General features: G+C 52.9%; 22 non-coding genes and 1 pseudogene across 22 annotated transcripts; 9 read left to right on the top strand and 14 right to left on the bottom strand.

The window, feature by feature from the left end:
• Positions 1-2,404: 2,404 nt before the first annotated feature.
• Positions 2,405-2,477, top strand: TRNAR-UCG. Its single transcript has one exon. It is a non-coding gene; the product is annotated as a tRNA-Arg (tRNA).
• A 982-nt stretch (positions 2,478-3,459) lies between these two features.
• TRNAQ-CUG lies at positions 3,460-3,531 on the bottom strand. The gene has a single exon. It is a non-coding gene; the product is annotated as a tRNA-Gln (tRNA).
• An 18,699-nt stretch (positions 3,532-22,230) lies between these two features.
• Positions 22,231-22,394, top strand: LOC123358906. The gene has a single exon (XR_006575805.1). It is a non-coding gene; the product is annotated as a U1 spliceosomal RNA (small nuclear RNA).
• Positions 22,395-24,328: 1,934 nt separating this feature from the next.
• On the bottom strand, positions 24,329-24,444 carry LOC123358900. The gene has a single exon (XR_006575800.1). It is a non-coding gene; the product is annotated as a U5 spliceosomal RNA (small nuclear RNA).
• A 3,729-nt stretch (positions 24,445-28,173) lies between these two features.
• On the top strand, positions 28,174-28,337 carry LOC123358880. The gene has a single exon (XR_006575785.1). It is a non-coding gene; the product is annotated as a U1 spliceosomal RNA (small nuclear RNA).
• A 4,959-nt stretch (positions 28,338-33,296) lies between these two features.
• On the bottom strand, positions 33,297-33,369 carry TRNAR-UCG. Its single transcript has one exon. It is a non-coding gene; the product is annotated as a tRNA-Arg (tRNA).
• Positions 33,370-37,943: 4,574 nt separating this feature from the next.
• TRNAD-GUC lies at positions 37,944-38,015 on the bottom strand. Its single transcript has one exon. It is a non-coding gene; the product is annotated as a tRNA-Asp (tRNA).
• A 7,623-nt stretch (positions 38,016-45,638) lies between these two features.
• LOC123358907 lies at positions 45,639-45,802 on the bottom strand. The gene has a single exon (XR_006575806.1). It is a non-coding gene; the product is annotated as a U1 spliceosomal RNA (small nuclear RNA).
• Positions 45,803-49,492: 3,690 nt separating this feature from the next.
• Positions 49,493-49,608, top strand: LOC123358902. Its single transcript, XR_006575801.1, has one exon. It is a non-coding gene; the product is annotated as a U5 spliceosomal RNA (small nuclear RNA).
• A 998-nt stretch (positions 49,609-50,606) lies between these two features.
• On the bottom strand, positions 50,607-50,770 carry LOC123358882. Its single transcript, XR_006575787.1, has one exon. It is a non-coding gene; the product is annotated as a U1 spliceosomal RNA (small nuclear RNA).
• A 14,009-nt stretch (positions 50,771-64,779) lies between these two features.
• TRNAC-GCA lies at positions 64,780-64,851 on the bottom strand. The gene has a single exon. It is a non-coding gene; the product is annotated as a tRNA-Cys (tRNA).
• A 1,999-nt stretch (positions 64,852-66,850) lies between these two features.
• On the top strand, positions 66,851-66,932 carry TRNAS-AGA. Its single transcript has one exon. It is a non-coding gene; the product is annotated as a tRNA-Ser (tRNA).
• Positions 66,933-68,754: 1,822 nt separating this feature from the next.
• Positions 68,755-68,848, bottom strand: TRNAI-UAU. Its single transcript has 2 exons — positions 68,811-68,848; positions 68,755-68,790 (listed from the first exon to the last, which is right to left on the bottom strand). It is a non-coding gene; the product is annotated as a tRNA-Ile (tRNA).
• Positions 68,849-69,648: 800 nt separating this feature from the next.
• Positions 69,649-69,720, bottom strand: TRNAQ-UUG. Its single transcript has one exon. It is a non-coding gene; the product is annotated as a tRNA-Gln (tRNA).
• Positions 69,721-71,354: 1,634 nt separating this feature from the next.
• On the bottom strand, positions 71,355-71,427 carry TRNAF-GAA. The gene has a single exon. It is a non-coding gene; the product is annotated as a tRNA-Phe (tRNA).
• Positions 71,428-72,572: 1,145 nt separating this feature from the next.
• TRNAR-CCU lies at positions 72,573-72,645 on the top strand. The gene has a single exon. It is a non-coding gene; the product is annotated as a tRNA-Arg (tRNA).
• An 11,176-nt stretch (positions 72,646-83,821) lies between these two features.
• On the top strand, positions 83,822-83,895 carry TRNAT-UGU. Its single transcript has one exon. It is a non-coding gene; the product is annotated as a tRNA-Thr (tRNA).
• A 4,254-nt stretch (positions 83,896-88,149) lies between these two features.
• Positions 88,150-88,366, bottom strand: LOC123358889. The gene has a single exon (XR_006575793.1). It is a non-coding gene; the product is annotated as a small nucleolar RNA U3 (small nucleolar RNA).
• A 3,645-nt stretch (positions 88,367-92,011) lies between these two features.
• LOC123358891 lies at positions 92,012-92,224 on the bottom strand. The gene has a single exon (XR_006575794.1). It is a non-coding gene; the product is annotated as a small nucleolar RNA U3 (small nucleolar RNA).
• Positions 92,225-94,923: 2,699 nt separating this feature from the next.
• Positions 94,924-95,055, bottom strand: LOC123358890 (annotated as a pseudogene).
• Positions 95,056-100,003: 4,948 nt separating this feature from the next.
• TRNAK-UUU lies at positions 100,004-100,076 on the bottom strand. The gene has a single exon. It is a non-coding gene; the product is annotated as a tRNA-Lys (tRNA).
• Positions 100,077-105,933: 5,857 nt separating this feature from the next.
• On the top strand, positions 105,934-106,015 carry TRNAW-CCA. The gene has a single exon. It is a non-coding gene; the product is annotated as a tRNA-Trp (tRNA).
• A 1,712-nt stretch (positions 106,016-107,727) lies between these two features.
• TRNAQ-CUG lies at positions 107,728-107,799 on the top strand. The gene has a single exon. It is a non-coding gene; the product is annotated as a tRNA-Gln (tRNA).
• The last annotated feature ends 32,797 nt before the right edge of the window (positions 107,800-140,596 follow it).

A 140,596-nucleotide genomic window follows, 5' to 3' on the forward strand; every position in this document is an offset into this window, starting at 1 on the left:
CCCCGGCACAAAGCGGCTGGTCGGGGCGGGGGCGGGTCTGGCTCTGCCCGGGGGCTGGATCCACGTGTTCCCGGCGCCCCTACGTGTCACCCCCCGACTCCCGCTGCCCCCAGCCCCCTCCCCCTCCCCGCGTGAGCCCGGCTCCAAACACCCGCAGACAGACCCGCCCCGGCCTTCCCCGAGCCCCCTGCTGTGCCCGCCCCCAAAGCCCTGCCCTGCCCCGCCCCTTCCCCCAAAGCCCCGCCCCCTGCTGTGCCCGCCCCCAGAGCCCCGCCCTGTGCGGGGGCACCAGCACTGTGCTGGGTCGTGATGGGAAATTGTCCAAGCTGGCCCAGGAGAGACGTGTGTGTCCCTGCTGCCCCCTGCTGGTGGGGCTGAGCCCCGCTCTGGGGAGGGGGGGTGTGAGAGAGAGAGAGAGAGACTGTGACACTGTTTGTATCAGTGTGTTGCTGGGCTAACCAGTAGGAAATGGCTTTGCAGGATTTTGTATCCTGCAGCAAGTGAGTGACTGACTGACACACACACACACACACACACGCACACTGACGCAAAAGGGGGCTCACACAATCCCAAGAACACTCACACACAACACACCCAGAGGGACATGCTAGCCCAACCCCAAAGAGAGCAACAATCACATCCCCAGCCGCACTCACAATCACCCCCTCACACCATAATATTTGCAATCGTGCTCAGAGACACAACTGCACACAGTTCACTCCCACTGCTCCCAACACAAGGACCTCCTGCCCCACACAGCATGTGCCAAGACCTGTGGAACTCACTGCCACTGGACAGCTACCAATGAGAATGATCCCCTCATGCTGGATCATCTTCTTGGCCCTCTGCCCCATCTCGGGGCGCGCTGTGCGGCGTGGCTGGGGATTGTGCAATGGCTCAGCACCAGACAATGCAGAACGGACACCACACACCCTGCCCGCCTCACCTGAGCTGCTCTCCAGGTGCATTGGAGCCCAGCACCCCGCACTCTGGCACTCCTGCCCCACAGCGGGTGAGCTGCAGCCCCTGCCACACTCCGCAGAGGGGAGACGTGTTAGGCCAGCCAGCCATTGTAAGATGGGGAAATCACCATCGAGGTCGACGGTATGGGGGCTGTGACATACAGAGAAACAGTTGTCATGCCGGCAGAAGGCAGCAGAGCATTCGCACACACGTACACACACACACACAATTGCAAACATACACAAACACATGCATGAATCCAGCCACACACACACAATTGCTAATATACACAAACACCCGCACAAATCCAGCCAACACCAACACAAGCCTGGGAGCCAGAGGAGCAGAGCAGGCTGGGGCCAGGTCACTCCACTTCCTGCAGGAAGTAGCCAGCCCCCCCGTCCCCCACAGAGGCCTGTGACCAGCCCCCCTCTGCTTCCCCCCATGGAGGCCTGGGGCCCCAGCCTGCTCTGCTCCCCTGGCTCCCAAGCTTGGGGGGGGGGGAACCGCCCCACAGCACTCGCCGGCAGCGTGGCTGGGAGCCAGGGGAGTGGACCAGGCTGGGGCTGTGTCACTCCACTTACCAGGCAGTGAGTGCAGGGGCGGAGGGGGGGGCGGGGCGGGGCTGGGGCAGAGGAGGGGCGGGGGCCATGGGGAAGAGCCGGGCTGCCCCCCCTGCAGCAGCTCCCCACCCCAGCTCACCTCCGCTCCGCCTTCTCCCCTGAGCACACCGGCGCCGCTCCACTTCTCCCGCCTCCCAGGCTTGCGGTGCCAATCAGCTGTTTAGTGCAGCAAGCCTGGGAGGGGAGGAGAATTAGAGCGGGGGCGGCGTGCTCAGGGGAGAAGACGGAGCAGAGGTGAGCTGGGACAGGGAGTGGTTCCCCTGCACACACACTCCCGCCCCCCATTGCTTGCTGCGGGCAGCCCTCCCCCCGCACCTCCCCCAGCCCCTGCCCCAGCTCACCTCCACTCCCCCGCCTCCCCTGAGTGCGCTTTATGGTGCCCCAACCACTTGGCACCCTGGGCGGCTGACTAGTTCGCCTAGTGGTTGCACCGGCCCTGGCCACTACCTGTCAGCAGGATTCCTCCTCCTCCTCCTCCTCCTCAGTGCGACTAAATCTCTGCACCTAGACAGCCGGTCCGTCCGCTGCACCCCAGTCCCCCATGCCTGAGCCTCCCTGCCAAAGCCCTGCACCTGGCTCCAGATAATTAAGTCTCACATCTCACTGGGAACTCGACTTCTTGTGCCCAGAGAGTCTTGGCCCCCCTCAGTAGCTGACCTGAGAAACACAGTGTCTGCAAAAGCAGCAAAGAGTCGTGTGGCACCTTATAGACTAACAGACGTATTGGAGCATGAGCTTTCGTGGGTGAATCCCCACTTCGTCGGATGCGTCAGTGTCTGCCTTTTCCAAAGAAGTGCCTGGAGGGCCTTTTTCTGTGTGACCACGTGGCCTAATGGATAAGGCGCCTGACTTCGGATCAGGCGATTGAGGGTTCGAGTCCCTTCGTGGTTGTACTTGTGCAGTTTTACCTTTGGGCTGAAAGTCCTGCTCCCTTCACAGCTGGAACCTCTTCTTGGCCGCTCAGGTCAATGCTCCGGCTTCAGCTAGAGCCCCGGGAAGGAGTTGGGGGGTGGGTGTCACAAAGGCTGGTGCATGAGCCCCAGGTGCTTCCAGTCTCGCCTTTCCCCTTCCTGACTTGCCAAAGAAAATGGGCGGCTGCCCAGGCTAGAGTGTGGAGCAGTTTCCCTCTGTCCCTGTGCGTGAGGGGGTTGCTACATGGAGCCTGGGTGTTTCTCTTCTTCTCGCCAGCTGGGGAAAAGCCTCTTGGGGTAAAATCTCCTGCCCCATTGCCAAAGTGAGCACCTGGAGTACGAATGGTCAGAGACCCCACTATGGGGGCTGGCCCTGCTTTCCTACCATCTTGTGATGTTGGCCACAGAGCATCAGCAGCCGCCCTGCATGCTGGTGACCTTCAGTGGGGGTTTGGCCTGGCAGGGAGCAGCCTGGCTGGGTGTTTTTGTGCCTGTCTGCTGGCCACACATAGGCATGGTCCTGCCCTCCTCTAGCCCTGCCCTTGGTTGCTCTGTGGCTTTTAAGCCTTCCCTTGGAGCCGTCAGCACCAGCCGCCTCTGCTCCAGGTGCCCAGAGGAGGAGAGGGGCTGGGCTCCAGCCTGGGAAGCCTGGCCCTGGCCCTGCTTCCTTTAAATGCCATGTGGGCAAGAGGAAGAGCTGCAGCTACAGGGACCAAAGTTGTGGACATCAGGTGAAGCAGCAAGAAACCCAACCATCAGGTCAACCCGCAGGAATCTCTAGCCAGACGGTTAAGTTCTAGGACCCCACCCTCTAGCAGCCCAGCTGGACCAGAGACCTATCTCCAATGGGCACCAGTGACCCAGGAGGAGGAGGAAAAAGCATCCACTCTAGTTCAGCCAGGGAGAGAGTAACAAAGCACATGGCACTCCAAAGCTTTGCAGCAAACCACTGTACCTGTCAGAGGTCCCACTGAGATTTGAACTCAGATTCCAGGATTCAGAGTCCTGAGTGCTGCCCATTACACCATAGGACCTGCTGTTGTTTTGCTTTCTAGACCAGTGTGACTCTCAGCTGGCTGGTTTGCACTCTGCACTTATTGCTTCCCACCAGCGGCTTCCTCTCACAGGACTCTCTCTCCTCCTCCAGCGACTGTGGTCCTGCACTACCGGATCCGTGGGTCCTGCCCTGAGTCCCTGCATCCCCCTGCTTTGTCTCCATTCCCTGCAGGCTGCAAAAATGTCAGGGGAGGCTGCTCCTCCCTTCACTCGGTGCTCCCGCTCATATCAGCCAGCTGCAGCCTCATCTCCTGGAACTCGGGCAGCTGTCGCTTGATCCGGTCGTACAGTCACACACTGACTGGCTCCCCAGCCTGGATGCTCTTGTGGAAAGCCCACAGGTGACACTGCAGGACTTGGCACTGTTGGTTTCTTTAATGTTGTGGTGTTTGCACGACTGCCAGAACAAAACCGCCAACTCCTCCCTCACCGACTCCCACCAATCCCCCTGGTTGCCACAGAACCCTCTGATGCTTTCCCGTTCTGCCAACACCACCAGGCCTCGCCCCCCTGCTCCTTTATCTTGCAAGCTCTGGATGTTCAGCTTCACTATCCTCTGCCCTGGGCCAGGGACGGGGCGGCTCCAGGCACCAGTGCAGCAAGCTGCGGGGGGTGGCCTGCCGATCGCTGTGAGGGTGGCAGGAGGTCCCCTGGTGATGCGGATTAGGCGGCATGCCTGCGGGAGCTCTGCCAGTGCCCCAGCTGCAGCAGCAATTCGGTGGTGGTACGCTGAAGGCACAGGACCGGCGGACCTGCCACAGGCATGCCGCCGAATCCGCCTTACCAGAGGACCTCCGGCAGGTGTTGGGATAGATCTGTATTACATTATACACTAATGTTAGATGTGTAGAAAGTGTGACTAGAAAGGAGCAGTATGACAGTGCTGCCCGTGGGAGCCAGCTGAGGTCACTCAATCAGGGTGAACTGCAAACAGAACGGGGCAGACAAACCCCAAGCGCTGGTGGTTATTCTAATACTTAGATTTACCAACCAGCACAAAACAGCTTCTGTAGCACCTCACTGGTTACTCAGAAGTCCAAACCACGCAGCTCCCTTAAAGTGCCCAGCCTCAGGCCTCCGTCCAGACACACACGTCAGATATGATGATGATTCCTGAAAATCTGATCTCATCACATCAAAGAAAAGGTTCTTCCAATCCCAAAGGATCAGCCACATACCCAGGTTCAATTATAACTTAGATCTTACCCAAAATACACGCTATAGCCAATTGTTATTAACTAAGCTAAAATTTATTAAATAAGAAAAGAGAGAGGGAGAGTGTTGGTTAAAAGATCAATATACAGACAGACTTGAATTCAATTCTTGAGGTTCAGATGCATAGCAGAGATGAGCTTGTAGTTGCCAAAAGTCCTTTTAGAAATAGTCCAGAGGTTACAGTCCAATGTCCATATTCAGGGTGACTCCAGTCAGTGACTCGGGATCTCAATCCTTATGGCTTAAGAGTTCCCTCTCTTGAAACTGAACGCAGATCTGAGATGAAGCAGGATCATGTCCCAGGGTTCTTATATATTTCCAGCAGCCTTTCAGCCTGAGAAAACAATAGGCTTAACTCTTTACCCCAAACATCTTGGCAATTAGCAGAGGGTAATTTACCCATTAAACACTTCAGATACAGGTTAGCACGACCTTCAAAGAGACACAGAGACAATAATACTATTTCACTCAAGTATCATCATAAATGTTAATATTCCTTTTTTGATCTTTGAATGAAAACTACAGCAATAGACAAGCCTTGTTTGCTTACATCACAAGACCTGAGCAAACATCTCCCCTTCTACCTCTAACAATGCAGACTTGCATTTCAAAGCTCTGTTCATTTACAGATCTTCCTAACCAGCCCTCAAGGTTCACCCATGGGTCAGGTCAGTGGGTGAGGTGAGTTAATTAACTCTTTCTGGCCCTGTCACCTTTCAATGAAATATATTACACTCATAACGTCACAGGAGGTCAGGAATGGGATAGCAAGGGCTGCGGGTCGGGAGTGAGGGGCACTGGTAGAGCTGGGGGAAGCCCAGAGGGCTGTGGGTCGGGAGTGAGGGGCACCAGCAGAACTGTGAGTCTGGAGGTCAGGGCTGGGATGGCAGGGGCTGCGGGTCAGGAGTGAGGGGCACCAGCAGAACTGTGAGTCTGGAGGTCAGGACTGGGATAGCAAGGGCTGCGGGTCGGGAGTGAGGGGCACCACTAGAGCTGGGGGGAACCCAGGGGGCTACAGGTTGGGAGTGAGGGGCACCAGCAGAGCTGTGAGTCTGGAGGTCAGGACTGGGATGGCAGGGGCTGCGGGTCGGGAGTGAGGGACACCGTTAGAACTGGAGGGAGCGCAGGGGGCTGCGGGTCGGGAGTGAGGGGCACCAGCAGAGCTGTGAGTCTGGAGGTCAGGACTGGGATGGCAGGGGCTGCAGGTCAGGAGTGAGGGGCACCAGCAGAGCTGTGAGTCTGGAGGTCAGGACTGGGATAGCAGGGGCTGCAGGTCGGGAGTGAGAGGCACCTGCAGAGCTGGAGGGAGCGCAGGGGGCTGCGGGTTGGGAGTGAGGGGCACCACTAGAGCTGGGGGGAACCCAGGGGGCTGCGGGTCAGGAGTGAGGGGCACCAGCAGAGCTGTGAGTCTGGAGATCAGGACTGGGATGGCAGGGGCTGCGGGTCGGGAGTGAGGGGCACCGTCAGAGCTGGAGGGAGTGCAGGGGGCTGTGGGTCGGGAGTGAGGGGCACCAGCAGAACTGTGAGTATGGAGGTCAGGACTGGGATGGCAGGGGCTGCGGGTCGGGAGTGAGGGGCACCGTTAGAACTGGAGGGAGCGCAGGGGCTGCGGGTCGGCAGTGAGGGGCACCAGCAGCACAGTGACTGAGGAACTCAGCAGGGAGTCCAGGGGGCTGTGGGTCGGGAGTGAGGGGCACCAGCAGAGCTGTGAGTCTGGAGGTCAGGACTGGGATGGCAGGGGCTGCGGGTTGGGAGTGAGGAGCACCGTCAGAGCTGGAGGGAGCGCAGGGGGCTGCGGGTCGTGAGTGAGCAGCACCAGCAGAGCTGTGAGTCTGGAGGTCACATCTGCAGGGAACAGTTCTGAACTTGGAGCACTTACAACTTGGAGAGTCTTTGTAGGGCATCCCAAAGGTTTCCTGTATTCACAGACAGTTGTTGAGATGGTTCACCCAATTCCTCACCTGTGCAGACAGCTCTCGGGAGCACTTTTTTCTAGAGCCATAGAGGTCTGAGACCCATGGCTGTTCCCCTCATTCCAGCTGCGAGATCACATCAGGTTTGGAAACTGGAAACCCTGGGAAGGGAAAGAAAACAAGGAAGGTCCATGGAATTTTTGGGATACTTGTCACAAGGAATATTCCATGGTTTTAACCCCAGCTCGTTTTTAAGACATAACACCCCAAGGCCGGCTTCCTTGGCTCAAAGTGGCAGAAGAGTTATTATTATAACTCATATTCATGACCTTAGTGACTAAGAGCCAATGAACCGTGGGCCCGTTGTGCTAGGCACAGCACAAACCCAGAATAGAAGATGTGTAGTGAAACATGCTGTGCTGGCAAACCACACATGTGTTTATTACATTTACTCCTGGCTTAAGGTAAAGCAATGCTCAGGTTATTGATTAAGCACAGACTAGGCAATAGCGCACGTAGCCCCTCCAATAGCTCACGTAGTCCCTTCACCAATTATGATATATTGCACAAGGGGAGATGGCTATGGGTGAACCAATCAATATGTTACAAGTAACTATGATCTCATGCTCTTTGTTCTAATTACTAATAAAAACCCAGCTCAAGAGAGCTCGGGACGCCTGCTTAACAAACCTCTTGACTCCGCGTCTCCTTGATCCCAACATCTGGTGACCCCGACGTGATACACCGGATCCCGAGGACCCCTGCTCATCCGACTGGAATAGTCTAGGTGCACCCGCTGGAAACAGCCACTCGTGAGTATGGGGAGCGATTTATCAGTGCCACAAAAGGCTCATGCTAAGGAATTATTTAAGCTCATTGAGGGGAGCGGTTGCCCAGCGGTTACGCTGCGGCATGTAGAGGATTTTGTTAAGGAAATAGAATGTCAATGCCCCTGGTATCCCGAAGAGGGGTCCCTGCAGCAAGCAGATTGGCAAAAGATAGGAACACAGCTCTTTGAGAAACCGAGAGCAGCAGTACAGCACCTGCTCATGTGGCAGCGCTGTACTGAGGCAGTGGGAAAACTGGGGCCACAGGCGTCTCTCACTGCCGCCCCGCTTCTCGCGCTGCCGACACCGCCTCCGTACCCGCGGGTGCTACCACCAGCGCCTGCGGTGTCGGATACGGGGCAGCGGCCCTCGGATCCCTCCGTTAATAAAGGAACTGATCAGCCTTGTTTCCGGGGGAATCGTGGGGGCTGCGTCCGGGCGGCGGTTGCGTTGGCGCGTGAGACGGGGGAATTGAGTTTGGAGGAAGAACATCAGTGGGAGGGGGAGTTGCCCATGCTAATGCCTATAGCGGCAGGAGTCGATGCACAGGGCAATGCCGCCAGAGAGTGGGCGGCGCTACCGTATACAGTACTGAGGGAGGTGAGAAAAGCTATCACGGAGACAGGCATCAGGTCTAATTTCGTGGCAGGCATCTTAGAAAGGATTGGTAATGGCTACACGATGGCTCCACAAGATTGGAAAGACTTATTTCGTATGGTGCTGACCCCCGCCCAGTATATGGTGTGGGACAGTGAGTTCAGGTTAGCTGCTGTAGGATACTCAACCCCAGCTGCCACGCCTGACCAGATTTATGGAGCAGGCCAATTTAGCACTATAGAGGGACAGTTGGAGTTAGACCCAGACACATATATTCGTACTAAACTTAGTGTTATGAGAGCTTTCAGAAGGGTTCCCGTAAGTGGGAAACCGACTAGGTCTTTCACAGCCACCCGGCAGCAGCCTACAGAGCCGTATCCGCAGTTCATAGATAGGCTCAAGGAAGCAGTACAGCGGCAGGTTGATAACGAGGAGGCACAGACAGAGCTTTTACGGCGACTGGCCTATGAACAAGCTAATGCTGACTGCAAGAAGGTACTGCAATCTATAATACATCGCCCCTCGTACACTTTAGTGGACATGATTCAGGCTTGCGCGGATGTCGGTAGTCAAACCCATGCTATGGCTCTTTTGGCGGGGGCTATAAGACAAGGTAATAAACCCACAGGAAATTGTTTTAATTGCAAAAAAACGGGTCACTTTAAAAGCCAGTGTAGGGCACCTGGAGGGGGAGCACATAAAGGAAGACCCCAGGAAGGGGGTAGGCCCTCCAAAAAATGTCCTAAATGCAACAAGGGGTATCATTGGGCAAATCAATGTCGATCAGGACTGGGGCAGGGAAACCAGTGATCGGGCCCTCCACGGGCCCCGGAAAAACAAGGGGGGCGGAAGAATTGACTAGAGCACAACCGGCAACGACCGGCAGTGCTGGAATAGACGTGTATAATCAAGAAGAAAAATCCTCATTCTTACCGGGGGAAGTTCTTTTAATGCCTACTCAATTAAAAGGGCCCCTTCCTGAAGGGACGGTGGGCATTATACTCCCTCGGTCATCAGCAAGTAAACAAGGAATTATGGTAGTTCCAGGAGTGATTGATGCTGATTATCAGGGAAAAATATATGTTCAGTATTGGAGTCACCTGCCTTTTACTTTAAGACGAGGGGACTCCTGGGCACAAATGATACTGTTGCCATATGAGCTCCCTGGAGAAAAATCACAGGTAACACGTACAGGAGGCTTTGGATCAACCCGTACTGAAGGCGACAGCGACTCTTCCTTTCACCCACAGGTGGCAGCGTTGGTACATCGAATATCCCTGCACAAACCTCAACGTAAGTATAACCTCCAAGGTAAGTGGCTGACCGGTTTGTTGGACACAGGGGCGGATGTTTCTGTCATAGCTGAAAAGGATTGGGAACCTAAATGGCCCTCTGAGATAGCCCCTGCGGTATTCGGGGTAGGAGGAAGCCAAGCATCTAAAAAGAGCTCTCAATGGTTACCAGTAAAATCCCAGGAACAAGGTCCCATAATAGCATATATTCAACCCTGCATATTGCCTTTACAGTTTAACATTTGGGGAAGAGATTTGTTAGAACAGATAGGGGCAAAACTGGTTTTGGAAGATGAGTAAGCCTCAGGCTCTTCCGTTACAGTGGAAAACTGATAAACCAGTCTGGGTAGAACAATGGCCATTACCTAAAGAAAAATTAGAAGCTTTGCAGCAATTAGTTGAGCAACAATTGAAAGATGAACACATTGAGCATACTACAAGCCCGTACAATACTCCTGTTTTTGTAATTAAAAAGAAATCAGGAAAATGGAGGCTCCTTCACGATTTGCGGGAAATTAATAAAATATTAGAACCAATGGGCCCCCTGCAGTGTGGCCTCCCCAATCCAAATTTAATCCCTTATGACTACCAGGTGGCAATAATTGATTTAAAGGATTGTTTCTTTACAATACCGTTACAGGAAAAGGATAGAAAGTATTTTGCATTCACAGTGCCAGTCCTGAACAACGCCCAACCCACAACACGTTATCATTGGAAAGTGTTACCCCAGGGCATGTTAAATAGCCCTACCATGTGTCAGTATTTTGTAAACACTGCTCTTCAACCTTTCAGGAATAAGTTCAAAACGCTACTTGTATACCATTATATGGATGATATCTTAATAGCCGGTAGGCCCCTACCCACCACATGGAAATGTGAGTTAACTGATATCTTAAGTCAATCGGGTCTGGTAGTAGCCCCAGAAAAAATACAGGAAGCCGAACCTTTTCAATATTTAGGTCATAAAATGCTTGCAGCATACTCCATGCCCATACTTCCAAAACTTACCTTGCCAAAAAAATTAACATATGTAGTACTACAGCAAATTCTAGGATCCATAAATTGGATAAGACCGTATTACAAGATTCCCACATCTATGCTAACTCCACTGTTTAATGCCCTAAAATTAGGAAAGCAACCGGGAGACATAATATCACTAACAAACGAACAACGGGAGGTAGTGCATAAGGTCAACGAAGCCATGGCAGAAAGGTGGGTAGATAGAGCAGTACCTGACGTGCCCCCATCCTTAATCATTCTTGGGGACACTAAGCAATTCATGGGGGCATTACTTCAACATACAAGTGAGAGAGAATTTATCCTCGAGTGGATGTATTTACCACACACACACAAAAACACACTCGTCCCATTGTCTGGAATGTTTGCTCAATTAATCACTAAAGGACGCAATCGAGCACTAAACTTGTTTGCCATGGATTTAGTAAACATTATTATCCCCATCCCCATCGCCACCTGGGAAGTTGCATGTATGCACTCGGAGGAGGTGCAAATAGCCCTAGCCAATTATGTTGGGTCCGTAACTTACCATACTCCCAAGGATCCTCGTCTCCAAGTTGCTCAGCATATTCCGCTGAAAGTATTTTACTTGGTATCTCCCGTTCCCATAACAGAAGCTCTTACCATTTTCACCGATGGTGGCCCCTCCAGAGGGGTGGTCGCTTGGAAGAAAAATGACCAGTGGAAATCCCAGTTTACCTTACCGCAACGCTCTCCTCAGCGTGCGGAGCTGGCTGCGTTAATTCTTGCCTTTAACACATTTTCTGATCAACCAGTTAACCTCATAACAGACAGTTTGTATGCTGCCAATGTTGTTAGTAATATTGCTTCTAGTTGTGTTACTGCATCTTTGGATAATAGTTTGCTTGGTTTATTTCTTTCCCTACAACTGATATTACGTCACCGACGACATCTATTTTTTATCGCACATGTTAGAAGTCATCAGCCTTTCCCCGGAGAAATCTCGCAAGGCAATGCCTATGCTGATAACGCCTTAAAGGCTTTCCCCTGCTCTCCTATGGAAAGTCACTCCTTACATCACCAAAATGCTAGGGCATTGGCCAAGCAATTTTCCATACCACTATCTGATGCACAAGCGATTATTCAGCAGTGCCCTGAGTGTACTGGAAACCTCGCAGGACCCGCTATCGGGGTAAATCCTCGGGGGCTAGGTGCAAACCAATTGTGGCAAATGGACGTCACTCGGTTCCCACCATTAGCTCCCTGGTCCTATTTGCATGTAGTCATAGACACTTATTCTGGCTATATATGGGCAACGCCACAAAAAGGGGAAAAAGCCAAACACGTCTGTAATCACCTCATTCGTTCCTTTGCAGTGATGGGAAAGCCATCAGCTTTAAAAACTGACAACGGCCCAGCCTATTGCTCTTCCGCGATGGCAGCGTTCTGCACGCGATGGGGAATCACGCATACCTTTGGCATCCCATACAATTCCCAAGGACAAGCCATTGTAGAACAAGCTAATCGCACATTAAAAACTGCCCTCCTGCGGCAAAAACAAAAAGGGGGGATTGTCCCCGGCAGCCTGACAGAAAAGGAAGAATGGCTGGCTCAAGTACTGTTTACACTCAATCATTTAAATCTATTACCTTTCAATTCTCAATTTTTCACCAGGGCACAACGGCATTATCAGACGACCGAAGTTCTTCCTGCTCCAAAGGTAACCTATCGTCAGCTACCTGGCCCGGAGTGGAGCGGACCTGTGCCACTAATCACCTGGGGGCGCGGTTACGCAGCTGTATCAACACCAAGCGGCCCGCTCTGGGTACCTGCACGATACGTTCGACCATACAAGGATGGCTGCCAGACCTATCCTGGCTAAAGCAAATGTTTGCATATGTTATTATTATAGTTGCAGGATTAATACTTTGTTGCTGCATATTACAGTGTATTCCTTCACTTATTAGCCTATTTGTCCACGGCTGCCCTTGGCAACGACTTAATACAAAACAGAGCATTCATTATGCCTGCAAATTGCTTAAAAACAAAAAGGGGGAGATGTAGTGAAACATGCTGTGCTGGCAAACCACACACGTGTTTATTACATTTACTCCTGGCTTAAGGTAAAGCAATGCTCAGGTTATTGATTAAGCACAGACTAGGCAATAGCGCACGTAGCCCCTCCAATAGCTCACGTAGTCCCTTCACCAATTATGATATATTGCACAAGGGGAGATGGCTATGGGTGAACCAATCAATATGTTACAAGTAACTATGATCTCATGCTCTTTGTTCTAATTACTAATAAAAACCCAGCTCAAGAGAGCTCGGGACGCCTGCTTAACAAACCTCTTGACTCCGCGTCTCCTTGATCCCAACAAAGATGGCCCATGCCCTGAAGAATTTACAGTCTAAATAGACAAGACAGACACAGATGAGGGAAGAGGTGGAACCCACCAGCAGAGTGAACTATGTGAAGGCAGAGGGACAGATCTGATGAACACAGGTATAGAACTTGAGACTATTGTATTTAATGTTATGACTAGGGCCAGTGTTTTCCGGAAATTGCTGCTATTACTGCATTTCCCCCTGAAATTACTCTTCATTTCTGGAATCACCCTTCGTATCCAGAATAGCTGAACAGAAGGTGGTTGGGGATGCAGGGTCACAAACCCCACATTTCTGCCTGGAGACCCCTGACTCCTCCCCAGGGCACGGGGCAGAGGCTGGGGGCTGGCTGCTTTTGAGACTTGCTGCCAATTTCTTCCCTCCTCATACAAGTCTGGGCTCAGAAAAAACACTGGAGCTTCCCCTTGGGAGATGGGGCACTTGGCAGTGGGACGTCGGGCTCCCTCATCAGGCTGCAGAGCGGATGGCCCTCGCACCTGCTCTCGGCTGCGTCCACAGCAGCTCTCCCCTGCTCATCTCCCCTGCACACAGCTGGTTCATGCCCTGTCTCCCCAGCACACAGCCGGCTCCAGGCTCTCAATGCCCAGTGTCTGGGCCCCACCTTCCCTACACAGCTGGCTCCTGTCCCCTCCCCCCAATGCACTTTCCGGCTGTAAAGGATTATATATTGCTCATGCTTGTCAATTACTCTGTTTTCGCTGCCAACAAACACTGGCCCTACTTATGACTGTTATCTGTATCTTTGAGCCAGCCCTTGAAAGCACGAATACTTCACAGACTGTGGTGCTGAGATGGGCCAGATGATACCGGGGAGGCTGAGGGATGGGGGGATGGGTTTCCTGTGCAATCTGGTGTCACTAAGGCTGGATCTCAAGGCTGGTTATGCAGAACTCCATCTTCTGAAGCTTTGCCCCGCACAGAAAGGGGCAGTGACTGATTTTACTTCTTTCGGGAGACTGAATATGACAGACTTTTTGGAGAGAAACAGTTGAGTTTGAGCTGACTGAGAAGGGCCTTTTTGGGCTACAAACTGACATGACCTGATAACCCAGACGTAAGCTTTTAAAGAAGGTTTTTAATACACTTTGGAATGATCGGGGATTCCCAAGAGGACTGATGGTAAATATACATTTTGATGCTTTTATTGCTTTATATCTTTTCCCCATAAGGCACAATGCCACTGTCATGGATGCACAGGATCTGTGCAATGCCCTGGCTTTTAAACTGTCCTTGGGAGGTGTCCCTTGAGTGCACTACACCCCCAAGGACTCCCACTCTTCCACAAGGACAAGCCATGTAGCTTCAGCACCTGAGACTGAGCCTCTGGCTTCAACACTCCTATTTCAACCTGTGAGCTCTGCCAGCAGATCCAGCCGAACTACACTCCTGTTCAGTGACTGTTCCTCATTCAATGCACAGAGCAAGTTTGTGCTGTGACACTGGGCAGACTTTTAAAACATAGCAGGGTTCATTAGTCAACTGAAATACAGCACTGAACATCTTTAGATTAGCACAGAGAAGCAAAAACGACGATATAGTCCATACTGGCCAATGCCCTTGAGCCAGGCTGCTGTAAAGAACAGTTTGGTTTCCTTTCACTGAGCGTGTCCATTTGTCTTTGCTCCAGTAGAGCTCCCTGCATCTGCAAACCCAGTTCTTCCTGCTCCCAAGCACATCATGAGTCCATGTATGCTTCACTCAGCCAAGGGGAGATCCTCCATGGACAGGTGACAATTATTCCCTTGTCTCTGTCGGGTATTCCACTGATGTAGGTTGGTCCCAGCCTGTCCTTAATGACCCATTCATATCACCCCATGACAGCTCCGTGACAAAACACCTCATGTCTCCTCCTCTTTATAATCATGGCAATACCAACCACAGAGGGAAACTGAGGTGTGTATTGGCATCACCAAAATTCCCGCCTCTATCACACACACACTGCTCACAGCCCTTGGAGAGAAAGCAAAGCACGGGAACTGGATGTTAGTCCAGTGAACACAGTGGAGGACAAGCTGCAATCCTCACACCCTGGTCAAACAGGAGAGGCATGTGGGTCCCCACCCATACAGAGGGGCTGGCTAGAGGCCTGATACCCGAGAGGCCATTGCTTGAGCAGACCATGGAGGCAGGTCAAAGGCTTCGCTACCCCAGAACTGTGGCATCGCAAAAGCACATTTTGGGGAATTAGGAAATCTAGTGACTCAGGTGTAATGGGAGGGAGAATTAAACTCCCCAGTGTGTGGAGAAGGCTGGGGAATTAAACACTAAAATTCAGGAGCAACAGCCCCTAATTCTTCTGAAAAGAAGGAAGTTTGGGGTGGGCTTTAGCAATTAGGTTGCACCACATTCATAGATTGGAATTATTAATTAATAAGTGATGTAAATCATGAGTATTAATGCTTGATGCTTATGGACTTCCCAAAGGCCACGTATGGGTTGGGGCAGCTATTGACATTCTTGTAATCAGAGAAAAGGAGCAGATATGGTATATAGCCATCCTATTACCATAAGGAAGTGGATAAAATAACCTCCTAGTTACCAGGTTTTCATTTTGTCAGGTCCCTGAGACAGTGTAAACTGAAGCAGGGCTCCCTTCTGATGGTCTCCTTTGCCCGTCGATCTTTCTTTCCAATGGTGTCGGTATCTTGTAAGTATGCACAGTGCAAAACCCTCTTTACTGTACTTATCTTAGTTTAATCGTTACGTGTATTGATCCTTGCCTATGATTTCAGTTATAACTGTCTGGATTAAATCATGTTTCTGCGTTTCACCAAATTCCATCTTCTCAATTAACTCTGAGTAGCCCTGTACAAGGGCAAGTCGTACCCCAACCTGTAATCTTATAAGTGTAGAAACTGTACAGGCTACACCACCACCCTGTGACATCATCAGCCAAGCGCCCATTGGTGCCAGGGAAGTGGCCCTGGTGTGGGAGGGAGGATGCAGCAAGGACTCAGGGTCGGAGGCCGGGGTCACTGTGCATTGAGATGGGGAGGTCATATGGGGAGGGGGGTAATGAGTGGGAGAGGGAGGTCAAGAGTTATAATAATAATAATATTGGGGGGGTGTATAATGAAGTGAAACTGAACAGAAAGAAAACTGGAGTGGAGGCTCTAAAGCAACAAGGTTTGGGTAGGGATTTGGGGTAAAAGGTCTGGGATCCCCCAGAGCTCTGGATCCCCAAACCTCTCCTCCCTCCCACTGACCCACCCAGCCCACTTCCCGGGTGCCCTTCCTCCACACTCCCCTCCCCTTCTTTCCATTACTCTCAGCAGGCACCACCTCCGGCCACCTTGGGAACTTCCTGTGTTCCCTCCTCGTCTCTCACAACCTCCTCCCTCCCTGCTGCTTCTTAGCTCTAACCCTGCACACGCCCTCCCCATGTCCTGGCACCCCAGAATTATCTACTCCTCTCCTTCTCCTCCTCTCCCATAGCTCTGTTCTCCCTTCACCCGTGGGCTCCAGAATGGCAACTTTATACACTCTCGTATCAAAAGAGGAGCTCACCTGACTGTCACACAAGCCATGCATGAGTCATACACCTATTAACTCAATTTAGAATTCTACAGGAGGCATATTTTCCTCCTAAAATGAGGAAACGGCATGAAAGCTACAGTTATTAATGTAAAAGCAACAAAGAATCCTGTGGCACCTTATAGACTAACAGACGTTTTGCAGCATGAGCTTTCGTGGGTGAATACCCACTTCTTCGGATATTCACCCACGAAAGCTCATGCTGCAAAACGTCTGTTAGTCTATAAGGTGCCACAGGATTCTTTGTTGCTTTTGCAGATCCAGACTAACACGGCTACCCCTCTGATACTTGAGTTATTAATGTAGTTATTAAGGTATCCTATAAGGATACATTAAATGCAATTTTAAAATGACTGACAGCACCAAAAAGGCAAATGTCCAAAAAATTATTCTAGTGGGTGGGAGATAAGGCAAAAAAAGTGGGGCAAGGGAACTTGTCAAAACTTGTATGACAAATAAAGGTATAAAGTTATTACTACTCGGGTTTTTTAGAGCCCCCACAGCTTCTAATAACCAAGGGGACAGGACTCCTCACCCAGCGAGGTCACCGTCTCATAGTTCTCCTGCATGACATCCCTGTACAGGGCTCTCTGAGTGGGGTCCAGCAGAACCCATTCCTCTCTGGTGAAATACACAGCCACCTCCTCGAAGGTCACCGGCCCCTGAAAGAGTGAGAGTCCAACACTCAGTACCTGCTGCACCACTCACAACCCCACCACTCACGGGGGAGAGGAGCCAATCAAAGGGAAACTCTGGGTGGCTCACGGTCAGGAGTCCCACCTCCACCCTGCTCAGAGCAGCCAGGAAACACCAGGGTGAGGGGACGAAGCGAGAGCCCCTTGTCTCTCCCAGCAGATCCATCCCCCCCCTACTAGCCACAGATGGACACAGGGGATGGAGCCCCTAGCAGGGCGCAGGGAGAGCTCGCTGGCAGAGAGCCCAACACTGTTCTCATTGTGAAGAGCAGGACAGGACCAGACTTAGTGGGGGGCAGACGACATGACGGTCCAGGGGGGCCTTGCTGAGGGGTGTCCTGTCTCTCCTCTCCTCACTTCTCTTCAGCTGTCTGCCCCTGCAACTGTTCCTGCAGCCCTGCCCCCTCCCCCACTGGGAGCTGCCCCCAGCCAAGCTGCTCCCAGGAGCCTCCTGTGCCGTGCGGCGGGGGGGGGGAGGGGGTTGCTGATGTCAGGGTGGCCCCACCCTCCTGCCTCTGCCCAGTCTCTGCTGAGCTGAGGTGGGGGGACAAGAGTCTGTGCTGCTGCCTCTGGGTCAGGAGTGGGAGCTGCTGGCCCCTGCTGCTGTGTGCACGACCCTTCAGACTAGTGAGTGCCGCTGGGCTGGGAGTGACAGCGGGTGTGTCTCACCCCTGCCGCCCCCCACACACTCACCCCACCACAGACACGTCAGTTACTGTTATTACTTCTTTTTACTTCCTGTCAAAATGCGCAAAGTGCACATAGTCTCTGTAATTTTATTCTTTCACATTTGGTCAGGATGACAGTGCTGGTATTTTAGCTTTCTAACTGGTCTGTGCATTTCAAAATTTTATTTCCGTCTTATGCTTAAATTCAATTCTTTGAGTAATGAGTTCTAAAATGCCTCACCTGTCCTGGCTGGAGTAATTATCATTATTACTGTTATTACCGTATTGTGCTTTGTCATTCATTATTTAAAATGGTACAGTCAAATAACAGACTCTACATTTTGCATGTACTTACCTTAGCAGGGCTCATTTAAAAAAAAATTAGCTAAACTCAAAACTTTAGACACTGTGCAGATGAAGATCACTTATCTTCAGATTGTATTTTTAAATCTGTCTGTAAAGTAACTTTCAATGTCTATGAAAATAAATACAGTTCCAAGTATGATACTAATAGCAATGATGGAGTGAAATGTTAGTGAGTCACCTACATGATAGTGACCAGTTAACACAAATGCCGAAATAACTAGAGAAATAAATTCCCATTCGTAAAACAGAGAAAAAAAACTTTAATCCCCTATGTAAACTAAGTAAATATGTTTTCAGTGGAATGAAAAACAATTGACTAAAATAGAGGAGATAATGGCAGTAACATGGAGCGTGTCTCTTAGAGAACGTAAGCAGATTTTATTTATTTTTATTTATCTCTACTAAAGATGGGGTAAAAAGTATCAACCTTGTGTTTCTGATACCTGCATTAAAGCTCCAGAACTGATACCTCAAGGCTTGGGATAGGGAATATCTTGCTGTATTGTCTCCTGATTGTTCTAAATTTACTTTTAAATTTAATATGTGGCTGTATTAAGATTATGGGAAAAGAGGTACCAAGTGGTAACAGGGTGAACAATTAGCAGGAAGATTAATTTTAAATAATTTTTTTTTGTAAAGGCACCTCTGTTTCCAAATGTGCCTTAACCACAGGATACAGGTTGTGTGTCAATGCTAATGAGGTATAATCAGAATCACATTATAAAAAGGGGGTGCCCAGAGCAGGAAAATTGAGCTCCCTATGGGAAATTCCAGCAGGAACCATCCCTCTACTGATGATCAATCCATGAGAGACACCTCAGACCCTAATACTATTGAACAGGATGTGAGTAGAACTAGAGTTGTAACTTTTGCACAGGTCTTCATATAATGTCTATATGTTTGGGTCGTCATAACCTTAACTGTAACTTCAATAAAACTTGTAAAACCGACTAGACCTTGTACCTGTGAATGTCTGTGTGGTCACTACCCTTGGTCTGTGTGTGTTCCTAGAGACTGTACATTTGAAGCAAGTAGCAGAGGCGACTTTCACTCTGTTAAGCTTGAAACTGTCGCCACCAGAGCCGACACCGCGGCGGTGTAATACCACATTACAAACTGCACTTTAAATAAAAGGCTGCACAATACACCACACACCAGGCCACCCTCACTTCTGCGCTGCTGCTGCTGCTGGCGGTGGCATGGCCTTCAGAGCTGGGCGCTTGGCCAGCACCCGCCGCTATCAGGCTGCCCTGCCAGTGCTTAATTTGTGCCATGGCTGAGCTCTGGCACCTCTTTCAATACAAATTAAGCAATAGAGGGAGGCACCGGGGCCTGGACGTGATGGTGGGGAGCCCGTGAGGGCCAGGGGTGATGGGGGGCACCAAAATACAAGTTCACCCAGGGTGCCATTTTCTCTAAGGCCAGCCCTGGAGCTGGGTATGGGGGAGGGGCATATCCCCTAAGGCCGTGGTTCTCAAGCAGGGGTCCCTGGACCTCTGGGGGGCTGCGAGCTGGTTTCAGGGGCTCCTCCAAGCAGGGCCAGTGTTAGACTCGCTTGGGCCCAGGGCAGAAAGCCCAAACCTCACTGCCTGGGGCCATGAGCCCTGCCACCAGGGGCTGAAGCCAAAGCTGGAGCAATTAGCTCTGTGGGGGGCCCTGTCACATGGAGCCCCAGGCAATACCCCTGTTTGCTACCCCCTAACACCAGCCCTGGCTTTTCTGTGCAGAAAACCAGGCATATGCAGGGCAGTGGGGGTTTTATAACATGTTGAGGGGCCTCAGAAAGAAAACAGTTGAGAACCCCTGACTAAGCCTCATTGGTGGGTGCCCCCTCTACATCTCACAGCCGCCGCTGGTTAGTCGGTGAGGCTCCAGCCCTGGGATTCTGCTCCCTTTACCTAGCCCCACCTAGGTGTGTTCTTTGCTCTTCCACAAATCAGAGCATTTCCACCTCATGAGTCTGTTCCTAGAATGGAAGCCACATATTAAACAAGTCCCAACAGGTTTGCTACACCCTGGCTTCCTCCCATTCTCCACCCTGTGAATTTCCTGCCCCACTCCAACCTCTAAACCAGACTGCCCAAGCCTCCCACCCCCTGTGTATCTGCTGTCACTCTCCCTCCAGCAGGAACCCACCAATAACCCCCAATAATCCCTACCTGAACAGGATCCTCTGCAGCCATTTCCCTTCCCTGTCCCATGGGAGGATGGGATGAACCGGCGCGAGACATGAGCGTCATTCTGCAGCCTGGCAGGATGAGAAGGGCAGTTGTGGATGTTTCAGAACTGGCTTTAGTTCATTTCACATCACAATTCCCCCAGGCCCTTTCCCTGCAGACAGACATCCTAGACTCTGCCATGCTGGAAAATGCTTGATCTCTTTATTACAGTGTAGACCTGACCCCTCCTGCCAGGGGTAAATCCACAGACGTTTTTCAGCCTCTGCAGTAATAAAGTCTCTGAACAAAATGCTAGAAAGGAGCAGAACCAAAGGGGCTGGGCAGGCTCCATAGGGGACACTGGTTCCTCCTTCCCCACCGGTGCCCCAGCCATGCCCTGTGGCTGGCAGAGAACGGCCACCCCATCTCCACCCCAGAGGGAACTGTGTCTCAGGGCTCCCCCAAACAGCACCCAGGAACCCCCATCCCTTTTGGGGAATGACTCAGGGCAACAATTTCCCACCCAAACAAAGACGAATTGCTGCTGATGAAATGGGGGGTGGGGCGAAGCCCCCCAAATATGAGGAGAATTTAAATTGACATTTGAAAATTATAGAAAAAAAATCAGGAAAAATAAGAGACTAGAGAGTCAACAATTTTAGGAAAAACGAGGGAATCTCCTTGGGTTTGATAGTCCTGTGTGGTGAGGAGAGAGAAAAGGGGGAGAACCAGAGAGACTTGTTACCAGTACTGGGGAGGGAAGTGGCACAGACAGGAGAAGGAGGCAGGTATCTCCCCGCCCCCCCGACTCACACACACTCTCCCCCTGGACTTTCCCGGCTGCACAGAGACCGTTCAACCCCCACCTGCCCCACTGCCCTTCCCCCGCCTGCAGCTCCGGCTTCTCCCTCCGCCCCCGCCAGCCACACAACGGGGAACCCCCGGGCCCCAGGCTCTGTCCCCACCTGGATCCCCGCGGGGCCGGGGGCAGATCCCGGCTGCAGCTGAGAACAGCGGCTCCGCTCCGGCCCGGGCGGCTCCAGCGCTGCTGGCAGCACGTGGCCACCAGAGACCAGCTGCTGAGCCCGGGTTCCCGCATCACAATGTGCCAGAGCCCCGCCCCCAGGAGCTGCCCCGCCCCCGGGCTGTGCCAGAGCCCCGCCCCCATGAGCTGCCCCGCCCCCGGGCTGTGTCAGAGCCCCGCCCCCAGGAGCTGCCCCGCCCCCGGGCTGCGCCAGAGCCCCGCCCCCAGGAGCTGCCCCGCCCCCGTCTGTGCCAGAGCCCCGCCCCCAGGAGCTGCCCAATGTCCCGTCTCTGGGCTTTGTTCTCCTGCCTCCTTGTTCCCAGCACCCACCGCTCCCAGCTGCTCCCTTCCTGTGTCTGCAAACACCCCCCCGCACCCGGGCTGGCTGCAGCGCTCGCTGGGGCTGTCTCCAGTGGCTGAAGTTGCCTCCATCTCTGCTTCACCTGGGGGCGGGGGGAGGGACAAAGAGAGGAGATGGTCCCAGGGTGTGAAAGCAGAATTAGGGGGCTGGGAAAGAAGGACTGTTTGGAAAGGAGGGTTTTTTGCGAGGGGAGGGGAGGTCATTCCTGTATTGGACCAACTGCCGGTGGGGGGAGAGCGAGAGAGAGAAGCGACACGCAAGCTGCGCTCTTTCCCCAGCAGCAGGTGCGCCACGTCCTCTCTCTGCTGGCCTGGCTGCCCGGGACGGGACCCGGCTACCCCTACAGGGCAGGCAAGAGCGGCGGGCAGGGGGAGGGGCCCGAGCGGAGGGGCGGAGCCGCGGGAGCGGGTATGCAGATCTGTTTGCGAGCAGAGCATTGTGGGAGCGGACGCAGGCTGCCAGGCAGGGCCCGACTTTGGCACCGGGAGCTCGGCGTGGAGAAGAGAGGGGCTCCGGGGGACGTGTCGGGGCGGCTGTCAGCAGTGGGGGCCGGTGTGGGCGAGGCCGGCGGTCGGTCCGCCCCGTGTGTTATAAGTTCGGGGCAAGCGAGGGCGGGCGGCGGCCGGGCAGCAGGAACTCATACTTACTTGGCAGGGGAGATACCATGATCACGAAGGTGGTTTTCCCAGGGTAAGGCTCATCCATTGCACTGCGGGTGTGCTGACCCCTGCAATTTCCCCAAATGCGGGAAACTCAACTGCATAATTTGTGGTAGTGGGGGACTGCGTTTGCGCTCTCCCCTGGTGATTGGTTTGAACAACAGACAACTGACAGTGGGCTCTTTAGGCTTAGTGTACTGCAAAGCAGATTCTCAGGAAAACAGCTGTTATTCTGGGTCTTTGGGAGTGCTCTTTTCCACAGGCCCTGTACTTCTAGGTATCTTTGTCACACGTTTCTCCTTGTAAGCAAAGCTCAGCTCTGAAACTTTACTTGGGTCTCTCTGTGTTCTTGGCTTTCCCTAGTCTTTTGCAGCTGATCTGCTCTCTAGTCTGCTTTTGGGGGGCTTGGACTGGTGCCTTCCTTGGCTCTAAGGGGAGCTGCCTGCCTGCCTGCTCTGCTTCTTTCCCTGCTTGTAGCTTCTTGCCTGGCCCTTCTTCTCGGGCTCTTCCTCTTTTGACGGGAGGACGGCCTGTCCAAAACGCCTGTCCCACCCGGTCTCCTCGTCCAACAGGCAGCCTCCCCCCCTGCCCTGGGGCCGCTTTGGCTTTCGCTGTCTGTTCCTGTCTCTTGGTGGCCACCCTGTCTGTGCTACGGAGACTAGGCTGTCACAACCCCATGCTGGAGGAGGGCTTTCCGTCGCTTGAGGCCCACCCACCGCCTGCCCGAATGCCCTTTAGCTACGCTGCGGGTTAGGGCGGCGTGGCCGTGTCGCCCAGGAGCGGGTTTTCCCTTTTGCACACCTCTGACGGACGGAGCTGTTTTGACTTAACTGTTCAGCACGCACCGACCCTCGGGCCTGGGCTGCACGGGGAACGTAAATCGGCGCGGCTACATCAGTCCGCGCCTTGGTCGGAAGAATTCTTCCGTCGACCTAGCTCCCGCCTTTCGGGGAGGTGGATGGCCGGCACCAACGAGGAAAACCCTCTCCAGGACCCTTCTCCGGGAACAGTGCCCTTCCGTTTGGGGAGATTATGCTGCTTTAAAAAAGAGAAATTGTTTAACTGCCTTTCTCTGAGGCAAGGTTGACTTTGTATTGCTTCCCTCGTGGCTCCTTATAGCAGTTGTGTTCTGAAATCTTTAGGGTTTGACTTCATTTATGATGAAATCTTGCTGTAACTTTATTCTAATTTTCAATGAGTAACTAGACCTGAGCTGTTTGGTGTGTTAGTGGAGGATTGTTTAAAAACCTGGGATTCCACTTTCGGCTGCCTTTCCATTACATTTCCTCTGAAAGCCCACCGAAAGCCTCCACTTCCCACATAACTCTCTCAAACCTGCAGTCATCAGGCATACAGAAGATGCTTACAGTTTCACTCCATACGAGTCCAGTTCCTTGCTGTTTCCTGTCTAACCACTGCACACATATGGTATCCCCTCCCTACCCGGAGCTGCTTCCTGGCTTTTGCGCTCAGGACAGGAAAACGAGAATGGAGAGGTAAGCTGTGCAGGGAACTCTTCCTCAGCTCGCACTCCACCCCCAAGGGCCTTTCGAGGTCTTCTACGGACTTCAGGTTTCATTTGATTTCCAAGGTTTATGGGCTCATTAATTAGCCATCTCTCCTAATGCAGGGATCCTACGGGTCAGACCAAAGATGGATGGCCCAAAAGAGCTAAGAAACAGAAATAAAGGTGAGAGCTAGGCGTTACATTCAGATGAGCATCCAGAAGCTGACTGTGCCCTGGCATGTTCAACGCTGCCCAAAAGAAGGAGCTCGTCAGGTCCCTCTGCTAGCACCCAAATCTGGTGGCTAGTCGGTCTGCTGGGAAATAAGGAAAAGGAAAAGAATTAAAGGAGTCAGGCAATAACAAGGAAATGAAAAGGTTTGTTGAACGGGTTCTGTCTGATTGACCGTCTTCCCAGCTACCCGTCCAAGTTAAAGACCTAGCCCAGTATCCTGTCTGCTGACAGCAGCCAATGCCAGGTGCCCCCTACTATACTTTTTTCATACTATAGAAAAGCTTCAGCCAGTGACACCAGCTCAGGGAGCACTCTTCTGTTTTTCTCACAGCAGGCAACAGCCTTGCCAAAGCAAAGCCTTAAAAAATTGGGTACAAACTCATCAACATTCCTCTCCACGGAAATCTTTAGTAAAAGGCGAAAGATTTATACGAACTGAAGAGAAAGCAGAGTATGTAGAACACGTGGCAGAGGCGCTGCCGGGGCAACCGCCTACGCTCCCAAAAGTCAGGGTGACTACTCTCCCAGCCCGCTACACCGCTAGCTTTCAGAGGAAATGGAATTGAACCGATTGGCAGCCCGAGTTGGATCATCGAAACCGGGGACACAGGGAGCAAAACCAGCCCCTCGACCAGGGACTCGCTTCGCTGCACGCAATGCACTGTGGCTATGCAAATAAGATGCTCCGGCCGTCTCCGGCGCTCAAAGGAGTCTTTTCTCCGGGCTGCCTCTGCTCCTTCCCCGGCTGGGCGGAGATTGGGATGGGGCAGCTGCTCTCCTGAGACAGTCCCGCTGATGCCCAGGCGCATGGAGGACGGAGCCCGGACGAGAAGCCAGAGGGCACTTGGCCCACAGCTAAAACCCGGAGCAAACGCACACACTTTGCAAAGTAACAGGAGCCGGGATCTCGCACATGAGATTCTATCTGCCGGCCGGGGTGCGACCCCGCGTTGTACCTGCCGCTTGGTCTGCCTCTGCTGCAAAGTAGCTCGCCTCGCTCAGATCCTTGGGGTTCGCTGAGCTGCAGCTCACCTTGATACACGGGAACAGCTTCAAATCATGGAATATCAGGGTTGGAAGGGACCTCAGGAGGTCATCTAGTCCAACCCAATCCCCAACTAAATCATCCCAGCCAGGGCTTTGTCAAGGCTGACCTTAAAAACCTCTCAGGAAGGAGATTCCACCACCTCCCTAGGGAACCCATTCCAGTGCTTCACCACCCTCCTAGTGAAAAAGGGTTTTCCTAAGATCCAACCTAAACCTTCCCCACCGCAACTTGGGACCATTGCTCCTCGTTCTGTCATCTGGTGCCCCTGAGAACAGTCTAGATCCATCCTCTTTGGAACCCCCTTTCAGGTAGTTGAAAGCAGCGATCAACTCCCCCCTCATTCTTCTCTTCTGCAGACTAAACAATCCCAGTTCCCTCAGCCTCTCCTCATAAATCATGTCTTCCAGCCCCCTAATCACTTTTGTTGCCCTATGCTGGACTCTTTTCAGTTTTTCCACATCCTTCTTGCAGTGTGGGGCCCAAAACCGGACAGGGTACTCCAGATGAGGCCTCATCAACATCGAAGAGAAGGGAACGACCACATCCCTCGATCTGCTGGCAATGCCCCTATGTATACAGTCCAAAATGCCGTTAGCCTTCTTGGCAACAAGGGCACGCTGTCGACTCATATCCAGCTTCTCGTCCACTGTAACCCCTAGGTCCTTTTCTGCAGAACTGCTGCCTAGCCATTCGGTCCCTAGTCTGGAGCAGTGCACGGGATTCTTCCGTCCTAAGTGCAGGACTGGGCACTTGTCCTTGTTGAACCTCATCAGGTTTCTTTCGGCCCAATCCTCCAATTTGTCTAGGTCCCTCTGTAGCCTATCCGTACCCTCCAGCGTATCGACCGCTCCTCCCAGTTTAGCGTCATCTGCAAACTTGCTGAGAGTGCAGTCCACGCCATCCTCCAGATCCTTAACGAAGATATTGTACACAACCGGCCCCAGGACCGAGCCTTGGGGCACGCCGCTTGAGACCGGCTGCCAATTAGACGTGGAGCCATTGATCACTACCCGTTGAGCCCGAGGACCTAGCCAGCTTATAGTCCACCTTATAGTCCATTCATCCAGCCCAAACTTCTTGAACTTGCCGACAAGAATACTGTGGGAGACCGTATCAAAAACTTTGCTAAAGTCAAGGAAGAACACATCCATTGCTTTTCCCTCATCCACAGACCCAGTTCTCTCCTCACAGAAGGCAATTAGGTTAGTCAGGCGTGACTTGCCCTTGCTGAATCCATGCTGACCGCTCCTGATCACTTGCCTCTCCTCTAAGTGCTTCAGAATTGATTCCTTGAGGACCTGCTCCATGATTTTTCCAGGGACTGAGGTGAGGCTGACTGGCCTGTAGTTCCCCGGATCCTCCTTCTTTCTTCCCTCTTTTAAAGATGGGCACTACATTAGCCTTTTCCCAGTCATTTGGGACCTCCCCCAATGGCCATGAATTTTCAAAGATAATGACCAGTGGCTCTGCAATCACACCCGCCAACTCCTTTAGCACCCTCGGATGCAGCGCATCCGGCCCCATGGATTTGTGCTCATCCAGCTTTTCTAAATAGTCCCGAAGCACTTCTTTCTCCACAGAGGGCTGGTCACCTCCTCTCCATGCTGTGCTGCCCAGAGCAGCAGTCTGGGAGCTGATTTTGTTCGTGAAGACAAAATCACGAAGGGGGAGGGTGGGGAAGCATTGAGTACATTAGCTTTTTCCACATCCTCTGTCACTAGGTCGCCTCCCTCATTCTGTAAGGGGCCCACACTTTCCTTGACTTTCTTCTTGTTGCTAACCTCCCTGAAGAAACCCTTCTTGTTGTTACTCTTAACATCTCTTGCTAGCTGCAACTCCAAGCGTGAGTTGCCCTTCCTGATTTCACTCCTGCGTGCCTGAGCAATATTTTTATACTCCTCCCTGGTCATTTGTCCAATCTTCCACTTCTTCAAACGGCGCTGCCTGCCAGTGCACTCAGCCTCACTTGGCAGGTAACAAAAGGGATCGAGTGGCCGTCCAGTTTCTGGAGAGTGGCTGACAACACCCGACCTTCTGCCCTGAGGAGAAACTGACGTGAGACAAGGCAGGGGAGGTCATTCTTGTATTGGACCAACTTCCGGTGGGGAGAGAGCGAGAGAGAAGCGAAATGCAAGCTGCACTCTTTCCCCAGCAGCAGGTGGGCCACGTCGTCTCTCTGATGGCCTGGCTTCCCGGGACGGGACCCGCTACAACTTAGATAATTTTTTACCTCAAGGTTCCCAAGACACAGACAAGGTTTTCATCTCGAGGCCAAAAGACCAAAAACATCAAGACACTTGATCACGGCCAAGCACTTGGATAGGCCAAGATTTAAAAGTTTATTAGAAAATATTTGAAAATGAACGATACAGAGAGTTGAAATGTCAGATATTGGTCATCGGGGGTGACATACAGAGTATAGGGCAATTTTAGTTTTAAATGTTTATTAGAAAATGTTTAAGAATAGATACAATTTAGATAATGCTTTCCCAGCGAGAAGGCCGAGAAATAATACAGAGAGTTTGTAACATCAGTTACTGGTCATCAGGGGTGACATACAGAGTATAGGGGGATGCTAGTACTTTGGTATTGGACAGCACATAACTTATACAGTGTGCAATGTCCCCAATGTGGGGTATACTGTGGGTGAGTTCAAGATACAGTCAGCAAGCAGTGAGGGTACATCACACATACAACAGTTAAAGACAGTCATAGGTATAAATAAGCAAGCCAGGTAATGGGGCTAGAATGACCCTCACATGGCAAAGTTAAGGTCTGTCGCACTCGATCTGAGCACTACACCCCATCTGAGCTCAAAGAGCTGAGCACGCAAGAGCGGCGGCCCGGGCGGGCAGGGGGAGGGGCCCGAGCGGAGGGGCGGAGCCGCGTGAGCAGGTATGCAGATCTGTGTGCGAGCAGAGCATCGTGGGAGCGGACGCAGGCTGCCAGGCAGGGCCCGACTTTGGCACCGGGAGCTCGGCGTGGGGAAGGGACGGTCTCCGGGGGCCACGTCGGGGCAGCTGTCGGCAGTGGGGGCCGGTGTGGGCGAGGCCGGCGGTGGGGGCGCGGCGGTCCGCCCCGTGTGTTATAAGTGCGGGGCGAGCGAGGGCGGGCGGCGGCCGGGCAGCAGGAACTCATACTTACCTGGCAGGGGAGATACCATGATCACGAAGGTGGTTTTCCCAGGGTGAGGCTCATCCATTGCACTGCGGGTGTGCTGACCCCTGCGATTTCCCCAAATGCGGGAAACTCGACTGCATAATTTGTGGTAGTGGGGGACTGCGTTCGCGCTCTCCCCTGGTGATTGGTTTGAAGAACAGACAACTGACAGTGGGCTGTTTAGGCTTAGTGTAGTGCAAAGCAGATTCTCAGGAAAACAGCTGTTATTCTGGGTCTTTGGGAGTGCTCTTTTCCACAGGCCCTGTACTTCTAGGTATCTTTGTCACACGTTTCTCCTTGTAAGCAAAGCTCAGCTCTAAAACTTTACTTGGGTCTCTCTGTGTTCTTGGCTTTCCCTAGTCTTTTGCAGCTGATCTGCTCTCTAGTCTGCTTTTGGGGGGCTTGGACTGGTGCCTTCCTTGGCTCTAAGAGGAGCTGCCTGCCTGCTCTGCTTCTTTCCCTGCTTGTAGCTTCTTGCCTGGCCCTTCTTCTCGGGCTCTTCCTCTTTTGACGGGAGGACGGCCTGTCCAAAACACCTGTCCCACCCGGTCTCCTCGTCCAACAGGCAGCCTCGCCCCCTGCCCTGAGGCCGCTTTGGCTTTCGCTGTCTGTTCCTGTCTCTTGGTGGCCACCCTGTCTGTGCTACGGAGACTAGGCTGTCACAACCCCATGCTGGAGGAGGGCTTTCCGTCGCTTGAGGCCCACCCACCGCCTCCCCGAATGCCCTTTAGCTACGCTGCGGGTTAGGGCGGCGTGGCCGTGTCGCCCAGGAGCGGGTTTTCCCTTTTGCACACCTCTGACGGACGGAGCTGTTTTGACTTAACTGTTCAGCACGCACCGACCCTCGGGCCTGGGCTGCACGGGGAACGTAAATCGGCGCGGCTACATCAGTCCGCGCCTTGGTCGGAAGAATTCTTCCGTCGACCTAGCTCCCGCCTTTCGGGGAGGTGGATGGCCGGCACCAACGAGGAAAACCCTCTCCAGGACCCTTCTCCGGGAACAGTGCCCTTCCGTTTGGGGAGATTATGCTGCTTTAAAAAAGAGAAATTGTTTAACTGCCTTTCTCTGAGGCAAGGTTGACTTTGTATTGCTTCCCTCGTGGCTCCTTGTAGCAGTTGTGTTCTGAAATCTTTAGGGTTTGACTTCATTTATGCTGAAATCTTGCTGTAACTTTATTCTAATTTTGAATCCTTGCAGCCAATGAGACGCTTCGGGGGCAGTGTCTGGGTGCAGCAGTACACGGAGGCCCCCCAGCCCGCCCTGCCTTGGAGGCTCCGGTAAGTGCTGCATCCCTGACCCCCTCCCAGAGCCTGCACTGCCAGCCCCTCCCCACATACCTCTTCCCACCCTCCACACACCCCTGCCCCCAACTCTCTCCCACAGGCTGCACTCTCTCCCTCCATACCCCCAGCCCCCAAACTCCCTCCCAGAGCCTGCACCCCCTCCCCCTTCCCACACACCCCCTCCCACCTGCCTCCAATCTTCTGCCCAGAGCCTGCAACCCCACCCCTCCTCCTGTTCCCGCTACCCCCTGCCCCAGCCCAGAGCCTGCACCCTGCACCCAAACTCCATCCCAGAGCCTGCACCCCTCCTGCACCCCAATCCCCAGCCCCAACCCAGGGCCTGCACCCTAGACCTCCTCCCCCCTCCCAAACTTCCTCCCAGAGCCTTAGGCAGGTGGAGGGTGGAGTTTTGGGGGATGGGGTCTGGGCGGTATGAGTGACATTATTGGCCCACTGGGAGGACTGGAGGACTGTCACTGGCCCTAAGGTAAATTGTGGTTGAGACCCTGCTTTAAGGGATTGGAGCAATGCTGGAGAGACTGACGGGCAGGGAGCTGGGGAGCTGTGTGTGCCCCAAGGAGGGTTGTTGTTGTGCTCTGGTGACACAGAGCGGGGGTGGGGAGTTTGTAAGCTGTGGTGTTTGTATAGAGAGAAAGTTTACTAACCCCCAGGTTAAAAACTGTTCCTGCTCTGGGCTATACATGACACCCTTTGTTGAGAGTGTAGATCAGTGGTTGAATGTTTCTCTGCAGGATAATAAGTTTGTTGTTCCAATCCAAGTGATTCCTTTTAAAATCTTTTTCGAATGAAAATTAATTTCCAGACCCATCTCCAGTATTTTCAGGAGTTCGCTGAATGGGGGCAGGGTGTTTGAAATGAATTTAAACACTCAGCATTTTCCTATGCAAATGAATAAAGACCTAGCAGAGCTGACCAGCAGCTGAAATCAGTTCCAGTCCTCGGCGTCTCTAAGAGGGACACTCGGTAGCTGAGGCAGGTGGGACACCTCTGTGGTGATGACAGGTGAAAAAATGCTGGATTCAATGAAAGCTGAGACCATAGGAGGGGAAGGTGAACGGCAGCACCACACAGGGTCATAACACTCAGACACGGGGCTTCACTGTCACTGCCCCTGCGTTTTCCATCATTTCTATCCTAAGGAACACACCCTCCCCCTCCCCCACACACTGTCACACACAACCTTCTCCCCTTGAGCCCCATCCCACCCCTACCCCTCTCCCCCACACACGCCATGGGACACAGCCTCTCGGTGACTCACCCAGATGGGGGCTTGTCTCTGCATCTCCCCAACAGGGGAGCAGAGCTGAAAGGGCCACAGGAGACCAATGGAGCTAGGCAGGGATAGAAAATACTTCCCCTCCCTTCCCAAGAGTCCCGTTAATCTCACCCATGGGATGTTCCAGCACCGGGTGGGCTCAAAGCACCAACCTTCCCCTCAGCAACAGAAGGGGGAACCAGCTCTATCACATGGAAGGAGGCTCCCCACCTCTGCTGCTGCCATCCTGCAGCCTTTAATGTGGATTTGTTTTAGCTAATGCAACCCCCACTCCGCTAATCCATCCGTGAAACATGGAGACAAACTCCTGAAAACAGGGTTCAGTGGTGCAATGGGTTAGTGCCCAGTACTTACAGAGCAGTGCTGAGTGGAGTCATGCTGAGCTTGTGAGTTCAAACCTCCCCTGGAGCACTAGTTTCCTTTAAGCAAATGGCTTCTGCCAATCATTTTGCCCTGCAGAAAATACAGTTGCAGCTCAGAAGACATCGAGGTCCCCTTGCTTTACAGAGAGCAGGGCAGATTCCACAGATCTACCAGGCTCTGCTCTCCACCAGCCGCCTGTGTCAGGAGGGGTCGAGCAGAGCTCAGAGCACTGCCCCCGACTCCCCCTCAGTCTTTGCTCCCCAAACCACCTGTGTGCTCACCCTCTTCGCTGTGAGACTCAAACCCTGCCTGGCTTTCGGTATGTTGGGGTTTTGTTGTCTCTCGTGTTGATGTGCATGTGGGTCCTGTGTGATTTTTGTGGATGCCATGCATAGTTTTGTGTGCGTGGGTGTGTGTGTGTGTATGACTTTTGCATGCAGATTGTTTTTTTGCTAAGTATTCTTTTGGTATGTTTTTTTTTTGCTTTCCTGTTGTGGGCTTTTGCTGTATTTTTTGGTGTGGATTTGTTCTATGTTTTGTGTGGCTTTCCCTTATGTGTCTATGGCTCTGTGTGCTGGGTGGGTTTGTGTGGGTTTGGTTTTTGTTTATGTCTGTGTGGGCCTGTGCAGTCTGTGATGTTCTCATTCTCTCTGTTTGTCTCTCTGTTTATATCTTCATGTGTACATTCACTGGAACTTTTCAAACTCTCCACAGCTTTGCCAATTTTCACCAGGAATTTTACTCATTAACAAATTCTCACTTGTTCCTTACCAGTTGGTGACCATTGCCCCAGAGGCCTGTCAGTCCCAGGGGCCTGATTTCCCATTGACCCTTCCCCCTTCTATTGGGACTGGGAACTAGCCAACCAAAAAAAACCCACTCAGTTTTAGTAAAGGGCCAACAGTCCCTTACACAAGCTGGGCCTGTGAGGGAGGGAGAGCTCAGTGGTTTGAGTATTGGCCTGCTAAACCCAGGTTTGTGAGCTCAGTCCTTGAGAGGGCCATTTAGGGATCTGGGATAAAAATCTGTCTGCGGATTGGCCCTCCTTTGAGCAGGGGGTTAGACTAGATACCTCCTGAGGTCCCTTCTAACCCTGGTATTCTATGATAGGGTCACCAATGTTCAGAGAAACTAGCACAAGCTGGTCCCATGGTGTAATGGTTGGCATGCTGAAATCTGAGTTCAAATCTCAGTGGGACCTTGTGGTAAATCCCTGGAGATCCAAGTGCTTTCCTGTCTCCAGCTGTCTAAGAATGAGTTGTTTACCTTGTGCTGAGTGACTCATACCCACTGGAACCAGGTCTTTGGTTGGAATGGGGTCTAGAAGTGGCTATGGTTTGACTGGGTGTTTGGGATTTCTGATGCCCACAAGTTTGGCCCTTGTGTTTTCTACCACACTTTTCCTCTTGCCCACATGGAGCTTGAAGAAAGGAGTGTCAGGGCCAGGTTTCATAGTCAGGGAAAGGCAGGAGGGAGGAAGAGTCCCAGGCTGGAGCCCAGCACACCTCTCCTCCTCTGGGCACCTAGGACAGAGGTGGCTGGTGCTGACAGCTCCAAGGGAAGGCTTAAAAGCCACAGAGCAACCAAGGGTAGGGCAAGAGGAGGGTAGAACCATGCCTATGCGTGGCCAGCAGACAGCCACAGAGACACCCAGCCAGGCTGCTCCCTGCCATGCCAAACACCCACTGAAAACCACCTGCAGCCAGCTGCTGATGCTTTGTGGCCAACATCACAAGACGGTAGGAAAGCAGAGCCAGCCCCCCTGGTGGGGCCTCTTACTGTTCCCACTCCAGGTGCTCACTTTGGCAGTGGGGCAGGAGATTTTACCCCAAGAGGCTTTTCCCCAGCTGGCGAGAAGCAGAGAAACACCCAGGCTCCCAAGGTGCTATGTAGCAACCCACCTCCAGCACAGGGACAGGCGCACAATTGGAAAAGAGAAACTGCTCCTCACTCTAGCCCGGGCATCCGCCCATTTTCTTTGGCAAGTCAGGAATGGCAAAGGCGAGACTGGAAGCACCTGGGGCTCATGCCCCAGCCTTTGTGACACCCAACCCCCAACTCCTTCCTGGGGCTCTAGCTGAAGCCAGAGCAGCCAAGAAGAGGTTTCAGCCCTGAAGTGAGCAGGTCTTTCAGCACAAAGTTGAAATCACACAAGCACAACCACGAAGGGACTTGAACCCTTAATCGCCTGATCCGAAGTCAGATGCCTTATCCATTAGGCCACGTAGTCACAGGAACAAAACCTTTCCAAGCACTGATTTGGAAAAGGCAGACACTGTGTTTCTCAGGTTCTCTACTGAGTGGGGCCGAGACTCTCTGGGCACAAGAAGTCGAGTCCCCAGCGAGATGTGAGACAATTCTCTGGAGCCAGGTACAGGACTTTGGCAGGGAGGCTCAGGCATGAGGGATTGGGGTGCAGCGGACAGACCAGCTTTCTAGGTGCTTAGATTTGGTCTCACTGAGGAGAAGGAGGAATCCTGCTGACAGGCAGTGGCTGTGGAGAAAAAGTGGGATGTCCAGGCTGCTCAGGTTTCCTTCTTCCAGCTCCTCATCTGGCTGAGCTGCTCCACCGGCCTGGACAAGTCCTCTGCATGCACAGCAAATAGCCCAAGAGCCATTGCTGCCCAAACCTGTGCTGGGGGGTGAGCTTCTGTCTTCCCTGTCCCATCCGCGCTAGAGCAGACCACTAGATTGAGAGAGACAGTCAACAACTATTAAGGCTAAGATTATATAAAGGGGGTCACAGAATCTGTGACTTTCAGAGATCTCAGTGACATTTTCCACCTCAGCCCTGGGGCAGCAAGACTGGAGCTGTCGGCCGGTGGGGGCCCCACAGCTATCAGCCACCAGTGTTGGAAGGGGCTCCCACAGGCCCATGCCACCACGGATGGACCCCACAGCTCCCAGCTACTGTGAGCAGCAGGATGCCCCCAGAGCTCCCAGCTGTTGTGGGTGGATCCCAGAGCTCCCAGCCACCACATGTGACAGGGGGACCCTGGAGCTCCCAGTGGGGTAACCAGGTTATAAAGTCCGATCAGTGGTGCTAAGGCAGGCTGGTCCCTACGTGTCCTAGGGCACCGCACTGTGCCCTGGAAGTGGCCAGTAGGTCCCCCCTGCTGCGCCACTGACCAGGAGCCGCCCGAGGTAAGTCTGCACCCCAACCCCCTGCCCCAGCCCTGAACCCCCCCAAACCCAGAGCCCCTTCTTGCACCCCAGAGCCCTCACCCCTCTGCACTTCAACCTCCTGCCCCAACCCAGAGCCCCCTCTTGCACCCCAGAGTCCTCACTCCCTCTGCACTTCAACCTCCTGCCCCAGCCCAGAGCTTCCTCCCACACCTGGAACCCATCATCCCTGCCCCCACCCCAGAGCTGGTCCTGGACCCCAACCCCCTGCCTCAACCCACAGCCCCCTCCTGCACTCTGAATCCCTTGGCCCCACCCTGCAGCCTGGAGCCCCCTCCTCCACCCCAAACCCCTCATCTTCCCACAGCTCCCACACGCAGACCCTGGAGCTCCCAGCAGCCATGGGTGGCGGGGGAGCCCCCACAGCCCCACACCACTGCGTATGGACCCTGCAGCTCCTACGAGTGGACCCCAGAGCTCCCAGCTGCTGTGGATGGACCCAAGATTTCCCAACAGGCATTGATGGCATGAGGACACTGCAGCCCCATGTCATTGCTAACAGACCCCACAGCGCCGAAGACCCTGGAGCTCCCAGCCGCCACAGGCAGGAGAGGGAGCCCCCAGCGCTCAGACACCGCAGGCAGAGCCCAGCGTTCCCAGTCCCCAAGGGGGGTGAGGAGAAGCATAGAATGGAACATATAGTGAGGATATATGTATATGCACACACACATACACACAGAGAACATGAAAAGGTGGGAGTTGCCCAACCAACTCTAAGAGGCTAATTAATTAAGATGAGCTATTCTCAGCAGGAGAAAAAAAACTTTTGTAATGATAATCAAGATGACCCATTTAAGATAGTTTGACAAGAAGGTGTGAGGATACTTAACATGGGGAAATAGATTCAATGTGTGTAATGGCTCAGCCATTTCCAGTCTCTATTTAAGCCTAAATTGATTGTATCTAGTTTGCATATTAATTCAAGTTCAGCAGTTTCTCGTTGGAGTCTGTTTTTGAAGCATTCTGTTGCAAAATTGCCACCTTTAAATCTGTTACTGAACGGCCAGAGGTTGAAGTGTTCTCCTACTGGTGTTTGAATGTTATAATTCTTGACGTCTGATTTGCATCCCATTTATTCTTTTGCACAGAGACTGTCTGGTTTGGCCAACGTACATGGCAGAGGGGCATTGCTGGCACATAATGGCATATATCACATTGGTAGATGTGGAGGTGAACAAGCCCCTGATGGCATGGCTGATGTGATTATGTCGTATTATGGTGTCACTTGAATAGATATGTGGACAGAGTTGGCATCAGGCTTTGTTGCAAGGATAGATTCCTGGGTTAGTGTTGTTGTTCTGTGGTTGCTGGTGAGGATTTGCTTCAGATTTGGGGGTCGTCTGTAAGCAAGGACTGGCCTGTCTCCCAAGATCTGGGAGAGTGAGGGATCATCTTTCAGGATAGGTTGTAGATCTTTGATGATTTGCTAGAGAGGTTTTAATTAGCCAGTGGTGTTCTGATATTTTCTATGTTGGGCCTGTCTTGTAGTAGGTGACTTCTGGGTACTCTTCTGGCTCTGTCAACCTGTATTTTCACTTCAGCAGGTGGGTATTGTAGTTTTAAGAATGCTTGATAGAGATCTTGTAGGTGTTTATCTCTGTCTGAGGGATTGGAGCAAATACGGTTGTATCTTAGAGCTTGGCTATAGACAATGGATCGTGTGGTGTGTCCTGGATGGAAGCTGGAGGCATGTAGGTAAGTCTAGCGGTCAGTGGGTTACCGGTATAGGGTTGTGCTTATGTGACCATCGCTTATCAGCACAGTACTGTCAAGGAAATGGACCACTTGAGTGAATTGATCTAGGCTGAGGTTGATGGTGGGATGGAAATTGTTAAAATCATGGTGGAATTCCTCAAGGGCTTCTTTTCCATGACTCCAGATGATGAAGATGTCTTCAGAGTAGTGCAAGTACAGTAGGGGCATTAGGAGATGAGAGCTAAGGAAGCGTTATTTTAAGTCAGCCATAAAAATGTTGGCATACTGTGGGGCCATGTGGGTACCCATAGCAGTGCCGCTGACTTGAAGATATATATTGTCCTCAAATGTGAAATAGTTGTGGGTGAGGACAAAGTCGCGAAGTTCAGCCACCAGGTTTGGCATGTAATTAGTTCACAAAACAAGGGGGGGGGAGGGTTTGAGAAATCACTGCTCATGCCCCTGGCCAGCCTATTTCCCTTTGCTGCTCTGAAACGTGCCCCCACGTGCAGGCCCCGGGGGAGGCTTTGGCTAGGGCAAGCGTGTCCTTGCAAGGTAATTGTCTCTCTGGAGGTGAAAGTCATCAGTGCGGGGTGCGAAGGGAAGTGGCCGTCGAAGGAGAATGCAAGACATGTGGCAGGCAGGCCAGGGATTTCTTTGTCCCCCCTTCAAAAGGGGTCACCTTCCCCGTCGGGGAATTGAACCCCGGTCTCCCGTGTGACAGGCAGGGATACTCACCACTATACTAACGAGGAAAGGGGCACGGTGAGTGGCCCCAGCTCCCACAGACCAGCTATGGTCAGCGTACACCTACACCGTCGCATGGGCCCCAGCAGGCAACAGCACCCCTGGCCCTCTTCTGCTTCCCAAAGGCTTTGGCCGCAGCAACAGCCCTGGCCCTCCTCACCTGCCCTTGCCCAGCAGGACGCCTTTCCGGGCCTACACAGCTCCTCACACAACACCCGCCTGGGACCTTGCGCTCCCCTACCAGCTCAGCAGCACCTTTTTTCCTCTCAAAACCTCCTCTTGACACCCTCCCCCTTCCACACTTCACACTCACCTCATCACAAACTCACCCACGGCCCCTTTGGCTTCTCAAGCGCCTCTGGAGGGACGCAGCTTCCCTGGCACGCAGATCCTTCCCTTCAACGCGCACTGGACGGACATTCGAAACACAGCCCTTTCCAGGAGGGAATGCGCTGCTTTTGGACCCTGGCGCCCAGCAAGAAGTCCTGGTACTCTTTTTCTGACCGATGGACCCCACTGACTTGCCTTTACCAAGCAGAAACTGAGGACCGGCTGATGGCTCTCTTTGCAAACGGACGCCATCAGACTGAGCCACGAGGCGTGCTGCAGGATAGCCCCTCCCCACCAAAAAGCAATGCCGTGACCCGGATTTGAACCGAGGTTGCTGCGGCCACGGCGCAGAGTACTAACCACTATACGATCGCGGCCAGGCGCTGGGGGCGCAGGCCGCAACCCAGCGGAAAATGCTCAGCTCTGCGCTCTTGGGGCGGCCACCTACCTCGCCGGCGGCCACAGGTCTTTCTCAAGTCTCCCCATTACAGTCAGGTAAAATGCTGAGCAAAGGAAAAAAGAGAGGAAGCCAATCCCATGCCTGTCCCTTTTTCTGTCTTCCTCCATCCCTGGACCAAGTCCCTCCCCGTTTGTCTGGGCCATTGTCCTCATGGCCCTTGCCAGCCTATTTCCCTTTGCCGCTCTGAAACGTGCCCCCACGTGCAGGCTCCGAAGCTGGGCCCGGGGGAGGCTTTGGCTAGGGCGAGCGTGTGCTTGCGAGGTAATTGTCTCTCTGGAGGTGAAAGTCATCAGTTCGGGGTGCGAAGGGAAGTGGCCGTCGAAGGAGAATGCAAGGCATGTGGTGGGCAGGCCAGGGATTTCTTTGTCCCCCCTTCAAAAGGGGTCACCCTCCCCGTCAGGGAATCGAACCCCGGTCTCCCACGTGACAGGCGGGGATACTCACCACTATACTAACGAGGAAAGGGGCACGGTGAGTGGCTCCAGCTCCCACAGACCAGCTATGGTCAGCGTCCACCTACACCTTCGCATGGGCCCCAGCAGGCAAGAACACCTTCTGCTTCCCAAAGGCTTTGGTCGCAGCAACAGCCCTGGCCCTCCTCACCTGCCCTTGCCCAGCAGGACGCCTTTCCGGGCCTACACAGCTCCTCACACAACACCCGCCTGGGAACTTGCCCTCACCTACCAGCTCAACAGCACCTGTTTTCCTCTCATCACAAACTCACCCACGGCCCCTTTGGCTTCTCAAGCGCCTCTGGAGGGATGCAGCTTCCCAGGTACGCAGATCCGGCTGATGGCTCCCAAGTGTGCAAGTCTGTCCCCGCAGAGCTGCCCAATAGGGTGACATTGAAGAAACTGTGGAAAACGGGATGGGGGTGGGGAGGTAATAGGCTCCTATATAAGAAAAAGTCCAGCCAAACCGGCCTGTCCCTTTAAACAAGTTTTGGGGTTGGGCCCCACATGTTTAGGGATTCAGAGTGCAGGAGGGGGCTGTGGGTTGAGGCAGGGGGTCGGGGTCCAGGAAGGGGTGATGGCTCTGGGGTGAGGACAGGGATGATGGGTTCCAGGTGTGGAAGGAAGCTCTGGGCTGGGGCACGGGGGTGAGGGCTCTGGGGTGCAAGAGGGGGCTCTGGGTTTCGGAGGGTTCAGGGCTGGGGCAAGGGGTTGGGGTGCAGACTTACCTCAGGCAGCTCCTGGTCAGCGGTGCAGCAGGGGAGACCTACTGGCCACTTCCAGGGCACAGTGCGGTGACCTAGGACACGTAGGGACCAGCCTGCCTGAGCCCCACAGCACCGCTGACCGGACTTATAACCCAGTTATCCCACTGGGAGCTCCAGGGTCCCCCTGTCACATGTGGTGGCTGGGAGCTCTGGGATCCACCCACAGCAGCTGAGAGCTGTGGGGTCCATCCGTGGTGGCATGGGCCTATGGGAGCCCCTTCCGACACTGGTGGCTGATGGCTGTGAGGCCCCCACCGGCCGACAGCTCCAGTCTTGCTGCCCCAGGGCTGAGGTGGAAAATGTCACTGAGATCTCTGAAAGTCACAAATTCTGTGACCCCCCTTTATATAACCTTAGCCTTAATAGTTGTTGACTGTCTCTCTCAATCTAGTGGTCTGCTCTAGCGCAGATGGGACAGGGAAGAAAGAAACTCACCCCCCAGCACAGGTTTGGGCAAAAATGGCTCTTGGGCTATTTGCTGAGCATGCAGAGGACTTGTCCAGGCCGGTGGAGCAGCTCAGCCAGATGAGGAGCTGGAAGAAGGAGACCGGAGCAGCCTGGACATCCCACTTTTTCTCCACAGCCACTGCCTGTCAGCAGGATTCCTCCTTCTCCTCCTCAGTGAGACCAAATCTAAGCACCTAGACAGCCGGTCCGTCCGCTGCACCCCAATCCCTCATGCCAGAGCCTCCCTGCCAAAGTCCTGTACCTGGCTCCAGAGAATTGTCTCACATCTCGCTGAGAACTCGACTTCTTGTGCCCAGAGAGTCTCGGCCCCACTCAGTAGAGGACCTGAGAAACACAGTGTCTGCCTTTGCCAAATAAGTGCTTGGAAAAGTTTTGTTCATGTGGCCTAATGGATAAAGCGTCTAACTTCAGATGAGGCGATTGAAGGTTTGAGTCCCTTTGTGGTTGTGCTTGTGCAATTTTACCTTTGTGCTGAAAGTCCTGCTCCCGTTAGGGCTGGAACCTTTTCTTGGCCGCTCAGGCCAATGCTCTGGCTTCAGCTAGAGCCCCAGGAAGGAGTTGGGGGTTGGGTGTCACAAAGGCTGGGGCATGAGCCCCAGGTGCTTCCAGTCTCACCTTTGCCATTCCTGAGTTGCCAAAGAAAACGGGCGGCTGCCCGGGCTAGCGTGTGGAGCAGTTTCCTTCTTCCAAGTTTGCGCCTGTCCCTGTGCTTGAGGAGGTTGCTACATAGCACCTTTGGAGCCTGGGTGTTTCTCTGCTTCTCACCAGCTGGGGAAAAGCCTCTTGGGGTAAAATCTCCTGCCCCACTGCCAAAGAGAGCACCTGGCGTGGGATGGTAAGAGGCCCCACCAGGGGGACTGGCCCTGCTTTCCTACCATCTTCTGATGTTGGCCACAGAGCATCAGCAGCTGGCTGTGGGTGGTTTTCAGTGGGTGTTCGGCATGCCAGGGAGCAGGGAGCAGCCTGGCTGGGTGTCTCTGTGGCTGTCTGCTGGCCACGCATAGGCATGGTTCTCCCCTCCTCTTGCCCTGCCCTCGGTTGCTCTGTGGCTTTTAAGCCTTCCCTTGGAGCTGTCAGCACCAGCCACCTCTGTCCTAGGTGCCCAGAGGAGGAGAGGTGCTGGGCTCCAGCCTGGGACTCTTCCTCCCTCCTGGCGGTCCCTGACTATGAAACCTGGCCCTGACACTCCTTTCTTCAAGCGCCATGTGGGCAAGAGGAAAAGTGTGGTAGAAAGCACAAGGGCCAAACTTGTGGGCATCAGAAATCCCAAACCACAGCCACTTCTAGACCCCATTCCAACCAAAGACCTGGCTCCAGTGGGGATGAGTCACTCAGCACAAGGTAAACAACTCATTCTTAGACAGCTGGAGATAGGAAAGCACTTGGATCTCCAGGGATTTACCACAAGGTCCCACTGAGATTTGAACTCAGATTTCAGCATGCCAACCCTTACACCATGGGACCAGCTTGTGCTAGTTTCTCTGAACATTGTTGACCCTATCATAGAATACCAGGGTTGGAAGGTACCTCAGGAAATCATCTAGTCCAACCCCCTGCTCAAAGCAGGGCCAAACCACAGCCAAATTTTTATTCCAGATCCCTAAGTGATCTTCTCAAGGACTGAGCTAACATACCTGGGTTTAGCAGACCAATACTCAAACCACTGAGCTCTCCCGCCCTCGCAGGGCCAGCTTGTGTAAGGAGACTGTTGGCCCTTTACTAAAACCGAGTGGGGTTTTTTTGTGGTTGGCTAGTTCCCAGTCCCCAATAGTTCCCCCAATAGAAGGGGGAAGGGTCAATGGGAAATCAGGCCCCTGAGACTGACAGGCCCCTGGGACAATGGTCACCAATTGGTAGGGAACAAGTGAGAATTTGTTAATGAGTAAAATTCCTGGTGAAAATTGGCAAAGCTGTGGAGATTTTGAAAAGTTCCAGTGAATTTACACATGAAGATACAAACAGAGAGACAACTAGAGAGAAAGAGAACATCACAGACTGCACAGGCCCACACAGACATAAACAAAAAACAAACTCACACAGCGCCATATACACATAAGGGAAAGCCACACAAAACACAGAAAGAACAAATCCACACCAAAAAATACAGCAAAAGCCCACAACAGGAAAGCACAAAAACCACATACCAAAAGAATACGTAGCAAAAAACAATCTGCATGCAAAAGTCATACACACACCCACGCACACAAAACTATGCATGGCATCCACAAAAATTACACAGGACTGTCATAGGTTTATTCCCCACTTTGAACTTTAGCTTTCACAAGATGGGGACCTGCATGGACTCCTCTAACATAAAATCCTAGTTTAGATCTGGTAAAGCTGCCACCAACCAAAAATATAGTGTTTTGGTACACTTTCCATTCCTTCCAAACCTTCCCTGGGAACACAGATCCAAGCTCCTTGAATCTTAACACAAAGGGAAATAATCCATTCCCCCCTCCCCTCTCCAAGTCCTTAGGAGAGATACCTGGATTCAAACTCCGTGAATCAAACAAAGAGAGATTCCCTATCCCCCTTCCTTTCCCCTAATCCTTGGGGAAAATACCTTGATTCGAATTCCTTGAATCAAACAAAGAGGGATTCACTTTTCCCCCCTCCCCTTCCCCTGAAAATCCAAACAAGGGAAGAAATTAATCAAGTTCTAAAAAGAAAAGATTTTATTAAAGAAAGAAAAAAAAGTACACTATCTCTGTATTACCAGGATGCAAAAATACAGGGTCTAACTTATAAACCTGGAGAGGCTTCCCCCCACCTCCTTTCTCAGAATAATCAAAGTAACAGCAAACAGAAATAAGGATATTTCTTCAGCAAACACACAATTGCAAATGCAGAAATTAATTTATAAGACTAATTCGCCTTTCTAATACTCATTATACTGAATAGAAGAAAACACTTCAGGAAACTTTGGAGAACTTGAAGAATATGTCTGGCCTCCCTTAAATCCAAGAGAGAACGACAATCCAAACAAAGGACACAAACAAAGCCTTCCCTCCACAGAAATTTGAAATTATCTTGTCCCTTGATTGGTCCTCTGGTCAGGTGTTCATCAGGTTATTGAGCTTGTTAACCCTTTACAGGTAAAAGAGACCTTAACCCTTAACTATCTGTTTATGACAAGGACCCACATGCACATCAACATGACAGACAACAAAAAACCCCAACATACAGAAAGTCAGGTAGGGTTTGAGTCTCACAGCGAAGAGGGTGAGCACACAGGTGGTTTGGGGAGCAAAGACTGAGGGGGAGTCGGGGGCAGTGCTCTGGGCTCTGCCTGACCCCTCCTGACACAGGCGGCTGGTGGAGAGCAGAGCCTGGTAGATCTGTGGAATCTGCCCTGCTCTCTGTAAAGCAAGGGGACCTCGGTGTCTTCTGAGCTGCAATTGTATTTTCTGCAGGGCAAAATGATTGGCAGAAGCCATTTGCTTAAAGGAAACTAGTGCTGTAGGTGAGGTTTGAACTCACAACCTCAGCATGACTCCACTCAACACTGCTCTATAACTACTAGGCACTAACTCATTGCACCACTGGAGCCTGCTTTCAGTAGTTTGTCTCCATGTTCCATGGATGGATTAGCGGAGTGGGGGGGTTGCATTAGCTAAAACAAATCCATATTAAAGGCTGCAGGATGGCAGCAGCAGAGGTGGGGAGCCTCCTTCCATGTGATAGAGCTGGTTCCCCCTTCCATTGCTGAGGGGAAAGTTGGTGCTTTGAGCCCACCCGGTGCTGGAATGTCCCATGGTTGAGATTAACAGGACTCTTGAGAAGGGAAGAAAAGGGAAAGGAAGTATTTTCTATCCCTGCCTAGCTCCATTGGTCTCCTGTGGCCCTTTTGGCTCTCTGCTCCCCTGTTGGGGAGATGCAGAGACAAGCCCCCATCTGGGTGAGTCACCGAGAGGCTGTGTCCCATGGCGTGTGGGGGGGAGGGGTGGGATGGGGCTCAAGGGGAGAAGGTTGTGTGTCACAGTGTGGGGGGGAGGGGGAGGGTGTGTTCCTTAGGATAGAAATAATGGAAAACACAGGGGCAGTGACAGCGAAGCCCCGTGTCTGAGTGTTATGACCCTGTGTGGTGCCGCCGTTCACCTTCCCCTCCTATGGGCTCATCTTTCATTGAATCCAGCATTTTTTCACCTGTCCTCACCACAGAGGTGTCCCACATGCCTCAGCTACCGAGTGTCCCTCTTAGAGACGCCGAGGACTGGAACTGATTTCAGCTGCTGGACAGCTCTGCTAGGTCTTTATTCATTTGCACAGGAAAATGCTGAGTGTTTAAATTCATTTCAAACACCCTGCCCCCATTCAGCGAACTCCTGAAAATACTGGAGATGGGTCTGGAAATTGATTTTCATTGAAAAAGATTTTAAACGGAATCACTTGGATTGGAACTACAAACTTATTATCCTGCAGGGAAACATTCAACCACTAACCTACACTCACAACAGAGAGTGTCATGTATAGCCCAGAGCAGGACCAGTTTTTAACCTGGGGGTTAGTAAACTTTCTCTCTATACAAACACCACAGCTTACAAACTCCCCACCCCCGCTCTGTGTCACCAGAGCACAACAACAGCTCTCCTTGGGGCACACACAGCTCCCCAGCTCCCTGCCCGTCAGTCTCTCCAGCGTTGCTCCAATCCCTTAAAGCAGGGTCTCAACTGCAATTTACCTTTGGGCCAGTGCCAGTCCTCCAGTCCTCCCAGTGGGCCAATAATGTCACTCATACCGCCCAGAACCCGCCCCCCAAAACTCTGCCCCTCACCTGCCTAAGGCTCTGGGAGGGAGTTTGGGTGAGGGGAGGAGGTCTAGGGTGCAGGCCCTGGGCTGGGGATTGGGGTGCAGGATGGGTGCAGGCTCTGGGGGGAGTTTGGGTGCAGAAGGGGTGAGAGGCTGGTCTCTGGGAGGGATTTTGGGTGGGGTAGGGGTTCTGGGGTGCAGGCTCTGGGATGGAGTTTGGGTGCAGGGTGCAGGCTCTGGGCTGGGGCAGGGGGTAGCGGGAACAGGAGGAGGGGTGGGGTTGCAGGCTCTGGGCGGGAGCTTGGGGGCAGGCGGGACGGGGGGTGTGGGAATGAGGAGGGGGTGCAGGCTGTGGGAGGGAGTTTGGGGGCTGGGGGTATGGAGGGAGAGAGTGCAGGCTGTGGGAGAGAATTGGGGGCAGGGGTGTGTGAAGAGGGGGGAGCAGGCTCTGGGAGGGAGTTTGGGAGAGGGAAGAGGTATGTGGGGAGGGGCTGGCAGTGCAGGCTCTGGAAGGGGGTCAGGGATGCAGCACTTACCAGAGGCTCCAAGGCAGGGTGGGCTGGGAGGCCTCCGTGTACTGCTGCCCCCAGACACCGCCCCCGAAGCGTCTCATTGGCTGCAAGGATTCAAAATTAGAATAAAGTTACAGCAAGTTTTCAGCATAAATGAAGTCAAACCCTAAAGATTTCAGAACACAACTGCTACAAGGAGCCACGAGGGAAGCAATACAAAGTCAACCTTGTCTCAGAGAAAGGCAGTTAAACAATTTCTCTTTTTTAAAGCAGCATAATCTCCCCAAACGGAAGGGCACTGTTCCCGGAGAAGGGTCCTGGAGAGGGTTTTCCTCGTTGGTGCCGGCCATCCACCTCCCCGAAAGGCGGGAGCTAGGTCGACGGAAGAATTCTTCCGACCAAGGCGCAGACTGACGTAGCCACGCCGATTTACGTTCCCTGCGCAGACCAGGCCCGAGGGTCGGTGCGTGCTGAACAGTTACGTCAAAACAGCTCCGTCCGTCAGAGGTGTGCAAAAGGGAAAACCCGCTCCTGGGCAACGCAGCCACGCCACCCTAACCCCCAGCGTAGCTAAGGGCATTCGGGGAGGCGGTGGGTGGGCCTAAAGCGACGGAAAGCCCTCCTCCAGCATGGGGTTGTGACAGCCTAGTCTCCGTAGCACAGACAGGGTGGCCACCAAGAGACAGGAACAGACAGCGAAAGCCAAAGCGGCCCCAGGGCAGGGGGCGAGGCTGCCTGTTGGACGAGGAGACCAGATGGGACAGGCATTTTGGACAGACCATCCTCCCGTCAAAGGAGGAAGAGCCCGAGAAGAAGGGCCGGGCAAGAATCTACAAGCAGGGAAAGAAGCAGAGCAGGCAGGCAGGCAAGCAGCTCCCCTTAGAGCCAAGGAAGGCACTGGTCCAAGCCCCCCAAAAGCAGACTAGAGAGCAGATCAGCTGCAAAAGACCAGGGAAAGCCAAGAACACAGAGAAACCCAAGTAAAGTTTCAGAGCTGAGCTTTGCTTATAAGGAGGAACGTGTGACAAAGATACCTAGAAGAAAAGGGCCAGAATAACAACTGCTTTCCTGAGAATCTGCTTTGCAGCACACTAAGCCTAAACAGCCCACTGTCAGTTGTTCAAACCAATCACCAGGGGAGAGCGCGAACGCAGTCCCCCACTACCATAAATTATGCAGTTAAGTTTCCTGCATTTGGGGAAATCGCAGGAGACAGCACACCCGCAGTGCAATGGATGAGCCTCACCCTGGGAAAACCACCTTTGTGATCATGGTATCTCCCCTGCCAGGTAAGTATGAGCTTCTGCTGCCCGGCCGCCGCCCGCCCTCGCTCGCCCTGTACTTATAACACACGGGGCGGACCGCAGCGCCCCCCCCCCCCCACCGCCGGCCTCGCCCACACCGGCCCCCACTGCCGACAGCTGCCCCGACGTGGCCCCCGGAGACCGTCCCTTCCCCACGCCGAGCTCCCGGTGCCAAAGTCGGGCCCTGCCTGGCAGCCTGCGTCCGCTCCCACGATGCTCTGCTCGCACACAGATCTGCATACCTGCTCACGCGGCTCCGCCCCTCCGCTCGGGCCCCTCCCCCTGCCCGCCCGGGCCGCCGCTCTTGCGTGCTCAGCTCTTTGAGCTCAGATGGGGTGTAGTGCTCAGATCGAGTGCGACAGACCTTAACTTTGCCATGTGAGGGTCATTCTATCCCCATTACCTGGCTTGCTTATTTATACCTATGACTGTCTTTAACTGTTGTATGTGTGATGTACCCTCACTGCTTGCTGACTGTATCTTGAACTCACCCACAGTATACCCCACATTGGGGACATTGCACACTGTATAAGTTATGTGCTGTCCAATACCAAAGTACTAGCATCCCCCTACACTCTGTATGTTACCCCTGATGACCAGTAACTGATGTTACAAACTCTCTGTATTATCTATTCTTAAACGTTTTCTAATAAACATTTAAAACTAAAATTGCCCTATACTCTGTATGTCACCCCCGATGACCAATATCTGACGTTTCAACTCTCTGTATCGTTCATTTTCAAATATTTTCTAATAAACTTTTAAATCTTGACCTATCCAAGGCCGTGATCAAGTGTCTTGATGTTTTTGGTCTTTTGGCCTCGAGATGAAAACCTTGTCTGTGTCTTGGGAACCTTGAGGTAAAAAATTATCTAAGTTGTAGCGGGTCCCGTCCCGGGAAGCCAGGCCATCGGAGAGACGACATGGCCCACCTGCTGCTAGGGAAAGAGTGCAGCTTGCATTTCGCTTCTCTCTCGCTCTCTCCCCACCGGAAGTTGGTCCAATACAAGAATGACCTCCCCTGCCTTGTCTCACGTCAGTTTCTCCTCAGGGCAGAAGGTCGGGTGTTGTCAGCCACTCTCCAGAAACTGGACGGCCACTCGATCCCTTTTGTTACCTGCCAAGTGAGGCTGAGTGCACTGGCAGGCAGCGCCGTTTGAAGAAGTGGAAGATTGGACAAATGACCAGGGAGGAGTATAAAAATATTGCTCAGGCACGCAGGAGTGAAATCAGGAAGGGCAACTCACGCTTGGAGTTGCAGCTAGCAAGAGATGTTAAGAGTAACAACAAGAAGGGTTTCTTCAGGGATGTTAGCAACAAGAAGAAAGTCAAGGAAAGTGTGGGCCCCTTACAGAATGAGGGAGGCGACCTTGTGACAGAGGATGTGGAAAAAGCTAATGTACTCAATGCTTCCCCACCCTCCCCCTTCGTGATTTTGTCTTCATGAACAAAATCAGCTCCCAGACTGCTGCTCTGGGCAGCACAGCATGGAGAGGAGGTGACCAGCCCTCTGTGGAGAAAGAAGTGCTTCGGGACTATTTAGAAAAGCTGGATGAGCACAAATCCATGGGGCCGGATGCGCTGCATCCGAGGGTGCTAAAGGAGTTGGCGGGTGTGATTGCAGAGCCACTGGTCATTATCTTTGAAAATTCATGGCCATTGGGGGAGGTCCCAAATGACTGGGAAAAGGCTAATGTAGTGCCCATCTTTAAAAGAGGGAAGAAAGAAGGAGGATCCGGGGAACTACAGGCCAGTCAGCCTCACCTCAGTCCCTGGAAAAATCATGGAGCAGGTCCTCAAGGAATCAATTCTGAAGCACTTAGAGGAGAGGCAAGTGATCAGGAGCGGTCAGCATGGATTCAGCAAGGGCAAGTCACGCCTGACTAACCTAATTGCCTTCTGTGAGGAGAGAACTGGGTCTGTGGATGAGGGAAAAGCAATGGATGTGTTCTTCCTTGACTTTAGCAAAGTTTTTGATACGGTCTCCCACAGTATTCTTGTCGGCAAGTTCAAGAAGTTTGGGCTGGATGAATGGACTATAAGGTGGACTATAAGCTGGCTAGGTCCTCGGGCTCAACGGGTAGTGATCAATGGCTCCACGTCTAATTGGCAGCCGGTCTCAAGCGGCGTGCCCCAAGGCTCGGTCCTGGGGCCGGTTGTGTACAATATCTTCGTTAAGGATCTGGAGGATGGTGTGGACTGCACTCTCAGCAAGTTTGCAGATGACGCTAAACTGGGAGGAGCGGTCGATACGCTGGAGGGTACGGATAGGCTACAGAGGGACCTAGACAAATTGGAGGATTGGGCTGAAAGAAACCTGATGAGGTTCAACAAGGACAAGTGCCCGGTCCTGCACTTAGGACGGAAGAATCCCGTGCACTGCTCCAGAATAGGGACCGAATGGCTAGGCAGCAGTTCTGCAGAAAAGGACCTAGGGGTTACAGTGGACGAGAAGCTGGATATGAGTCGACAGCGTGCCCTTGTTGCCAAGAAGGCTAACGGCATTTTGGACTGTATACGTAGGGGCATTGCCAGCAGATCGAGGGATGTGGTCGTTCCCTTCTCTTCGACGTTGGTGAGGCCTCATCTGGAGTACCGTGTCCGGTTTTGGGCCCCACACTGCAAGAAGGATGTGGAAAAACTGAAAAGAGTCCAGCATAGGGCAACAAAAGTGATTAGGGGGCTGGAAGACATGATTTATGGGAAGAGGCTGAGGGAACTGGGATTGTTTAGTCTGCAGAAGAGAAGAATGAGGGGGGAGTTGATGGCTGCTTTCAACTACCTGAAAGGGGGTTCCAAAGAGGATGCATCTAGACTGTTCTCAGGGGCACCAGATGACAGAACGAGGAGCAATGGTCCCAAGTTGCGGTGGGGAAGGTTTAGGTTGGATCTTAGGAAAACCCTTTTTCACTAGGAGGGTGGTGAAGCACTGGAATGGGTTCCCTAGGGAGGTGGTGGAATCTCCTTCCTGAGAGGTTTTTAAGGTCAGCCCTGACAAAGCCCTGGCTGGGATGATTTAGTTGGGGATTGGGTTGGACTAGATGACCTCCTGAGGTCCCTTCCAACCCTGATATTCCATGATTTGAAGCTGCTCCCGTGTATCAAGGTGAGCTGCAGCTCAGCGAACCCCAAGGATCTGAGCGAGGCGAGCTACTTTGCAGCAGAGGCAGACCAAGCAGCAGGTACAACGCGGGGTTGCACCCCGGCCGGCAGATAGAATCTCATGTGCGAGATCCCGGCTCCTGTTCCTTTGCAAAGTGTGTGCGTTTGCTCCGGGTTTTAGCTGTGGGCCAAGTGCCCTCTGGCTTCTCGTCCGGGCTCCGTCCTCCATGCGCCTGGGCATCAGCGGGACTGTCTCAGGAGAGCAGCTGCCCCATCCCAATCTCCGCCCAGCCGGGGAAGGAGCAGAGGCAGCCCGGAGAAAAGACTCCTTTGAGCACTGGAGACGGCCGGAGCATCTTATTTGCATAGCCACAGTGCATTGCGTGCAGCGAAGCGAGTCCCTGGTCGAGGGGCTGGTTTTGCTCCCTGTGTCCCCGGTTTCGATGATCCAACTCGGGCTGCCAATTGGTTCAATTCCATTTCCTCTGAAAGCTAGCGGTGTAGCGGGCTGGGAGAGTAGTCACCCTGACTTTTGGGAGCGTAGGCGGTTGCCCCGGCAGCGCCTCTGCCACGAGTTCTACATACTCTGCTTTCTCTTCAGTTCGTATAAATCTTTCGCCTTTTACTAAAGATTTCCGTGGAGAGGAATGTTGATGAGTTTGTAGCCAATTTTTTAAGGCTTTGCTTTGGCAAGGCTGTTGCCTGCTGTGAGAAAAACAGAAGAGTGCTCCCTGAGCTGGTGTCACTGGCTGAAGCTTTTCTATAGTATGAAAAAAGTATAGTAGAGGGTACCTGGCATTGGCTGCTGTCAGCAGACAGGATACTGGGCTAGGTCTTTAACTTGGACGCGTAGCTGGGAAGACGGTCAATCAGACAGAACCCGTTTGACAAGCCTTTTCATTTCCTTGTTATTGCCTGACTCCTTTAATTCTTTTCCTTTTCCTTATTTCCCAGCAGACCGACTAGCCACCAGATTTGGGTGCTAGCAGAGGGACCTGACGAGCTCCTTCTTTTCGGCAGCGTTGAACATGCCAGGGCACAGTCAGATTCTGGATGCTCATCTGAATGTAACGCCTAGCTCTCACCTTTATTTCTGTTTCTTAGCTCTTTTGGGCCATCGATCTTTGGTCTGACCCGTAGGATCCCTGCATTAGGAGAGATGGCTAATTAATGAGCCCATAAACCTTGGAAAACAGACGGGGTGGCCATCAAGAGACAGGAACAGACAGCGAAAGCCAAAGCAGCCCCAGGGCAGGGGGCGAGGCTGCCTGTTGGACGAGGAGACCAGGTGGGACAGGCGTTTTGGACAGGCCGTCCTCCCGACAAAGGCGGAAGAGCCTGAGAAGGAGGGCCAGGCAAGAAGCTACAAGCAGGGAAAGAAGCAGAGCAGGCGGGCAGCTCCCCTTAGAGCCAAAGAAGGCACCGGTCCAAGCCCCCTCCAAAAGCAAACTAGAGAGCAGACTAGCTACAAAAGACCAGGGAAAACCAAGAACACACAGAGCCTTATAAGACCTGCGTAAAGTTTCAGAGCTGAGCTTTACTTACGAGGAAGAACAACAAAGGTGCCCAAAAGTACAGGGCCTGTGGAAAAGAGCACTCCCAAAGGTACAGAGAAAAAAACCTGCTTTCTTTAGAGTCTGCTTTGCAGTGCACTAAGCAGCCCACTTTTGGTTTTTTGTTGTTCCAACCAATCACCACGGGAGAGCACGAACGCAGTCCCCTATTACCACAAACTATACAGTCAAGTTTTCTGCATTTGGAGAAATTGCAGGGGTCAGCACACCCGCAGTGCAATGGAGAAGCCTCACCCTGGGAAAACCACCTTCATGATCATGGTATCTCCCCTGCCAGGTAAGTATGAGTTCCTGCTGCCCGGCCGCCGCCCGCCCTCGCTCGCCCCGCACTTATATCACACGGGGCGGACCGACCGCCAGCCTCGCCCACACCGGCCCCCACTGCCGACAGCTGCCCCGACGCGTCCCCCGGAGCCCCTCCCTTCCCCACGCCGAGCTCCCGGTGCCAAAGTCGGGCCCTGCCTGGCAGCCTGCGTCCGCTCCCACAATGCTCTGCTCGCACACAGATCTGCATACCCGCTCCCGCGGCTCCGCCCCTCCGCTCGGGCCCCTCCCCCTGCCCGCCCGGGCCGCCGCTCTTGCCTGCCCTGTAGCGGTAGCCGGGTCCCGTCCCGGGCAGCCAGGCCAGCAGAGAGACCACGTGGCCCACCTGCTGCTGGGGAAAGAGCGCAGCTTGCGTGTCGCTTCTCTCTCTCTCGCTCTCTGCCTCTCTCTCCCCCCACCGGAAGTTGGTCCCATACAAGAATGACCTCCCCTGCCTTGTCTCAGGTCAGTTTCTCCTCGGGGCAGAAGGTCGGGTGTTGTCAGCCACTCTCCAGAAACTGGACGGCCACTCGATCCCTTTTGTTATCTGCCAAGTGAGGCTGAGTGCACTGGCAGGCAGCGCCGCCCAGAGGGGGGGAAAGAGGGGCAATTTGCCCCAGGCCCCGAGCCCCACAGAGTTTTTCAGGGCCCCTGGAGCAGGGTCCTTCACTCGCTCTGGGGGGCCTGGAAAACTCTTGCGGGGCCGGGTGCTGGAGCTTCTTCCGCTCCCGGTCTTCGCCGGCGGCTGCGGTCCTTCCACCCCAGAGCGGAAGGACCCCCCGCTGGCAAATTACTGCCGAAGACGGAGCGGGACCTGCCACTGAAGTGCAGCCCGGTCTTCGGCGGTAATTCGGAGGCGGGGGGCCCTTCCGTTCCAGGACCCGCCGCCGAAGTGCCCCGCAGAATTACCGCCGAAGACCGGGCTGCACTTCGGCAGCGGGTCCCACTTCGGGGGAAATTCGGCAGCGGGGGGGCCCCCGCTGCGGGTCTTTGGGGCACTTCGGCGGCGGGTCCCGGAACAGAAGGGCCCCCCGCTGCCGAAGACCCCGGACCCCTGGAATCCTCTGGGCGGCCCTGCTGGCAGGCAGCTCCACATGGAGCTTCCCACCTAGACATCCCTGGACAAGGTGAGGTGGTGCATTGGCAAAGGGGGCAGTTTGAGCAGCGGTGTGTGTGTGTGTGTGTGTGTGTGTGTGTGTGTGTGTGTGTGTGTGTGTAATTTTGGGAAGTGAAGTCACAAACTGCTGGGGCTGGTTTCCTATTGGTGTGACCGATGTTTGCAAAGCTTCCCCCCCCCATCTTCTTTTGGCACTAGGGCTTTCTGCGCTGCCGTTGACAAGGGCAGTGGCACAAGGGGCTCAGGGTGGAGAATCAGGGAGCCGGCGGGGTGGGGGAGAAAGGGTGCACGGGGGTGTGTGTCACAAGGATAAGAATCACATTTAGCCCTTGCACGGCAATGGTGGTGCACTCACGCACTGCCACAGCTTCTAGTACCATGATTATTTATCTGTACAACAGCAGCACCTACAGAGACCGGGGCAGAATCAAGGCCCCCGTTGGGCCAGGCGCTGCCCAGACACAGTGAGAGACATGCCATGTCCCAGAGAGTTTACAGGCTCCATACCCAAAAAGTGGGAGGAGAAACAGACCCAGTGTCACACAGCAGCACTGAGAGTAAAACCCAGGAGTCCTGGCTCCTCCTGCTCTAACCACTAGACCCCACTCTGCTCCCAGAGTTGGGGACAGAACCCAGGAGCCCTGGCTCCCCAAAAGGGTGGGAGTGGGGTCTAGTGGTTAGAGGAAAGGAAGATGGGTGTCAGGACTCCTAGGTTCCAGTCCCAGTACTGGGGTTAGAGTGGAGTCTCGTACGTTAGCACAGGTGGGGCTGGGAGCCAGGACTCCTGGGTTCTTCCCATCCCCCCCGAACCACCTTGCACAGCAGGAGGGGGCTGGGCAGGAAGCGGTGATGGGGTTAAAAACTACCAAGAAATGCAAATCCTGGAAGGAGCCTGTGCCAGGAACCGGGTGGTACAGAAACCACGGCCCCCATCCACACCTCTAACCTCCCCCTTGGCTGGCACTGGATCATGCCCCCTGTTACCCCCCCAATCCACCCCCTGTGAGCCCTGGGGGACAGGGAATAGCCATGGTGCTAGGCCCCCCATCCAATTGAAGTATTCATTGTTGCAGTGACCCAAGGTGTGTGCACAGAATGGGGATGGAGTGTGTGTGTGTGGGTGGATGGATTGATTTCTGCATGTGTTTGTGTGGTTTTCTGTGGGGGGGGTGTTAATACAGCTGTGGGGGTTCGGTTTGTGGCTGTGCAAGTGTGTGTGTTCATGTGGCTGGATTTGTGCATGTGTTTACATCTGTTAGCAGTTGTGTTGATGTTGGCTGGATTTGTGTGGGTGTTTGTGTATATTAGCAAGTGTGTGTGTGTGTGGCTGGATTCATGCATGTGTTTGTGCATGTTTGCAAGTGTGTGTGTTTGTGTGTGCATGCTCTGCTGCCCTCTTTCGGCACCACAACTGTTTCTCTGTATGTCACAGCCCCCATACCGTTGACCCTGGTGGTGATTTCCACATGTTACAAGGGCTGGCTGGCCTGACCCTTCTCCCCTCTGCGGAGTGTGGTGGGGGCTGCAGCTCACCCCCTGTGGTGCAGGAGTGCCAAGGTGCGGGGCACTGGACTGCGATGCACCTGGAGAGCAGCTCAGATGAGGTGGGGCAGATTTACATTTACCTTCCACTTCCTGGTAGGAGAGTGCTCCCAGAACCTCCAAACTGGCATCAGCATGCAGGATAAATGGTTTGTTTGGGTCAGCAAGTACTAGGACTGGCACATGAATCAGGCAAATAATGATTTCCCGTAAAGCCCTGTCACATCTCTCTTCCCGCCATGTCCCAAATGGAGAGGAGAGGAGCCCCGCCCCTGTCCCAGGCCAGGCACATTAGTTTGGGGGGTGGGGGAGAGGAGGATGACATCATGATGATGATGATGATGATGATGATTGTGGATTAGCCCAACCTAGTCTTTTTGGAGCTGCTGGGAAGACAAGTTTTTTCCTCAGCCCAAGCTCACCAGAGTTGATGTTGTAGTGGGGGAGAGGTATTTCTCATCTGGTTCTTAGATACTCTGTTGACAGCGAGCAGAAGGAAGATTTTTCTTCTTCTTGTAGCTCAAATTCTTCACACACCCCCAATCACTTTCTGCTCTAGCCTGATCTTTTTCTTATGCCTTAATTCTCTTGTTTCAGAGCCCTCACAGCCCAATTCTCTGCCCTAACGTTGAGCTCTCTACTGCACCCTAAACTTCTCATTCCAACCCTACCCCAGAGCCTGCACTCCCTAGCCAGTGCTCTCATCTCCTAGCACTCCAACTCTCTGTCCCATGTAGCCTGATTTAGGATGTACTAATAATATTAATTTGGAAAATATGATGAAAATTTAATTTATTAGCTTACATTTTATTTAATTTAATTGAGTTATGAAGTTACAGTTGCATTACTGCTATTCAAAAGATACATATGGCATTATATGCAACAAAGTTTTGGTTAATATACTCACACCCTTCCTTGATAACCTGGTGGTAAGAGACACAGGACCAGCCTTGCAGTTCAGGTGTCTCAATTCTTGAGTGAAAGATGCAGTGTTTAGAATAAGCTAATGTTACTTTGGGTTTACTTGAATAAGTTAAAATCAAAACCTAATAAACAAAGAATAAAAACGTAGGGAAACCGAGCTTTGCCTAGTTCCTTTGAAACTTAAAGTTTAAGAACAAGTACAGCCTACTGATAGTAGATAGAGAGAGAGTGGAGGAAGTAAGTCAGAATGATAGAGCGATGTGCTCTAGCGAGGTGAGTTACCTCTTTTATAGGGCATAAGTGCCAGAAATCCTTCCTCCTATGCCCAAATTTCCTTCTTTACCCACAAAACGTTAGGGTACGCTTACTTTATAGGCTAGTATGTTTGTGCGTGTTGATGATATGTACATATGCAGATAAGTTCCCTTGTGGTGTACCTGTTAATTCTGTGGGTACAACACTGAAAAAACCCCTATGCCATTCTCCATTGTCGATTGGTCTAGGTAAAGGCCTTAGACAGGTGTGGGTACTTCTCTATTTAAGTAACAAGATAAAGGTCAATTTTCCTTTCTGAGTAAAAGGTCACACTATAGAGATGCTCACTTTGCCTTAACTTAACATACAGGATATGGCCTGTAGGTGCTCGTAAGTCATGTACCCCAGCCCCCTAATCATTTTTATTGCCCTCTGCTGGACTCTCTCCAGTTTGTGCACATCCCTTCTCATGTGGGTCCCAACCCCAAAAGTACTCACATTTCACCCCAATGGCTCCAAAATGTGCTGCCATGGTCAAGTCACTCTTGAGCCTGCTGGCGGAGAACAAGGTGAAAATTAGTCAGGACGTGACTCAGTCAATTCCCTCTGCTCCCAGCAGGTGGTATCGGAAAGCTCCAAGATGGCTCACTTCCCTTTCTCTCATCAGCTTCAGGCCCCAGGGTTACAAATGCACAAACCAGTTGCGAGTCTCCCCTGGGCTCAGGGTGTGGGGCTGCTCTGAGGGGATACACCTACACACTTGGGATATTAGTGCAAAGATTCAGTTTCTCATAGAGAAATCTGAGGGCAATTTATATTTGATAAAAATCTTATTTAGTGAAAGGAAAGCTGCAGTGACAGCCTGGTTAATGGGAAGCAAAACACTTTCCTCCTGGTAGAAACAAGAAGTTAGAATTAGAAATTTACATCGTTTGTTCCAATATTGGCACAGGTTTAATTTTGCTTCTGTGTAGGTTTGTTTCAGGCTGTGACTGTTTTGGTTTATTGGGTTGTTTTGTTTTTTTTTAGTTGGAATGCAGCTTTTAAATGACATTTGCTGGATTCGAATAGCTGACCTGCAACACAAGTTTTGACATAGTTCTGCATATTTTATACAGATTTGGCCAGTATTCAAGGATTCGATTCCTTTATAGGAGGTTTTAGTGGTCAGGCTTATTTATTTTATATTATTTTATCATCCTGCTGTAGCACACCTTTTCGATAAAATGTTGAAATTATTAATTTATGGCATTTGTTAGTTTTTATTTTTAAAAACAAAGTTTTTCTTAATGTTTGGGTTTTAAATTCAGCATTGTTGTTGGTTTCAATTTTTCATTTAGGGGGCGGGGCTGTTGGATGGAGCCATATGGAAATAGGGGGCAGGACCAGGACTCCTGGGTTCTCCCCCAGCTCTGGGAGGGGAGGGGGGCTGGGGGGGTAGAGTGGGGGAGGGGCTGGGGTGCCTGCTGCCCTCGCGGTGACCAGCAGAGCCCCCCCTGCAGCTTGTCCCCCCCCCAACCACGCGCTGGGTGTGCTGGTGCCTGGAGCCACCCCAGTTCCAGCCCCTCTGCCCAGGCAGCTCCCCCAGCCTGACACACACACCCAGCCCCTGCACCCGCCCACCCCAAGGCTCCTCAGCCCAGAGGGGAGCCCCCCGGCTGAGTGGGGAACCAGAACCTCCCGAAATTACCCTGGGACCAGCATGATCTGCCTCCGCCCTGCCCTGCTCCACATGTATTTGGAGTGAGTCAGTTTCCCTGTCCCAACATGTGTCCTGCCATATGTCTCTTCTCCTCCCCAGTTCCCTCCACCCCACCCCATTTCCCCTGCACCCCGGGCTGGGTCTCTGCCAACCCCCCTTCTCCCCTCATTTCCTGCCTCTGGGGGGTCTATGGAGATGGGTCTCTCCTCTGCCATCCCCTCTCCTACTCCCAATATCCCTCTGGGGCTCTGTGGGGCTGGGGCTGGGGGTCTCTCCCTGCCCCTGTGCTCCCCCCTGCACACGATGTCCTGGGAGTGACTCAGTTTCCCTGGACCAACATTTCACACACCCCATCCCCACCCGACATGTCTCCCTCCACCCCACCCCAGTTCTCCTGCACCCCGGGCTGGTTCTCTGCCAACCCCCCCTCCTCCCCTCCTGACCCCAATATCCCCTGCCCCTGCAGGTCTATGGGGCTGGGTCTCTCCCTGAAGCCCCGCCCCCAGCGCGGGGCTCACAGACAATCCCCGCCCGGCGGCTGTGACGTGCGCTGGGGCTGTGACGTGCGGTGACGTGTTCACTCCCTGCAGGCAACTCATTCACTCGAGACCATAACGACAGAAGGTGTCACGTGTCCATGGGCGGGGCTATGCAGATGAGCAGTGTCTGGCGGCAGGACGGAGAGCAGCGAGAGGAACCGAAGGAGCCCGGCGGAGAGAATTCTCTGCGTGTGGACAGAATCCGGTGTGGGGAGTTCGTGCTGTGGGTGCCTGCGCCGGAGTCACTTCGGGGCAGTGATTGCCACTGAGCTACGTAGTGACCAAAGGCGTGTGAATGGGGTGTGGTGCCTGGTGGGGAGCAGCTCATGGTGAAAAGAAAGCAGCAGATCCTGTCCTAGCAGTGGTTTGTGGGGCTGTGGGGGTTTCTTTGCAACCATGAGTGGGATTGTTGTGGGTGCAACTAGACCCCCCCCCCCCCGCTTCTCTGGTGGGGTGGGGCTTCTACTGTTTGCCTTGGGGAGGTTCATGATGTCACAGCCCATGGTTGGGGAGGGTTTTGAATCATGTTTCTGAAGTGGAAGAGCAACTTCCCTTGCTCCCACTCACTCTCCACTAGGGGGCTGGGCTGGGATCTCTAGGGAGGGGAGTAGAGGAAAAAACAGTCTCCCCTATGGAACCCAGGAGTCCTGGCTCCTAGTCCCCCTGCTCTAGACCCCCCTCCAGTCCTAGGGCCAGGGATAGAACCAAGGGGTCCTGGTGCCCAACCCCCTCCCTGCTCTGACCACTCGACCCCACTCCCCTCCCAGGGTGGTGCAGGGGTCACTGGGTCTGTGTCCCAGCTCTGCTAAGGGCCGTGACTGATTTTCCCAAAGTGCTTCCTTCTGAATCCAGCACATCTGCCCCTCCCCCCCCGTCCAGTCACTGCCCACCCCCGTGTGGGGGCACCAGCACTGTGCCGGGTCGTGATGGGAAATTGTCCAAGCTGGCCCAGGAGAGATGTGTGTGTCCCTGCTGCCCCCTGCTGGTGGGGCTGAGCCCTGCTCTGTGTGTGGGTGTGGGTGTGGTGGCTTTGCAGGATTTTGTATCCTGCAGCAAGTGACACACACACACACATTGACGCAGAAAGGGACTCTCAGTCCCAAGAACACTCACACACAACACACCCAGAGGGGCATGCTAGCCCAACCCCCAAAGAGAGAAACAATCACACCCCCAGCCACACTCACAATCACACACACACACCAGAATATTCGCAATTGTGCTCAGAGACACAACCGCGCACAGTTCACTCCCACTGCTCCCAACACAAGGACCTCCTGCCCCACACAGTGTGTGCCGAGGCCTGTGGAACTCACTGCCACTGGACACCCATGAGAATGGACCTTTCCAGGAGACCAATAGACATGGCCATGGCGACAGAGGGGGCTGGGCTCCCAGGGTCTGACCCGGGCTGAGACTGGTTCTGACCTAGAGGGGTCTATCCAGCAGGGGGCAGCGTGACCCACACACAGACCCACCAGAAGCACCTTCCTTAGCAGGTCTCCCAGGCCATCCCCCACCCTGCCCCGGTTGGGTAACAAAGGGGCAGTACGGGACTCTGGGCCGTGTCACAACCCGGCCCCAGCCCCTCGCTCCCACATGCTGGTGAGTTGGGTAACTGCCGAGGGATTGCACAAGAGAGAGTCAGAGCCAGGGAGAGAACCCAGGAGTCCTGGCTCCCCCCCGACACACACCCTAACCACTGGCTCCCACTCCCCTCCCAGGGCTGGAGATAGAACCCAGGAATTCTGACCAGCAACCCCCCTTCCCCGCTCTGACCACTAGACCCCACACTCCCCTTTTAGATTTTAGTCTCGCTGCCTCTTCTATCCACCCACCCCACCTGTCCATCCCTTTGCTGCAGGTTTCTGGGGTGTCACCCCTGCTCTGCACTCCCCCAGTGCAGCCCAAGGCTTTTCCTCCCCCCAATGACATATCCTCACCCCCTCGTGCTGGATCGTCTGCTTGGCCCCCTGCCCCCTCTCGGGGTGCGCTGTGCGGCGTGGCTGGGGATTGTGCAATGGCCCAGCACCAGGCAACACAGAACGGACACCACACGCCCTGCCCTGCCTCACCTGAGCTGCTCTCCAGGTGCATCGGAGCCCAGTGCCCTGCACCTTGGCACTCCTGCCCCACAAGGGGTGAGCTGCAGCCCCCGCCACACTCCGCAGAGGGGAGTAGGGTCAGGCCAGCCAGCCCTTGTAACATGGGGAAATCACCACCGGGGTCGACGGTATGGGGGCTGTGACATACAGAGAAACAGTTGTTGCGCCGAGAGAGGGCAGCAGAGCACACACACACACACACACAAAATTGCAAACATACACAAACACATGCATGAATCCAGCCACACACACACACACTTGCTAATATACACAAACACCCGCACAAATCCAGCCAACATCAACACAACTGCTAACAGATGCAAACACATGCACAAATCCAGCCACATGAACACACACACTTGCACAGCCACAAACACAACCCCCACAGCTGTAATAACACCCCCTCCACACACACACACACACAAAACCCTTACAGAAAACCACACAAACACATGCAGAAATCCATCCATCCACCCACACACACACACCCCATCCCCATTCTGTGCACACACCTTGGGTCACTGCGACACTGAATACTTCAGTTGGATGGGGGGCCCAGCACCATGGCTATTCCCTGCCCCCCAGGGCTCACAGGGGGTGGATTGGGGGGCACAGGTGGCATGATCCAGTGCCAGCCAAGGGCGGGGGTTAGAGATGGGATCGGGGCCGTGGTTTCTGTACCACCCGGTTCCTGGCACAGGCTCCTTCCAGGATTTGCATTTCTTGGTAGTTTTCACCCCATCATCACTTCCTGCCCAGCTCCCTCCTTCTGTGCAAGGTGGTTCAGGGGGGGATGGGAAGAACCCAGGAGTCCTGGCTCCCAGCCCCACCTGTGCTAAGGTACAAGACTCCACTCTAACCCCAGCACTGGGACTGGAACCTAGGAGTCCTGACACCCATCTTCCTTTCCTCTAACCACTAGACCCCACTCCCGCCCTTTTGGGGAGCCAGGACTCCTGGATTCTGTCCCCAACTCTGGGAGCAGAGTGGGGTCTAGTGGTTAGAGCAGGAGGAGCCAGGAGTCCTGGGTTTTACTCTCAGTGCTGCTGTGTGACACTGAGTCTGTTTCTCCTCCCACTTTTTGGGTATGGAGCCTGTAAACTCTCTGGGGCATGGCCTGTCTCTCGCTGTGTCTGGGCAGCGCCTGGCACAATGGGGCCTGATCTCAGCTGGGGCAGGGACTGTCTCTGTGTCTGTGCAGCCCCAGGCACAATGGGGGCCTTGATTCTGCCCCGGTCTCTGTAGGTGCTGCTGTTGTACAGATAAATAGTCGTGATACTAGAAGCTGTGGCAGTGCGTGAGTGCACCACCATTGCCGTGCAAGGGCTAAATGTGATTGTTATCCTTGTGACACACACATCCCCCGTGCACCCTTTCTCCCCCTGTCCCCCGGCTCCCTGATTCTCTGCCCTGAGCCCCTTGTGCCGCTGCCCTTGTCAACGGCAGCGCAGAAAGCCCTAGTGCCAAAAGAAGATGGGCACTAATTTTGCAAAAATCGGTCACACCAATAGGAAACCAGCCCCAGCAGTTTGTGATTTCACTTCCCAAAATTAGATACACACACACACACAAACACACACACAGAGAACCCTGCTCAAACCACCCCCTTTGCCAATGCATCACCTCACCTCGTCCAGGGATGTCTAGGTGGGAAGCTCCATGTGGGAGCGGTGATGGACGGCACCATCAAGGTAGGTTCTGGAGATGGTCCTCCAGGTATGGGCGTCTCGGCTCCAACTGGCACTGGGCTCACGCTGGGCTGCGTTCAGTTTCTCTCTCTGGTGTGCGCCCCGGCTCCACAAACGCCCCCGCCCCCTGCTCTTTCCTTCTGGTACAAAAAATATCCTCTTCCTTCGCCCCAGAGAGAGACACCCACGGTGCTGCTCAGCACATGCCTTCCCCCCACCTTCCCCCCATTCCCAGGAGCGTGCGGGAAGAGGGTCGGGATTGGGGAGAGCCCGTGTCCCGAGGGGAGGGTATGAGGGGGCTTGTCCCCTCCTTGGAGCATGGAGGTGCCAGTAGGCACCTATGGATGGTCCCCCCAAGCAGGGCCAGGATGGAAATGGGAGGCCTGTGCCCCCAACATGGAGAATCTGAGGTGCAACCTTGCTTAATGGGTCAGTCTGTCCTTTCTCTGACTCTCCCATTCCAGCTTCAACTAGCGCTTGTGGCTCATTCGTTCTTTTTCATTCCTTTCCTTCTCTAGCTTGTATGTTCTTGCTTTCTTTTTTCCCCTCTACCTTTCACGCTCTTCCTTTCTTTCCTTCTTTTTCTAATGTTTTTTTCTCTCCCTTTATTTCTTTCTCTGCCTTTCACGTTCTTTTCGCTCTCTCTCTCGCTGGTTATTTTTTTCACTCGCTCTTTTTCCTCGCTCCTTCCAAGCCAAGTGTGTTCTCCTCGCACACAGATTTTGACAGGTTTTCCTTCTGATCAGCAAGTGGATTAAGCACGTCTTCAGTGGGGGGTTGGCATGGCAGGGAGCAGGCTGGCCGGGTGTCTTTGTGGCCGTCTGCTGGTTCTCCCCTCCTCTGGCCCTGACCTCGGTTGCTCTGTGGCTTTTAAGCCTTCCCTTGGAGCTGTCAGCACCAGCCGCCTCTGCTCTAGGTGCCCAAAGGAGGAGAGGTGCTGGGCTCCAGCCTGGGACTCTGCCTCCCTCCTGCCTAGCCCTGACACGCCTTCCTTCACGTGCCATGTGGACAAGAGGTAACATGTGGCTGCAAGTAAAATGGCCAAACTTGTGGGCATCAGGTGAAGCTGTGAGAATCCCAAGCATCTGGTCAAACCACAGGAATCAGCAACCAGGGAAGCAAGTTTTAGAGCCTCAACCCTAGTGGGCAAGTCACCCAGTAGGAGGGGAAAGATTTGCTCTTGCACCACTGGAGACAGGGAAGTTGAGCACTGGAAGCTCCAGGGCTTTACCACAAGCCAACACAAGGTCCCACTGAGATTTGAACTCAGATTGTAGGACTCAGAGTCCTGAGTGCTGCCTGTTACACCATGGGACCAGCTCACCCTGCTGTTTCTGGACATTGGTGACTCTCACGGGGCTGGCTCATGTAAGGGGCTGTTGGCCCCTTACTAAAACTTAGTGGGGTTTTTGGTTGGCTAGTTCCCAGCACCAATAGAAGGGGGAAGGGCCAATGGGAAATCAGGCCCCTGAGACTGACAGTCCCCTGGGCAATGGGGAGAGGCCAAAGCTCCAAGTTAGCCGCACTGATAGGCCAGGCAGTGTAATGAGGGAGTCCCCAGGCCAGGGGGTCCCATCCTCCGTGGGAGCTGGAGCTGCCTGGGCCAGAGTGGGGCGGAGCTAAGGAGAGAGCAGGAGCCTGAGAAGAGCCGGGGAGCAGAGCTGCACCAGCCGGGGAGAACCAGAGCAGATCTGTGCTGGGAGCCGAGCCGCAGCAGCACGAGCCGTAGAAGCTGCCCAGGGAGCAGATCTGTGTGGGGAGAACAGCTGCAGCAAGCGGAGCCTGACTATTGGTCAAAGATGGTGGGGAGGTGGTGACCTCACAGAGAGATGCTGACATCAGCCAGGCAGGACAGGGGTGAGGGGCCAGGGAAACCTCAGAGACCCCTGTGGCTTTGCTTCAGCAAGTCTCCTTCTCCAGGTCTCTCTTTGAGGACTGAGAGAGTATTCGGGTTCACGGACGTGAGCGCCAGGAGGAACCTCTTTTGAGTTTTCTCCTTCCCTTTTCCTGATTTTACTAGAAAACAGCCATCCCTGTTTAGAAGGTAAGAGCCTCCTTGAGGTTTGAAACCTGTTCGGTCTGATCCATCTGGTGACAGTTGAATTCTAGGTATGGAAAACACGAGCTTAAGGAGGCAGAATTTTATTTCACACTTGGGATTTTGTCCCATAGAATCAGTGGGGACATTAGGGTTTGTCCTTTTTGTTTCACCTTTTCCTCCATCCATCCCTCCCTCCTTTCTCTTCATCTCTTGCTTCTTTTGTCCTTTCTCCTGTTCCCCTCCCAACAGCAGGAGCGGTGTGTGTGTGTGTATGTGTGTTGCGGGGGAGTGCTCGGCAGCTCCCACTCTGGGATGTCCACCCAAAAATGTGGGGCTGAAATAGTGCCCAGGCAGTGATCCCCACCGGTGACCTGGGCCATCCTTTGGGCTCTCTGGTGAGAACCCTCAGCCTCCTGTCCTCAGTGGCTGAGCAGCGGGTTATTGACAGGGAGGAGACTCAGGTCCTTGTTGTTCTCTTTTAAGACCAAGGAAATAAGTCAGAACCAGTTCTGTGTTTGATGAATTTTGCTGCTTCCCTGTATTAATGATCTCTGAGCAGTTCATGATTCTCTCTAACATTGCAGTTCTCGTCAAATACTTGATGAATAATTACTGTGCACTGTTGTTGGTCTGGAGCTCATCTGAGAGCACTTTATTCAGGTCATTCAACGTCTGAAATTCAAGATCTGATGGTTAGTTTGAAAATCAGGGCTCTTGTGTCCTACTCCCAACTCTTCCACTGACTGGCTGTGTGACCTAAGAGAAGTCAATTCTCCTTTCTCAGACTTAGCTTCTCCCTCTTTCAAGTAGGGATACTAATGATCCACTCCTACCAGGGCCGGCTCCAGGCCCCAACATGCCAAGCACATGCTTGGGGCGGCATGCCGCAGGGGGCGCTCCACTGGTTGGTGGGAGGGCGGCAGGCGGCTCCAGTGGACCTCCCGCAGGCGTGCCTGCGGATGCTCCACCGGAGCCGCGGGACCAGCGGACCCTCCGCAGGCACGTCTGCAGGAGGTCCACCAGAGTCATGGGACCGGCGACCGCCAGAGCGCCCCCTGTGGAGTGCTGCCATGCTTGGGGCGGTGAAATTCCTAGAGCCACCCCTGGCTCCTACCTACCTCTCGGTAGGTGGAGGCAGCGCCGGCTCTAGGTTTTTTGGCTCCCCAAGCAAAAAAAATTTTGTCTGCCCCCCCCATCCCCTTGCTGCCTGAGCCCTGGGCTCTCCCCTCCCCACACCTGCACCCCCCTGCCTCCCCAGCTCTGGGCCTCCCACCACTCGCACCCCCCTGCTGCCCCAGCCCTGGGCTCTACCCCTGCCCCTCACCCCCCTGCCACCCCTGCCCTGGGCTCTCCCCCACACACACCCTGTGCTGCCCCAGCTCTCGACTCTCCCCTTCCCCCCTACCAGTGCTCCCCCACTCACACCCCCCTGCTGCCCCAGCCCTGGGCTCTACCCCCTGACCCTCACCTCCCTGCTAAGCCAGCCCTGGGCTCTCCCCCCCCCACCCTGTGCTGCCCCAGCTCTCGACTCTCCCCTTCCCCCTACCAGTGCTCCCCCACCCACACCCGCCCTGCTGCCCCAGCCCTCGGCTTCTCCCCCCACCTGCACCCTCCTTCCGCCCCAGCCCTGAGTCACTGGTAACTTGCTCCCAGTTTAATAGAATAGAAAAAAGAGAGGATTGAATGTGTAACAGGGAGTTTGGTAAATCTTGGTTATTTTATTTTTGCAACAGGCTCCTGTCCACCCCCAGTAGAGTTTTCAGTCCCAATGGCAACTTACTTACCAAATGTAATACAGACTAGTCCATGCCTCCCAAGTGGACGTGGTTCTTGTTCTTCTGCACATTGTAGCCCTTGGAGGCCAAGGACCTGCAAATGTGTCTTCATGTGTCTTTGTTTAATTGATGAAAACATAAACTAGACACTTAGAGGATTGGAACTGATTTCATCGGAGGGACATGTTGGCTAGGTTTTTATGTTGAGTGTTTCCATTCATTTCAGGCATCCCTAGTCAGTGGAGCTCCTGAACATAATGAAAATGGATATATAATTCTTTTTGTTGAAGGACCAGGCTTTTAAGGGGGCACTTGGATTTGAACCAAGGACCACTTGATCTGCAGTCAAACACTCTACCACTGAGCTATACCCCCTGACAATTACATTGGCAAGTCAGTGATCTTAAGGATCTTGAAACCTGAGAGTGGAGTTTGTTTCTTCCACACCAGTGTTGCTGTCTGTGCATCCCGGAGCTATGGGGTGAGTGGGGAAGGCCCACAACTAGCTTGTCAGTATCAACAAAGGAGCAGCCGACATCAGGACCAACGAGACGTGCTGGTGGCCCATCAGGAAGAACCCACTCTCCCAGAGACTTCTCGGCGAGGGCACGGTACACAATGGGGGCTACCTACCCGCCACGTCCCAGCAAGGGTCTTTCTAGTCCCACTTCAGTGTTACCCAATTTCTAATCAGTCTTTGGCCCAGATTCCCTCCCTGAGCGGCACCACCACATGCCTGGGCCCCCTGCTAGTGTTAAATCTGCCTTGAGCTGGGACCCAGCTTGGCAAAGAGCCTGCAGCCCCCTCTGTGCTGGGGAGTGAGAGCAGCCCTGGCACTGGGCAGAGCAGCCCTGAGGGAATGAACCCAATGTGCCCGTGAGGCCCTGATCCAGAACCTCTGCCAGGCAGCTTGTGCTGCTCGGGCTTCTCTAGTCTCCAGCGAGGATTCAAAGCTTCTCTGCTCCAGGGGAACCCCTGGGGGAGGGAGGCAGGGCTCCTGCAGGATAAATCTTCCTGCTGGCAGAGCTCCGGTCCCCTCCTCATGGGCACAGGGCGTTGCACACGGCACCCACCACATGCACACACCCCTTTGTGGGGAAAATCAGCTCTGGGATATTGGGGTCAACCCCCCCCCACCTCCTCCCTGCAAAGCTTCTCCTGGCTTCAGTGAGGGAATGGGGGCGTGAGGGGCTAGTGCGGTAACAGCAGCAGCGTGGCCGTGGGGCTCGGCCGGTGGCTGGGGCCAGTCGCCTGAGCATGAACCCAGCCGACCCCAGGAGATGGACCCGGGTCACCAGCCCAACCCACCACGCGGCTGCTGCCGCTGCCCTGTTAGTGCGCGAGCTCCCACAGACCACGCTGGGGAGAGCCCCCAGCTGCAGGGGAGACGCCCCTGAGTGCCTGGCAGGGCCCAGCTCCTGGCTGACTTGTACTGCTGGGGGTCAGGGGGCTGGGTGACAGGGGGGCGTTGGCTCTGGGGTGGGACTGTCACTTTCCCCCCCCCCCCCGCCAAGCCAACAGGATCACAGCAAACGAAACCAGCTCGGCCAGCAGGGGAAGAGTTCAGTCCAGGGCCTGGTGCATTCTGGGAGCAGGGGCGGTGCAGAGAAAGGGCAGATATGGGGCAGCTCTGAACACTCCGCGCAGAACTGCCTGTCCTGTCCCGCAGCCCCTGGTACAGGGGGCTTTTCGCCATAGTTGTAATCAGGCCAATAAATTGAAACAAACCCCTGTTAAATCATTGCTCAGCCCGAGTCCTTCACCCACATTCCTTAGGGCATTGGGTGTTTCATTTCCTGCCTCAATTTCACACAAAGACACAATTTCCTTTGCACAGATCCGTGAACAGCAAAACTTCCCTGTGTCTCTGGTCTGAGCCAGGGCGTTCGATTCCAGTGAACCCTTCTCTCCTGCAAAGCGATGGTCAGACAGAGGGGACATGGCCACCTTCACCTCTGACAGTGAGATATTGGCTCGGCTCTTTCTTTCTGCTGCTGTTGTTAGTCCATGAAACATCAAGGGTGGAATGCAAGGCTGAGTTCACGCGCCAGCCCTCTGAAAAATTTCAGTGCCCCAGAGAAATCCTGACCCCTTCTATTGGAATGATGTGCTGGAGATTTGACTAGGAAAGGGACTGTCTGAATTGTCAGAGTGGCGAATGAACAACAATCTACAGCAATGTCGTTCACACAAACACATTCTAATCTGCTCCAGCCGGAAGGGAAATGGGCAGGAATTCTCGCTGTTCACCCAAGGACAAACTTACACTGATGCGCAGCCGTGAGTGTGCTGGGGAAGCTGGTCTGAGCAAACAATTTGAAGTGACAATTCAGTGAGAACAAAATCATCATGCAGTGAAATGGACCCATGTCAAGTCGTTGTGGCTGAGTGGTTAAGGCGATGGACTAGAAATCCATTGGGGTCTCCCTGCGCAGGTTCGAATCCTGCCAACTACGCAAGCACTGTGCTGCTGTTGTTATTATTGCAGTCTTAGTGCCTGAGCATCCACAGTGCAAACTGGAGATAAATCTAATTTCACTCTGTCTACACTTAAAACGCTGCTGTGGCACTGCTATAGCACTTTGGAGTAGACAGTGACTGGAGGGATTTTCCCATCCCTCTAATAGCTGCATGGACAGAACAATTCTTCCTTTTCTTTAGCACTAACTAACCTGGGATTAGGTCACCTTAACTCTATGAGTTTGTGTGGGGAGTCACACCCTGGGAGACATCGCTTTGCCAGTTCAGTGCCCAGCGTACACCAGCCCTTAGATCCCTCTGGGTATTTCAATGCAGGCACTGACCTGTGAGAGGAAAACATCAGCTCACAAACACAGAGACTGAATTTCCCACATTTAATCTCGCTGCACTTTCCAGAAGGTCACAAAATTCAATTCATTCTTGCTAGGACAGAGAAAAAATAAGTGATACTAAGATTTTGGATTGATTAAATAAAATTAAGTGTTTAATTAATATAGTAAAAATCTGTACTGATTCCTCTAACACCATAGCGTGAAATAGGAACAGAGACAAATATTGTCAGTGACGACTAATTTCACAAATGATCTTCCCATTATTAATTTCCACATTGCCCCTATTGGAGGTCTGGGCATCTCCAGTGTCATTGCTCTGCGTTCACCTTCCCCTAGAATTGTTCTCGGACATTCGCTTTCCTCTGCAGCGTGGGGCACGGGTCACTTGCTGGAGGATTCCCTGCACCTTGAGGTCTTTAAGCCACAATTTGAGGACTTCAATAACTCAGACATAGGTTAGGGGTTTGTTACAGGAGTGGGTGAGTGAGATTCTGTGGCCTGCATTGTGCAGGAGGTCAGACTAGATGATCATAATGGTCCCTTCTGACCTTAAGTCTATGAATCTATGAATCTAGTCCCAAATTTGGAAAACTGTGCAGTTCAGAATGAGAATAGTGACCCCGTCTCCTTCCTGCACCTGCTCTACATTGCTCCACAGCAGCTTCTCCACCTGCAGAGTCACCCCAGCACTGCAGTGCAGCCGCCCAGGGTTCAGCAGGGGCCCCTGGCAAGGACAGTGGGTGCTGCTAACAGCCCGGTGTGCCTGGCCCTGAGGCAGCTGTAAAAAAGCAACCCACCCCCAGAAGTACAGAGACTGAATTCCTTAACTTTAACATCATGACCCCCTGTAGAAAGCCACACGTGTCAGTTGTATTGTCACAGGGAGATGCAAAAATCAAATGACCAATTTTTAAGTTGAGTAAATAAAGTTGAGGGGATAGTTATTAACCTCACAAAAATATACTAAAGATCCCTCAACATAACACCTGAAGGTGAAATATGAACAGAGACAAACCTTATCAGCAAAGGCTCATTTCCCAAACGATCCTCAAAATGTTACTAATTCCCACCCCTCCTCCACAGGAGCTCTGTGCAGTGTCACTGTTCTGCAGGCAGCTTCCCATTCAATGCTGTTGTGGGACATTCCCAGACCTGGAAATGTACCAACGACAGAATTTGAAGAGCAAACCTGGCTCCCCGCACCAGGCGGGATTTCAGTGTTTTGTCCCTGTCACTTAGTCTTTGTCAATAGTACAGATGCCAGGGGCAGGACTCCAGGCTCTGCTTGAGGGATCCTGGCACAGGGGCTGGTGGGGGAGAAAGGATGGTAGATTCTGACCTGGAGAGGAGGTAATAAGTGAAGGGGGCATTTTTTATTAGCCCCCTCCTGAGGGTCCCCAGGGCTGGAATTCTACATTCCACAGGCCAAATGAGGGGGTGACCCCACTTGGCTAATGAAAACCAGTGCTCTAGGTGAGGTTTGAACTCACAACCTCAGCATAGCTCCTCTCAGCACAGCCCTATAAGTACTGTGCGCTAACCAATTGCGCCACTGGAACACCTGTTAATTAGGATTCTCTGAGACCCCTAGGTTGATACAGGCAAGGAGTGACCCCAAAACATTCTCAGTGGGGCTGAGAGCAGGTAGTGACAAGTGTTGGTACTTGGTGGGGTGGATTCTTCTTAAGGCTTCCAGGCACCATTTGACCCTTTTGTTTTTCCCTGTGTAATAACAGAGCTGGTTAAGACTCAATGGAGAGTCTTGCTGCAGACCAACAGATCTGAAATCACTGATAACCAGCTCTAAGCATTAGTCCTGCTTTGGGACAGGGTCTCTCATGCAAGAAACTGCCCAGTCTGCACTAGCAGTGAGGCTCCCTCACTAACAGCTGAAATCAGGGAGAGCTGTGTGAAGTGCAGGGACCCAGGGGTGTCTGAACAGGGGGGAACAACACCCCAGGTGCCCAGAGGAGGAGAGGTGTGTTGGGCTCCAGCCTGGGACTCTGCCTCCCTCCTGCCTAGCCCTGACTATGAAGCCTGGCCCTGGCACTCCTTCCTTTAAATGCCGTGTGGGCAAGAGGAAGAATGTGACAGCTGCAGGGACCAAAGTTATGGACATCAGGTGAAGCAGCGAGAAACAACCATATGATCAATCCACAGGAATCTCTAGCCAGACTGTTAAGTTCTAGGACCTCAACCTATAGCCGCCAGCCCATTGAACCAGCCAGACCAAAGACCTATCTCCAGTGGGCATCAGTCACCCAGCAGGAGGGAAAAAAGTCACTTTAGTTGACCCTGAGAGAAGGTAACCAAACACATTGAGCTCCAGTGCTTTGTAGCAAAGCAATGTATCACCACGAGGTCCCACTGAGATTTGAACTCAGATTCCAGGATTCAAAGTCCTGAGTGCTGCCCATTACACCATGGGACCTGATGTTTCATTTTCTAGACCCCTGTGACTCTTGGCTGGTTTGCACTCTGCACTTATTGCTTCCCACCATCAGCTTCCTCTCGCCGGACTCTCTCTCCTCCTCCAGTGACTGTGGTCCTGCACTACCAGATCCATGGGTCCTGCCCTGAGTCCCTGCATCCCCCTGCTTTGTCTCCATTCCCTGCAGGCTGCAAAAATGTCAGGGGAGGCCACCCCTCCCTTCACTCGGTGCTCCCGCTCATATCAGCCAACTGCAGCCTCATCTCCTGGAACTCAGTCAGCTGTCGCTTGATCCGGTCGTACAGTCACACGCTGACTGGCTCCCCTGCCTGGATGCTCTTGTGGAAATCCCACAGGTGACACTGCAGGACTTTGCACTGTTGGTTTCTTTAATGTTGTGGTGTTTCCCCGGCCGCCGGAACAAAGCCGCCAACTCCTCCCTCACCGACTCCCACCAATCCCCCTGGTAACCACAGAACCCTCTGATGCTTTCCTGTTCTGCCAACACTGCCAGACCTCGCCCCCCTGCTCCTTTATCTTGCAAGCTCTGGATGTTCAGCTTCCAATATCCTCTGCCCTGGGTCAGGGAATTGCCCACATTGAGCACACGGTGAGAGCTGCGTGATCCGAACAGTCCATTGGCACCACCCTGCACTGGGCTGTCGACGTGCTCTCCTTCACGGAAATCCGGTCAATGCAACTCCTGGCCTGTCCCCACAGAAAGGTGTATCCCCTCTGCGGCTGGTGTGAGCTCGGGTCAGAGGAATAGGAGGTTCCTGCCCACCCTCCACTGGTTCACTGTGCAGAAACACGTTCTCTAAGCCGACCTCACTACAGACCTGCACCAGGTATTGCTCATCGTAGAAGAGTTTCCTCTGACGGTCGGGAAAACAGGACCAGCAGTCCTCAGGCCGGTGCAACAATTGAAATCCCCCCCGACACCAAACACCGTGCGGTCTAGAAGAAGGGAGCCAGTTCCTTCATAGAACTTTCCTTTCATGCCTTAATTGGGGACCATATATAGCAGTAACCAGTGCCATGGAGCACAAAGCCACCAGTAATGCCCTCCCTGGTCGGAGCTCCAGCACCTTCTGTACTCGCACCATGAATGTGAAGAACAAGACTCCAGCCCCATCATTCTTCCCTGGCCTGGAGGACCAGAGAGATGGGCCCTTCCTCCAATCACCCTCTGCCCATCAAGCTACCCTAGAGTCATTAATGTGCATTTCCTGAACACCCACCATGTCCAAGCCCAGCTGCTCCAAGACACTGAACATCAAGTGCCTCCTCCTGGGCCCCCAACTCCCTTCCACATGGCCACTTTCACACATGCCCCTTCCCTGGCACTGCCCTCCGTCAGCTGCACAGAAGAGTTTCCATCCTCTCTACCTGCCTGTCACTGCCCAGCACCCCCTCTAGCACTCTCTTCCTGCCATATTGGGTCCACCAATAACTCACTTAGGAGAGACAGCTCCTGTCCCTCATTGTTAAATGTCAGGCCAGCCAATTAGGGGTGGAAGCCCACAGTATCTTTTCCTATTGCAGAGCCCAAGCTCAGGGACTCAGCTTGGGTGAAGGGACCACTGTGCTCCCAGAAAACAAGCCACCCCTGTGCAAAGAGGGATGAAAGGGCCTGCCAAAGCCTGGGATTGAACCAGGGACCTTTAGAACTTCAGTCTAATGCTCTCCCAACTGAACTACATTGGCAGCTGTAGGGCAGTATTTTGGCCTGTTGCTTCTCTGCCCAAGATATTTTTGCAGCAGTTGCACACAAAAAGGACGTCATTGTGAGCGGCCCATGAAGACAAGACCCACTTTTGCCTGCCTTGCTCAGCTTGACTTGCTGCCTCACCCTGTTCCTGCCCTAGTGCCCAGGTTGACCTGGTGGTGGAAGGGGACTGGGGGCCAGTGGCGCGGGGAGGAAGTTGAGCTGGACCCTGAGCTAGACTAGACCCTGGCGGTGAGAGTCTGGCCACCACCTGCCGCCCCACCCTGTTGTCCTGGCTTCCCCCACTGGGCGTCATTTCAGGAGGGAAGTGGGGCTTCCGCCTCCCCTCCCCGATTTTCACACCGCAGAGGAGTGCGAACAGGAAAACGAACGGCTGCTCCACACCCCCACCGGAGGAACCCGGCGCCCTTAGCTGCTCCCCCTGCTCCCCCCCAGCTGTGCTACTGAGTGGAAGCGTCCTGTGCCCATCACACAGAGCTCGATTAATCAAAGCCCTCTTCTGCCAGCACCAGGCCTCCTGCTTCTTACACGGGGCCTGCAAGCGAGGGGGCAGCTGGCACAGCGCCAAGAGTCTAACCTGTGAGGCAGGAGGCGGCTGATGCCCGCAGCCTGCTGGGGAGCTCCCAGAAGTTATTAAGGGACAGAGACTCCTCGATGCCCTTAGTAACAAGGGTTTGGGGCTCACCGAGGCCAGTAAGGGGTCACTATGTCGGCCCTGTAACCCTGGGTGTCAGGTCACTGTGCAGCTTTGATCTAGAGCTCAGATCCCAACAACCACCCCACAGCCTCCCCCTGGGTCTGCCCCACCTGGTTACTCCTTACAGGCCGACCTTACCCCCCTTCCTGCCCCGGATTCGCCCCCTAATCATCCTACTGCCGCTCAGAGCCACAGCCGTGGAGGTGCTGAAGGAGGGAGGGGTGACTCTAGGGTGGGGTTCTTCTCTAACGATGGCTGGCAGAAAGGTGGTGCTCAGCTCTGTCAGCCACCTGCCCAGTTGCCTCGCTGCCAGGGGATGCAGACGTTTCTATAAGGCCATTAAATGGGTATTTGGCTTCTGAGTGAATGTGAGGAATGTGCACTCCTGAGAGGGAATTTCCATCCCTCTTTCCATTGCTTTTCAGGGCCCCAGTGGCCTAATGGATAAGGCATTGGCTTCCTAAGCCAGAGATTGTGGGTTCAAGTCCCATCTGGGGTGAAATATTCCTTTCTTCTTCTATATTGCAAAGAAGCCTTGGTGTTATTTTCACCAAGGAAGCTGGGAGACGTTTGAACCCAAAGTACTGGATCTTGGGAACAATCCCCCAGAAACAGCATCTTCCACTTGACAAATGCTTTCTAGACCCATCAGTAGCAAACACTTAATACTAGTGTTTGTCTGAGAATAGAAGGAAGGGGAGTGTTTACTCCGACACCTCAGTGAGTGAAACAGACAGAAAGAGCAAGGCCGTCCTGAAAGAAAATGGATCTGTCTGGAGACAAAGCAGAACCTGAGAATGAGCAACAGTGTGAAAAGAAGAACTTCAAATGTGTGTTAGGCATTAGTTAGGTTGGTCTGACAAATTTCAAGAAAATACCAATGTTCGTAGACTGATGCGGACACTGGCTGTTTCTGATCTTTTACTGAGAGTTCATTGAGAAATATTTTCCTTAACTAAGTTATGGAATATTGGGTGGGCTATGAAGGCACCATTCTTCTTGCTTTTGACCTTTGAGACAACATGGCTACATGGCATGCGGCCAATGCGTACCTTCCAGTCAACTGCTAGAGAAGACAACACAGACAGGGATGACAGCAGGGCAGACTGGAGCTCCATGGAGATGGTGGGACCAGGTCTCATCAATGGGGAGGTGGCCACCCCAGCATGCACAAGGCTGAGCCAGTAAGTGCGGTGTGTGCTCCACGGTGCCCCTACTCACTGTACATGGTGGGGGGGGCAGTTACTGAGTTCGGTTGGTTTGGCAAATTTAGGGCTTGGCTACACTTTCAGAGGTAGAGCGCTGGGAGTTAAACCACAGCAGGGAAACCGCTGCCGTGTGTTCACACTGACAGCTGCAAGCGCACTGGAGTGGCCACATTAGCAGCTCTGGCAATGCCACAGAGAGCAGTGCACTGTGGTAGTTATCCCAGTGTGCAAGTGGCTGCAACGTGCTTTTCAAATGGGGGGCGGGGGTGGAATGTGACAGGGAGTGTGTTGTGTGTACGTGGGGGGAGTGACAGTGTGTTTGGGGGCTGAGAGTGTGTCAGCATGCTGTCTTGTGTGTTCGGACAGGAGCAGACCCCCACCTCCCCTCATACACACTCACAACAGCAGCAGGATTCCACACTAATGGTTGCTTTGTCCCGGAGCAGATAAGCAGCCGGCTGTCAGAAACGGAGCTTTGAAAGGGGATCTCCACATGCCTGCAGCCGATTTCAAAACAGTGACCAGAGTGGGCACTTGACTTCAGGGGATTATGGGATGTTTCCTGAGGGCAATCACAGTGCAGTAATGCAACACATCATCCACCCTGACACCCGGGCATTTCAGCAGGGCTCAGCGAGCTTTATGCTTCTCATGGAGGTGGATTACCAGGAGCGCTCCACCTGCAGAGCTCAGGTGCTCCATGCGCCTTGCCAGTGTGGACACCTCAGGAGTTAGGGCACCCGGGGCTGCTTTAATGAGCTCTAACTTGCAAGTGTAGCCAAGCCCCTAGACCGGGGTAGACAATCTATGGCACGTGTGCCGAAGGTGGCATGTGAGCTGATTTTCAGTGGCACTCACACTGCCCAGGTCCTGGCCACCAGTCTGGGGGGTTCTGCATTTTAATTTAATTTTAAATGAAGCTTCTTAAACATTTTAAAAACCTTATTTACTTTACATACAACAATAGTTTAGTTATCTATTAGAGACTCATAGAAAGAGACCTTCTAAAAATGTTAAAATGTATGACTGGCACGTGAAACCTTAAATTAGAGTGAATAAATGAAGATTCGGCACCCCACTTCTGAAAGGTTGCCGACTCCTGCCCTAGACTATGTCACTCATGCTATTGTAATAAATACAATAGACGTGCAATGGTCAGAAATCACACCAGCATAGAAATATATTGAAGGGAAACCCTAAGGAAATTAAGAGTTTAAGTTAGCCTTCACACGTTCCGCGTCCCACAAGTTTGGCACTTGCCTCTGTGCTTTTCCTCTTGCCCACCTGGCACTTGAAGGAAGGAGGGCCAGGGCCAGGCTTCATAGTCAGGGCTAGGCAGGAGGGGAGAAGAGAGCGGGAGCAGCTGCAGAGAAGCTGTGAGTGCAGAGTGCAAACCTGCCAGCTGAGAGTCACAGGTGTCTAGAGACTGTGACACCGTCTGGTCCCCTGGCATAAAGTTCAGCTGTCAGAACACTGACTAGTGCGAGCTGAGCTCAGATCTCAGGGGGACTCTGGGACCTGTTGCTTCAAAGTTGGAGTTTTAAGGCTTTGTCTTGCTCTTTCAAATGGCGCGGGAGCCGGTCTTTTGCCTGCTGGCTGTTGTGACTTGCGCACCAGAGGGGATGCTGGATCCAGCAGGCTGGCCTTGCCTGAAGTCCTACAGGGAGGGATAGGAGGTGGGTTTACTCGGAGTCTTGCAGCTGAGCTGCAGCCAGGCCTAGGAGACAGCCCTCTTGGTTGACCTACTGGCCCAAAGTCATGTTGGCCACGTTGGTCTTTCCCCAGGAATGCCGAAGGGCGGGCCTGGTGGAGGGGGGTGCAACGTCACACCATCCTCCTGAATTTACTGCCAGAGGCTTGGACACTGTCCATGGTGGAGGTGGGATGCCTAAAATCCCTACTTGTCTCTGGTCACACCCCCTTTCAGTACCTTTAAACTGTATGATGTCCTACATGGGTGGTCTAGCAAGGTATGGGGTTCCTGGTCCCCGGCTGCCTGAAAACATGTTGGGGTGTATCATTGCTAACAGAGTGCAGACAGCAATATCTGTTAACGTGTAGGTGTCTTGGCATTTAGCCACCTTTGTGCCTCGGTTTCCCCTCCCACACAGCAGCGTAGGCCTGTTATGCTTTTGCTGCTGTGCCAAGCTTCCAGCCTGTTTACAGGTATGAGATGAAAAGAAACAATGATTGTGGGACTGTCTTGTCACCATCACTAGCATGTAGAAAAGTTGTTTTTTCCCCCCACAAATCAGGTATGTCCCACACCTTTAAAGGTTTGCCACTAGTATTAACTCCTTGGGCTTGATGACGTAGCAAAAGACCCCCAGATTAACAGCAAATCTACGGCAGACAGGTTTTGTTCACACAATTTAACTTGTTTAGTGTCTATTACATTTCCGAATTCCTTTGTGTACCCTCGTAAGTGCTCTGATGCAGATTGTTCTGCCTCTTTGGAGAAGGTTTTAAATTCAGGCATGTGTTTGAGGTGTTGGCAAGGAAGGGTGCACTGCAACCATGCCTGCCCTTGGCCCAAATCACACATTCCTTCAACGCTTGTCATGTCTTTTCCCCTCACCCACGTATCTAACAAATCTCTCATTTCATTTACATAAGCCACATTACTGAATCCAGATCCCCTCTTAAGACTCCTGAATTTAACCCTGTAGGTTTCAGGTGTAATCTGAAACTGTTTTAAAACTAGTTCCTTACATTTACCATAGTTTGTAGCATCATCAATAGGCATCTCATTCAATATGTCCATAGCTCTTCCAGCCAATTTGGCTACCAATGTGACCATTTTTTTGATTACCAGGGATTTCACAGAGGTGCAGAGTCTCTAAAAGGTGCTGAAATATTCAGCAATATCACTGGATTCATCATACTGTGGACATAGTCACTACCGTTTGTGGATTTTTGGGGAAGTGGAGCCAGCTGCTGGAGGGTTTTGTCTCTTCCCCTCCATAACAGCCAGTCCATGCTTCTGGGCCTCAATTTGGGCCTCTATTTCTCTGTCTCTTAACTCCAGGGCTCTTGTGTGAGCAGCTCCCTCCCTGGCTGCCTCTGCTTCCATAGCCCTTCTGTTCACAGGTGCCTCTGCGTCTTTGAGCTTCAATTGAAACTCCCGGTCCTTTGCCTTCTCTTCTGCTTCCAGTCTGGTCAGCTCTAGTTAAGTAGCTGCCTCTCTGGTAGTCATTTTCCTCCTTTCTTGTGCTGAGACACCCCCTCTGCAGTTCACTGAAACTGGGATGCACTCAGCTCAGGGGGCTTCTTAGTTAACAGAGACTTTCCCAGCGCCCAGTGTTCAGCCTTTCTGGGCAGCAACTTGCAACCTGTACAGTTCCAGCTTCTTCTGCTCTTCACTCTTCATTATTTTGCTTATTTTTCTTTCCCTATTTTCCTTACCCGAAAGAAGCAAACAGAAAATCATAAACCAGTAACCACTTTGTCTGTTCTCTAGCCACCACACCCAACTCACTACCAATCTCAAAGCAATCAGCTGTGAGTCTGGAGGTCAGGACTGGGATAGCAAGGGCTGCAGGTCGGGAGTGAGGGGCACCATGAGAGCTGGAGGGAGCCCAGGGGGCTGCGGGTCGGTAGTGAGGGGCACCAGCAGAGCTGTGAGTCTGGAGGGCAGGACTGGGATAGCAGGGGCTGCGGGTCGGGAGTGAGGAGCACCAGCAGAGCTGTGAGTGTGGAGGACAGGACTGGGATAGCAGGTGCTGCGGGTCGGGAGTGAGGGGCACCGGCAGCGCAGTGACTGGGGAGCTCAGCGGGGATCCCAGGGGGCTGCGGGTCGGGAGTGAGGGGCACCGGTAGAGCTGGGGAGAAACCAGGGGGCTGCGGGTCGGGACTGAGGGGCACCGGTAGGGCTGGGGGGAACCCAGGGGGCTGCAGGTCGAGAGTGAGGGGCACCAGCAGAGGTGTGAGTCTGGAGGTCAGGACTGGGATAGCAGGGGCTGCAGGTTGGGAGTGAGGGGCACCAGCAGCGCAGTGACTGGGGAGCCCAGGGGGCTGCGGGTCGGGAGTGAGGGGCACCGGTAGAGCTGGGGAGAAACCAGGGGGCTGCGGGTCGGGAGTGAGGGGCACCGGCAGCGCAGTGACTGGGGAGCTCAGCGGGGATCCCAGGGGGCTGCGGGTCGGGAGTGAGGGGCACCGGTAGAGCTGGGGAGAAACCAGGGGGCTGCGGGTCGAGAGTGAGGGGCACCGGTAGAGCTGGGGAGAAACCAGGGGGCTGCGGGTCGGGAGTGAGGGGCACCAGCAGCGCAGTGACTGGGGAGCCCAGGGGGCTGTGGGTCGGGAGTGAGGGGCACCGGTAGAGCTGGGGAGAAACCAGGGGGCTGCGGGTCGGGAGTGAGGGGCACCGGCAGGGCAGTGACTGGGGAGCTCAGCGGGATCCCAGGGGGCTGCGAGTCGGGACTGAGGGGCACCGGTAGGGCTGGGGGGAACCCAGGGGGCTGCGGGTCGAGAGTGAGGGGCACCAGCAGAGGTGTGAGTCTGCAGGTCAGGACTGGGATAGCAGGGGCTGCAGGTCGGGAGTGAGGGGCACCAGCAGAGCTGTGAGTCTGGAGGTCAGGGCTGGGATAGCAGGGGCTGCGGGTCAGGAGTGAGGGGCACCAGCAGAGCTGTGAGTCTGGAGTTCAGGGCTGGGGTAGCAGGGGCTGCAGGTCGGGAGTGAGGAGCACTAGCCGCACAGTGACGGGGGAGCTCAGCGGGGAGCCCAGGGGGCTGCGGGTCGGGAGTGAGGTAGAGCTGGGGGGGAAACAAGGGGGCTGCGGCTCGGGACTGAGGGGCACTGGTAGGGCTGGGAGTGAAAACTGTGCAGTTCAGAATGTGAATAGTGACCCCGTCTCCTTCCTGCACCTGCTCTACATTGCTCCACAGCAGCTTCTCCACCTGCAGAGTCACCCCAGCACTGCAGTGCAGCCCCAGGGTTCAGCAGGGGCCCCGGCAAGGACAGTGGGTGCAGCTAACAGCCCGGTGTGCCTGGCCATGAGGCAGCTGTAAAAAAGCAACCCCCCCCCCAGAAGTACAGACACTGAATTCCCCAACTTTAACATCATGACCCCCCTGTAGAAAGCCACACGTGTCAGTTGTATTTTCACAGGGAGATGCAAAAATCAAGTGACATCAATTTTTAAGTTGAGTAAATAAAGTTGAGGAGATAGTTATTAACCTCATAAAAATATACTAAAGATCCCTCAACATAAGGTGAAGGTGAAATATGAACAGAGACAAACCTTGTCAGCAAAGGCTCATTTCCCAAACCATCCTCAAAATGTTACTAATTCCCACCCCTCCTCCACAGGAGCTCTGTGCAGTGTAACTGTTCTGCAGGCAGCTTCCCATTAAATGCTGTTGGGGGACATTCCCAGGCCTGGAAATGTACCAACGACAGAATTTGAAGAGCAAACCTGGCTCCCCGCACCAGGCGGGATTTGAGTGTTTTGTCCGTGTCACTTAGGCCTGGTCTACACTAGGAGGTTATGTCGAATTTAGCAGCGTTAAATCAAATTAACCCTGCACCCGTCCACACAACGAAGCTATTTAGTTCGACATACAGGTCTCTTTAGTTCAATTTCTGTACTCCTCCCCGACGAGGGGAGTAGCGCTAAATTCGACATGGCTATGTCTAATTAGGGTAGGTGTGGATGGAATTCAACGCTAATAGTGCCGGGAGCTATCCCACAGTGCACCACTCTGTTGACACTCTGGACAGCAGTCCGAGCTCGGATGCTCTGACCAGCCACACAGGAAAAGCCCCGGGAAAATTTGAATTCCTTTTCCTGTCTGGCCAGTTTGAATCTCATTTCCGGTTTGGACATCGTGGCGAGCTCAGCAGCACTGGCAGCAATGCAGAGCTCTCCAGCAGAGGAGTCCATGCAATCTCAGAATAGAAAGAGGGCCCCAGCATGGACTGATTGGGAAGTCTTGGATCTGATTGCTGTGTGGGGCGATGAGTCTGTGCTTTCAGAGCTGCGCTCCAAAAAACGGAATGCACAGATCTACGAGAAGATCTCCAAAGCCATGACAGACAGAGGATACAGCCGGGATGCAATGCAGTGCCACGTGAAAAATCAAGGACCTGAGACAAGGCTACCAGAAGACCAAAGCGGCAAACGGACACTCCGGATCCCAGCCCCAGACATGCCGCTTCTACGAGGCACTGCATGCCATTCTAGGTGCGGCCGCCACCACTACCCCACCACTGACCGTGGACTCTGAGGATGGGATAGTGTCGACGGACGGTTCCTCGGAGATGTTCGCGGACAGGGAAGATGAAGAAGGAGATGAGGAGGACGAGGCAGTCGACAGCGCTTACAACGCTGATTTCCCCGACAGCCAGGATCTCTTCATCACCCTCATGGAGATCCCCTACCAACCCTCCCCAGCCGTTACCCCGGACCCTGAATCAGGGGAAGGATCAGTCGGTAAGTGCTTTAAACATGAAAACATTTATTTTTAACAGAACAGGAATATTAACAATGGAAAAGAAGGTCAATATGAACAGGGATAGAACAGAAATCCTCTTGGGAGATCTCCACGAAGCTCTCCTGGAGGTAATCGAAAATCCTCCGCAGGAGGTTTCTGGGGAGAGCGGCCTTATTGCATCCTCCGTGGTAGCACACTTTTCCGTGCCAGGCTATCCTCAGGTACTCTGGTATCATTGCCTCGCAGAGCATGGCGGCATAGGGCCCTGGTTTTTGCTGGCTTTCACGCAGCATGCGGGCTTTATCAGTGGCAGTGATCCTCCTCAGAGTGATGTCGCTCATGGTGACCTGCTTTGAATTAGGGGAATGTTAGTATTGGGACTGCTTGCCTGTTCCTTTACATAACTGTAACCGGCGGTTTACAGCCATGCGGTGGAGGTGGGACAGGGGCAGAGTTCATGCTTTCCGGATTGCCGGCAGCAGGAACTGGCCAACAGTAGGAGCATCGCTTTGACTGTGAAAGGAGGGCACTGCTATAAATTAAGTTTTAAGCAGCCAAAAGTCTACGGCTTACCATGCCTGGCTGCTACACAAATTCTGCTGTCCTGCCCCGCTTGTCTGATCTCCACTGCAAGACCCCAGGCACTGAATGCAAAGGCCGAAAATTCGAACTTGTCCTGAGTGCGCATGAGATAGGTGCTGTGCATGGTCTTGTTCACAGAGACAGACTAGACTATGTTCATTGTTCGCAAAAATGTATCTTTGTAAGGAATTCACTCCCTTTTTCCCATCACACAGCTGCGACTGTCTCCCGATCTACCCCAGCATCCCCCTCACAGAGGCTGGCGCAGATTAGGTGGCGAAAGAAAAGGACATGAGACGAGATGTTCTCAGAACTTATGGGCTGCTCCCGAGCCGAGGCGGCCCAGCAGACCCAGTGGAGGGAGAACATGTCGCAGTACCAGCGCTCACACAGCGAACGGGAGGACAGGTGGCGGCAAGAGGACCAGCAGGCGACTCAGACGCTGCTTGGACTAATGAGGGAGCAAACGGACACGCTCCAGCGCCTTGTGGATGTTCTGCAGGACAGGAGGCAGGAGGACAGAGCCCCACTGCAGTCTATCTCTAACCGCCCTCCCCTGCCACAAAGTCCCATACCCCCCTCACCCAAAGTACCAAGAAGGAGAGGCGGCAGGGGCCGTGAATACTGTCACTCCACCCCTGCACAGTGCTCAATTATAGGAAGGCTCTTATTCCCTAAATTTTGATAAGTCCTTTCCTTCCCGCCTCACCCAAGCCCCCATCCCAGTTTCATCCCCTAACTGTCTAGTTGATAATAAAAAATACTTTTCTGTTAATTACTGTTTCCGTCATGTTCTTTTAGAGGAGACTGTGTTTGAAGGGGGGGAAGGGGGTTGGTAATGTGACAGGACAATCACCTTTACCAGGGTACAGACATGGGGGCAGGATCAGCAGCAGGTCACACACACACTGCAGTCAGTAGGCACCCTGGTCGGTATGGGAGGTGGTTTGCAGGTTCTGTGTGGGTGGGGGGGGTACGTGACTTTGTAGCGGGGGAGGGGGGTTACAGATCTCATGCAACGGTCCCTGTCCTGGACCACAGAGCCACGCAGCAGAGGAATCTGTATCCGTCCTTCCCCGCCAAAAGGCCACATAGCCCCCGCACACAGAGTGCCAAAAAGGAGGGATGGCAGGCTCCGTTGAAACATCCAGTCCGGCACTGCAGACCGCTCTGGGAGCAGGAGCCTGTCATTCCTCGAGTTTACAGGCGGTCTTTACATCACCGCACACCCTACCCAGCACAGTCCGTGTCCCAGTTTCAACCCTGTAACGCAAAGTCATCAATAAAGAAACCTTTGTAAAGTTACAGTGGAACATGTATTTTATTTTCAAATGTGTGTTGGAAGTTGGGGAAGCGGGGTGGGCGGGGTATGTAACTGCAGATGCTAGTCAACAGTCACTTGGTAAAGAAACAGGGGCAGGTTCAGCTTCTCTGTAAAGAAACTGAACAGTCACAGGTCACGCTGCTCACTGCTCGCTGGGACTTGAAGAGTTCCTTGTCGCTGTGCAAGGCGCCTGCACAGAGCTTCACGAGCCAGGGCATTAGCGGGTAGGCTGGGTCCCCGACGATCACTATAGGCATCTGCACATCCCCAAGACTTATTTTGTGGTCCGGGAAGAAACTACCTTCCTGCAGGCGTCTAAACAGACCAGAGTTCCTGAAAACACGCACGTCATGAACTTTGCCTGGCCACCGACGTTGATGTTGGTAAAACGTCCCCCATGGTCCACCAGTGCTCGCAGCACCATTGAAAAGTAGCCCGATTTCTCAGCAGCTGACTGTGGAAGAGGTGGACGATAAGGTGCGAGGAGTTGACAACGGCCATAACTGCAGCGGGATCCGTGCTCAAAGTGCTGTGGCGCCCGCGCTGTCACTGAGCAGAAAAGTGCATGAACAGATTGCCCGCAGGCGCTTTCAGGGAGGGAGGAAGGGAGGGAGGGCGTGATTGACGGTTCAATGATGACAGTTACCCAAAACCACCCTCGACACATTTTTCCCCCCAGCATGCATTGGGGGGAAATCCCAGGATTCCAATGGGCAGCGGGGAGTGCGGGAACTGTGGGATAGCTTCCCACAGTGCACCGCTTCCAAAATCGACACTGGCCCCGTTATTGTGGACTCACACAGTCGAATTAGTGTATTTACTGTGGATACACAAATTCGACTTCATAAGGTCGATTCCACAAATTCGAATTAAGTAGATTCAAAATAGTCTTGTAGTGTAGACGTACCCTTGGAGCAGTCTGCATTGTACACGGTTCCTGGGCTAGTCCTTGGGAGTGTGGATCCCTTCAATGGGCCAGCAGCGAGTCTGGCTCCTCCCTTGTCACACCTGAAAGGCTGGTGGGGGGCATTTCTCAACCTCATAACATATTTCAGTAACACACACAGAGCAAAGCTTTATAACTTCCCAACCAATGCGAGCACACACAATCCAACACGATATTAATGTTCAACAGATCAAGACTTTTGAAATGATACGTCACAAGGCAGACTTTGAACAAACCATGTCATCATTATATGAGAGTGGTGAATATAGGGCTTCCCGGTGCTGCTATGAGCACAGCGTGCCACACCTGGGCTTACATTGCAATGGAGACGTACCCTTAGAGTCCATCTCTCCTGGGATAAAGATGGCCCACACCTGACTCTCTGCCAATCCCCACTGGGCCCTGACAAGTGTTGTTCGTGTTTGTATTCTATAAAGCAGAGGAGCAGATGAAGTTTTGCTCCCAAGGTGTGTGTGTGATTCTTTGGACAGGTCTACACTACAAAATTAGGTTGGTGTAATTACATTACTTAGGCTGGCAATGCAGTTCTATCAAGCTAATCCCAGTGTAGATAGTGGCTCAGCTGTCAGAACTTTTTGGAGCTATGAAAGGGGAGGGGCCCATGGCTCTGTAGCAGGAATGCAGGGCCGGTGAGTTCACGGCAGGCATGGTGGGATACTGGTGGAGGCCAGTTATGGTGATATAATGACCAGCAGCATTTACACTGACATTTGTCACTTTAAGTTTGCTGCAAAAAGCACTAGGCCTCTCTTAGAGGTGGTTTTATTTTGTCACCAAAACAGGGCAATTTTGTCGCCAGATGTGGTATTGCAGTGTGTGCACCAGCCAAAAACTGCTGACCGAGGGAGCGTTGTGTGTTTTTCACACATCTGAGCAATATAATGATGCTGAAGTAACCTTGTAGTGCAGACCTGGCCAAAGATTCTCTCTCTCTCTCTCTCTCTCTCTCTCTCTCTCTCTCACACACACACACACACACACACACACACACACACACACACACACACACACACACACACACACACACACACACAGAGCTTGCAAGGAAAACCTCACCTGCTCCTCTGCTTTGCAGAATCCAAACACAAGCAAAGCTTGTCAGGCCCCAGTGGGGATGGCAGGGAGTCAGGTGTGGGCAGACACTGTGTTGTTGCCACAGGCAGGCACCATGGCTTAGCTGGCTAAAGCACCTGTCTTGTAAACAGGAGATCCTGGGTTCAATTCCTAGTGGTACCTTATTGACTAACCTTTGGGCAACCTGGTATTGGCTACTGTGGGAGGACGAAACACAGAGCTCTTTGGTCCAGCCCAGTATAGTTGTTTAAATTATACTCACAGGCACTGATAACAGACTTACTGAAAGTTTGGGAGTTAAGAGCTGATAGGTCAGTGTTCCAGCCTGTCACAGATGATCCTGCTTCCTTCTGGGACAGGGGCAGGTCTGGGCTTTCATGCTGAATGGCTCTTTGTGGCTGCCAGAACCTGTGGGCAGCTCATTTAGTTTACACCGAGGGTTGAGTCCTGCTTTGTGCACCGTGTGTGAGAATGAAAATCCTAAACCGCCCTTTGAAATAACGAATGCAGCAAGACGTGTTATTGTCCCTGCCCCAAAGCAGAAAGACCAATGGAGAAATGCCATCGAGTCCAGGGTAATACTCCCCTGCCATTTTACCTTGTTTGCTTGCTAAACTCCCTCCCAACCTTGAGGGCTTCCAGAGCCCGGTATTGAGCCTGAGCCGAGATGTCTACGCTGCAAATTTACCACCCCACGGCCCTAGCCTGGGAGCCTGCACTGGCACGGGACAGCGCTGGGTGTTTCATTGCAGTGTGGACACAGCCTAGCATTATGTCTACACTGCCATTAACACACCCAAGTCACTATTCTCAAACCCTGGGTCAGTTGATTCAGGCTTGTGGGGCTTGTGCTGCAGGGTTATAAAATTACAGCGTAGACACTTGGGCTTCAGCCCAGCCTCCGAGACCCCACGAGGGGTGAGGGTCTCCGAGCCTGGGCTCCAGTCTGAGACCAAATGTCTACGCTGCAGTTTTTAGCCCCACAACCTGAGCCCCAGAAGCCCAAATCAGATCATCCAGGCCAGCGGGATTTTGTCACAGTATAGATGCCCTCTCAGGGTATGTCTACACTGCAATGTAAGCCCAGGGTTAGCAGAAGTCATGTCAGCGGCCCCAACACATAAACATAAACCACGAGGGAAAGTCCCACCCCCAAATAAGCTGGGCAGTGTCCTTCTCCCTACGATTTGTAAGTCCAGCAACCAAAAGTCCTTTAACATGAGCCATCCCCACTCTGCACCCCACTCACAGCTGTTGTCCTTAGTCAGTGCAAGCCCAGAGGTGCCTCTGTACAGTTCACCTGCCAGCCTGGGAGGAAAAGGGAGAAAATAAGAAGGCACCGTACTCACTATGGTGTCTAGGAACTCACTCATCCCTCCACAGCCCCCCTGTCCTAACATTGGTTTAACGCCTAAATTTTAGTATTGGGACCCAGACCCCAGCCCACTTGGCTTTGGAACCCCCGTCCCCTGCCTAGCAAGTGCTATTGAATTGAGGGTGAGTCCCTCCATCGGGGTCTGCCAAGCACAGTTGTGCTGCCCTCGTTTCACACAACAAGGATAACAACCCTTTATTTCTCCTGCCCCTGTAACATGGAGACTGGGAATCCAACACCAGCCACAAGTGATCATTTCGGCAAGTAACCCAACCTATTTCCAACATACTGTAAAATCCACATGCAGACTCATACACGAAACCTTGCAAGAAAATCTTCCTGAGGGGGTCTGAAGCACCTGCTGCTGGAGGGAAGGAGGGAGCTGTGGGTTGGGATTGAGGAGCAGCTTGAGGAGAAGGGGCCTGTGGGTTGGGATTGAGGGGCACTGGGAATAGGAGGGGGCTGTGGATTGGGATTGAGGGGCACTGGGAAGAGGAGGGGGCTGTGGGTTGGGACAGAGGAGAAGGGTGAAGAGGAGCAGGCTCTGGTTGGGAGTGAGGAGCAGTGAGCATAGGAGGGACTGAGGGTTGGGACTGAGGGGCACTGGGAAAAGAGGGGACATGGGTTTAGGCTGAAGAGCATCTTCATTTGGGGATCCAGCAGGACAGGGGAAGGCAGCAGGTGATTCTAATTCCTTAGGGATATTCTGTGTGTGTGTGTGCAGGGGAGGAACATGCTCTATGCCCAGAGGCCTTTATTCCTCCAGGCTGCAAGGACAGAGGGGCTGTCAGGAAGTTGCCCCTTCAAACCCACACAGAAAAAGGCCCTTCTGAGGATAGGGAAAATCCTGCAGAGAAAAAGTAACATCAAAGAGGATGTGAGAAAGACAGTTTAAGATCTTCATGAGTAGTTTATCATCTGACCATGGATTTGAACTGTGGATCCTCAGATTAAAAGTCTGATGCTTTACCAACTAATCTAGTCAGGCTCATGAAGCACAGGAGCAACTTGGTGCAGAGGAGAAACTAGTCAAGAAAACAAGAGCAAGAAACAATATGGGAAACCTGCTGCTCTCTCTGGCCCAGTCAACACTACGAGTTTATATCAAAACGTCTGTTAGTCTATAAGATGCCACAAGACTCTTTGCTGTTTCTACCAACTGAGCTAGCCAGGCTCACATAGGAAAAGTGCAAGTTGGTGCAGAGGTGAAGCTAGTCAAGAAAATTCTTGAGTGAGTTCCCAAAGCCTGAAGGGTCAAAAATATTGTCACGGGTGGTTCAGGGTATATGTGTCCCCCCCCGCCCACCCCCCGGCAAAAGCAAACGAAAAAAAATTGTTTCTCGCCTTTCTTCAATGTCACCGTATGTCTACTGGATGCTGCTGGCAGACGCGGTGCAGCAGCGCTACACAGCAGCATCCCCTTTCTTTCCCTTCCTGAGGGTAGATGGTATGGGAGGACTGATATCTGTCATTGTCGTCCCGTGAGTGCTCCTGGTTGGCCTTAGTGAGGTCGGCCAGCGGTGCCTGGGCAAAAATGGGAATGACTCCCAGGTCATTCTCTTCTTTAAGCTTTGTCTAATGGAGATTCAGTCCTGCCTGGAATATCATAGCAGGTGGAGGCTGCCCTCCCCTTCCTGCCTTTGAATTCTACTTGCAGAGGCAATAAAGTCAGTGTTGTTTCAAATTCATGTATTCTTTATTACTTCATCACACAAATGGGGGGATAACTGCCACAGTAGCCCAGGAGAGATGGGAGAGGAGGGAAGCAATGGGTGGGGTTGTTGCAGGGGCACCCCCTAGAATGGCATGCAGCTCATCATTTCTGCAGGATGTCTGGGGCTCTGACCTGGAGCGGCCATTTGCCTGTCTGGGTCTTTAATTGGCTTACCTGATAGTCTAGACAGGACTGACTTTCCATTAGACAAAACTTAAAGAAGGGAATGACCTGGGGAGTCATTCCCATTTTTGTCCATGCACCCTCAGCTGATCTCACTGAGGCTGGCCAAGAGCACCCATGACAGCAGCTAATAGTACAGTATAACTTGTAACTGTCATTGTCAATTAGCAAAGCAGCAGACAGTACAGTATGGCTAACAACCATCTTTACTAACTTGCAAAAGGCAAGGGGATGCTGCTGTGTAGCACTGCAGTACCGTGTCTGTCAGCACCATCCAGTAGGCATACAGTGACGGTGAAAAAAAGGCTGAATGGGCTCCATGGTTGCCATGCTATGGCGTCTGCCCAGGCAATCCAGGGAAAAGGGCGCGAAATGATTATCTGCCGTTGATTTCATGGAGGGAGGATTGACTGACGACATTTACTCAGAATCACCCACGACACTGTTTTTGCCCCATCATGCACTGGTCTCTCAACCCAGAATTCCAATGCGTGGGGGAGACTGCAGGAACTATGGGATAGCTATGGGATGGCTACCCACAGTGCAACACTCTGGAAATTGATACTAGCCTCAGTACATGGGCGCACACCGCCAAATTAATGTGCTTACTGGGGCCGCGTTCACTTGACTGTTTCCAAAAACCGGTTTCTGTAAAATCGGAATAATCCCATAGTGTAGACATACCCTGAGACAGCTTTAGAACCCTCTACCCACTATACGGCCAAGAGACAGCAACTCTCAGATCCTGTGTGGATTGTCTGATGGGCTTGGGGCCAAGAGCAAACTGCGTACCCCCTGCCAGAGCAGGAGAAGTAAAAATAGGGGCTTCCCAAAAAAAGGGAAGGGAAGAAGAGAGAAGCAAGTGCAAAAGGAAGAGAATGTGCAGACACAAAACCCTACCTAAATTCTGAAATAGATTACAAGAAAAAAAGAGAGAGAGAGCAGCATAAAGAAAATTTAAAAAACTTTCAGTAAGAACTGAATTAGAAACCTTTAAAACACCAGTTTTCACACTACCTTTACTTTTCTTCCAAATTCTACTAAAAGAAATTAAGACTTGCCACTAAACAACAGCTTTAAACAAGCTCAGATAACAGAAAAGAAAACCAAAACATTTATTTTTAAATTTGTTTTATAAGGACTAACCACTCAGTCTGTGTTCTCTTCTTCTCAGCTTCCTAAAAGGAAAGTAAGAACAGTCATCAATAGCAGACAGCAGGTGCATTAAAGCAACACTGTCCACTCACTTCATGCTCAGAAAAGAACACCTTAACTTCTCATCGTGGTTAGCAAGGTCAGACACTTTCAACCACAATTCTCTAGTTACAAACTATAGAAATGATCCCTGAAAGTATAGTCTTAATAAAGCTGTGCTCGGCTACACACCCAGGCTAATGTGCACAAGCTTTCTTCCCATGGTGAATGTTTTCATACAAGGGGTTTCACCCCCAGCGAATTAAAGAACAAAAATCTAAAACCAGGTTCCCATTTCATTAAAGCACAATTGAGACAGCTTTAGAAGACTGGCCATTAGAAGATGTTTATGTCGCTATTTACAGAAACACACCCCCTGATTAGCATGTGGAGCTCCTAGCAACTAATCAAACCCTCTTGCTTTCCCATACCTCTCACAGGCTCCTCTGTGCCACATGACAGCCAGTCAGGCACAGACAATGCGGACAGGTCAGCCCTTTCTAGCATGCTCCACAGCTGTTTCTCTGCGGCTTGCTCTCAAATTCATCTGCACTAGAAGTTTTTGCAGGGTTCTATGTTACCGGTGGTACCTGCACTAAATCAGTGGGTCTTAACCTTTAGAGACACCTGTACCCCTTTCAGGAGTCTGATTTCTCTTGCATACCCCCAAGTTTTACCTCACTTAAAAACTACTGGCTTACATAATCAGATGCAATATTTATAAAAATAAATCACTTGAATATAAGTATTGTACTTACATTTCAGTGTATAGTATAGAGAACAGTATAAACAAATCAATGTATGAATTTTAATTTGTTACAAATTTGCTAGTGCTTTCTATGTAGCCTGTTGTAAAACTAGGCAAATATCTAGATGCGTTGATGTACCCCCTGGAAGACCATTGGATACCCCTGTTTGAGAACCACAGCACTAAATCACCCTTGCTTTTAGAACTGGTGCCACTTGACCCAAGGCATTCGGAACCATTTCAGGGCTAGCAGACAGTGGCAACACAGCTGCACTAGGTCTGTTGTTTCTCCCTGCACAATTCCCACTTGGAAAGAAGATATCTTCTGGTCTGACCCTATTTACTATTGTGAGCTGCATAGGCAACTTTCTCTGTGTTATGTGAGCAGAATCCACACACTATATACTACCTGTATGGCCCTGAGGATGCCACATCGGCCACAGCTGCCGATTGGGCCACAAGTTGAGAATCACTAGTCTATAATTTTGCAAAGTCCATTGCCACAGGCTTTCCCCCCCATGGCTGCTGTGAGACAAGAGCACATGAAATTCATAGCAATATAAATATGAGTGAAACCACCCAAATATATTTACATAAAAACTAGACAGTCTCATTTTAAAACAAAGAAAAACACAGGCCACACAGGGAGTGGGGCAAGAGTCTCCAATGATTTATACCCTCTCCTACCCACCATTCAGCATAAGAATTAACCTAAATGGATCATGACTATTTACATAGAGCATCTTTCTCCTACAAAGCAGAATAAGACAACAGGTTGAGGCTGTTCCCCTTCACATTTGAGGGGGAGAGGGGAGGAGTAGAAGGATTTAGAGGCTCAATCCACTTCAGATTATGAAAGAAACCAGACTATTAGGTTAGGTTCCAGGGAATTTTTTTTCACCAGACAAAAGAGTATAAGGTTTAAACAAACAATTTAATACTGATACACAGTGATGATGATTGTGAAGCTTGGTTGAGGTAGAGGAGTCAGAAGGTGGGATATTTCCCTTGCTGCTAAATGATGAACTAGCAATTGGCTGAGCCCTCAAGGATTAACTCTCTCACTCTGCAAGGCAGCAGGAATGGAGGGAGATATGCATATTTCCCTTAAGTACACTGCCTTGTTAATTAGATCAGCTTGCTGAGACCCCAGCTGCTGCAGGCTCTCTCCCTCCTGAGCCCTGCTCTATGGAAGATAGGGTAAGTGGGGTGCAGGAGCAGGGGGTAGGGGGCACCCTGACATTAGCCCCCCCTTTCCTTCCCTCCCCCCAGCACAGCAAGCAGGAGTCTGGGGGAGCAGCTCTAAGGCAGAGGGCAGGAGCAGCACATGGCAGTGGGGGGAGGGACACAGCTGAACTGGAGACAGCTGCAGCACAGGGAAGTTAGGGGAGTGGGGAGCTGATAGGGGGCTGCCGGTCCATCCTGGTCCCAAGCCCCCCTCAGCTAGCTGCAACGGGCTGCTCTTCCTGCAAGCAGGAGACAAAGCAGGCGGCTGCCAAACAACATTAGAAGGGAGCATTACACAACTTTAAATAAGCATTTTCCCTAATTGATCAGCAACATAACAAAATGTTAACCAGGATGACTTTAAGTGAGGAGTTACTGTAGGAGGGTTTAAGGTCAGCTCAGCTACATCTCTCAGGGGTGTGGATTTTTAATTTACCTCAGACAGAAAAAAAGAGAGTAACAGAAAAGAGAAGAAATATCTATTGGGTTTCCAGGAAACAGGGCAGGCAAAGCCCACCCCATGCTAACAGAACCCCCCCCCCCAGGCTAAGGAGAGGTACCACAGGGCCTCAGAAACCCACTAATTGCAGGGGACAACTAATAAAAGAACAGGGACAGGAGTGTGGTCAAAGGATCATAAGAAAGGACCCTGACAGGGACACCAAGCAGAGAACCCCGGACAGCACCCACTGCTTCTCAAAGGCATCAAGGGAGCCAGCGGATGCCACCCAGAGAAACTCTGCTCAGAGACATGAGCGGATGAGGGATCAGAAACAAGCCTCACAGTCACAGGAGTCTCTGTCGGCCAACCCCCTCTCCCTGGTCACGTGGATGGTCTTTTTAGCCAGGGCGAGGAGGAGGTTGACCAGGAGGTCCCGCAACTTTGTGGGGCCACGGATAGGGAGTGCATGGATAAGGAGGTGAGGGGAACAGTGCAGCCAGAAACGTAACAGAATGTCGGTGAGGAGCCGGTATAGGGGCTGCAACCTGGCGCACTCTAGGTAAACATGCGCCAGGGTCTCCCTCACGCCGCAGAAGGGGCAGGTGTCCGGGACAGGGGTGAACCGCGCCAAGTACACGCCCGTGCTCACGCCCCGTGAAGGAGCCGCCAGCTGATATCCCCGGCGGGCCTCGGGACCAGGGTGGAGTACAGGCTGGAGATGGGAAGGAAAACACCCAGTGGGGCATGGGAGATGTTGACATATGCAAATCCCTCATGTAAACCCCTCCCCCCCATGCCCTTCATTGTCTCCTCCACCCATTGCAGGGTTCCCCAGTCTTTCTCCATGGCAGGGGTTGTGTGTGTTTGATTCCACCCATAGCAAGGTCCTCCATTCTCCCCAATGCCGGGGGCTCTGTGTGAGTCGCTTTTCTCCCCATTCCACCCTCTACCCACTATACGGCCAGCAGATAGCAACTCTCAGATCCTGTGTGGATTGTCTGATGGGCTTGGGGCCAAGAGAAAACTGCATATCCCCTGCCAGAGCAGTAGGAGTAAAAATAGGGGCTTCCAGAAAAATGGGAAGGGAAGAAAAGAAAAGCAGAGAAGAAAGTGGAAAAGGAAGAGAACGTGCAGACACAGGAACCCACCTGAATTCTGAAATAGATTACAAGAGAAAAAGAGATGGAACAGCACAAAGGAATTTAAAAAAAAATTCAGTAAGTACCAAACTCAAAACCTTTAAAACACCATGTTGACACTAAATTTACTTCTTTTCCAAATCCTACCAAAACAAATTAAGTTTTGTCATTTAACAAACTTGTCAGCAAAAACTATAAATAGATTAATGTAACAAATACAAAAACATATTTTTAAACTTGCTTTGTAACATCTACTCACTAAGACCCTGTTCATTCCCGCACGGCTCCCTAAAAAGGAAGCAGGAATACTCATCAATAGCGAACAGAAGCTACATTAAAGCAACACACGCTGCTTGTTTTGCCCTCAGAAGAGACACACTAACTCCTCTTCGTGCTTAGTGAAATCAAACGCTTTCAACCATCATTCCCTAATTATACAATATAGAAATGACACCTAAATTACATTTTCAAAGCCCCAACTCCGGCCACACACCCAGGCTAATGCGCACACGCTTTTAGCCCACGGTGAGTGTTTTCATACAGGGGGTTTCACCCCCCGCGAACTAAAGGACACAAATCTAAAGCCAGGTCCCCATGCCATGACGCACACTCGAGACAGCTTTAGCCCACTGGCCATTAGAAGATGTTTATGTCGCTATTTACAGACACACACCTCCTCATTAGCATGCGGAGCTCCTACCGACCAATCAAACCCTCTTGCTGTTACTGCCCGAACCGGCCCCGCCTCTCACCGGCTCTGCTCTGCCACGTGCCGGCGCCGCGCCCGTTTCCCCGCAGGCGGAGCCCGGCCCGGCGCAGCTCTGCCCGCCCGGGGCTGCAGCTGCTTCCCTCCGGTTCCCGGCACTAGAGACTTCGCGTGTCACGTGACCGGGGGCAGGCGCCGCCTCTGGCTGCTCCGAGACTGGAGCATCCCGGGGAAAAACCAGATGGGTCATTAGTGCCCAGCAGCAGCAGCCCCCGCCCCCGTCACCTCCTCTCGCTCCCCCAGCGCCTCCTGCCCGCTGACAGGGGGGGAGAGGAGCTGAATGCGGGAGTGGGGCCTTGGGGAAAGGGAGAGTGGGGGCGGGGCCTGGGAGGAGCCCGAGGGGGGGCAGCCCCCCCCAGCATAGTGGAAACTCGGCGCCGCTACATCCTACTAGTGCAACCGCAACCGTTTAAATGCTGCAAAGCGGAGGCCGAGCAGCGGGATTTGGTTCAATTGCTGCTCTCAGCACAATTCCCCAGCGCCCTGCGCGGTGTAGCCAGGAGACAGCAAGTCTCGAGTTTTGCAAGTATATCGCCACGATTTTCCCCCTTGAAACAACAGCACCCATAATTCATAGCAATCTAAATATCAATAACTGTTAGTGAGCCCAGCCAAATAGGCTGGAATGGAAGCTAGAGAGAGCTGCCATCGGAGTCAGGTACTGGACACGTTCGCCTCCCTGGAGAGTGTTCGGTAACCATCTGTACAGGTGTAACAGGCATTTAACTACAGTCTCTTTCTCCTGAAAAGCGGGAAAAGGCAAAGGTTTAAAGCTGCCTGTAGGAAATTTTCAAAGCCCTACAAGTGATCTGGACAATCAATTCCCACTGATTTCTAAACTGGTTTTCAAAATCCCCCACCACAAACAAATAAAAAAAAGGCTGATGAACAAACCCCTCACAACAACGCCTAGAAAAACTAAGTATTCTATAGATTGAGAAACAAAACCAGCTGTTATAAACTTCCCAAAGCATAATTTAAAAAGTCATATTTCAAAGCTTTTTCATTCATTCATTTAATACAAACCCCGCCCCAGTCTATGCTGTCTCCCTCCCGCTTCTCCAGCGGGAAGAAGCAGCGGGCATCAGCGCCAGACAGCAGCTGCATTCCAGCAATCCCGCCTATTCGGTGCCGGATTGGAAGAAAACATGGTAAAAATCGTCCTCCAACAATCCCTTTGGCAAGCACGTCTCTACCTAAGCGCCGGCCATTTCTCCTGCAAAGACACCCTCCCTACTGCCAATCCCCGGCTACCCTGATTAACGTCGTAATGACTCGTTTTTAAAAACAAGGGGTCACGAAAGAAAATGGATCGGACCTTTTGCAAACAGCCTTTTTGTCAACAGATGGCCACGTTCTTCACTGAAGTGGGGGGAGCACACTTTGTAGTTTGTACAGGTCGAGTTTATTGCCTGCCCCCGAGGCTCCCAGCACCCCTCAATTCCCTCCCGCAAGCTCCCTATGTGCCCTCTCCCATCCCACTCTTTTTAGGGACTCCCTGAAATTCCCCCAATCTCAGACCTTACCAGAGAATCTCCTCACCCTTATTCTCCCCATACCAAGTTCCCCACACTTCTTCCCACACCAAAGGCTCTGTTCACACCCCCATTCCCACTTCCCCATGGCAGGGACTCTGTGTTCCCTCTATTCCCCCATGCCAGGGTCTTTGTGTGCCCTCCCTTCCCCCCATGCCAGGGTCTTCCAATCTCCATAGGACTAGGGGTCCTGTGTACCTCCACTTATCCCCTCGCTTCATTTCAGGGCCCCCATTCTCTCCACCACTGTAGAGACTGTGTGCACCCCTATTTGCCTCTTCTCCCCCATTCCTCCCTCCTTCCCAAGTCAAGCTCTCCCAGTCCCCTTACCTGCCAGGGGTTCTGTGGGTCCCATTTTCTCGTCCCCCACTTCCACCTTACGCACTGTATTAAGGGCTCAGAGAGGCTCTGAGAAAGTTGCATACCAACAAACTGGCAGAGCATTAGGGGTAGAAATAGGGGCTACTCGAAATGGGGGAGAGGGTGGAGAAAAGAAGAAAAAGTGGAAAGTGGAGAGAACTTGCAGAATTAATATGCATGAATCTATAAGTTTAAACTAGAACGAGGGAGGACAAAAGAGAGGGACACTGCATAAAAAGGTGGACTTAGAAGTTTAAGCAATTAGAGGTTCAACTAAGCAACTGTTTACATAAAAAACTGTTGTATTTTTACACTGCATTTTCTTCTCTCGTGCTATTAGAAAACTCACTGAAAAACACCCACATCCTCCCACAATACAGAAGCAATACATATACTAAAAAATAGTTACAATCACTACATCCCTTCTCTAAATATACACATCAGAAACAGAAGTTAAACACCAACTTCCAAAAAATGTTTTTAATGTAGTTTATACAGACTAACCACTCAGTCTGTGTTCTTTCCCTTCTACTTCCCCAGAGAGAAGAAAGAAAAATCGTCAATAACAGACAACAACTGCATCAAAGCAATACTGCTTACTTGCTTTACACTCAGGAAAAAGCACTTTAACTCATCCTCCTACTTGTCCCTGCCAGCAGGTAGGGGATCTTGGGGGACAATTACTGCACTGGTGGGGTGCAAAATAAACTTTATTAAGAAAATGCAAAAACAGGGAAAATTCAATAGTGAGGGGTGTGGGGTTTGTTACGGTAGACAATTGGGGAGGGGTTTCTTTTGGTGAGCAGTAGGGGGGTTTCAATAGTGGGGTACAATACAGTAGGATACAACATGGTGGGTAACCAATTAACACAGAAATATAAATGTAACAGGTAGCTAACAATTTCTATGTAAAGGGTGTGTTACTGCAGCATATAACCAACTAACAGGTTTCAGAGTAGCAGCCGTGTTAGTCTGTATCTGTAAAAAGAACAGGAGTACTTGTGGCACCTTAAAGACTAAGGCCTGGTCTACACTACGCGTTTAAACCAGTTTTAGGAGCATAAAACCGATTTAACGCTGCACCCGTCCACACCAAGAGGCCCTTTATATCGATATAAAGGGCTCTTTAAACCAGTTTCTGTACTCCTCCCTAACGAGAGGAGTAGCGCTAGTATCAGAATTGCCATATCGGATTAGGGTTAGTGTGGCCGCAAATCGACGGTATTGGCCTCCGGGAGCTATCCCACAGTGCACCACTGACCGCTCTGGACCACAATCTGAACTCGGATGCAGTGGTCAGGTAGACAGGAAAAGCCCCGCGAACTTTTGAATATTTCTTGTTTGCCCAGCCTGGAGCTCCGATCAGCACGGGTGGCGATGCAGTCCGAAATCAAAATAAAAAAAGAGCTCCAGCATGGACCATGCGGATGTGATCGCAGTAAGGGCAGGCAAATCCGTTCTATCAGCGCTCCGTTATAGAAGACGAAATTCAGAATCATTTTTAAAAATTCTCCAGACAGATGCCATAGCAGGGACTCAGCGCACTGCTGCGTGGCAAGCGTAACGGAAAGCCAAAGAATCAAATGGACGCTCATGGACTGGAGGACTCAAGCTATCCCACAGTTCCTGCAGTCTCCGAAAAGCATTTGCATTCTTGGCTGAGCTCCAAGTGCCTCTAGGGTCAAACAAACAGTGTCCATGGTGGTTCAGGGCATAGCTCGGCAATGTACACCCCCCCACCCACCCCAGAAGTAAAAGGGAAAAAATCCTCTCGTGACTATTTAACATGTCACCCTATCTTTACTGAATGCTGCAGATAGATGCAATGCTGCAGCAGTCAACACCAACATCCTTGTTCCCATCTCCCCCGCTATGGGTGGCTGATGGTGCAATATGACTGGTATCCGTTCTCATCATCATGAGCTTTTTAGCATGTGGTGCAGTGCAAAAGAACTGGTAACCATGCCGACTAGCATCTGTCAGGTCCCCCTATATCATATGCACCTAATTTTTCATGGTAGATGGTGCAGTATGGTTGATAGCCGTCTTCATCATAGCAACAGGGGGCTGAGCTTCATCAGCCCCCACCCTTCATGTGTAAAGAAAAGATTCAATTGCCCCTGGACTAGCAGCAGGATGCTGGGCTCCTCTTCTCCACACTCCTTAATGTCCTGTCTGGACTATCATAGCAGCTGGAGGCTGCCTTCCGCTCATTTATCACTAACAAGTCACTGTGTCTTATTCCTGCATTCTTTATTATTTCATCACACAAGTGGGGGGACACTGCTATGGTAGCCCAGGAAGGCTGTGGGAAGAACGGAATCAACAGGTGGGGTTGTTGCAGGAGCACCCCCTGTGAATAGCATACAGCTCATCATTCCTGCAGGATCTGACACAGAGCAGCTATGCTCTCTGGTTCTATGATACAGTGGTTCTCTAGTACACTTGCCCGTATTCTAGGCAGGACTGATTCTGTTTTTTGATAGGAAGAATTGTTTTTTGAAAGGAGGAATTGACTCAGGAAGTCATTCCCAATTTTGGCTTTTGCGCCCCTGGCTAAGAGCAACCAGGGGCACTTATAACAGCAACAGATGACGCAGTGCAAAAGGACTGGTAACCATGATCATCTTTTTACCAATTTATGGATTGGTAGATGGTATAGTATGGTTGGTAACCATCTCTGCTGTCATGCAAAAGCAAAAGCATGCAGCTGTGTAGCGCTGCTGAATCACCTCTGTCAGCGGCATCTAGCACACATACGGTGACAGTCACAAAAGGCAAAACAGGCTCCATGATTGCCATGCTATGGCATCTGCCAGGGCAATCCAGGGAAAAAAGCCGCGAAATGCTTGTCTGCTGTTGCTTTCCCGGAGGAAGGAGTGACTGACGACATTTACCCAGAACCACCCGCAACAATGATTTTTGCCCCATCAGGCACTGGGATCTCAACCCGGAAATAAGGCTGCGGGAACTGTGGGATAGCTAGGGAATAGCTACCCACAGTGCAACACTCCAGAAATCGACGCTAGCCTCAGACCGCGGCCGCACACCACCGAATTAATGTGCTTAGTGTGGCCGCGCGCACTCGATTTTATAAAATCTGTTTTACAAAACCGGTTTATGCAAATTCAGAATAGTCCCGTGGTGTAGACGTACCCTGACTCTAGAGCAGGCCGGGAGCAGCAGTTGAGGCAGAGGACAGCCTGGGCCAGGCAGATAAGAAGGAGTTTAGCAAGCAAAAAAGGTAAAATGGCAGTGGGGTGTCACCTTGGACTTGACGGCATTTCTCCATTGGTCTGTCTGCTTTGGGGCAGGGACAATAACATGTCCTGCTGCATTTGTTATTTCAAAGGGCAGTTTAGGCTTTTCATTCTCACACACGGTGCACAAAGCAGGACTCAACCTTTGCTGTAAACTAAACAAGCTGCTCACAGATTCTGGCAGCCACAATGAGCAGTTGGGTGAGAGCTCAGAACTGCCCCTACCCCATAGGGAGGGTGTCATCTGTATGGAGACTGGACCACTGACCTACCCGCTCCTAACTCCCAAACATTCAGTAACTCTGTTATCAGTGCCTGTGAGTATTATTTAAACCATAAGAAAAACCACACTGGGCCAGACCAAAGGCCCATCTAGCTCTGAATCTTGTCTTCTGACAGTAGCAAATAACAGGCGCCCCAGCAACCAGGCACTACTGGGAGTTGAACCTAAGATCTCCTGTTTATGAAACAGAAGCTTTAGCCAGCTAAGCCATGGTGCCTGTGGGTAGCTATAACACACTGTCTGCCCACACCTGACTCCCTGCCATCGCCACCAGGGCCTGACAAGCTTTGCTTGTGTTTGGATTCTGCAAAGCAGAGGAGCAGGTGAGGTTTTCCTTGCAAGCTGTGTGTGAGTGAATCTTTGGCCAGGTCTGCACTACAAAGTTGTTTCAGCAGAATTATATTGCTCAGGTGTGTGAAAAACACACAACGCTCTCTCGGTCGGTAGCTTGTGGCTGGTGTACACACTGCAATGCCATGTCTGGCGACAAAAGTGCCCTGTTTTGGTGACAAAATAAAACGACTTCAATGAGAGAGCTAGAGCTTTTTGCAGCAAACTTAAAGTAACAGAGTAAATGCTGCTGTTCATTATATCACCATAACTGGCCTTCCCCAGTATCCCACAATGCCTGCTGTGAACTCGGCTGCCCTGCATTCCTGCTACAGAGCCATGGGCCCCTCCCCTTTCATCGCTCTGGGAAGTTCTGACAGCTGAGCCTGCTGCTCTGCTCCGGCAGCCAGGAGCAAATCACTGCCATGGATGCTGCTCTCTCCCGCCCTGCGAACACAGAGCAGGGTGGTGGGAACTTCCTGTAGGGGGGCCACTGGCATCCGAACTGTGACACACCCATGACACCCCTTCCCTTGAGGAAGCTCTTACCTTCTAAACAGGGACTTCTGTTTTCTAGTAAAATCACTAAAGGGAAGGAGAAAACTCGAAAGAGGTTCCTCCTGGCGCTCACGTGCCTGAACCCAAATACTCTCTTAGTCCTCAAAGAGAGACCTGGAGAAGGAGACTTGCTGAAGCAAAGCCACAGGGGTCTCTGAGGTTTCCCTGGCCCCTCGCCCCTCTCCTGCCTGGCTGATGTCAGCATCTCTCTGTGAGGTCACCACCTCCCCACCACCTTTGACCAATAGTCTGAGGTCCTGCCAAAGGCCTTTGTGATGTCACTGCCACACCCCTCCCTTGCTGGGCTAATGCCCTGCCCCTGGCCAGGCACTTTGGAGGTTTGAGCTACTCCCTGTGGATCACCCCACTCAAGGAGCGTTCGTTCTAGGAAGCAAGCCGGCTAGACAGGAAAACATCAGACGCTGCTCCCAATGCTACACTCAGTTTTTCAGAAATTAGTCAACTTTATGACCAGAAGAGACCATTAGAGCATCTAATCTGACCTCCTGCACATCACAGGCCTCCTGTATGACACAATAGCTACTTTTGGGCAAACACATTCCAGAAAGGCATCTAGTCTCCATTAGATGACATCAAGAGATGGAGAATCCACCACTTTCCCTAGAAGACATTTTTCTCCAGCCCTCAGAACATTTGGTGGCTCTTTGCTATTGAACGAACTCAACCTGTTTAGTTTATCGAAAGAAGATTGAAAGGTGATTTCACTGAAGTGTTGAAAGGCCTTAATGGAGAGAAAAGATTGGCTATTAAAGGGCTCTTTAATCGAGCAGAGAAAGGCATAACAAGACCCAATGGCTGGAAGGTGAAAAGAGACAAATTCATATATTAAATCTAAGGCACAAATATTCAACAGCGAGGATGATTCACGACAGGAACAAGCTCCCAAGGAAAGTGGTGGATTCTAATTCTAATTCCTTATGACTATTCTGTGTGTTTGTGTCTGCAGGGGAGGAACATGCTATATGCCCAGAGGACTTTATTCCTCCAGCCTGCAAGGACAGAGGGGATGTCAAGGAGTTGCTTCTTCAACCCCCCGAAAGGCCCTTCTTAGGAAAGGCAAAATCCTGGAGAGAAAGAGTAACACTGAACAAGACTCCAGAAAGGCAGGCTTTTATTATCACAGTGAGAAGTTTTTCACCTGACCAGGGACTTGAACCCTGGACCCTCAGATTAAAAGTCTGATGCTCTGCCAACTGAGCTAGCCAGGCTCACATATGAAAAGCACAACTTGGTGCAGAGGTGAAGCTAGTCAAGAAAAAGCGAGACGGCCACAATAGGGGAAACCTGCTGCTCTCTCTCTCTTCCCAGCCCTGGCCTGGCCTGGTATTAGAGCTGGTTAAAAAGACGGGAAAATATCGGCATCTACCAGCCATTCATAGCTGTACAAGACTCAGGCACAATACAGAGGTGCCCATCTGTAAGTGCCAAATGGTTGGATTGGCTAATGCAGCCTGTAGACATCCATGACACACTGGGATATAGAGCCAAGTGTCCATCACCATCATTATTTCAAAGGGATAATGATAATGGTAGCAAGGTTCACAACTGACTCAGCAGTTGCATACAAAGGTGCATGTTTGGCAGCAAAGCGGGTGTGTGTGGGGGGATACGGCACGGCTGAAGCAGCAAAGCGGGGGGGGACACGATGTGGCTGGAGTGGCAAAGTGGCGGGGGACAACACAAAAACGGTGGGGCTGGAGCAGCAAAGCTGGAGGGGAGGGACACGGCACAGCTGGAGCAGCAAAGTGGGGGGCGGGGGACAACACAAAAACGGTGGGACTGGAGCAGCAAAGCAGGGTGGTGGGGGGAAAAACAACGGTGCAGCTGGCAAAGCAGGGGAAAAACAAAAAAAAAACCCTACAGGGCGGCCGGAGCCAGTGGACTCCCTGTGCTGCAGAGTGCGCGCCCGGTCTAGTGGGGGCGGGGGGAAGGGGAGGGAGCGGGGGGGAGAGAGAAGGGGGGCGGCCAGCGCTTCAGCGGGGCACTCACCACACGGCCCCGACTGCCGCGCCGCCTGGCACCCTCACTCCTTCTCTAGACTAACCAGTCCTGATATACTGTAACATGGTTATATTCCACCACCTTCACTGGTTACACCCAACAAAATTAAATATACAGCAGACAGAAACAATCACAGAACCAGACAGAGACCATGCAAATAAACATACAAAACAATACAGAAGGGAGGATTTCACAACTACATCTATAGAGACATAAGGGTTTTCCAGCTGTGTCTATTGATAAGTGAGTTCTTGCCAGACAGGATGCTACCAAACTAAGTTTCCCTTTCTCTGGAGGTGACAGGAATATCAGGGCAGGATTGTATTCCTAACAACCCAATAGCACCTTATTTCAATGTGACTAGTTGGGAATGTGAGGATGTGACCATACACTTCCCAGCTTATGGCTGCCTTTGCTGCTTAGCCCAAGAACCAGGCCTCAGACTGTCACAGTAAGAGAAGGCCATTACACAGACAGACAGTGATTTTTTATTCTTTCTTTTATATCTTTATAACTAGCTAAGTGATAAAAATACACCTAAATTCTTAAAGTACAGGCCTTTGCAGACTGGCCTGAATATCTGTATCCTAACAGTCCTCGAAGTCAGGCAGCCTCTGGGTAAGGGGGTGGGGACTCAGATCCTTCCCCTGGCCAATTCCACCAGGGTCGTGTATAAACCAGGGAAGTTTGCCACAATAGCCAGACCAGATGCCCCCTTTACACTTGTACTCTGTTGTCATTGCTTCTCTCTCTCCCTTCCCCCCATCTCTGCTGCTCCCCCTCTGGGCTTTCTCAGCACCTGGCCCTACAGCACTTCCTGGCAGCCAGAGACTGCATTTTCTACACCTGCTCCTGTGGATGTGGCCTCTCTCCTGATTGCTAAGGAAAGGAACCTTTCCAGGAAATGGCCACAGCTTCTGGGAATCCCTGTGTGGCTGTGAACAGAGTTTGGCTCCTGGCACACAAGGCAACTTAAAAGCTGGGTACCTAGACAGGGGCTTCAACCCCAGGCCCTCAGATTAAGAGCCTGATGCTCCAGCAACTGAGCTACCTGGGCGTGTTGAAAAACATCTTCACCGTTCACCACAAGAGTGAGCAGGCAGGCAAAAGAGAGGCAAAAAAAGTCCCAGGAACCCCTCCTCTTTTTCTGCACAGCCACTGCCTGTCAGCAGGATTCCTCCTCCTCTTCCCTCCTGTGCCTCAGTGTGACTAAATCTCCACACCTAGACAGCCGGTCCGTCCGCTGCACCCCAATCCCCCATGCCTGAGCCTCCCTGCCAAAGCCCTGCACCTGGCTCCAGAGAATTAAGTCTGGTGTCTCGCTGGAAACTCGACTTCTTGTGCCCAAAGAGTCTCGGCCCCCCTCAGCAGATGACCTGAGAAACACAGTGTCCGGCTTTTCCAAAGAAGTGTTTAGATCCCCTCATCATGTGGCCTAAAGGATAAGGCATCTCCCTGTGGATCGGATGATTCAGGATTTGAGTCCCCTCGTGGTTGTGCTCACTTTGTGCTGCAAGTCCTGCTTTCTTCACAGCTGGAACCTCTTCTTGGTCACTCAGGCCAGTGCTCTGGCTTCAGCTAGAGCCCCGGGAAGGAGTTGGGGGTTGGGTGTCACAAAGGCTGGGGCATGAGCCCCAGGTGCTTCCAGTCTCGCCTTTGCCCTTCCTGACTTGCCAAAGAAACTGGGCTGCTTCACTGCCAAAGTGAGCACCTGGAGTGGGAACGGTCAGAGGCCCCACCAGGGGGGCTGGCCCTGCTTTCCCACCATCTTCTGGTGTTGGCCACAGAGCATCAGCAGCCGCCCTGCATGTTGGTCTGTGGGTGGCCTTCAGTGGGGGTTTGGCATGGTAGGGAGCAGCCTGGCCAGGTGTCTTTGTGGCTGTCTGAAGGCCACATATAGGCATGGTCCTGCTCTTGCCCCACCCTCAGTTGCTCTGTAGCTTTTAAGCCTTCCCTTGGAGCTGTCAGCACCAGCCGCCTCTGCTCTAGGTGCCCGGAGGAGGAGAGGTGCTGGGCTCCAGCCTGGGACTCTGCCTCCCTCCTGCCTAGCCCTGACTATGAAGCCTGGCCCTGACCCTCCTTCCTTCAAGCGCCATGTGGGCAAGAGGAAAAGCACAATAGCAAGTGCCAAATTTGTGGACATCAGGTGAAGCCATGAGAATCCCAACTCTCAGGTGTCAGTAGCCAGTTCTAGAGCCCTGACCCACTGCAGCCGTCCCACCCAGAGACCTGAGTCACCCAACAGGATGGGAAAGACTTGTTCTTGTACAACAGGAGACAGGGAAGTTGAGGACTGTGAGCTCCAGGGCTTTACCACAAACCAACACAAGGTCCTACTGAGATCTGAACTCAGATTGCAGGATTCAGAGTCCTGAGTGCTGAGAAAGCCCAGAGGGGGAGCAGCAGAGATGGGGGGAAGAGAGACAGAGAAGCAATGAGGACAGAGTACAAGTGTACAGGGGGTTCAGGTCCGACTATTGTGGGGAGCTTCCCTGGTTTATACAGGACCCTGGTGCAATTGGCGGGAGAAAGGATCTGAGTCCCCACCCCCATACCCAGAGGCTGCCTGACCCAAAGGAGGCTCTTTCTACTCTCCTGTGTGGCAGAGACCTCATCACCCCAACAAGGCTGGGCCTAGGAATCCTGGGGGGGTTGATGACCCCCAATCTTGTCATGATCACTTGAACAGGGCTACAGTGTCCCCACTCTCGGCACTTCCCTGACCCACTCCTCATTGCATGTGCTTCAAGCAAACACCATTTATTACCCAGCAATCAATGTAAAACATAAGGAAAGATGGGAAAGGAAAACACGTCACCCTGTTCTGTGGCGCAGGGAGACCACAACCAGCGTCTCTGGAGGGTCAGGGCAGGTCACAGTCTCTCCCTCACATGTCCCAGGCCTCCTCCCCAGGCCCTGGCTGTGCTGCAGGGACACCACGGGCTGGACACTTGCTCTGGCAGTGGCCACATGCTCTAGGTGACAGGCCCTTGTTCCCAGTGTCAGTCCCCATGTAGGGGATATGATCCCCCCACCCCCAAAAGTCTGGCCTGCAAGATCTCTTGACGGGTGGCATCTCCTTGCACTGGGCCTTCTGCCCAGGGTCCCCCTCGCTCTCCCACGCTGCTCACTGCACCCACCTCCAGCCCCAGTGCTGCTGCGGCTCTGCCTCCAGCTCCCTGGGCTGCTCCTCTGGCTCCGCTTGCTGCAGCTCTTCTCCCAGCACAGATCTGCTCCCTGGGCAGCTTCTACGGCTCGTGCTGCTGCGGCTCGGCTCCCAGCACAGATCTGCTCTGGTTCTCCCCGGCTGGTGCAGCTCTGCTCCCCGGCTCTTCTCGGGCTCCTGCTCTCTCCTTAGCTCCGCCCCACTCTGGCCCAGGCAGTTCCAGCTCCCACAGAGGATGGGACCCCCTGGCCTGGTGACTCCCTCATTACACTGCCTGGCCTGTCAGTGCAGCTAACTTGGAGCTTTGGCCTCTCCCCATTGCCCCTGGGGACTGTCAGTCTCAGGGGCCTGATTTCCCACTGATCCTTCCCCCTTCTATAGGTGCTGGGAACTAGCCAACCAACCCTTCCCCCCCCGCCCACATACACACTAAGTTTTAGTAAAGGGTCAACAGTCCCTTACACAAGCCAGCCCCGTGAGGGTCACTGATGTGCAGAGAAGGAAATATAAGCTGGTCCCATGGTGTAAGGGGCAGCACTCAGGACTCTGAATCCTGCAATCTGAGTTCAAATCTCAGTGGTACCTTGTGATGAAGCCCTGGAGCTCCCAATGCTCAACTTTCCTGTCTCCAGCTGTGCAAGAGCCAGTCTCCCCCCTCCAGCTGGGTGACTCACCCACTGGAGCCAGGTCTTGGGTTGTGATGGCCACAACGGGTTGGGGATCTAGAACGTGTTACCCTGTGGTTTGACCAGGTGGTTGGGGTTCTTGCTGCTTCACATGAGGCCCACAAGTTTGGCCATTTCACTTGCAGCGACACATTACCTCTTGCCCACATGGCATTTAAAGGAAGGAGGGCCAGGGCCAGGCTTCATAGTCAGGGCTAGGCAGGAGGGAGGCAGAGTCCCAGGCTGGAGCCCAGCACCTCTCCTCCTCTGGGCACCTGGAGCAGAGGCGGCTGGTGCTGACAGCTCCAAGGGAAGGCTTAAAAGCTACAGAGCAAATGAGGGTAGGGCCAGAGGAGGGGAGAACCATGCCTATGTGTGGCCAGCAGACAGCCACAAAGACACCCAGCCAGCCTGCTCCCTGCCCAGGGGCGGCTCCAGGCCCCAGCACGCCAAGCGCGTGCTTGGGGCGGAAAGCCACTGCGGGCACTCTGCTGGTTGCTGCAAGGGCAGCAGGCAGAGTTGCCTTCTGCGGCTTGCCTGCAGAGGGTCCGCTCGTCCTGTGACTTGGCAAGCGGCCGAAGGCAGCCTGCCTGCTGTGCTTGGGGCGGCAAAATGCCTAGAGCCGCCCCTGTCCCTGCCTTGCCAAACCCCCACTGAAGATGTGCTTAATCCACTCAGTGTGGGGAGAGGATGTGTGGTTGGGGGGAGGAAAAGCCTTGGGCTGCACTGGGGGAGTGCAGAGCAAGGGTGACACCCTAAAAAGCTGCAGCAAAGGGATGGACAGGTGGGGTGCATGGATAGAAGAGGCAGTGAGCCTAAAATCTAAAAGGGGAGTGTGGGGTCTGGTGGTCAGAGCAGGGGAGGGGGGTTGGTGGTCAGAATTCCTGGGTTCTATCTCCAGCCCTGGGAGAGGTGTGGGGGCCAGTGGTTAGAATGTGTGTCGGGGGGGAGAGCAAATATTGGGACAGTCCCGATAAAATCAAGACGTCTGGTCACCCTACATCAGGCTTCAAGTTGAGAATCATTTCCCATTCCTGCTCTGTGGGACGGGAGACTTTTAAACGCGCTCTCTGTGCGACTGCACATGGCTAAGCAAAGAGAACAAACCCCAAATCTCCCCTGTGCTTTGGGAGCCAGGTTTGTGGTGGGAATTCTGTAGTTCAGATGACTTCACACCTGGCCATTGTGATTCTTTACCAGTTTCTCTGACATGGGGGCAGTTTTGTGCTCACAGTTGTGATGGCCGAGTGCTTAAGGTGTTGGAGTCCAAATCCAATAGGGTTCCCCTGCACAGGTTCAAATCCTGCTCACAGCGAGGTCTGTGTTTTAGCCAGTCCCTCACCCGGGCAATACCTCTGTACAACCCCCTGAGACACTGTCAATTCTCTCCCCACCCCAAGGAAATCCTGTTCTGCTCCTTTCATCGAGATCCCTGGGACACCCCCTCACACTGTGTCCCTGAGGGGTCGGGCAAACTCTCAGCACCTAAAGCCTCTGCCACTCACCTGGTGCCCCATAGATCAGCCATAGCCCTGGTTCTGCTCCTCTCTCTAGAGTGTGAAAGGAGCCAAGTCAGTGACTCCATGGGAGCTACGGGGCCGCAGAACCAACAGAGCAAAAATAGGTGCTCAGCGCCCACTGGCAGCCAGCTCCTCCCTCCTCCGCCCCACTACAGGCCTTGGTGACAAGCTCCTCCTCTTCCCCTTCAGCACCTCCCGCCTGCCAGTGATCAGCTGTTCAGTGGGGTGCAGGAGGCACTGGGCGGGAAGGGGGAGGAGCAGGGACGGGAAGAGGTTGGGGAGGGAGAGGAATGGGGCAGGAAGGTGCAGGATGGGAATAGAGGGGACAGGGGTGGGAGCTTGGGGGAAGGGGTGGAGTGGGGACAGGGCAGAAAAGGGAGGATTTGTCCTGGGCCCTGCACCCCTCTAGGGCCAGCCCTGAAGGGAAGCACTGACTATCACAGTGACAATACAACTGACCAGCATTGCGGGGGAGGCTGAGGGAGATCCGCACTCACAGTGATGCCAGGGCATTTCAGCAGGGCTCAGCGAGCTTTATGCTTCTCATGGAGGTGGATTACCCAGAGCGCTCCAGCTGCAGAGCCCAGGTGCTCCATGTGCCTTGCGAGTGTGGACACCTCAGGAGTTAGGACCCCTGGGGCTGCTTTAATGCACTCTAACTTGCAAGTGTAGCCAAGCCCCTAGACTATGTCACTTGTGTGACTTACTTGTGCTATTGTAATAAATACAATAGACATGCAATGGTCAGAAATCGCACCAGCAGAGAAGTATATTGCAGGGAAACCATAAGGAAATTAAGAGTTTAAATTATCCTGCACATGTCCCACATCCCACTATAATGAATCCAACCCATAGGGCACATGGGCAGAAGTATCGGTGTCAGGATGCTACATTGTTAGCACAGTAAATGAAGCTGCAAAATAAATGATGTTTAAATGACCTCACTCTATTTTTTACAATCCTGTGTTAAGAGGTAATAGATACAGATGGACACCAGGCAGGGTTGTTTGGAGGATGAAGCCTTTATGCTTCCATCCCCCACCACTGTCAAGTTTTAGCCAATTTGGACAAGTCAGCAAATGAGAACAACCTCAGGTCTCAGTAACTGCTGCAGGTAGCAAAGTCCTACAGGGAGCAGTTTCTGGCACTACACCTGTGCAGCTCTGCTCCCCGGCTCTTCTTGGGCTCCTGCTCTCTCCTTAGCTCTGCCCCACTCTGGCCCAGGCAGTTCCAGCTCCCACAGAGGATGGGACCCCCTGGCCTGGTGACTCCCTCATTACACTGCCTGGCCTGTCAGTGCAGCTAACTTGGAGCTTTGGCCTCTCCCCATTGCCCCTGGGGACTGTCAGTCTCAGGGGCCTGATTTCCCATTGGCCCTTTCCCCTTCTATTGGTGCTGGGAACTAGCCAACCAAACCCCCCCACTAAGCTTTAATAAGGGGCCAACAGTCCCTTACTTGAGCCGGCCCCATGAGGGTCACTGATGGCCAGAGAAAGCAGCATGAGCTGGTCCCATGGTGTAATGGGCAGCACTCAGGACTCTGAATCTTGTAATCTGAGTTCAAATCTCAGTGGGACCTTGTGGTAAAGCCCTGGAGCTCACACTGCTCCACTTTCCTGTCTCCAGCTCTGCAAGAGCCATTTTTTTCCCCTCCTGCTGGATGGGTCAGGGCTCTAGAACTGACACCTGAGGGTTGGGATTCTCACGGCTTCACCTGGAGCCCACAAGTCTGGCACTTGCCACTGTGCTTGAAGGAAGCAGGGCTGGGCAGGTGGGAGCCCAGCACCTCTCCTCCTCTGGGCACCTAGAGCAGAGGTGGCTGGTGCTGACAGCTCCAAGGGAAGGCTTAAAAGCAGCGGAGGCCAGGGCAAGAGGAGGAGAGGACCATGCCTATGTGTGGCCAGCAGACAGCCACAGGGCCAGCCTGCTCCCTGCTGTGCTGAACCCCACTGAAGGCCACCCACAGGCCAGCATGCAGGGCGGCTGCTGATGCTCTGTGGCCAACATCAGAAGATGGTAGGAAAGCAGGGCCAGCCCCCCTGGTGGGGCCTCTGACCGTTCCCACTCCAGGTGCTCACTTTGGCAGTGGAGCCGCCCAGTTTCTTTGGCAAGTCAGGAAGGGCAAAGGCGAGACTGGAAGCACCTGGGGCTCATGCCCCAGCCTTTGTGATGCCCACCCCCCAACTCCTTCCCGGGGCTCTAGCTGAAGCCAGAGCATTGGCCTGAGTGACCAAGAAGAGGTTCCAGCTGTGAAGAAAGCAGGACTTGCAGCACAAAGTGAGCACAACCACGAGGGGACTCAAATCCTGAATCATCCGATCCACAGGGAGATGCCTTATCCTTTAGGCCACATGATGAGGGGATCTAAACACTTCTTTGGAAAAGCCGGACACTGTGTTTCTCAGGTCATCTGCTGAGGGGGCTGAGATGCTCTGGGCAGAAGAAGTTAAGTTCCCAGCGACACGTGAGACTTAATTGTATGGGGCCAGGTGCAGGGCTTTGGCAGGGAGGCTCGGGCATGGGGGATTGAGGTGCAGCGGATGGACCGGCTGTCTAGGCACAGAGATTTAGTCTCCCTGAGGAGGAGGAGGAATCCTTCTGACAGGCAGTGGCTGTGCAGAAAAAGAGGAGGGGTTCCTGGGACTATTTTTGCCTCTCTTTTGTCTGCCTGCTCTCTCTTGTTGTGAATGGTGAAAATGTTTCCTAACAAGTCCAGGTAGTTCAGTTGGTAGAGCATCAGGCTCTTAATCTGAGAATCCAGGGTTCAAGCACCTGTGTGGGTGCTCAGCTTTTAAGTTGCCTGGTGTGCCAGGAGCCAAACTCTGTTCACAGCCACACAGGGCTTCCCAGAAGCTGTGGCCATTTCCTGGAAAGTTTCCTTTCCTTAGCAAGCAGGAGAGAGGCCACATCTGCAGGTGCAGATAGCGCAGTCTCTGGCTGCCAGGAAGCGCTGTGGGGCCAGGTGCTGAGAAAGCCCAAACAGGGAGCAGCAGAGATGAGGGGAAGAGAGACAGAGAAGCAATGAGGACAGAGCACAAGTGTACAGGGGGCATCTGGTCTGGCTATTGTGGGGAACTTCCCTGGTTTATACATGACTCTGGTGGAATTGGCCAGTGGAAGGATCTGACTCCCCACCCCCTTACCCAGAGGCTACCTGACCTGGAGGACTGTTAGGATACAGAGATTCATGCCTGTCTGCAAAGGCCTGTACTTTAAGAATGTAGGTGTATTTTTTTCACTTAGCTAGTTATAAAGATATAAAAGAGAGAATAAAAAATCACTGTCTGTCTGTGTAATGGCCTTCTCTTACTGTGACAGTCTGAGGCCTGGTTCTTCGGCTAAGCAGCAAAGGCAGCCATAAAGTGGGAAGTGTATGGTCACATCCTCACATTCCCAACTAGTCACACTGAAATAAGGTGCTATTGGACTGTTAGGAATACAATCCTGTCCTGATATTCCTATCACCTCTAGAGAAAGGGAAACTTAGTTTGGTAGCATCCTGTCTGGCAAGAACTCACTTATCAATAGACACAGCTGGAAAACCCTTATGTCTGTATAGATGTAGTTGTGAAATCCTCCCTTCTGTATTGTTTTGTATGTTTATTTGCATGGTCTCTGTCTGGTTCTGTGATTGTTTCTGTCTGCTGTATAATTAATTTTGTTGGGTGTAAACCAGTGAAGGTGGTGGAATATAGCCATGTTACAGTATATTAGGACTGGTTAGTCTAGAGAAGGAGTGAGGGTGCCAGGCGGCGCAGCGGTCGGGGCCACGTGGTGAGTGCCCCGCTAAAGCGCTGGCCGCCCCCCTTCTCTCTCTCCCGCTCCCTCCCCTTCCCCCCCCCCACTAGACCGGGCGCGCACTCTGCAGCACAGGGAGTCCACTGGCTCCGGCCACCCTGTGGGGTTTTTTGTTTTGTTTTTACCCTGCTTTGCCGGCCGCGCCGTTGTTTTCCTCCCCGCCCCATGCTTTGCTGCTCCAGCCCTGCCATTTTTGTGTTGCCCCCCCACTTTGCCACTCCAGCCGCACCGTGACCCCCCCGCTTTGTCGCTCCAGCCGTGCCGTGTACCTCCCCCCCCACGGCTTTGCCACTCCAGCCGCGCCGTGTCCCCCGCACTTTGCCGCTCGAGCCGCGTCCTTTTTCCCCCCCTGTTTTGTTGCTCCGGTGGCCCCACCCCATTTTTTTTTTGCTTGGGGCGGCAAAAAAGCAAGAGCCGGCCCTGCCCACACCTGACTCCCTGCCATCTCTACCGGGGCCTGACAAGCTTTGCTTGTGTTTGGATTCTGCAAAGCTGAGGAGCAGGTGAGGTTTTCCTTGCAAGTTGTGTGTGAGTGAATCTTTGGCCAGGTCTGCACTACAAAGTTTTTTCAGCAGAATTATATTGCTCTGGTGTGTGAAAAACACACAACGCTCTCTCGGTCGGTAGCTTGTGACTGGTGCACACACTGCAATGCCACGTCTGGTGACAAAACTGCCCTGTTTTACTGACAAAATAAAACGACTTCGATGAGAGGTCTAGAGCTTTTTGCAGCAAACTTAAAGTGACAGAGTGTCACTGTAGATGCTGCTGTTCATTATATCAGCATAACTGGCCTCCTCCAGTATGCCACAATGCCCGCCGTGAACTCGCCTGCCCTGAATTCCTGCTACAGAGCCATGGGCCCCTCCCCTTTCATCGCTCTGGGAAGTTCTGACAGCTGAGCCTGCTGCTCTGCTGCGGCAGCCAGGAGCAAATCACTGCCGTGGATACTGCTCTCTCCCGCCCTGCGAACACAGAACAGGGTGGTGGGAACTTCCTTACATGGTGGGGGGGGGGGCACCGGCATCCGAACTGTGACACCCCCATGACACCCCTTCCCTCGAGGAGGCTCTTACCTTCTAAACAGGGACGGCTGTTTTCTAGTAAAATCACTAAAAGGGAAGAAGAAAACTCGAAAGGGGTTCCTCCTGGCACTCACGTACCTGAACTCGAATACTCTCTCAGTCCTCAAAGAGAGACCGGGAGAAGGAGACTTGCTGAAGCAAAGCCACAGGGGTCTCTGAGGTTTCCCTGGCCCCTCGCCCCTGTCCTGCCTGGCTGATGTCAGCATCTCTCTGTGAGGTCACCACCTCCCCACCACCTTGGACCAATAGTCTGAGGTCCTGCAAAAGGCCTTTGTGATGTCACTACCACACCCCTCCCTTGCTGTGCTAATGTCCTGCCCCTGGCCAGGCACTTTGGGGGTTTGAGCTACTCCCTGTGGATCACACCACTCAAGGAGCGTTCGTTCTAGGCAGCAAGCCGGCTAGACAGGAAAACATCAGACGCTGCTCCCAATGCTACACTCAGTTTTTCAGAAATTAGTCGACTTTATGGCCAGAAGAGACCATTAGAGCATCTAATCTGACCCCCTGCATATCACAGGCCTCCTGTATGACACCAGAGCTACTTTTGGGGCAAACACATTCCAGAAAGGCAGCTAGTCTTCATTAAATGACATCAAGAGATGAAGAATCCACCACTTTCCTTGGTAGCTTGTTCCTGTGGTGAATCATCCTCGATGTTGAATATTTGTGCCTTAGTTGTAATATGAATTTGTCTCTTTTCACCTTCCAGCTATTGGGTCTTGTTATGCCTTTCTCTGCGAGATTAAAGAGCCCTTTCATACCCAATCTTTTCTCTCCATTAAGGCACTTCAACACTTCAATGGAGTCACTTTTCATTCATGAAGGACCCCCCGCCGCCGAATTGCTGCTGAAGACCCAGAGTGGAAGAATCTCCGGAGGCCCGGACCCCACGAGAGTTTTCCAGAGCTCCCAGAGTTAGTGAAGGACCCCGCTCCAGGAGCCCAAAAAAACTCTTGTGGGGGCCCCGGGCAAATTGCCCCACTTACTCCACCATCTGGGCGGCCCTGATGGGACCTGGAGCTACTGTTATTTCAGGACTCCTGTGAGACCCTCAGTTGGTTGGTTTGCACTCTGCTCTCGGGACTCTCTCTCCTCCTCCCTCTCTGCTGCTCTCCTCCCCTAGACATTGAACCCAGTCCTTGCTGCTGCCAACACCAACTGGCAGAAGGGCCTATAAGTCCCCTGCCTGAGGGGAGGCCAATGCATGTGGTCGGCCATAAGCAATATGATATTTTCTGTCTTATTCTCTATCCCTTTCTTAATGATTCCCAAGATTCTCTTTGCTTTTTTGCCCGTCGTTGCACACAGTGGATGTTTTCAGAGAACTATCCGTAGTGACTCCAAAATCCCTCACTTGAGTGGCAACAACTATTTTTGGCCTCGTCATTTTATATGTATAGTTGGGATTATGTTTTCCAATGTGCATCACTTTGCATTTATCAACAAATCTGTCATTTTGTTGCCCTTTCACCCAGTTTGTGAGCTCTTTTAGTAACTCTTCGCAGGCTGCTTTGGACTTAACTTTCCTGAGTAGTTTTGGATCATCTGCAAATTTAGCCACCTCGCTGTTTACCCCTTTTTCCAAATCGTTTATGAATATGTTGAATAGTACTTGTCCCAGACCCCCTGGGGGGCACCACTATTGACCTCTCTGCATTTTGAAAATTGACCATTTATTCCTACCTTGTAATCAGTTATTTACCCATGAGAGGACCTTCCCTCTCATCCCATGAGAGTGTAATAGAGCAGAATAGGGCTTCCTTGGGAGGGGGCGTGAATTGAGAATATATCAGGGGGTTGTGCACATTTATTGTCCTGGTGAAAAAGTGTGTCTGATACTCAGTCTTTGCTGCTCCTGCCAGCTGTGACTGCTGAGGACATTTTCCTTCTCTGCTCTAGGGTCTCTCCTCTGCCAGATTCTCAGCAAATCAGGCCCCCTGCAGACTATGGCAGAGCAGTTTGGTAATAGGCTGCAGGACTCAGCATGTAAGAATGTAGCTGCTGTAGCACCTTGACTGTCCATGGGCCAAATCCTGCAGCCCAGGATAACCTCCCACTGATGGCGATGGGAATTGAGCCTTTGTAACTAGCTGCTGGTACCTGAGGTCTCAGTTACGGATTAAACTAGTGGCAAACACAGCTTCAGCCAAAGCACTGAAGGATGTAAGTGAAAGAGCAAAGCTGGCCCTGGGGAGCTGCTGCAGTCCCATCACCACAGCTGGAAGGGAGAAGAGGAAAAACTCCCTAAAGTACTGGGAGCAGCCCCGAGAAAAGGAAGTTTGTCAGTGAGATCAGTAGCAATAACTATGAAATGAAGGAGTGCTTTCTCCTCTGTGCCGACATGGCTGAATTGTGTTACTTTACTGTGAGAATAAGCTTTAAAATATCCTGCTCTAATTTCAGGATGGGTCTGTAACCATAACTGGACTCTGTAGGAAGTGGTCTCTAGATAGTGATCTTTGGGCAGAGCTGGCTGAAGAGCTTTCTTACTCACCAGGAGATCCTGACTTGACCTGCTAGTTCTTCCTTGCTGAACCTAGTTTGTCTGTCAGGCTCCTTTCTTTTATTTCTTCTAATGAAAAGAAAAGACCTCACTGCACAATCCTTGTAAGTGCTTGTTCAAGACACAGAGACCCTTCCTTGCAGCTAAGTCTTGGAAAGTGTTAAGTGGTAAATCTGGAGCTGATAGAAAGGTTATCCTTGATTCAGAGTTGAGCTGAAGCTGCTGTGACTGAAACACAGAGCACTAATCAGTATCTGATCCCAGCAGCTTGTGGGAGAAGCGCATGTTAGAAGCCCTCTGTCAGCTCAGCTGTGGCTTTCTGTGCATTGAGCCAGCCTGCTCAAGGTCTGCAAGTCTTGAGGGAAATGGGGAACATTTTTACTTTGGAATTTGAAGGTGTAGTCTTGGACCATCAAGTGGAGCGGTTGCAAAGGGTCTGCTAGGGAAGGCACCATGGCTTAGTAGGCTAAAGCACCTGACTAGTAAACAAGAGCTCCTGGGTTCAACTCCCAGTGGTGCCTTGTTCTACAGCTTTTGTCTCCTCTGCTCACATTTTCCTGTCTCTTCCTAGGAAACAGAAGAGACCTCCCTTGACAATCCAAGTAATTGCTTGTGAAGGAAAAGGCTTCTTTCCAACAGAGCATTGGAGAGAATCAAATCCTCAGTCTGGTGTTGATGAAAAGGCTATTGGCATTGGCAAGGAGGTTGCTTCCGCTGCAATTTGCTGTGACATGAGACCCTGTGTTGTGCGGCCATGCAATTCACTGGGGATATCTGTGCACAGAGCCCCTTCTAGAGGGTTCTCTGCAGGGCTTGCAGGAAATGGAGAATTACTGTCCTTTCACTTTTCATGTTATTGTTGATGAAAAATGGAGCAGTTCGGGGAGAAGTCCCAGAGCGTGGCACCATGGCAGAGCTTGCCAAGAGAGCTGCTGGATAAAGAGCAGATTCAGGATCCAGCATCCAGTGCTGCCTTGCTGAATGTGCCTCCTCTTGTCCCCTTTTGGTCAATCTTTTTTGTTAACGGAGAAGCCCGACTATGGCTAGCCATACAAATGCTTGCAAAAGAAACGGGTCTTTTTGCTGACAACTGTCAAAAGGAGGCTTTGGATAAACATGGAAACAAGGTCAAGGTCACTGTAACTCATCTTGCATGTGCAGCTGTTGAAGCTACAAGGCAGAGCACTAAGCACAGTATTACCATGGCTGGTCACAGCAGGATCTCTGTGTGGTGGGATCTGCAGGGTACAATCCCAAACTGTGGAACTGCTCTGTCCTCTTATCTCTCCAGCCTGGGCTGTGTCTTACAATGCTGCAGTAGTGACAAGCAGCAAAACCCCCTCCATGTGCTGTGATCACTCAGCCAACAACATGCAGCAATACACCCAACTAAGTTGCATGAATGCTCTATAAACCACTCCTCAATTATAGGTAGAGAGATACCAGCATATCTCCCCAGCCCTCAGCCTTGCACCTCAGAAATGTACCATCTTACACTGCTCAAAACCTCTTGAAAAGTACAAGCTCATTAATTAATTCACCACTTCCTCAAAAAGAAAGTGAACATGCACCAGCCTTTTTAATCTGAGCAGCTTTCCCAAGCACTTTGGACAATTTCACAAGTAAGTTTAAAACATTAAAATAAGTTTATTAACTACAGAAAGATAGATTGTAAGTGATTATAAGTGTTAGGCAGAGAGGTCAAAGTTGGTTACGTAAATGAAAATAGAATCTTAGGCCTGGTCTACACTAAGACTTTAATTCGAATTTAGCAGCGTTAATTGGAACTAACCGCTCAACCGTCCACACCAGGAAGCCATTTAATTCGAACTAGAGGGCTCTTTAGTTCGAATTTGGTACTCCACCCCGGCAGGTGGAGTAACGCTAAATTCAACATGGCTAGCTCGAATTAGGCTAGGTGTGGATGCTAATCGAACTTAGTAGCTCCGGGAGCTATCCCACAGTGCACCACTCTGTTGGCGCTCTGGACATGTGGGAGTCGGAGCTAGCCGGAGATGTTAGGAGTAACAAGAAGGGTTTCTTTAGGTATGTTAGCAACAGGAAGAAAGTCAAGGAAAGTGTGGGCCCCTTGCTGAATGAGGGAGGGAACCTAGTGACAGAGGATGTGGAGAAAGCTAGTGTACTCAATGCTTTTTTTGCCTCTGTCTTCACAGACAAGGTCAGCTCCCAGACTGCTGCACTCTGCAGCACAGTATGGGGAGGAGGTGACCAGCTCTCTGTGGAGAAAGAAGTAGTTCGGGGCTATTTAGGAAAGCTGGACGAGCACAAGTCCATGGGGCCGGATGCGCTGCATCCGAGGGTGCTAAAGGAGTTGGCCAATGAGATTGCAGAGCCATTGGCCATTATCTTTGAAAAATCATGGCGATCGGGGGAGGTCCCGGATGACTGGAAAAAAGCTAATGTAGTGCCCATCTTTAAAAAAGGGAAGAAGGAAGATCCAGGGAACTACAGGCCAGTCAGTCTCACCTCAGTCCCTGGAAAAATCATGGAACAGGTCCTCAAGGAATCAATCCTGAACCACTTAAAGGAGGGGAAAGTGATCAGGAACAGTCAGCATGGATTCACCAAGGGCAAGTCATGCCTGACTAACCTAATTGCCTTCTATGACGAGATAACCGGCTCTGTGGATGAGGGGAAAGCAGTGGATGTACTATTTCTGGATTTTAGCAAAGCTTTTGATACAGTCTCCCACAGTATTCTTGCCAGCAAGTTAAAGAAGTCTGGGCTGGATGAATGGACGGTAAGGTGGATAGAAAACTGGCTAGATGGTCGGGCTCAACGGGTAGTGATCAATGGTTCCATGTCTAGATGGCAGCCGGTATCAAGTGGAGTGCCCCAAGGGTCGGTGCTGGGGCCGGTTTTGTTCAATATCTTCACTAACGATCTGGAGGATGGTGTGGACTGCACCCTTAGCAAGTTTGCAGATGACACTAAACTGGGAGGGGTGGTTGATACGCTGGAGGGTAGGGATAGGATACAGAGGGACCTAGACAAATTAGAGGATTGGGCCAAAAGAAATATGATGAGGTTCAACAAGGACAAGTGCAGAGTCCTGCACTTAGGACGGAAGAATCCCATGCACTGCTACAGACTAGGGACCGAATGGCTGGGTAGCAGTTCTGCAGAAAAGGACCTAGGGGTTATGGTGGACGAATAGCTGAATATGAGTCAACAGTGTGCCCTTGTTGCCAAGAAGGCTAATGGCATTTTGGGTTGTATAAGTAGGGGCATTTCCAGCAGATCGAGGGAAGTTATCATTCCCCTCTACTCAGCACTGGTGAGGCCTCATTTGGAGTACTGTGTCCAGTTTTGGGCCCCACACTACAAGAAGGATGTGGATAAATTGGAGAGAGTCCAGCGGAGGGCAACAAAAATGATTAGGGGGCTGGAGCACATGACTTATGAGGAGAGGCTGAGGGAACTGGGATTGTTTAGTCTGCAGAAGAGAAGAATGAGGGGGGATTTGATAGCTGCTTTCAACTACCTGAAAGGGGGTTCCAAAGAGGATGGATCTAGACTGTTCTCAGTGGTAGAAGATGACAGAACAAGGAGTAATGGTCTCAAGTTGCAGAGGGGGAGGTTTAGGTTGGATATTAGGAAAAACTTTTTCACTAGTAGGGTGGTGAAGCACTGGAATGGGTTACCTAGGGAGGTAGTGGAATCTCCTTCCTTAGAGGTTTTTAAGGTCAGGCTTGACAAAGCCCTGGCTGGGATGATTTAGTTGGGTTTGGTCCTGCTTTGAGCAGGGGGTTGGACTAGATGACCTCCTGAGGTCCCTTCCAACCCTGAGATTCTATGATTCTATGATTCTATGACAGCAGTCCGAGCTTTGATTCTCTGACCAGCCACACAGGAAATGACCCGGGAAAATTTGAATTCATTTTCCTGTCTGGGCACTTTGAATCTGACGTCCTGGCTGGACATCGGGGCGAGCTCCGCAGCACCTTGAACGCTGCAGAGCTCTCCAGCAGAGGAGTTCATGTAATCTCTGAATAGAAAGAGGGACCCAGCATAGACTGACTGGGAACTCTTGGATCTGATCGGTGTGTGGGGCGAGGAGTCTGTGCTTTCGGAGCTGCGCTCCAAAACAGGGAATGCGAAGACCTATGAGAAGGTCTCCAAAGCCATGAGAGACAGAGGATACAGCCGGGATGCAACGCAGCACCGCGTGAAAATCAAGGACCCCAGACAAGGCTACCAAAAAATCAAAGCGGCAAACGGACGCTACGGAGCCTGCAACCACTGCCCCACCAGTGACCGTGGACTCTGACGATGGGACAGTGTCGACGGACAGTTCCTCGGCGATGTTCACGGACGGGGAAGATGAGGAAGGGTTTGTGGAGGACGAGGCAGGCGACAGCGCTTACAACGCTGGTTTCCCCGACAGCCAGGATCTCTTCATCACCGTCACGGAGATCCCCTACCAACCCTCCCCGGCCGTTAACCCGGACCCTGAATCAGGGGAAGGAGCAGTCGGTAAGTGCTTTAAACATGTAAACTTTTATTCTTAATATAACAGGAATCTGAAGTATGTGAAAAGGAGGTCTCTATATATATGGGGATAGAACAGAAATCCTCCTGGGAGATCTCCACGAAGCTCTCCTGGAGGTAATCGAAAAGCCTCCGCAGGAGGTTCCTGGGGAGAGCTGCCTTATTGGGTGCTCCTTGGTAGCACAGTTTTCCGCACCAGGCTTTCATGAGGTACTCAGGGAGCACTGCCTCCCCGAGCACGGATGCATCGGGCCCTGGTTCGTGCAAGCTTTCACGCAGCATGCGCTCTATATCTCCTTCAGTGACCCTCCTCAGGGTGATCTCACTCGGAGACTCCTGCATCTAATAAGGGTAATTACTGTAATGTTACGCCTGGTCCAAAGTATTTTTAAAAAATCTACGGACACACGGCATAGCACAGACTCAGCACGCAGTTGCGTGACGAGCGTAACAGAAAGCCAAAGAATATAATGGACACTCATGGAGGGAGGGGGGAATGAGGACGCAAGGTATCCCACAGTTCCTGCTGTCTCCGAAAAGTATTTGCATTCTCGGATGAGCTCCAAATGCTTCTAGGGTCAAACACAGTGTCTGCGGTGGGTCAGGGCATAGTTCGGCAATTTGCGCACACACCACACCCACCACCAGAAGTGAAAACAATCCTCTGTTGAGTCTTTTACATGTCACCCTATCTTTACTGAATGCTGCAGATAGACGCGATGGTGCAGCACTCAACACCAACATCCTTGTTCCCCCCCCCGCTATGGATGGCTGATGGTACAAAAAGATGGAAATCCGTTCTCATCATCAGCCTCTTGGCACATGGGGCAGTGCAAAAGGGCTGGTAACCATGCTGACTAGTATCAGTAAGGTCAATCAAGGGCACCTGTCCCTAATTTTTGATGGCTGATAGTACAATATGGCTGGTAACTGTCCTCATCATTGCAACAGGGGGCTGAGCTCCATCAGCCCCCACCTTTCATTGTAAATAAAAGATTCAATTGCCCCTGGTCTAGCAGAGGGATGATGGGCTCTTTCATCCACACTCCTTAATGTCCTGCCTGGACTATCATTGCAGCTGGAGGCTTCCTTCCAGTCATTTCTCACAAACAAGTCACTGTGTCTTATTCCTGCATTATTTATTACTTCATCACAGAAGTGTGGGGACAATGGTATGGTAGTCCAGGAAGGCCAGGGTAAGAACGGAATGAAGAGGTGGTGTTGTTGCAGGAGCACCCCCTGTGAATAGCATACAGCTCATAATTTATGCAGGATCAGACACAGAGCAGCTGTGCTCTCTGGTTCTATGATACAGTGGTTCTCTAGTACACTTGCCCATAATCTAGGCAGGATTGATTCTATTTTTAGATACCAAAAAGGAGGAATTGACTCAGGGAGTCATTCCCAGTTTTTGCTTTTGCGCTTCTGGCTGCTCAGCCAGGGGCACTTATGTCAGCAGCAAATAGTGCAGTACAAAAGGACAAGTAACCATGCCTATCTTATTACCAATTTATGGTATGGTTGATGGTACAATATGGCTGGTAACCATCTCTGCTGTCATGCAAAAGCAAACTTATGCTGCTGTGTAGCGCTGCTGGCCCGCCTCTGTCAGCGGCATCTAGTACACATACGGCGACATACACAAAAGGCAAAACAGTGTCCATGGTTGCCACGCTATGGCGTATGCCAGGGCAATTCTGGGAAAAGGGGCTCGATAAGATTGTCTGCCGTTGCTTTCCCGGAGGAAGGAATGACTGGCGACATTTACCCAGAATCCACCGCAAAAATGATTTGTGCCCCAGCAGGCACAGGGGTCTCAACCCAGAATTCACAGAGACAGCCTAGACTCAGTTAATTGTTCGCCAAAATGTATCTTTGGAAGGAATTCACTCCCTGTTTCCCATCTCACAGCTTCCACTGTCTCCAGACCTGCCACAGCATCCCCCTCACAGAGGCTGGCAAAGATTAGGCGGCGAAAGAAAAAGACAAGGGACAAGATGTTCGAGGAACGTATGGGCTGCTACCTAGCAGAGGCGGACCAGCAGAGCCAGTGGAGGGAGACCGTCTCTCTGTGCCAGCGCTCACACAGCGAACGGGAGGAGAGGTGGTGTGAGGAAGACAAGCAGGCGACTGAAACGCTGCTTGGACTAGTGAGGGAGCAAACGGACACGCTCAGGCGCCTTGTGGATGTTCTGCAGGACCGCAGGAGGACAGAGACACCCTGCAGTGTATCTGCAACCGCCCTCCCCCGCCACAAAGTCCCATACCCTCCTCAATGAAAGTAATCAGGAGGAGGGGCGGCCGGGGACATGAATACTGTCACTGCACCACAGCACAGTGCTCAAGTACCCAAAAGCTCTCATACCCTACTTTTGCCGAAGTCCTTCACTTCCACACTCACAGTAGTCCCAATCCCAGTCCCATCCCCTAACTGTGTACTTAATTAATAAAAATGCTTTGCTGTTAATTACTGTTTCCGTTATGTTTTTTCAAAGAAGACTGTGTTTGAATGGGGGGCGTGGGGAAGGGGGTGGTTAATTGCATAGGACAGTCACCTTTCCCAGGGTACAGACACGGGGGCAGGATCAGCAGCGGGTCACACACACGGTGCAGTCAGTAGGCACCCTGGTCGGTTTTTGGAGGTGGTTTCCAGGATCTGTGTGGGCGGGGGAGATGTGACTTTGCAGCGGGGGAGGGCGGTTACAGATCTTATACAGCGGTCCTTGTCCTGGACCGCTGAGTCACGCAGCTGAGGAATCTGTATCCGTCCTCCTCCACCACAAGGTCACATATCCGCCCGCACACAGAATTCCATAAAGAGGGATGGCAGGCTCCGTTGAAAGAAGCATTCCGGCACTGCGGACCGCTCTAGGAGCAGGAGCCTGTCATTCCTTGAGTTTAGAGGCGGTCTTTACATCACCGCACACCCTACCCAGCACAGCCTGCGTCCCAGTTTCAACCCTTTCACGAAAAGTCATGAATAAAGAAACCTTTGTTAAGTAATAATGGGACATGTATTTTATTTTTACACGTGTGCTGGAAGTGGGGGTAACGGGGTGAACGGGGTATGTAACCGAAGAGGAGAGTCAACAGTAACTGGGTAAAGAAACAGGGGCAGGTTCAGCTTCTCTGTAAAGAAACTGAACAGTCACAGGTCACGCTGCTCGCTGGTATTTGAAGAGTTCCTTGTCGCTGTCCCAGGCGCCTGTATAGGGCTTCATGAGCAAGTGCATTAGCGGGCAGGCTGGGTCCCCGAGGATGACTATAGGCATCTGCACATCCACAACAGTTATTTCGTGGTCCGGGAAGAAACTACCTTCCTGCAGGCGTCTGAGCAGCCCACAGTTCCTGAAAACACACGCATCATGAACCTTGCCCGGCCACCCAACGTTGATGTTTGTAAAACGTCCCCTATGGTCCCCCACTGCTTGCAGCACCATTGAAAAGTGGCCCAATTTCTCAGCAGCTGACTGTGGAAGAGGTGGACGACAAAGTGCGAGGAGCAGAAAACGGCGATGATCGCAGCGGGCTCCATGCTTGCAGTGCTGTGGGGTCGGCGCTGTCACTGACCAGAAAAGTGCACGAACAGATTGCCCGCAGGCGCTTTCAAGGAGGGAGGGAGGGAGGTTGTGATTGACGGTTCAATGACGACACTTACCCAAAACCACCCTCGACACATTTCTCCCCCCAGCAGGCATTGGGGGCTCTACCCAGCATTCCAATGGGCAGCGGGGACTGCGGGAACTGTGGGATAGCTTCCCACAGTGCACTGCTTCCAAAGTCAACGCTGGCCCCGTGAATGTGGACTCAGAAATTCAAATTAGTGTATTTAGTATGGATACACAAATTCGACTTCATAAGGTCGAATCCACAAATTCGAACTAAGTTGATTCGAAATAGTCTTGTAGTGTAGACAAGGCCTTAGTGTGACATTCTAGACCTTTCGGGGAGCGGGCTGTAACCCTCATATTCCTCATTTTCATATAATCGTAATCTTACATATAGAGCATGACTTGTGAGGTATCAGGGGAAAGGATATGATCTGCTGAAAGTCATTTCTCTACCCATATATGTAAACCATTCATGCATATGAAGTTATAAGAATTGTGTAGTATGGTTGTCACTATGCTGTAAGCAGTGATGAGCTGCCAAAATATTAACAACCGGTTCCCTCCTTTTCACCTCACGAGGGGGTCGTGCCCCCCCGGGAGGTCATCCCCATCCAACCCCCCCATGTTTTTGACACCCCCCCCAGGACCCCTGACCCATCCCCCCCTTCCCTGTCCCCTGACTGCCCTTTGCAACCCCATCCAACCCCTCCTCTCATTCTTGATGGCCCCCCGGGACCCCTGCCCCATCCAACCACCCCTTCTCTCTGCCCCTGAGTGCCCCCCAGCACCTCATCCAACCCCTGCTCCTTCCTGATTGCCCCCCGGGATCCTTGCCCCCATTCAATCCCCCTGTTCCCTGCCCTCTGACCGCCCTGACCCCTATCCACCCCTCCACAACCAACCAAATACCCGCTCCCTGCTCCCTGCCCCCTTACCACACTGCCTGGGGCCGGGACTGGGTCCACTCCGCCGGGACCTCAACCAGCCCTGCGGGGCCCAACTCCCTGGGCCGGGCCGGCACTGGGGCCAGAGCCGCTCCGCCGGCACCGGGGCCAGAGCCGAGGGGCCCGACTCCCCGGGCCGGGCCCAAGCTGGGGGTGCTTGGCTGGGACCAGGCTGGGGCACTCGGCCAGGGCCAGAGGGAGCCATTTCACCCCCGCGCCCAGCTTACCTCCCTGCTGCTTTTTTCTGGCTTCCTGTGAACATTTGATTCACGGGAAGCAGAGGAGAAGGAGGGCGGAGGATTCAGGGGAGAGAGGGAGGTGAGCTGGGGTCGGGCAGATAGCTGCATGAGCCTTTGTTAAATTTAAAAGCTTTTTAGAACTGGTTGTCCTGGAACCACCGGTTCTAAAAAGGCTTCTAAATTTAACAACCGGTTCTTGTGAATGGGTGTGAACTGGCTGGAGCTCACCACTGGCTGTAAGTTGGGGGAATCAGCCATCACCTGCATGAGGCCACACATGGGGAATTGCTCAACCTTGCTTGGAAAGACACATGGTGCTGGGCCCCCCATCCAACTGAAGTCTTCAGTGTCACAGTGACCCAAGGTGTGTGCACAGAATGGGGACGGTGTATGTGTGGGTGGGTGGATGGATGGATGAATTGATTTCTGCATGTGTTTGTGTGGTTTTCTGCAAGGGTTTTGTGTGTGGGGGGGGGTTATTACAGCTCTGGGGGTTGTGTTTGTGGCTGTGCAAATGTGTGTGTTCATGTGGCTGGATTTGTGCATGCGTTTGCATCTGTTAGTAGTTGTGTTGATGTTAGCTGGATTTATGTGGGTGTTTGTGTATATTAGCAATTGTGTGTATGTGTGGCTGGATTCATGCATGTGTTCATGTATGTTTGCAATTGTGTGCATGTATATGCTCTGCTGCCCTCTGCCAGTGCAACAACCGTTTCTCTATATGTCACAGCCCCCATACCGTCGACCCCGGTGGTGATTTCCCCATCTTACAAGGGCTGGCTGGCCTGACCCTTTTCCCCTCTGTGGAGTGTGGGAGGGGCTGCAGCTCACCCCCTGTGGGGCAGGAGGACCCAGGTGCGGGGCACTGGGCTCCGATGCACCTGGAGAGCAGCTCAGGTGAGGTGGGGCAGGGCACGTGGTGTCCGTTCTGTGTTGCCTGGTGCTGGGCCATTGCACAATCCCCAGCCACGCCGCACAGCGCACCCCGAGAGGGAGCAGGGGGCCAAGCAGACGATCCAGCACGAGGGGGGAGAGGATATGTGGTTGGAGGGAGGAAAAGCCTTGGGCTGCACTGGGGGAGTGCAGAGCAGGGGTGACACCCCAAAAACCTGCAGCAAAGGGATGGACAGATGGGGTGGGTGGATAGAAGAGGCAGCGAGCCTAAAATCTAAAAGGGGAGTGTGGGGTCTAGTGGTCAGAGCGAGGGGTTGGTGGTCAGAATTCCTGGGTTCTATCTCCAGCCCTGGGAGGGGAGTGGGGTCCAGTGGTTAGAGTGTGTGTCGGCGGGGAGCCAGGACTGCTGGGTTCTCTCCCTGGCTCTGACTCTCTTGTGCAATCCCTCGGCAGTTACCCAACTCGCCAGCGTGTGGGAGCGAGGGGCTGGGGCTGGGTTGTGACACGGCCCAGAGTCCCGTACTGCCCCTTTGTTACCCAACCGGGGCAGGGTGGGGGATCGCCTGGGAGACCCGCTAAGAAAGACGCTTCTGGTGGGTCTGTGTGTGGGTCACGCTGCCCCCTGCTGGATAGACCCCTCTAGGTCAGAACCAGTCTCAGCCCGGGTCAGACCCTGGGAGCCCAGCCCCCTCTGTCGCCATGGCCATGTCTATTGGTCTCCTGGAAAGGTCCATTCTCATGGGTAGCTGTCCAGTGGCAGTGAGTTCCACAGGCCTCGGCACAGGCTGTGTGGGGCAGGAGGTCCTTGTGTTGGGAGCAGTGGGAGTGAACTGTGTGCGGTTATGTCTCTGAGCACAATTGCGAATATTCTGGTGTGTGTGTGTGATTGTGAATGTGGCTGGGGGTGTGATTGTTTCTCTCTTTGGGGGTTGGGCTAGCATGCCCCTCTGGGTGTGTTGTGTGTGAGTGTTCTTGGGACTGAGAGTCCCTTTGTGCGTCAATGTGTGTGTGTGTGTCACTTGCTGCAGGATACAAAATCCTGCAAAGCCGCCACCACACACACACACACACACACACACACACAGAGTGGGGCTCAGCCCCACCAGCAGGGGGCAGCAGGGACACACATGTCTCTCCTGGGCCAGCTTGGACAATTTCCCATCACGACTCGGCACAGTGCTGGTGCCCCCACACGGGGGTGGGCAGTGACTGGGCGGAGTGGGGGGCAGATGTGCTGGATTCAGAAGGAAGCACTTTGGGAAAATCAGTCACGGCTCTTAGCAGAGCTGAGACACCGACCCAGTGACCCCTGCACCACCCTGGGAGGGGAGTGGGGTCGAGTGGTCAGAGCAGGAGGGGGCTGGGCACCAGGACCCCTGGGTTCTACCCCTGGCCCAGGGAGTGGAGGGGGTCTAGAGCAGGGGGACTGGGAGCCAGCTAGGTTCCATAGGGGAGACTGTTTTTTTCTTGTGCTCCCCTCCCTAGAGATCCCAGCCCAGCCCCCTAGTGGAGAGTGATGGGAGCGGGGAAAGTTGCTCTCCCACTTCAGAAACATGATTCAACCTCCCCTCCCCCATGGGCTGTGACATCATGCCCCCCCCGCAGACAGTAGAAGCCCCGCCCCGATCAGAGAAGGGAGGGGGTCTAGTTGCACCCACAACAATCCCACTCATGCTTGCAAAGAAACCCCCCCACCCCCACAAACCACTGCTAGGACAGGATCTGCTGCTTTCTTTTCACCATGAGCTGCTCCCCACCAGGCACCACACCCCATTCACACGCCTTTGGTCAACATGCAGCTCAGTAGCAATCACTGCCCCGAAGTGACTCCGGCGCAGGCACCCACAGCACGAACTCCCCACACCGGATTCTGTCCACACGCAGAGAATTCTCTCCGCCGGGCTCCTTCGGTTCCTCTCGCTGCTCTCCGTCCTGCCGCCAGACACTACTCATCTGCATAACCCCGCCCGTGGACACGTGACACCTTCTGTCGTTTTGGTCTCTAGTGAATGAGTCGCCTGCAGAGAGTGAACATGTCAGCGCACGTCACAACCCCAGCGCACGTCACAGCCGCCGGGCGGGGATTGTCTGTGAGCCCCGCGCTGGGGGCGGGGCTTCAGGGAGAGACCCAGCCCCATAGACAGCCTGGGGCAGGGAGCTATTGGGGGAAGGGATGAGGGGATGGGGGGAGAAGGGGGGAGGGAGAGACCCAGCCCCATAGACCCGTAGGGGCAGGGGATATTGGGGTCAGGAGGGGAGAAGGGGGATTAGCAGAGACCCAGCCTGGGGTGCAGGAGAAATGGGGTGGGGTGGAGGGAGACATGTCGGGTGGGGGTCGGGGGTGTGAAATGTTGGTCCAGGGAAACTGAGTCACTCCCAGGACATCGTGTGCAGGGGGGAGCACAGGGGCAGGGAGAGAGCCCCAGCCCCACAGAGACCCAGAGGGATATTGGGGGCAGGGGAGGGGATGGAGGGGGGAGAGAGATCCAGCCCCACAGACCCCTAGAGGCAGCGGGATATGGGGCGGGGTAGGAGAGGGGATGGCAGAGGAGACACCCATCTCCATAGACCCCCAGAGGCAGGAAATGAGGGGAGAAGGGGGGAGGGAGGGATCCAGCCCTATAGACCTGTAGGGGCAGGGAGATATTGGGGGCAGGAGGGGAGAAGGGGGGTTGGCAGAGACCCAGCCCGGGGTGCAGGGGAAATGGGGTGGTTTGGAGGGAACTGGGGAAGAGAAGAGACACAGGGCAGGACACATGTTGGGACAGGGAAACTGACTCACTCCGAATACATGCGGAGCAGGGCAGGGCGGAGGCAGATGATGCTGGTCCCAGGGTAATTTTGGGGGGTTCTGATTCCCCACTCAGCCGGGGGGCTCCCCTCTGGGCTGAGGAGCCCTGGGGTGGGCGGGTGCAGGGGCTGGGTGTGTGTGTCAGGCTGGGGGAGCTGCCTGGGCAGAGGGGCTGGAACCAGGGGCGGCTCCAGGCACCAGCACACCCAGCGCGTGGTTGGGGGGTGACAAGCTGCAGGGGGGGGGGGCTCTGCTGGTCACCGCGAGGGCAGCAGGCACCCCAACCCCTCCCCCACTCCCCTCCCCTCCCCTCCCCTCCCCGAGCTGGGGGAGAACCCAGGAGTCCTGGCTCCCAGCCCTGCCCCTCCCCCGTATTTCCATATGCCCCCCCCCCCGAGGCCAAGAGAGAAGCAGGCGGGGGGGGGTTCTGCGGGGGGGGGCAGGGCCGGGCCGAGACCCCGGGACAAGCGAGTTCGCGTCAGGAGCCGGCGGGGGCGGGGCTCTCTGGGGGGCGGGGCGGGGCTGAGGGGTTGCGCTGGGGGAAGGGAGGTGTCAGGTTGACCCTAGGACCCGCCCTCACCTGGGCTGGAGAGGACAGAGGCGCCCCGGGGCAGGCTGGGAGTTGTAGTTCCTGGCTCGTCTCAGAGCGGAAGTGACGGACAGTTGCTCAGGCAACGCCCCGCCCGGTGCACACTGGGAAGCGTAGTTCTCTCTCTCACACGCGGCCTCTATTGGAGGAGTGGCCGTAACTCGTCACTTCGCCGCGCCCCTCCCCGCTCCCTGATTGGTGGAGAGAGCGCGGGACAGAGACACGGCGCGTGGAGGGAGGCCCCGGTTCCCTCGCGCCCCCCCCCCCCGCCCCAGGCGGGGCCGTTGGGATTCGAACGGGGGGGCTGCGCGGCTCATTCCCCGCGGGGGCAAAGTGGCGGCTCCACACGGCGGGGCGCTGGGGGCTCAGACCCCCAGTTCCAGGCGCCAGGCCCAGCCCCTGCCCCTGTGGGATCCGGGGGGGGGGGGGCCCAGGGCAGAGGCAGCGCGGAGTGAAAGGGCTTCACCCCCCCCCCCAGCTGGGCCTGGGGGGCAGCAGTGAGGGGGGGGGGACTGAGGTGCCTGGGAGCAGCCCCACAAGCGGCAGCCTGGGGCCGCGGGGCCCCTCAGCCCCGCCCTCAACCTGCCCCCGCAGTGTCCCCCCCCCGCTGTGACCATCCCGCCAGCCCCGCCCCCGGCGTCCCCTCCCCCACCCTGTCCGCTCTGCCCAGCCTGTCCCTTCGCCCCCCCCGCCCTCCTCCCGCCGTCCTCATCGCCCCGACCTCCTCCTCCCGCCCCACCCCCGACATCCTCCTCCCCCTCCCCATCCTCAGCACCCCACCCTCCTTCCTCCTCCTCCCCCCCATCCCCATCCTCAGCACTCCTACCCTCCTCCCCCTCTGTAGGGCCCCGACAGCCCCTTCAAGCCCCCCCAACCTGCCCCCCGTGTCTCCCCTTCTGTTGTGACCCTCTCGCCAGCCCCACCCCCATCTGTGGGGATCCCTCAGCCCCCAGCATCCCCTCCCCCATCCTGTACACTCTGCCTGGCCTTTCCCTTCGCTGCCCTCCTCCTCTTCCTCCTCCCCCCCATCCTCAGTGCCCCGATGCCGACCTCCTCCTCTTGCCCCACCCCCGATGACCTTCTCCTCCTCCTCCCCCCTGTCCTCAGCACCCCTTCCTCCTGCCTCTCCCCGTCCTCAGGGCCCCACCCCTAATTGATTCCAACCCATTTCTCCATTGCTGGGCCCCACGTTCCCATCCCCCCACTGCCCCAGTCCATCCCCAGGGTGTGAGGTTCCTCATCTACAATCTCTGCTGCCCCCCAACCTGCCGGGTTCCCCTTTTCAGCCACTGTGGGGTCCTCCAACCCGCCCCCACTCATCCACTCTGGGCTCACTAAATCCCACATTCCCACAATGCACCTTGGTAACCCCACCCTCCTCTATCCCTAATCCCCCTAGTCCCTTCCCTTGGGTTCTCCTGGACACCCCAACCCGCAGTCCGGCCCCACATACATCCCAGTCACTCATTCACACGCTGAGCTAGTTCTTCAGGGGCCCCCACAGCCCACCAAACTCCTCCATCCATGAGCCACACTCACAATCACCTCCCCACACACCATAATATTCACAATGATGCTCAGAGACACAACTGCATGCAGTTCACTCCCACTGCTCCAAATACAAGGACCTCCTGCCCCACACAGCATGTGCCAAGGCCTGTGGAACTCACTGCCACTGGACGGCTACCCATGAGAATGATCCCCTCATGCTGGATCATCTGCTTGGCCCCCTGCCCCCTCTCGGGGTGCGCTGTGCGGCGTGGCTGGGGATTGTGCAATGGCCCAGCACCAGGCAACGCAGAACGGACACCACACACCCTGCCCTGCCTCACCTGAGCTGCTCTCCAGGTGCATCGGAGCCCAGCACCCCGCACCTTGGGACTCCTGCCCCACAGGGGTTGAGCTGCAGCCCCTGCCACACTCCACAGAGGGGAGAAGGGTCAGGCCAGCCAGCCCTTGTAAGATGGGGAAATCACCATCGGGGTCGACGGTATGGGGGCTGTGACATACGGAGAAACGGTTGTCGCGCCGGCAGAAGGCAGCAGAGCACACACACACACACACACACAATTGCAAACATACACGAACACATGCATGAATCCAGACACATACACACAATTGCTAATATACACAAACACCCGCACAAATCCAGCCAACACCAACACAAGCCTGGGAGCCAGGGGAGCAGAGCAGGCTGGGGCCGGGTCACTCCACTTCCCGCAGGAAGTAGCCAGCCCCCCTGGTCCCACGATGGCCTGGGGCCAGCCTCCTTCTGCTTCCCCCCATGGAGGCCTGGGGCCCCAGCCTGCTCTGCTCCCCTGGCTCCCAAACTTGGGGGGGGGGGGGAACCGCCCACAGCACTCGCCGGTGGCGTGGCTGGGAGCCAGGGGAGTGGACCAGGCTGGGGCTGGGTCACTCCACTTACCAGGCAGTGAGTGCAGGGGTGGAGGGGGGGCAGGGCTGGGGTGGAGGAGGGGGCGGGGGCCATGAGGAAGAGCCAGGCAGCCCCCCCCCTGCAGCAGCTCCCCACCCCAGCTCACCTCCACTCCGCCTTCTCCCCTGAGCACGCCGGCGCCGCTCCACTTCTCCCGCCTCCCAGGCTTGCGGTGCCAATCAGCTGTTTAGTGCGGCAAGCCTGGGAGGGGAGGAGAATTAGAGCAGGGGCGGCGTGCTCAGGGGAGAAGAGGGAGCAGAGGTGAGCTGGGACAGGGAGCGGTTCCCCTGCAGGCCCCGCCCCAGTTACTTGCTGTGGGCAGCCCTCCCCCCGCACCTCCCAGCCCCCTGCCCCAGCTCACCTCCACTCCCCCGCCTCCCCTGAGTGCGATTTTTGGTGCCCCCAACCACCTGGCACCCTGGGCGGCCGACTAGTTCGCCTAGTGGTTGCACCGGCCCTGGACATTGCCTGTCAGCAGGATTCCTCCTCCTCCTCAGTGAGACTAAATCTCCGCACCTAGACAGCCGGTCCGTCCGCTGCACCCCAGTCCCCCATGCCTGAGCCTCCCTGCCAAAGCCCTGCACCCGGCTCCAGAGAATTAAGTCTCACATCTCACTGGGAACTCGACTTCTTGTGCCCAGAGAGTCTCGGCCCCCCTCAGTAGCTGACCTGAGAAACACAGTGTCCGCAAAAGCAGCAAAGAGTCGTGTGGCACCTTATAGACTAACAGACGTATTGGAGCATGAGCTTTCGTGGGTGAATCCCCACTTCGTCGGCTGCGTCAGTGTCGGCCTTTTCCAAAGAAGTGCCTGGAGGGCCTTTTTCTGTGTGACCACGTGGCCTAATGGATAAGGCGTCTGACTTTGTTTCAGGCAATTGAGGGTTTGAGTCCCTTCGTGGTTGTGCTTGTGCAGTTGTGCTGAAAGTCCTGCTTCCTTCAGGGCTGGAACCTCTTCTTGGCTGCTCAGGCCAATGCTTGGCCTTCAGCTAGAGCCCTGGGAAGGAGTTGGGGGGTGGGCATCACAAAGACTGGGGCATGAGCCCCAAGTGCTTCCAGTCTCACCTTTGACCTTCCTGACTTGCCAAAGAAACTGGGCGGCTGCCCGGGCTAGCGTGTGTAGCAGTTTCCCTCTTCCAAGTGTGCGCCTGTCCCTGTGCTGGAGGGGGGTTGCTACATAGCGCCTTGGGAGCCTGGGTGTTTCTCTGCTTCTTGCCAGCTGGGGAAAAGCCTCTTGGGGTAAAATCTCCTGCCCCATTGCAAAAGTGAGCACCTGGAGTACAAATGGTAAGAGGCGCCACCGGGGGGCTGGCCCTGCTTTCCTACTGTCTTCAATAATGGCCACAGAGCATCAGCAGCCGCCCTGCATGCTGGTCTGTGGGTGGCCTTCAGTGGGGGTTTGGCATGGCAGGAAAGAGGCCAGCCGGGTGTTTTTGTGCCTGTCTGCTGGCCACACATAGGCATGGTCCTGCCCTCCTCTGGCCCTGCCCTCGGTTGCTCTGTGGCTTTTAAGCCTTCCCTTGGAGCTGTCAGCACCATATGCCTCTGCTCCAGGTGCCCAGAGGAGGAGACGTGCTGGGCTCCAGCCTGGGAAGCCTGGCCCTGGCCCTGCTTCCTTTAAATGCCATGTGGGCAAGAGGAAGAGCTGCAGCTACAGGGACCAAAGTTGTGGGTATCAGGTGAAGCGGCAAGAAACCCAACCATCAGGTCAACCCGCAGGAATCTCTAGCCAGACGGTTAAGTTCTAGGACCCCGCCCTCTAGCGGCCAGCTAGACCAGAGACCCATCTCCAATGGGCACCAGTGACCCAGGAGTAGGAGAAAAGAAAATCACTCTAGTTCAGCCAGGGCAAGGGTAACAAAGCACATGGAGCTCCAAGGCTTTGCAGCAAAGCAACATATCTCCAGGAGGTCCCACTAAGATTTGAACTCAGATCACAGGATTCAAAGCCTTGAGAGCTGCCCATTACACCATGGCACCTGCTGCTGTTCTGTTTTCTAGACCCCTGTGACTCTTGGCTGCTTTGCACTCTGCACTTATTGCTTCCCACCAGCAGCTTCCTCTCACAGGACTCTCTCTTCCTCCAGTGACTGTGGCCCTGCTCTACCAGATCCGCGGGTCCTGCCCTGAGTCCCCGCATGCCCCTGCTTTGTCTCCATTCCCTGCAGGCTGCAAAAATGTCAGGGGAGGCCGCCCCTCCCTTCACTCGATGCTCCCGCTCATATCGGCCAGCTGCAGCCTCATCTCCTGGAACTCGGGCAGCTGTCGCTTGATCCGGTCGTACAGTCACATGCTGACTGGCTCCCCTGCCTGGATGCTCTTGTGGAAATCCCACAGGCGATGCTGCAGGACTTGGCACCGTTGGTTTCTTTAATGTTGTGGTGTTTGCCTGACTGCTGGAACAAAGCCGCCAACTCCTCCCTCACCGACTCCCATCAATCTCCCTGGTTGCCATAGAACCCTCTGATGCTTTCCCGTTCTGCCCACACCACCAGGCCTCGGCCCCCTGCTCCTTTATCTTGCAAGCTCTGGATGTTCAGCTTCCAATATCCTCTGCCCTGGGTCAGGGACAGGGGCGGCTCCAGGCACCAGCGCAGCAAGCGCGTGCCTGGGGCGGCAAGCCACGGGGGGTGGTCTGCTGGTTGCTGTGAGGGTGGCAGTCAGGCTGCATTCGGCAGCATGCTTGAAGGAGGTCCTCTGGTAATGTGGATTAGGCGGCATGCCTGCGGGAGCTCTGCCAGTCCCGCTGCTTCAGCGGCAATTCAGCGGCGGGTACGATGAAGGCACGGGATCGGCAGACCTGCCGCAGGCATGGTGCCGAATCCACCTTACCAGAGGTCCTCCCGCAGGCATGCCGCCGAATCCACCTTACCAGAGGACCTCCGGCAGGTGTTGGGATAGATCTGTATTACATTATATACTAATGTTAGATGTGTAGAAAGTATGACTAGAAAGGAGCAGTGTGACAGTGCTGCCCGTGGGAGCCAGCTGAGGTCACTCAATCAGGGTGAACTGCAAACAGAACGGAGCAGACAAACCCCAAATGCTGGTGGTTATTCCAATACTTAGATTTACCAACCAGCACAAAACAGCTTCTGTAGCACCTCACTGGTTACTCAGAAGTCCAAACAACGCAGTTCCCTTAAAGTGCCCAGCCTCAGGCCTCCGTCCAGACACACACGTCAGATATGATGATGATTCCTGAAAATCCTATCTCATCATATAAAAGAAAAGGTTCTTCCAATCCCAAAGGATCAGCCACACACCCAGGTTCAATTATAACTTAGATCTTACCCAAAATACACGCTACAGCCAATTCTTATTAACTAAGCTAAAATTTATTAAAAAAGAAAAGAGAGAGAGTGTTGGTTAAAAGATCAATATACAGACAGACTTGAATTCAGTTCTTGAGGTTCAGATGCATAGCAGAGGTGAGCTTGTAGTTGCCAAAAGTCCTTTTAGAAATAGACCAGAGGTTATAGTCCAATGTCCATATTCAGGGTGGCTCCAGTCAGTGACTGGGGATCTCAATCCTTATGGCTTAAGATTTCCCCATCTTGAAACCCAAAGCAGATCTGAGATGAAGCAGGATCATGTCCCAGGGTTCTTATATATTTCCAGCAGCCTTTCAGCCTGAGAAAACAACAGGCTTAACCCCTTCTCCCAAACATCCTGGCAATTAGCACAGGGCAATTTACCCATTAAACAGTTCAGATACAGGTTAGCACAACCTTCAAAGAGACACAGAGACAATAATACTATTTCACTCAAGTATCATCATAAATGTTAATATTCCTTTTTTGATCTTTGAATTAAAACTACAGCAATAGACAAGACTTCTTTGCTGACATCACAAGCCCTGAGCAAACATCTCCCCTTCTACCTCTAACAATGCCGACTTGCATTTCAAAGCTCTATTCATTTACAGAGTCGTTAAGGTTCACCCATGGGTCAGGTCAGTGGGTGAGGTGAGTTAATTAACACTTTCTGGCCCTGTCACCTTTCAATGAAATACTATATTACACTCATAACGTCAGGGGAGGTCAGGACTGGGATGGCAGGGGCTGCGGATCAGGAGTGAGGGGCAGCAGCAGAGCTGTGAATCTGGAGGTCAGGACTGGGATGGCAGGGGATGCGGGTCGGGAGTGAGGGGCACCGTCAGAGCTGGTGGGAGCACAGGGGGCTGTGGGTCAGGAGTGAGGGGCACCAGCTGAGCTGTGAGTCTGGAAGTCAGAACTGGGATGGCAGGGGCTGCGGGTCGGGAGTGCGGGGCACCGTCAGAGCTGGAGGGAGCACAGGGGGCTGCGGGTCGGGAGTGAGGGGCACCAGCAGAGCTGTGAATCTAGAGGTCAGGACTGGGATAGCAGGGGTTGCAGGTCAGGAGTGAGGGGCACCGTCAGAGCTGGAGGGAGCACAGGGGGCTGCGGGTCGGGAGTGAGGGGCACCCTCAGAGCTGGAGGGAGCGCAGGGGGCTGTGGGTCGGGAGTGAGGGGCACCAGCAGAGCTGTGAGTCTGGAGATCAGGACTGGGATAGCAGGGGCTGCGGGTCGGGAGTGAGGGGCACCAGCAGAGCTGTGAGTCTGGAGGTCAGGACTGGGATAGCAGGAGCTGCGGGTTGGGATTGAGGGGCACCACTAGAGCTGGGGGGAACCATGGGGGCTGCAGGTCGGGAGTGAGGGGCACCAGCAGAGCTGTGAGTGTGGAGGTCAGGACTGGGATGGCAGGGGCTGTGAGTCGGGAGTGAGGGGCAATACTAGAGCTGGGGGGAACCTAGGGGCCTGCAGGTCGGGAGTGAGGGGCACCAGCAGAACTGTGAATCTGGAGGTGAGGGCTGGGATAGCAGGGGCTGCGGGTCGGGAGTGAGGGGCACCAGCAGAGGTGGAGGGAGAGCAGGGGGTTGCGGATCGGAAGCTCAGTGGAGAGCCTAGGGGGCTGTGGGTCAGGAGTGAGGGGCACCAGCGGAGCTGTGAGTCTGAGAGATCAGGACTGGGATGGCAGGGGCTGCGGGTCGGGAGTGAGGGGCACCAGCAGAGCTGAAGGGAGTTCAGGGGGCTGCGGGTTGGGAGTGAGGGGCACCAGCAGAGCTGTGAGTCTGGAGGTCAGGACTGGGATAGCAGGGGCTGCGGGTCGGGAGTGAGGGGCACCAGCAGAGCTGTGAGTCTGGAGGTCAGGACTGGGATAGCAGGGGCTGCGGGTCGGGAGTGAGGGGCACCACTAGAGCAGGGGGGAACCCAGGGGGCTGCAGGTCGGGAGTGAGGGGCACCAGCAGAGCTGTGAGTCTGGAGGTCAGGACTGGGATAGCAGGGGCTGCGGGTCGGGAGTGAGGGGCACCGTCAGAGCTGGAGGGAGCGCAGGGGGCTGCAGGTCGGGAGTGAGGGGCACCAGCAGAGCTGTGAGTCTGGAGGTCAGGACTGGGATAGCAGGGGCTGCGGGTCGGGAGTGAGGGGTGTCACAGAGTCCCCGGGCGATGCTCTGGAACTGCTCCCCACAAAGCCAGGCAGGACTCTGGGGAGCCTCCTCTCCCTTGGAGCAGACTGTCTTCAGGGCAAAAAGCTCACACGGCTTCACCTCCTGGGTCTCTCCTTGGAGCATTCAGCATCCTCTGCCCCTCCGTGCGCTTCCCACAGCGAGTCCACCCAGGTGGGGTCCTGGGGGTCCAGAGGGTCCTGCTCCCCCACTTCGCAGTCAGATTTGACTCTCAGCCAGCCAGTAACACAGAGGTTTATTTAGATGACAGGAACACAGTCCAAAATAGGTCTTGCCGGTACAGACAACAGGACCCCCTTTAGTTAGGTCCATCTGGGGCCCCAGGGAGGCCACAGCCCCGTTGGGAGGCCCAAGCCCCATGGGGGCTCCCCTCCATTTCCCAGCCAGAAAACTGCCAACCCCCCTCCAGCTCCTCCTCTCTGGGCTTTGTCTCCTTCCCAGGCCAGGAGGTCACCTGATCTCTTTGTTCTCCCACACCTTTAGCATCCCCCTGCAGAGGGGACGGGCCTGGCCATTAGTTGCCATGGAGACTTCGTCACATGACCCACTCTAGACGAAGTGAGGCAGAGTTTGGGCCAACGTCAGTTTGGAACAGCCCGACTGAGCCCGGGAGGTTTCTCAAAGTATCTGCTGTTGTAAACCGCATGTCGTGTGGACGTGCGAACCCCAAATGTATCAAACATGAAAGACACATAAGGCCAGTTACGGGGAGGTTTCCATGGCCAGGCTCTAACAGCTGCCTCCTCAAAAGGAAAAGGGACCTCAGCACCCATAAAAATAACTGGTTGCAAAAATCAATCGTCCTGCATCCATCACCACTTTAAATGCTGACCTCTCCTGCCCGATGTGCCTTTGTTTAGCAAACAAGTGAACTGGGGAACTCTGTGGCTGTTACCCTCTAACTCAGTAGAAGGTTACACATCTTGACTCAAGCAATTTTCCTCTTCACAGAATATTTATTTTAAAGTTTATCAAAATAAATTCCATTTGAAATAGAAATATTTACAGTCTACACTGGGGCTCTATTTTCATACATGCTATTTCTCTCCCATGTTCCCCCACTCTAATTCCTTTGGAGTGAGGTTTTACTTTTCAAGATTAGCCACCATTTCCGATATAGGAGGAGGAGCAGGGAGAGAACTAGAAGAAAACCTGAATTATATTGTAACACTGAAAGTTATCACATAATCAGCCTCTTACTTTACACTAATTAACTTCATGTTTAATTTCATTGTCGCTGGTAACAATTTATTCAAAGATTATAAAATATAAACCTATAGGGCAGTTTTCTCTTAATTCCCATTTCCACCCAGTGAGCTTTGTGTGAAGTCACATTCTACAATAACCTAGGAGCCTTCCATTTCTGTGAGTTCATTTCACCCTGGGTCTTCTCCCAAAAGTGTGGGTGGAAGGGCTCTCATGCTAGTGGGTAGGCTGCATCATGAGAAAACCACCTGTGCTCTATTTCCACACTTTCTAATCTTTCAAAGTAGCAGGACGTGGAGAAGTGATACAAATGCTTAAGACTTAATAGCAAAACTAAGAGACCAAACCACAGAGTCAGGACTCAGCATTCATGTATCCTGCGGTCTGAACTTGGAATCTGATACATTCCCGCATTGGCTACCATCATTTGCCCAGCATGGAAGTGCTTCTTGTCCAACAAGGCAGCCAGATTGGGACCCATAGGCATGGAATGGCTCTGAAGGAATCAGCTGTTTCTCTCTGTGCTTCATGAAACTTTGGATCCAAATGGTAAAAGACAGTTGTGCTCAATTTAATCATGGCGTCCTTTAGGAGTGACCAATGCCACTTAAATAGGGAGCAGCGTTCTAAAAATAGTTTACCTGGGCCACAGATCACCATAGCTTCCATCTCTAGGGTGAAAATAAATATCTGCAGTTTCTCCCCGAGTTCTTGTCGAATCTTTGAACTTTCTTGGAGTAATTTTACACATCTCTGGTATAGAATTCTTCACCAACCACACAACGTATCAATAGTGATAGTGAGGTACAACTCCCCCAACTATGCCCTTTCATTTCTTTAATCTGGTGGCACAGATTTAAATTAGGGACTAAATTCAGGTGTGGCTTAGAATCCTTGTAAAACACCAAATGTCAGGTCTCTATGGAAAATAGGTCTCTTTCTGCAGCTATATCACATTCAACACGGATTTCATGAGCTGAACAGAAACATCACTTCCATTTTCCCCCCTCCCTACCTAGCTAGGAATTGCATTTCCCAAATAATAGGCAACACGCACCTGATTAGGAAGGCGATATCTTCAGGAGTCACCTCCTGCAGGGCCCAGGCCACAACTGCTTTGGGGGCCAAATGCAGGGGTATCGTGCTTCGTTCCAAGCCATTTACTAGGGACTCATCTTCCCAGCCCTTTAGAAAAAATACTGACCTAACCAACTGAACAACAGGGGGATTGGGATGCTGATGGGAAATAAGGGAATCCCTCTGACTTACCCTATCTTCTTCTGTTCTTATAGCCAGTGAAATGACATTTCTCCCTATCCCTGCCCTGTTCCTGCTCTTCGTTATAGTTCAATATATTTTAAGTGAGGAAAATGGTAGGAAAAATATCTGCTCTCCAGCAAAACCTGAAGCAACAGGGAATGAAACAATTTGTTCCCGGGGGGAGGGGGGGGAACTTGATGACTAACAATTGCTTTGAAATGGGGGAACAGTATAACCGTGCTGCTCAGGGTTTGTTTAGACTAGGAAAAGTGATGGAGTTTAGGTCAGGACCAGGGGAAAGCTAATGCCAACCACTGCCCCTGGGCTGCATCTACTCTACAACTATAATTGTCTTTTTACACCAAGATCACTAACTTGAGCAGCCAACACCATGTGCAGCCCTAGTGGATGTAAGGCAGAGGTAGCTTTTCCCTCAGTGTTGCTTGTTGGGAATCAAACCTCTCCCACACCTGGAGCTGATGAACATTCCTGGCTGGAGGGAGACACACTCCTATGAGTCAAAAGGAAAGGAGTTGATAGAAAAGATCACAGGACTGACCCCAAAGTGGTGTGAGCTGCAAAAGGCAGAAGCAGGCAACTCATCTAGGGGAGCTGAGAGACCACGGTGAAGATGGTGCAAAGATCACTATATTGGAATTAGCAAATGTGATTTTTTAAAAAACAAATCTTTGGCCAGCCCTAATCAAGGCATTTCTTACAGTTCTCTCTTGTGTGGATTTTCTGATGTCTAGTAAGGATTGAGCTCTGACTGAAACTTTTCCCGCACTCAGCGCATGTGTAGGGTTTCTCTCTTGTGTGGATTCTACGATGTTTGATCAGGTCAGAGCTCTGATAGAAGCTGTTCCCACACTCAGAGCATGTGTAAGGTCTCGCTCCTGTGTGGATTTTCTGATGTGAGATGAGGGCTGAAGTATGAATGAAGCATTTCCCACACTCAGAGCATCCATAAGGTTTCTCACCTGTGTGGATTTCCCTATGTCTGATAAGATTTGAGCTCTGATTGAAGCTTTTCCTACACTCAGAGCATGTGTAGGGTTTCTCTCCAGTGTGGGTTCTCCAATGTCTGATAAGGGTATAGCTCTGATTGAAGCTTTTCCCGCACTCAGAGCATGTGTAGGGTCTCTCTCCTCTGTGGATTATTTGATGTGTGAAAAGGTCTGAGCTCCCACTGAAGGTTTTCCCACACTCATAGTATGTGTAGCGTGTCTCTTCCAAGTTGATTCTCTCACTTGTAATAAGGTCTAAGTGGCTCCTCACATTTTCCTCTGGCCTCTGCTGAGTCTCACAGGCTTTTGCTTTTTCTGGGAGTGCACAACTCCCGGAAACATTCCCTTTGGATCTTTCTGTTAACGTCCCATGTGGTTCTACTTGCTCAGCATCTTCCTGCTGGGGTTTCTCCTCCTTATTCTCACTCACCATTCCATCACCTGATGGGAGAGAGAGAGAATCCAGACACAGGTCACTCCCTGTGCCAGAGAGAAAGGAAATATCAGAGACAGGAATCGAAAAAGAGATGAACAAACCAAGATATGTGCAGGAGACATCAAACCTATGAGGAACTGATTTTCCCCAAACCCTTCCCCAGAGGAGAGAGGAAAGGATCAGTTTTGGTCTGCATCTCACGAGAACACTCAGGGGAAAGCGAGATCGGGGAGCGACCTGCTGCCAGTTGTCAGTCAGAATAGGAGGGAAGCCATGAGTGACATCTGCCATAATGATTCCACATGTGCAGGGAACAATCCTGAACTTGGAGAGTTCACAGGGTCTTTGTAGGGCATCCCAAATGTTTCCTGTGTTGACAGACAGTTTCTGAGTTGGTTTAACCAATCCCTCACCTGTGCAGGCAGCTCTCGGGAGCACTTCTTTCTCAGAGCCCTGGTGGTCTGGGACCCACGGCTCTTCCCCTCGTTCCAACTGTTGTACTTAAAGTACAGCACAGGATCTTTTCAGGGTGGACAAGGCAAAGTGCCACATTTCTTGGCAATACATGTATCGATTAACACTGTATCACATGCATGTGATATATATTACACTCATGCGCTCACACACACCCATAAGCACAATCCATCTTGTTGTTGTTACCAACTAGTTGCTCTCCTTAACTTCACTGGCCAGGTGAGTTAGATGGGGGAGGGGTGGAGCCGGGCTTCTGTTGATCCGGATCAATGTGCCCATGTGGGAGAAGGCTAGCTCAGTGGTTTTAGCACTGGCCTGCTAAACCCAGGTTTATGATTCAATCCTTGAGGGGACCATTTGGGGATTGGTCCTGCTTTGAGCAGGGGGTTGGACTAGATGATCTCTTGAGGTCCCTTCCAACCCTATGATTCTATATTGACAAGACCTGGGGTCCTCTACAAGACACTTCACATTTATAGCAGCTTCCTTCTCATGCAAATCTGTATCAGATTCAAAGTCTGTGGCACCTGGTCATGTGTGGCACCTCCTTCTGGGGGTTAACTTAATGCTGCTACATTTATTTTCAAAGAGGGTGTTTTCAATAGAAGGTGCTCGGTTCTAACTCCCAAGGCCATCACTATGTCTGATGTTCTTTAATGAGCCCACTTGACAAGTTTTATTGCTCTTGAGTCTGGCTTCCATCCCCCTCCAACTGTTGCAGCTGTCTGGAGGTGCTGCCTTCCATGCCTTGCTCATTCACACCTCATTCATTCAACGGGGCACTTGATTAAAGGGGAGGGGGAGGTCTTATTCTACTCCTAGCAAAAAGATATTTTTCTTCTACCTTAACTATCCTTACGAGCTATAACATTATACCAAGGCTCAATACAAAGTTTCTATATAACAATTTGATACAAAGTTCCCATATCAAAGGACTTGACACAAAGTTGCATGAAAACAGAGGTCACACATGGGTAGCCCCAATACAAGGTTATATGAAGAGGCATAATACAAAGTCATATGAAAGTTATGCAAAGACGCTTACTGCAGAGATTTATCTACACAGCTGGAAGCTCACATCAGGTTTGGAAACTGGAAACCTTAC

This window comes from Mauremys mutica, unplaced genomic scaffold (genome assembly GCF_020497125.1).
Source record: "Mauremys mutica isolate MM-2020 ecotype Southern unplaced genomic scaffold, ASM2049712v1 Super-Scaffold_100099, whole genome shotgun sequence".
In the NCBI taxonomy this organism is placed as follows: domain Eukaryota; kingdom Metazoa; phylum Chordata; order Testudines; family Geoemydidae; genus Mauremys; species Mauremys mutica.